This window comes from Chiloscyllium punctatum, chromosome 7 (genome assembly GCF_047496795.1).
Source record: "Chiloscyllium punctatum isolate Juve2018m chromosome 7, sChiPun1.3, whole genome shotgun sequence".
Classification (NCBI taxonomy): domain Eukaryota; kingdom Metazoa; phylum Chordata; class Chondrichthyes; order Orectolobiformes; family Hemiscylliidae; genus Chiloscyllium; species Chiloscyllium punctatum.
Genome location: NC_092745.1, coordinates 72376597 through 72491637, shown reverse-complemented (window position 1 = coordinate 72491637; position 115041 = coordinate 72376597). Strand labels below are relative to the sequence as shown.

General features: G+C 40.6%; 1 protein-coding gene across 1 annotated transcript; it reads right to left on the bottom strand.

The window, feature by feature from the left end:
- Window positions 1-11835: 11835 nt before the first annotated feature.
- On the bottom strand, window positions 11836-70176 carry gorab (golgin, rab6-interacting). Its single transcript, XM_072573973.1, has 5 exons — window positions 69988-70176; window positions 37380-37731; window positions 28890-28991; window positions 27865-28005; window positions 11836-16717 (listed from the first exon to the last, which is right to left on the bottom strand). Exons 1-5 carry the CDS (start codon window positions 70043-70045, stop codon window positions 16297-16299), a joined length of 1074 nt encoding a protein of 357 aa, XP_072430074.1. The 5' UTR covers window positions 70046-70176; the 3' UTR covers window positions 11836-16296.
- Between the last annotated feature and the right edge of the window lie 44865 nt (window positions 70177-115041).

The following is a 115041-nucleotide window of genomic DNA, read 5'->3' as shown; positions in this document are numbered from 1 at the left end:
TTCCCTCTTCCGTGATAGTTAGCAAATACGAATTAAGTATTTAAAACTATTACAATTAAATAACATAAAGTAATCATGTAATTTACAAACGCTGCAATCAATAGAAAACTAGACTAAAAGAGATTGAGAACAGTGAACGAACTTTGTATTTAATAAAGCACACTTGACTAGTTCCAAAAACTTCAATGTTTGGCTTCGACCGGCAAAGGGCGTGTTAACTTTTTATCGTTCAAAACGCGCGGACTATCAGCTTTATCTTGTCGCGTGCCTAACCTGGACATGTGTGAGTGCGGTGTATTTCCCATTAACAAGTTGAATACGGTTATGTAGATCTCCAATTTGCCATCAAAATAATACCCATTAGCTAACAGGCATGGTGCTATACGTTAAAACAGTAAAGTCGAAATGCTACATTTTCTGTTCCTGAATGAGATAGATGTGGTTTGAATAGTTTTTTATTGGAACCCAAAATATTCTAGGTTCATGTTAAAAGTATTAATGTCTTGCTTTAAAATCCAGTTATTTATTTGAATAGCCTGATACCGCTCGTTGAGGTTTTTCCAACTCAATGATCCCATGGTTATTGAGGGGCAATGTGTCCGTGGATTGTGATCTAAACTATTCTCGACGAATACTATTCAATTTTAACTTCGCAAAAATGATTATAAATTTAATTTTATAGATGTACATTTTCCTGCATGACCTTCCTAGCGCGACTGAGCTATGTCAAATTGCTTTTCAACAAGATTCTGTTTCACTTCCATCAACATCTTAGATATAAAGAGACATCAGATGTAAAAGGGTACATCTTTCAGTCATCTGTATTTCTGGACCATTCGCCAATCCCTTTTCTTTCGATTCTGTGCATACAAAGGTCGCTGCCTATACCCATTGTATTCAGCGTTCACACTTGGACTGGGGCCTGCAGATTGCATTAAATATAGAAACTAAATGCATTGCAAATTATTATGCATAGACTCCCATATATTTAATATTCAATTGCAGTAGATTTTTGAGGGGTGAATGTGCGAGATTTTGGTTTTACAAGAAATTACCAAAAAAAACAATAGTTCAGGTGCCTCGCGCGTGACTAATCTTTACTTATTCAAATAACTTGTAATTCCATTCACTGGTGTGAACACAGTGCCCATGAGTTCTCGCATGGTTATGTGTGCATATATGTAAATAACTTAAATGCTTTGGCATATACATAAAATCCTTCAGCTGTGAGGATACCACAAAACAGTTTCAAATGATTTTTGAATCAAAGATATCACATTAAAGTGAATATTGCAACTGAAATGTCGGGTAGGTGATAGGAACAGGCCAGTCACGTGTCCAGTATTACCATCTGATTAATATCTCCACTGTCCCAGCCCAATATAAATGTCTCCCCTTCACACCTCACTGATCAGTTCTTGGGCTTGTCTCACTCATAGTTTCAAACGCCTTTTTGGAATATACCTTCTGTGTAACCACACAGGATTATGACCTAGTAATTCTTTTTAATAGTGATTCACAGAAACATCGTAATGGCAGGACACATATGAAATTGGCATGATACAAACGAATGGCGGTAACGAACATCAGATTGCTTAGACACACATTAAAATAAGCGTAAACAGGTAGTTCAAACTCTTAAGCTGCCATCTTGTAAATACATTATTTGTCAACGTTAAGGTATTAACAAACGTGCTTTTAATTGTTAACGTGCATGCCGAGGTGCTCAGAAATTCCAGGATTGTGGACTAACCGGCACATAACATGTAGATTTATTGATTTATCTTCCCTTCCTACGCATTTATCCAAGCTGATTTTAAATTATTTTATTGACTAGCGGGTTAAACTTAATTGATTTCTAAAACCAGGTTGTGTTCTTTTGTGTTTTTTTTTGGTTGGCGCAGTGCATCATAGCATAGATTTGAATGTCAATAGGTAAAAAAAACACCAATCCCCTGCTGATACATGCCACATGAAATTGAGGATGAGTTTAGTTTGACGTGAGATCACACCTCCCTATTTAAATAGCGGTGTATAACGTCGATCAGCGCATCAGGAAGAACAGATATGCACATATATGAGCATTCGCATAGAATGAATACACAATTACAATATCTTACATTTTTACTTCTCTAGTCTTATGACACAAGCCGTAATTGTTTCCAATTAATACATTTTTTCCTGTCGCCTTAATACTTCGCAATGTGCTTTCCTGATGAATAATTTTGAGAGAAAGACAAGCCACAGATTGTCTAACCTGAAAGTATCTAAATTTTAACGCTGAAGAGGTTTTGCTGAGTTAGGATGAAATAAAACTAAATTCATTCATAAGATGTTAGATGTGTAAGTTGTTGTGCTTTTGTATGTGAGCATGCAATATCTATACCTGCGTCAACATATACATCTATCTCTCTGTGTAAAATATGTGTCAGCATCATTGTCTACATGTTTAAATGTGTGTCAATATAGCGATAGTATCCATGCTTCTATCGCCATATGTGTGTGGGGTGGTATAGGTGTGGATGGGGATTATATTATCTGACTATATTATCAGTCTTAAATGTCTGACAATGATTTGATCCTGATAAAATGATTTATTTAAATTATTTATGCTTTAAAAATACATTTTTCTTTGCAAACCGTGAGACACTGACAGGAAACAAAGTGTTTCCAATTATACCGTATCCTTCATAATTTTCGTGCAGAGCAAAGCAAGCCAAAAAGGTATACTTTTACTTTTATCAGGCTGGACCCAGTTCACCACCGCGATTCTTGGGAATCCAGCTAAAGAGAGTAGTTTATGGCCCTCGGTCGGCCGCCCAGATCAAAAATCGAAAATAAATCAAGATGCCATCCTCACAAGGTCTTAGGGGTAACATTGTAATTTACTCCCAGATTGTACAAAGAAAACACTGAAGACAATTAATGCCAAAAGCAAGGAAATAATACGATGCCATAGGAATGTTGTGCTGCGCTTCTTTGCAATGCACAACTCTTACTAATGTAGCTATGGGATTTAGTACTATTTAATATTAAATTGATGTATACAATAGTTAAGAACCTAAAATATCACAGTACTGCCAGAGGCAATGTTTCCAGAAGAAAGGTTGAACTCACTGTCCAGCCACTTCTCCGATTACATAATTCGTTCCAACTTGTCTGGAAAGACTGGCTCCAGAAAAATCGGAAGGACTTTTAAAGTAAGACTGTCTGAAGCACCAATAAAATGTTGGGGGAAAGGTACCTAACTAATTTACTCTAGCTAAGCCGTCCAACACTACTGTATTGGTCCATTACAGTAAAGTGCTTGAGGGTAATAGTGTCTATAGATAGAAATACAACACCACAATGCTTATGTTCATTGTCTCTCCCACGTGTTTAAAAAAAACTGTTTGGATTAAGTGTGATTGTTTCACTCTCGAAGAGCTCGTCACTTGAAGAATGTATGGATTTGATTTAACCCAATGACGTTGCGCAGATCGTTAACAATGGGACTCTCCGAGAAACGGTGACTGGGAATCATTCACTTGAAGATGCTGCTGTAGACACGGGGTTGGGGGGGGGGGGGGGGGTGAGTTGGTGTTATTTGCATCCATCTCCAGTCATTACCTGTGTTTACACAGCATCTTTAAGGTTTGCGACCATAGTTACAAAGCTGAGTCTAACCTGGTAGAACTAGATTTTATGACTGCGCTGCCAAGCCACTTCTCACGATCGCTAAAGAATTCCGAGTTTCCATTCGCGCACACATCTTTCCTTTTCGCTTTTAGAACTTTGATATTTTGAGAGCGCCACTGATGGGCTAGCAAGCATTTTATATAATTCCGGGTGAGTTCCCAACGTCCCCAGTAGGTTCGGGAACTCCTGAATGCTAGTTAAACCCGGTTTGGCACCGCGATGTAATTTAAAGCCAGCTCGTACTTGCTGATTTCTCTTCACTGGCGATTTGTGCTCTAACCTGGAGTTTGCCTGTAGAAAACGTGGAACTTACTAAACTTTACCCTAGTTTTACTAGCTTTTTTTTAAGCTAGTACTGATATTTTATTGATATTGGCCCTAATATATATTTGGAAGGATGTTGACTCTTCCACTGCGAAGACCAATCATACCTCCTGTTAGTCTGGTTGTCTGATTACCATTACGCGCTCCTGAATCATGCACGGACTAAATAAACCCCCTATAGGCCTTGCATTACCGTGTTCACCCGTGCAAGATATTTTAAAATTAAACAATCCAAATCATAATTACTTCACAGTGGCTTCTTTAAATATGACAATAAATAGTACGGCCCAATTCTAAAGATTCGCATGAAGTTACCTCGAAATTATTGCATTTTAGATATCCACTGAAATGCATCTTAGACGTGAACATCCCTTTTCTTTGGAATTCTGAAAAATTGATTCTTTTATCATTTACAAACACGCCATTTACTATGTCGATTAAAATCCTCAATTTTAATTTGGATTTAAAATGAAATGGTTATAAACGTCCGGTTATGTAGAATTTGATTAGCAATAGACGGCAAAAGGGCGGGATTGAACAAGATGTCATATGACGAAAGTAGATTTTAAACATCCAGTTTAGCCTGTATGTCATGCATTTGGCACAGGTCTTTTCAAAATTAAGTCTGGAAATTTATATTTCCCAATCACAGAAAATGTGATAGAGTTAAGTATTCTAACGACGAAAATGAACGGAATCCCGAGCTGTTCTTTCACAAATTAACACCCGCCATCTGTCGTGGTAAACTGATGTTCTCACTGGTGCTATATTGTTACTTTACTAAAACCACTGAAATACCACCTTGTCTCATTACTCAGGATGTCAACTGCTAAGCTGCGATAAAAAATCTGATTCTATTCAAAATTCTTTAATCTGTTGCTTGATCAACCTGAAAGACATATCAATGCAATCTCATTTACTAGTTCAAAATACTACATTAAAATAAAATCTACAAATCAACGAAAGCAATCAGGACTTCTGACAATTGCTGAATCTCAAGACCCTTAAAATTAAGCAAAATTTCCAATTAGGGCTTAGGATTTATCAGATGTATCCAGGTGATTTAAGGCGGAGACGTTATGGAATACAGCGATTCTTTGCATATTTCTTTTTGAGAAATAATTACATTGATTTTTGCTTGGCTGACATGAACTAAAGTCATTTTCCTCGTACAACTAAATGGAGACCGCTAGCCTCTCTCTGACGACTGACCCCTCTGAAGGGTTAGCTGATGCGCAAAGTCAATTTGCACCTTGCTTAATTAGGGTGTGGAATGCATTTTATGTTGTGCTCGTGATTTTCGCCCTTTTCTCGGTTCTCTCCACCATCAAGTCATTCCTTCTAACATTATTCCCCAGAACCATGAAAAAAATGTTGACAATCTCAGGTCAACTCACAAGCCTTTTAAAAGAAACAAAGAAATTGCCGGAGAAACTCAACAGGTCTGGCACCATCTGTAGAGAGAGTTAATATTTCGATTTGAGTTTTTTTTAAGAACCCTGAATAAGTCATATTGCAGCCGAAACATTAATTCTGTTTCTCTGTAGAATACCGCCAGACCTGCTGAGTTTCTCCAGCATTTTCTCTGCTTGCTTGAGATTTCCAGCATCTTTGAGCTTCTTTCAAAAAAAAGTTCGACCCTTTCAACTCTGATATCTGAGTTTAAGTTCCGCCTAGACTGATATAGGAAGTCTCCTCTCTGTTCAACCTGAGTGAAACGACTTTTGAAGGGCACTTGGGAAGACTCATCACAGTCGCTTTGGAGTTGAGAGAAGTCCAAAAAACCTTCCATAATTCTCTATTAGTTGGCGGATCTCACGTAGAGAGTCTGAAAGGTCGGATGATGTATGGAATGGGGGTATTCTTTTGAAATGTTTTAGTTATAGAATATTGCTGAAACAATTTATAGTTCAGAAGAGCCAGTGACTGCCATGTTAATATAATGGCCAAAAAAAGTGGTCCAAAAAAAGGACAGCAGGACACATCTGTTTTATACAAATGGTGAAAGACTTGTGCAATATACCAGTTTCTTCCCACACAAACAAAAAGGTAATTAGACTATAAGACATAGTAGTGGAGGTATGGCCATTCAGCCCATCAACTCCACTCCACCATGACTGATGGGCATTTAAACGCCACTTACCCGCACTCTCCCCATATCCCTTAATGTCTTGTGGGATTAATAATTTATCAATCTCTGCCTTGGAGACATTAAACGTCCCGGCCTCCACTGCGCTTCATGACAATGAATTCCACAGGCCCACCACTCTCTAGCTGAAGAAATGTCTCGTCATTTCTGTTTTAAATTGACCCCCTCTAATTCTAAGGCTGTGCCCACGGACCCTCCTATCCCCACCTGACGGAAACAAATTCTTAGCACCCACCCTTTCTAAGACATGCTTTACCTTGTAAGTTTCTATTAGATCTCCCCTCAACCTTCTAAACTCTAATGAATACAATCCCAGGATCCTTAGCCGTTCACCGTATGTTAGACCTACCATTCCAAGGATCATCCATATGATACACATTTACAAAAATATTCACACACCCCACCACTGAAACATACACCAACATGTATCACCTGCAAAATGCATTGCAAGAACTCACCAAGGCTCCTTTGACCACATCTTCAAACCTTACAACCACTACCACCCAGAAGGACAAGGGGGCCAAATCATTGAAACACCATGACCTGCAATTTCATCTCCAAGCCACTCACCATTTTCAGTTGGAAATATATTGGTGTTCCTTCACTGTTGCTGGGTAGAAATCCTGGAACTCCCTTCCCAAATGCATTGTAGATGTACCAACTCAAAAATGGATTGCAGCAGTTCAGGATAAAAGCTCAGTACCATCTTCTCAAGGGCAAGTGGGGATGGGCAATATATGCTGTTCTAGCCAGCCAAGCCTACATCCCACGAATATGAAAGAAAGAAAAAGTTCACTCAGTTGGTGATGGAAAAGCAACATTTCCTGAGATTCACCTTCAGGGAGTCCTTGAATCCTAATCTTGGTTTGATCCTGCTCCTATTTTTGATGTTTCTGTCAGCATAGAAAACAGATGAGTAGTTGCGTGAGGAGGTAAGTACAGTGCGCAGGACTCAGTCGAAATTACTCATGTTTTGTTGCTCAGTATAGACACAAGATTCTCTGATTGGATGAGATACATTGTGGGTCAAACAATGTAGCCTTCAATGCAGGTTCCTTTTTTCTCCCAAGAGTAATTTCTTATGCTGCCCAGCCATCCTGCATTTTTGTGCTGTAAAAGTTCCTTTTGATCATCATTTTCATAAAACTAATCTCAGTGGGTTTTTTGTATGATTCCAGGACATAATTAGCAGCTTCCAGAAGTGTTGACGAGGGTTGATCATGCCACTCCAACTTCATCATACAAGTTTTTTTCAGAGGAAAATCTACCTTAGGTTTGAGCCTAATTTATCTGCAGTTCCTGTGGATTCAGTTTCAACACATTCCTAGCCTTCTTTAGATCCAATATAGCAGCTCTCTGAGTGAGCATTATGGCTTAGTACCATTCTCCTGCCTTTTCCCCATAATTCTGCATATTATTTCTACTCAAATAATCATCTCATGCCCTCATGATTGCCTCCATTGAACCTGTGTCCACCATACTTTTATATAATGCATTCTAGACTAACTATTCATATCTATGAAAAAGTTTATTCTTACATGGTAATAGGTTCATTTGAATATTAATTTGAAACTGTACCCCCTGATTTTTGATCCCTCAATGTGGGAAATTTCTTCTCTGTCTAGATGTCTCACAACTTGAAAATTTCTATGAAATCTCCTCTTATCCTTCTTTCCTCCAAGACAAAGAGCTCCAACTTCTCCAATTTATGTTCATAACTGAAGATTCTCAACTCTGGAACCATTCTCATAGTGTCGAAGACATCAATCTCTTATGTATTTACACTTTCCGAAATGAGGCATTCAGCACTATATACAATGCTCCAGTTGAGGTCTAACTAATGTCTTATACACACTCAGCATAACCTCCTTGCTGATATGCTCTATTCCCTTGTTAATAAAAGCCTAGTTTACTGTATGCTTTATTAACTACTCTCTCCATCAGCCCTGCCACTTTCAATAATTTGTGCAGAGATACATCCAGGTATCTTTCCCCCACACACTGATTATCACTCTTTATTTTCTACAGTATCAACATTTTCTTTCGACCCAAATATATCACTTGAGACCTCTCTGCATTTAAGTTCATCTTCAACTTCACCAAAATGTTAATGTTCTTTTGACTTCTACACTGTCCTCCTCACAATTTACAATGTTTCCAAGTTTTGTACTGTCCACAAACTTTGATATTTCTTTTCATCCACCACTGTCTAAATTACTAATATCTATCAGGAAAAGCAATGATTTCAATATATCTCCCTGGGTAACCCCACTCAAAAACTTACCCTAGCTCAAAAAAAATCCATTAACCATTTGTCTCCATTTCCTATGAAATAGAAACTTTTATCTTTGAACATAGCATCTGATGGTCGTTTAAACACTCGGTTGCTCCTATAAGTCTAGTGATCATAACACCTTTTATGTTGTATGCCAGGTGATAATAAAGTAAACCTGAGCCAGTGTCTAGATGGGGTGCATGCTGGAGCTTTTCACTTTGTCAATTACCAGATTCAGACCAAAAGCGTAGTCCAACAGATGCAAAGACTCAGAAGCATGCCAATGTTACTGTATTTTGTTGCACATCGATTCCCTATGATGTCATCTCAAGACAGATAATCAGTTCCTGCCCTTGCACTGAGTCACATCAATACAAGCTAATCTACCAATGAAATAGTTCTAATAGTTTTGTCCAGGTCTTCAGAATTTTGCGTTGACATCCTCAGGACTAACCATTGATGGAGCATATGGACTAATCTTTATCACTTACTTGCTGTTCACAAGTGTAATGAGCACAATTGTGAGGCAATTGTTTATGCTCCTATGGAGAATATCCAGACTTTTTGCAGTCAAACTTGAGAACAAATCTGACACCTGCTTCTCACCTCCCACTTCTCACGTATCCAGAAGAATGTCAAGCCTGCTGTTACCTGGCCTTCCACTGCTCGGTGGATTTCACTTGAAGCAGGAATGTTAATATTGCATTGTGATCTTTTTAAACTGACATCCAGCACTGTCATCTTATCGATTAGAGTTTGTCCCTTAGAAGAAGCTAAGAAAAAAAATTCCAGTTTTTCTTTGATCTGTAGTACATTGCAGTGTGAGGAAGTAGTGCAGGAATGCATATTCTTTTTTAGGATAAACAAAGGATGCATTGAAGGACCCAGCATGCATACTTGGTGAGCTCCAATCTCAGTCTTGCACATCTGCTTCCAGTGGTTTGGCATGTCAAAATGACAGATGTGGTTAACTGCAGTACCTTTTGCATTTAGGCAGAGTAACTTTACAGCTGTCCACACGGTTGTGACACAAAACCATTTCTTCTGCTTCTTCTTTTAAGTTAGTTTTTGAATACGTTTAATATGTGGTGGTTGGAGATCAGCATTCTCACTCATGTGTGCTTTGCATGCTACTCTCGCTTTGTTTGGCCTGCGTAATCAACAATTTCTGGTGTGTGGCCACTGCCTTGCTTAAGTAGCTATATGGAGTGCCAGGTGAGAACTGGGAGACTGTCAAAAATGAAGTAATTATTCATCATTATGAAATAGGATATGGCTAATTCTCTTAGAAGGGACCATCTCTGACAAACCCCATAGATGTCAAAAACTGCAATCTGGTCTCTTTATTTGAGAGACGATGTAAATATCTTGAAGGCAGTTAAGGGGTAGTTTAAACCTTAGGAGATTGAGGCATGATTTTACTGAAATGTACAAGATCCTATAATCCTTTTGACAAGATAAACAGAAAAAGGTTGTTTTCTGTGTAAATCAGAAAACTAGGGATCACCCTTTAAGGACAGAATTGTTTCTCCTACCAAGGAATGTGCAATTTTGGAACAATTTACTGCAGAAGGCAGAGCCTTTGAACATTTTTAAGACAGCAATGGATGGATTCTTGTCAGGCATGGAAATTAAGGGTTCTCAATAGACTAGAAGATAAACTTCAAAACAACAGCTTAGCCATGATTTTATTGAAAGGGGCATAAGTATAAGTCATAAAGTGAACTCTCACAAAAGGTAAACACCGATTACAATTGGAAAGCCCAAACACAAGAAGGTATTTAAAGTCAAGCCATATTTATATTAGTGATCCTGGAGAACTGAATCAAATGTAAAGTATGGTGAGATCAGATGACTTTAAGATGCAGACTGGAAGCCTGTGACTAGTGGAGTGCCACAAGGATCAGTACTGGATCCACTACTTTTCATCATTTATATAAATGATTTGGATGTAAACATAGCCAGTATAGTTTGTAAGTTTGCAAATGACTCCAAAATTGGAAGTGTAGTGAACAGCAAAGAAGGTTACTTCAGATGGGCCAATGGGCTGAGTGACATTTAGATTAGATTACTTAGATTAGATTACTTACAGTGTGGAAACAGGCCCTTCGGCCCAACATGTCCACACTGACCCGCCTAAGCGCAACCCATCCATACCCCTACACCTAACACTACGGGCAATTTAGCATGGCCAATTCACCTAACCTGCACATCTTTGGACTGTGGGAGGAAACCAGAGCACCCGGAGGAAACCCACGCAGACACAGGGAGAATGCGCAAACTCCACACAGTCAGTCGCCTGAGGGGGGAATTGAACCCGGGTCTCTGGCGCTGTGAGGCAGCAGTGCTAACCAATGTGCCACCGTGCCGCCCACAGGCAGTTTAATTTAGATAAATGTGAGGTGCTGCATTTTGGGAAAGCAAATCTTAGCAGGACTTATACACTTAATAGTAAGGTCCTAGGTAGTGTTGCTGAACAAAGAGACCTTGGAGTGCAGGTTCATAGCTCCTTGAAAGTGGAGACGCAGGTAGATGGAACAGTGAAGGCAGTGTTTGGTATGCTTTCCTTTATTGATCAGAGCATTGAGTACAAGAGTTGGGAGGTCATATGTGGCTGTACAAGACATTGGTTATGCCACTGTTGGAATATTGCAGGCAATTTTAGTCACCTTCCTATTGGAAGGATGTTGCGAAACTTGAAAGGGTTCAGAAAAGATTTACAAGGATGTTGCCAGGGTTGGAGGATTTGACCTGTCGGGAGAGGCTGAACAGACTGGGCCTGTTTTGCCTGGAGCGCCAGAAGCTGAGGGGTGACCTTTAGAGGTTTAAAAAAAAATCATAAGAGGCATGGATAGGATAAATAGATAAAGTCTTTTCCCTGGGGTAGGGGAGTCCAGAACTAGATGGCATAGGTTTAGGGTGAGTGGGCAAAGATATAAAAGGGACCTAAGGGGCAATTTTTTCACACAGAGGGTGGTGTGTGTATATGGAATGAGCTGCCAGAGGAAGAGGTGGAGAGGTTGTACAATTTCATTATTTAAAAGGCATCTGGATGGGTTTATGAATAGGAAGGCTTTAGAGGGATATAGGCCAAGTGATGGCAAATGGACTAGATTAGGTTGGGATATCTGGTCGGCATGGACGAGCTGGACCGAAGGGTCCGTTTCCGTGCTGTACATCTCTATGACTCTATGACCTCAGTGAAATGCACCCCAGTGCAATTATAATCTTGAATTGTTGGTTTTAACTATAGAAAACCAATCAAATCAAAAAGGTTGTGTGAAAAATTAAGGGATGAAGAAAGGAAAAAATATGTTTTCTTACCTATTAACAACCACTAATTGAATTGGCACTTGATTCCAGTTCAAACCTGAAACGTATTTGCAACAGATTTTTATTTCAATTTTACAGGACCCAGAATAGGCCCTTAAAGAAGGCAACTTTAACAGTTACAAATGTAACCAGTGTTGATTTTCATTTTAAAACAACATAGTATTGACTTTGTAAAAATTATATAGAACTACTTCACATTTGCAGACCACGCTTTCTAATGCAGACAATTTATAACTGTGTCCTACTTGATTTTAAAAAATATACCTCAGTAGTTTAACCAAACTGAAAGAATAAATGGATTTTATAGAGACAACACAATTGACTTTCAGCTTCTCTCCAGATTTGGCAACTGGGCGTGGGAAAAAAACATGCAATTAGGGTGCTGTTCCTGCTTAAACACTGACTTCACTGGAAAACATACTTTTGTATGGACATTTGATAAAACATTGTTACGGAGGCTGTAAATTAGTAACCAGGTAACATGACATGGACTCCAACAATACCAAGGGATTGATTGCACTGGTGGTACTATATTCTAACCAAAATAATTAGCTTCTGAGGAAGGAACAAAATTATGCAGGTGATGGGAGGGGATACTGTATGGTTGGCAATAAAATGTTGTACGTGAATCCCAGAATAAAATACATTTTAGAATGTAAGAATCCAATAACAACAATAATCTTTTCAGATTTAATTTCACAAAATACACTTAGATGCATCAATCTTGAATCAATTAATCCACAGAGCAATGTATAAATACAAAAATACAGATTTAAAAGTGAAGCCACGAATTAACAAAGTGAATTCAAATCTAGTGTAAATCCATTATGTATACATTCTATAATCAATATTAGTGTTTGCTTCCATTGACACAATGGAAATTAACAAGAAAATAGGGGTAGATGAACAAACAAATCAAAAATTTCTCTATGTTGGTGCAGCAGTCAGTCAAAACAAACATAACATTTTTCTTAGATGTGTTGCCATTAAAGAATATAGGAATGGGCTTAATGATCTGAAAAAACTTAAAGGATGTTGTTGTTATTATACTAAGGACACAATCTTTTTGCACTTGTGAACCTAACTTATAGTATTTGCACGTCTGATTTCTGGATTAACTGATTTTTTAGCCCCCCCATTTAATTTAGCTCCCTTTGGAGTTGGTTACAGTACACGGCTTGTATAATACCCAACTTTTCTAAATTTTACAATAAACATCTACAGCTCAAGTCAAAGCCAAGTTGGTATATTTGTACAAACAGAGGAAGCTTGAGAACCTCAGCAGGCAATGTCTGTAGTGAACATACAGTTAACATTTCAAGTCCAATATTTTCAGAAGAGGTCATATTGGACTCGAAATGTTAACTCCATTTATCTCTGCACAGACCTGCCGAGCTCTCCAGCATTTTCTGTGTTTGTTTCTGATTTCCAGCATCCTCTGTATTTTGTTTTAAATTAGATGTAACTATTGCAGCAGGTTGACTGCAGCCTTGCTAACAAACTCAAAAAAAAGATAGAGGTTAAAAAATTCAGAACTACACAAAAGATAAATTATTTCATCTTTAAATACTTAAGCCATGTGGTTCTATGAAAATGTTTACTTTGAAAACCACAAAGAAAGTCAAGCAGAAGTACAAGTTAAACATAGATTAATTTAAAATTTAAAGAAAATGCCAATGATATCTCTTCATGCAAATATCTATAAAAAATGCCTAAAATTAGGCATTCTCAAAAGGCAACATTTTGACTGGTCAAATGTTAAGACATCATGGGGAAAACAAATTATATGATACACATTATAATTTAAAGAAAGTTAAAGTTACTGTGTTAGAAGAGTCGATTAAGTGTAGGAACACATATAAAGTGCCTCAAGTAAAAACGTTTAATTATCAGATCCAAAATACCTCAATTATATTGTGATCTGGCTTTCACTCAACTTAAATTTTGTCAACGGTTGAGAATGGTGTAGTGGTCTTGTACTGGAACACTAATTCAGAGGCCCATGCTAATGTTTTGGAGATATGATGGTGAAATGTGAATTCAATTAATAAATCAGAACTAATAGCTAGCCTAAAAGATGACCATGAAACCACTATCGATTGTCATACAAATCCATTCCCTCATGTCCTTTTTGGGAAGGATAATCTACCATCACCACCATAACAGCAGTCATTATCAAGACTTCAGAATTATAGCAATGTATTGACTTTTCAACTGCTAGCAACCAATGTATACTAACCCACTAGAAACAGATTAGTTGGGGGATCAACTAAGACACCAGAAATGACAATGGCACACAGTCATATTAACCTTGCAACATCCTTCACAGTAACATTGAGGAAGTTGTGCCAACATTGGGAGAGCTGTCTCACAGACTAGCTAAACAACAGCCTGACAGCTGTTCCCACAGAATCAAACCTTGCAGATAATGTCGTGGATATCACCAGAACTAACTGTGGTTATCTCCTGATCCACCCACCTGAAGGAATGACCACCATACAAGTTTTTGTGGGAATGAAGAGCTGTTTTTACAGTGAAGATACTCCCCTGTTGTGTAACACTTGCATTATAATGAATACTGTCGATTTAGAACAGTTCCTACAATTCTACACTTGGTATCCATAAAACATGGAGGGTCAACAAGTGAACTGTATTCCACTACAATCTGTAATCTCAGCCCAGTATATTGTCCACTCTGTCATTATCACCAAATCATGGGGTCTACCCTTGTTCAAAGAAGAGTGCAGCAGAGCATTTCAGGATCATCCAATGCTCCTAATGAGATGAAGCAACAGCAGAGAATGCCAAGCAGAGCTAAGGGATTCCACAACCTATGGATCAGAGTTCTGCAGTCTTAACACATCCAGTCTTGCATAACAACAGACAATTAAACATCTCACTGAAGTTCCAAAATACCCTCAATGATGGTTCAGCATATCAGAGCAAAAGATTATGCTAATCCATTTGCAACAATTGTCAGTCAGAAATGTCAAGTGGATGATCCATGTTGGCCTTCTCTCAAGGTCCCTATGTATCAGATGTTAGCCGTCAGCCGATCCATTTCACTCCGTGTGATATCAAGAAATGGGTGAAGGCACCAGACAGTGCAAAGGCTCTGGACTCTGACAACATTTAGGCATCAGTAGCGAAGATGTGAACTCTAGAAAAAGCCATTCTCCTCATCGAGCCATTCTCAAACAATTACAAAAACGATAATTAGCCAGCAATTTGGAAAATTGCCCAGGTCATGTCCAATTCAACAAAAAGCAGAATTACAACCTACCCAATTACCACCTTATCAAGTCTATTCACTATTTATGGAATGCATCATCAACGGTGCTATCAAATGGCAGTTACTCAACAGGAACTGAATGTCAGTGGGCAGGCTATGTTCTGCCAAGTTCACTCTGCTCCTAACCTTATTATACCCTTGGTGCAAATATGGTCAAAAAAAAGGGGGTTGAACACAAGGGGAAGTGAGAGTGATTTCCCCAGACATTAAAACATTACTTAATTGAGGGTAGCATCAAGGAGTCTTAGGAAAACTGAAGTCAATGGGAATTGAGGGAAACTCTTCAATGGGTAGAGTCATATCAAGCACAAAGGAGAATAGTTTTAATTGTCCACGGTAAATCACCTCAATCAGACTGGGTCAGTTCAGATTTTGGTTATTGGGGCAGAGATGATTGACAACCAGAAACTGAACTGGACTAGCATCATAAATACTGTAGCCACAGGAGGAGTATGGGGCTAAGTTTGCAACGAGTAACTCAGCTTTTGCTTCCTCAAAGTATGTCCACCATTTAGAAGGCACAAATTGAGAGAGAGAGAGAGAGAGAGAGAGAGAGAGAGAGAAAGAAAGAGAGAGAGAGAGAGAGAGAGAGAGAGAGAGAGAGAGAGAGAGAGAGAGAGAGAGAGAGAGAGAGATGGACTAAAGGCCACTAACCTAGATAAGCACAGGTCCAACTGTTTAAGCAGCTCAACAGCCTGCTTAATTAACACACCACCTAACATTTTTAACATTCATTTCATCTACTGTAATGCAAAATAGCAGTAATGTATACCATCTACAAGATGCACTGCAATAATTCAGCAAGGTTCCTTTGACAGCACCTTTGAAACCTGTGAACTTACCACCCCTAGAAGGCCAAGGGCAACAGATAGATGGGAACACCATCTGCAATTTTCCCTATAAGCCACATATCTTCCTGACAGGGAACTACATCATTATTCCTTCATTGTTGTTGGGTAAAAATCCTGAAACTCCTTTGCTGACACTACTGGTGTACCTACACATGGACCGCAGCTCTTCAAGAGGGCAGCTCTCCACACCTTAAGGTTAGTTAGGGATAGGTAATAATTACTGGCTGAGCCATAAATACTTCACAAGAAAAATACAAAAGCCTCAAATGTTTGTTTTTTTTTCAAAAAATAATTGGTAATGTGGATTAAGCTGAGGAACACTTAAGTGATTTTATATTGTGAAAACAAAAATCAATTTCATCTCAATCCATTTCTGAAGCACAAATATACACACTCAATTTGCAATCTTCTCTGATATTCTATGGTTTACGTTCTCTGACTGAGATTTATTTTGGTCCTTTGAAACTTTTTCACCTGAGATCTGTTTTTCTTCAACCTGTTTAACCACATGATTCAGTTGGTCTGCTTGAACACATTGCTGTGCTGACTCATCACTTGTGTTAACCTGATCAGTTCCCTGGAACACTGCCTGCTGCTTTAATAAACTGTCCACTTCAATCTCCAGTTCCAGCCGCTCCTCATCGGTCTCCATCTCCAATTGCTGCATCAGCTCCTCCAGTTTATTAGCCTTGCGTAATTCATTCTGTTGAATTATGGTGCACAGATGCTCAGTCAGTTGTTCCTTCAATTCATTCTTCTTGTACAGATCTAGTTTTGCTGCAACATATTCCACTTCTGCCTGATCATACCTCTTTCTGAGAGCAAGGACAGGACATATAATGAGCAAGAAGAATTTTGTTTAATGTGCGGGCCATGTATGCAAACATCATTACAAGTCATTAAAATTGTTCCTAATCAATATAATACACAACATAATTCTGAACAACTTCTTTGCATGGATCCCTTTCTGTTTTTGCTCCTCGGGAGATACCAAAATGCACCTTTGTGTCACTATCAACTAACAGCAGATACACAGTGATCTGCTGACTTACAATTTAATTTTTCTCCCAAACAAATTCATTCCTCTAACCCTTCACGTGGTGCACCAATGTTCAACTTTCATTGTGCTATACCTGGAGGGGGAAGTACCTCCAGTAGCTTTCTAGTAAGTTAGTAAGGAGCAATGTTAGTGTGAGACTACAACAGAGGAGTCAAAGGCAGAGTACACTGACTGTACTATTTGAAATGTGGTTTGAAATGAACATTTGATACAAGGGGGACAGAGGTGCACTCTTGCTACAGGGAACTATTCAAGAGAGTGGAGTGAAGTAGGAATATCATAGCAGTAGGGGACAATGTAATTAGTGGAATAATATTCTCTGCAGCCATGAAGGGCTGTTAAGAAGGCGGTGTTGCCTGCCCATTGCCAGACATTGGAACGGGAGAAGAACTTGGGTGAGGGAGGTGAGGGATACAGAAGTCATTGCTCACATTGGTACCAATAATCTCTGGATTGCCATTTAAACCAAGAACAACCTAGCATAGGATAAACAAAGTCAAGGAGTTAAATATGTGGTTCAAAGATTGGAGTGGGTGGAATGAGTTTCAGTTCTTGGGTAGTGGCACCAGTACATGGGCAGGAAGAGGTAGTTCTGATGGGATAGGCTTCTCTTGAGCCATGCTGGGAGCAGTATCCTGGCAAATTGAATAATTAGGGCTGTAGAGAGGGCTTTAAACTAAGTGGAGAAAAGAAAGTGGGGAGAACATATGCTTACGAAACAAGATGATATGCAAGAATTACTGCACAGTTATTTGGTTAATGATACCAAAAGTGTGACAGGAAGGGACAAAGTAGATAAACAGATGAACAGCAGTAAATACTCAAATGTGCATAGTATTCGGAACAGAACAGATGAACTAACAGCACAAATGCAGGCTGATAGGTATGAAACAGGGACGAAGATAGTGGTTAGCAGTGGAAGGCAGTAACATTCTAAGAATCCTCAAATTCTGGAAAAGGCCCAGAGGATTGAAAAACTGCCATTATACCTTCTCTTAAAAAAAATGAAAAGATACAAAAAAAAGTTAAGTATAGGCCAGTTAGCATGATGTCAGTTATAGGTAAAAACAATTAGAGTATATTAGAAATGATGTAACAGAAGAACATTTAGAAATACATAAAAATGATCAAGCAGAGCCAGCATGGCTTCATGAAGAGGCAGTCATGCCTGACAAAATTACTAGAATTCTTTGAGAAAGTAACGAGCAGGAAAGGGTAGCTCTGATTGTAACACATTCAGATTTTCAGAAGACAGTTGACGAGGCACTGCGTATTTTTCATAGAGGGTGGTTTGTATTTGGAATTGACAGCCAAAGGAAGTGGTAGATGCAGATACAATTACAACATTTAAAAGACATTTGGAAAGGTACATGAATAGAGGAATATGGGCCAAACAGAAGCTAATTTAGTTTGGGAAACGCAGTCAACATGGACAGGTTGGGCTGAAGGGTCTGTTTCTGTGCTGTATGACTCTCTGACACTCCTAGACTACTTAATAAAAGTAACACCCATAGTGTTGGAGGTGGTATATTAACTGGGATAGAGGATTGGCTAACTAATACAAGACAGAGTTAAGATAAGGAGGGCACTTTCATGATGACAACCTGCAACTATGGAGGGCCACAGGGATCAAGGATGGAGCAACAATTATGTACTATATATTAGGGATTTGAATGAGGAAAGTGAATGTTCTACAGCCAATTTTTCAGATGACACAAACATAGGTGGGAAGGCAAGTGATGAAGGAGGTAGGCTGCAGAGGGATACAGAGAGGTTAATAAGCAGACGAAAATTTAGCAGATGGAATATAATGCAGGAAAATCTGAGATTATGTACTTTGGCTTGGAGAATACTATTTAAATAGAGAAAGACTCTGGAAAGCTGCAGAATAGAGGGATTTGGGTGCTCTCATCCATGAATCACAAAAAGCAAGCATCCAAGTTCAGCAAGTACTATGGAAAGCAAATTTCAAAAGGGAATACAAAAGTAAAGAGGCTTTAAAAAAAAATCATAAAGGTACTAGTCAGACCACAGCTGGAATACTTGGAACAGTTTAATCCCCTTATCTAAGGAAAGATAAACTGACATTAAAAGGCAATACAGAGAAGGTTCACTAGCCGAATACCAGATATTTGGGTGGGGGTGGGGGCAGGGGGAAGAGAGAGATTATCTAATGAGGAGAGGTTTAGAAAGTTGAGTTTGTACTCACTGGGGTTGAGAAGAATGAGATACAACATTATTGAAACATACAAGACTTTTGGGGAGGGGGCAAAAATTGACACTGATGCTATAGACAGGTGGCTTCCTTTAGTGAGAGAGTCTAGGACCAGAAGGCATAATCTCAGAATAAAGGAGTCGTATATTTAAAACAGATGAGGATATTCTGCTGAGAATAGCGATCTGTGGAATTCTGTACCAGAGAGGGCTGTGAAGACTGGGTTGATAAATATCTGTAAGTTTGAGATAGACAGATTTTTAATCAGTAAGGGAATTGAGGGATCTAGGGAAAAGGCAGAAAAGTGGAGTTACGTATCATCAGATCATCCATGTCTATACATGAGTGGCAGAGCTGTTGGCCTGTACCACCCAAATCTGCTCCTGAAACTTACAGGAAGAGGAGATTGGGGGGGATAAAAAAAGAGGTATAAAGAAGTATGACATGTTATAACCGATGCAAAACTTTGAATTCTAAAACATATTCAAATAAACAACCTTTTAAAACTTAAAATGATTTGGCATGATTCATTAGGGCAATATCCTATTTTACGAATAGAAGGCACAGTTATGAAGTTTATTAAATTTTCTTTTAGGACTGCAGCTTTAGGGTAAAGAAAGAATCATATGATGTGTTCTGGAGTCTGCTTGATAATAAGCTTGGATTGTTTTGTTAGGGCTAAAAACAATGACTGCAGATGCTGGAAACCAGATTCTGGATTAGTGGTGCTGGAAGAGCACAGCAGTTCAGGCAGCATCCAAGGAGCTTCGAAATCGACGTTTTGGGCAAAAGCCCTTCATCAGGAAAGGCATTGTTTTGTTGTTGAGAGGCAGAAGAAAACACTTATGCTTAGAGACAATAAATAGTTCCCTAGAAATCATGAATAGGTCGTGTGTTTCCCAAAGTCCCAGAAATGTGTTACAGATAGCAATTTATATACTTTTTGTGATAAACTATACTTTACTTCTCAAATAAAAATTAAAAGTCACAAATGAGCATGTCTACTTACTGTATTCCCTCTTGTCATGGACACAGACATTTAAAGATCTGTTTTCTGGTTTCCCCATAAACATATGAATATCACAAAGGAATTTTGCGTTTTGTGGCTATCAGCCATCTGGGAAGTGGAGAGCAAGAAACAAAGTGCACATCTTCTAAGCAAAGAGACTGCTAATTCTTGATTTATCACACAAAATATAGGTGGGTAATCATGCTTAGATTGAAGATCAAGTTCATGAGCATTTCAACTGTAAGGTATGCCTAGAATGCAGCTGGGGGAAGAGATCTCGAAGGTATAATTTCCTTGAAAGGCAGCTCTTGCATGAAAGTTCACCTGCCTGGGTTAGTAAAAGAAAAGCAAGTCAATGGTAGCCAAGAATAATTTTAAGAGTGGTTTTTGAAGGATCAAGTTTCCACTTAAGGGGAAAGTTAAATGGGAACTCTCTTTTCTATACCTTAAAATAAGTTAAATATGAAAAGAAAATAATGTTTAGTCAATAGTATTTTTGTTATTTATTACTGCAAAAGTTTAAAATTTTACATTCTCGTAAGTGTTAAAGTTCAAATTTCTTGTTAAAAGTTGAGTTATCAATCTCTACAGAGATCATAACACAGCTCAAAATATTTCTACATGATTTGTTCTCATATCTCACCAACATAAATGTGATAATTAAGGCCAAGAACATTGTATTGTATTTCCTACAAGTTTTAAGTGTGTGTCTTTAATAAAGCTGCCCATTCACATTACTGAAATGCAAAACTCTGTTCCAATTTCCATCAAAAAATGTTCTGAAATAAATGTGGGTCATGAATCTAAGTTTGAAATCCAGATCAATTCAATAGACCTGGATTGGTGTGTTGCTGCCACCATAACTAGTTTGACAGCATATCATTTTGACCATCTGCTTTACTGATGCAAGGTATGTCTTTTTTCATAACTCCCGATTTGTGTGGTACAGATCAGTAAGATCTGTGGATTTTATCTGTGCAGTCTTTCTGAGTCAGAAGCTATTAGCTCAAGTCCCACTCCATGACGTGATAGCCACAAAAGGTGCACTGACAACTTGGCCAAACTGGGAATAACATCAAACTATAAATCCTCCCAATGTGCCTACAGCAAGCAGTAAAAGAGGATGGGTCTCCTGGGCAACCAAGCTTGATGCAAACTGGCACTCATCAAACTATGGTTTCTATTAACAGAACAGCTAAAACCCAAGAATGGAAACAAGATGTAAGTGAATGCCTTGTCTGCCACGTATGCCATGAAGTGTGAGAACTAAATGATGATCACAAACAAACAAAAATGACAATCATCTTCTCACTTAGTTAGACATTGCAGTCCAGCATAAAAAACTTATTTTCATTAAAGTTTTGAAGGTTCAACTTTATTTGTTGAATAACCTACAGCTGATTTTAGGTCACAAAAGATTGCATCAGTAACCAGGTGGACAGTACTGTAAATGCTTTTGACCAATGAGAGGCGATCCCATGCATACCGACAAATATTTAAAAGCTGAAAATGTGTTGCTGGAAAAGCGCAGCAGGTCAGGCAGCATCCAAGGAGCAGGAGAATTGACGTTTCGGGCATGAGCCCTTCTTCAGGAATGAGGAAAGTATGCCAAGCAGGCTAAGATAAAAGGTAGGGAGGAGGGACTTGGGGGACGGGCATTGGAAATGCGATAGGTGGAAGGAGGTTAAGGTGAGGATGATAGGCCAGAGTGGGGGTGGGGGTGGAGAGTTCAGGAAGATTGCAGGTTAGGAAGGCAGTGCTGAGTTGGAGGGTTGGGACTGAGACAAGGTGGGGGGAGGGGAAATGAGGAAACTGGAGAAATCTGAGTTCATCTCTTGTGGTTGGAGGGTTCCTAGGCAGAAGATGAGGCACTCTTCCTCCAGCCGTCGTGTTGCTATGGTCTGGCGATGGAGGAGTCCAAGGACCTGCATGTACTTGGTGGAGTGGGAGGGGGAGTTGAAGTGTTGAGCCACAGGGTGGTTGGGTTTGTTGGTCCGGGTGTCCCAGAGGTGTTCTCTGAAACGTTCCGCAAGTAGGCGGCCTGCCTCCCCAATATAGAGGAGGCCACATCGGGTACAGCGGATGCAGTAAATGATGTGTGTGAAGGTGCAGGTGAATTTGTGGCGGATAAGGAAGGATCCCTTGGGGCCTTGGAGGGAAGTAAGGGGGGAGGTGTGGGCACAAGTTTTGCATTTCTTGTGATTGCAGGGGAAGGTGCCAGGAGTGGAGGTTGGGTTGGTGGGGGGGTGTGGACTTGACGAGGGAGCCACGGAGGGAGTGGTCTTTTCGGAACACTGATAGGGGAGGGGAGGGAAATATATCCCTGGTGGTGAGGTCCGTTTGGAGGTGGCGGAAATGACGACGGATGATGCGATGTATATGGAAGTTGGTGAGGTGGTAGGTGAGGACCAGTGGGATTCTGTCCTGGTGGTGATTGGAGGGGCGGGGCTCAAGGGCGGAGGAGCAGGAAGTGGAGGTGATGCGGTGGAGAGCATTGTCAATCACGTCTGGGGGGAAATTGAGGTCTTTGAAGAAAGAGGCCATCTGGGTTGTTCGGTATTGGAACTGATCCTCCTGGGAGCAGATGCAGTGGAGACAAAAGGAATTGGGAATATGGGATGGTGTTTTTACAGGGGGCAGGGTGGGAGGAGGTGTTGTCTAGGTAGCTGTGGGAGGAGTCGGTCAGTTTATAGTAAATGTCCGTGTTGATTCGGTCGCCCGAGATAGAAATGGAGAGGTCTAGGAAGGGGAGGGAGGCATCTGAGACAGTCCAGGTAAATTTGAGGTCGGGGTGGAAGGTGTTGGTAAAGTGGATGAACTGTTCAACCTCCTCGTGGGAGCACGAGGCAGCACCGATACAGTCATCGGTGTAGTGGTGGAAAAGGTGGGGGGGAGGTGCCAGTATAGCTGCAGAAGATGGACTGTTCCACACATCCTACGAAGAGGCAGGCATAGCTGGGGCCCATGGCTACTCCTTTGGTTTGGAGGAAGTGGGAGGATTGGAAAGAGAAGTTGTTCAGAGTGAGGACCAGTTCAGTCAGTCGAAGGAGGGTGTCAGTGGAAGGGTACTGGTTGAAACGGCGGGAAAACAAGAAGCGGTGGGCTTTGAGTCTTTCGTGATGGGGGATGGAGGTGTACAGGGACTGGATGTCCATGGTCAAGATAAGGCGTTGGGGACCAGGGAAGCGAAAATCATGGAGGAGGTGGAGGGCGTGGGTGGTGTCCTGAATGTAGGTGGGGAGTTCTTGGACTAAGGGGGACAGGACCGTGTCGAGGTATGCAGAGATGAGTCCGGTGGGGCAGGAGCAGGCTGAGAATATGGGTCGGCCGGGGCAGTCATGTTTGTGGATTTTGGGCAGGAGGTAGAAATGGGCGGTGCGGGGTTGTGGGACTATGAGGTTGGAGGTGGTGATTGGGAGATCCCCTGAGGTGATGAGGTTATGGAATGTCTGGGAGATGATGGTTTGGTGGTGGGAGGTGGCGTCATGGTCGAGGGGGCAGTCGAAGGAGGTCTCTGTGAGCTGGCGTTTAGCCTCAGCGGTGTAAAGGTCGGTGCGCCAAATTAGTAACGTGCCTCCCTTGTCTGCCGGTTTGATAGTGAGGTTGGGGTTGGAACGGAGGGAGTGGAGGGCTGCACGTTCCGAGGGTGAGGGGGTGGAGAGGTTGAGGCGGTTAATGTCGCGGCGGCATTGATCTCTTCATAGCCAACTTCATAACCCCAAACATACTATCAAACCGGCAGTCAAGGGAGGCGCGGTAGCAGTTTGGTGCACTGATCCTTACACCTGAGGCAAAATGCCAGCTCACAGACACATCCTCCTACTGCCCCCTTGACCATGACCCCATCTCCTACCACCAAACCATCATCTCCCAGACATTCCATAACCTCATCACCTCAGGGGATCTCCCAATCACCACCTCCAACCTCATAGTCCCACAACCCCGCACCGCCCATTTCTACCTCGGGCCCAAAATCCACAAACCTGACTGCCCTGGCTGACCCATTGTCTCAGCCTGCTCCTGCCCCACCGAACTCATCTCTGCATACCTCGACACGGTCCTGTCCCCCTTAGTCCAAGAACTCCCCACCTATGTTTGGGAAACCACCCACACTCTCCACCTCCTCCATGATATTCGCTTCCCCGGTCCCCAACGCCTTATCTTCACCATGGACATCCTGTCCCTTTACACCTCCATCCCCCATCACGAAAGACTCAAAGCCCACCGCTTCTTGTTTTCCCGCCGTTTCAACCAGTACCCTTCCACTGACACCCTCCTTTGACTGACTGAACTGGTCCTCACTCTGAACAACTTCTCTTTCCAATCCTCCCACTTCCTCCAAACCAAAGGAGTAGCCATGGGCACCCGCATGGGCCCCAGCTATGTCTGCCTCTTCGTAGGATATGTGGAACAGTCCATCTTCCGCAGCTACACTGGCACCAGCCCGCATCTTTTCCTCCGCTACATCGACGACTGTATCGGCGCTGCCTCGTGCTCCCACGAGGAGGTTGAACAGTTCATCCACTTTACCAACACCTTCCACCCCGACCTCAAATTTACCTGGACCGTCTCAGACTCCTCCTCCCCTTCCTAGACCTTTCCATTTCCATTGACCAAATTGACACAGACATTTACTATAAACTGACCGACTCCCACAGCTACCTAGACTACACCTCCTCCCACCCTGCCCCCTGTAAAAACACCATCCCATATTCCCAATTTCTTTGTCTCCGCCACATCTGCTCCCAGGAGGATCAGTTCCAATACCGAACAACCCAGATGGCCTCCTTCTTCAAAGACTGCAATTTCCCCCCAGACGTGGTCAACGATGCTCTCCACCGCATCTCCTCCACTTCCTGCTCCTCCGCCCTTGAGCCCCGCCCCTTCAATCACCACCAGGACAGAACCCCACTGGTCCTCACCTATCACCCCACTAATCTCCACATACAGCGCATCATCTGTCATCATTTCCGCCACCTCCAAACGGACCTCACCACCAGGGATATATTTCCCTCCCCTCCCCTATCAGCGTTCCGAAAAGACCACTCCCTCCGTGACTCCCACGTCAGGTCCACACCCCCTACCAACCCAACCTCCACTCCCGGCACCTTCCCCTGCAATCGCAAGAAATGAAAAACTTGCGCCCACACCTCCCCCCTTACTTCCCTCCAAGGCCCCAAGGGATCCTTCCATATCCACCACAAATTCACCTGTACCTTCACACACATCATCCATTGCATCCGCTGCACCCGATGTGGCCTCCTCTATATTGGGCAGACAGGCCAACTACTTGCGGAACGTTTCAGAGAACACCTCTGGGACACCCGGACCAACAAACCCAACCACCCTGTGGCTCAACACTTCAACTCCCCCTCCCACTCCACCAAGTACATGCAAGTCCTTGGACTCCTCCATCGCCAGACCATAGCAACACGACAGCTGGAGGAAGAGCGCCTCATCTTCCGCCTAGGAACCCTCCAACCACAAGAGATGAACTCAGATTTCTCCAGTTTCCTCATTTCCCCTCCCCCCACCTTGTCTCAGTCCCAACCCTCCAACTCAGCACCACCTTCCTAACCTGCAATCTTCTTCCTGACCTCTCCGCCCCCACCTGCATTCCAGCCAATCACCCTCACCTTAACCTCCTTCCACCTATTACATTTCCAACGCCCCTCCCCCAAGTCCAACCTCCCTACCTTTTATCTTAGCCTGCTTGGCACACTTTCCTCATTCCTGAAGAAGGTCTCTTGCCTGAAACGTCGATTCTCCTGCTCCTTGGATGCTGCCTGACCTGCTGGGCTTTTCCAGCAACACATTTTCAGCTCTAATCTCCAGCATCTGCAGTCCTCACTTTCTCCTACAAATATTTAAAAGGCGTACACAGGGTACAGAATTCATTGGTTAGGGAGTCTAGAAACAAGGACACAATTTAAAAAGAAGGGAATGTCAGTTAGGTTCGAGGTGAAGACATTTTAAAAAAACTCAGAGGGTTGAGAATTCTTGGAATACTCTACCTCAGAGGGCTGTGGAAACAGAGTCTTTGAGTATGTTTAAGTTACAGATGAACAGATTTCTGATTACCAGTAGTGTACAATATTATTGGGATCAGTTGGGAAAAGACACTAAAATGTTTAATCAGTCAAAATTGTACTAAATGGTGGGGCAGACTTGATAGGAACAGGCTTATGCCATTAGGCCCATGTTCTTCTCCCCACTCAAACCCAACGTCTTCTGAAATGGAAGATGTTCAACTCTAACTTGATAACTTAACCTACTAAAAAGGGGTAGCAATCTTTCTTGTGAAGTCTTTTGTCAGAGACTGAGAAACTGACAATTCCTGTCTGAACTATGTACCACCGATGAATGTTAAACCAAGTTGGTTCAAAGACTATCAGTGACTTAATCATCTTGAAACTTCCCTCCAGTCTCCAGTTTTGGATTCTGTTCACCCTGCAAAGTTCTCTTTCACCTCCCTCCAAGAATTCATTAACAGGACTGTCCTGAGAGAATAATTGATTTTGCCTATTCTTATCCCACAGACTTGCTTATCTCATTTTCTCCCATCCATGTCCAGTCTGTTTCTAACCCTTTTGCCATTTTCAGAGTTTCCACTTTCCTGGCTCTAACCAGCTCTTTCACCTGTACATCCAAAACCTCTACAACCTCATCTGACAGGGATTGTGCAAGAGCTTTCCATAACTCATCCTCGAACTGGAAAACTTCAGCTTGCAACTTCTACCCTTCCTGTCATATTGTCGATTTCAGTCCCCATTTTTTAAACAATAAATTGGATATGCCTTTGTTAAAAAGGTACAAATTTTCCATAACTTCTTTCAAAACAATGGATTTAATTATATCATTTAAAACCAAACTTTATTTGGTACAAAACTGATGTGATAACATTAGCTTTAGCTGCCAAATAATCATTTAATTCTTGTCAGAATCTACAGCCCAGCCAATGTACCTGCAAGTGGAAGCCTTGGAATCGATTAAGATTGAAGAAAAAGGATGACCTGACTCAGTTAAGCTTAATAGTTACCCGGGAACAGTTAGACAATTTAAAAAACACACTAATTGCTGCGCAACTATTAAACTGACTACTCAAAATGCACCCCTCCTTGGCCTCAATCACCCGACTCTGTGGCCTGAAATCTCCGACTCCCAAATTTTTCCAAATAAATTTCTCTACCTGATATGTCACACTCACAGTTATGTGACATAAGTTACCCTTCTGCTGTCAATAGTGGCTGGGATGCTGATTATTTAAAAAAAAAATCACATGGCACAATCACTGCTGCAAAATCAAAAGGCTGGGTGGTTTCTACATGCTTAATTTGTGGATTCCTGGATGGACTCTTAACAAGAAGGCCCCTGACCAGGAATCTCCAGTGCAGAATTCCTCTGAAGGAAAATGGATAACTTGTAACAAATGATTCCTGAAAGTCATGACATTTTGATTCCCACAATCTTTTATGCTACCTGCCTGGTCTGTTAATTGTTCCTTCTGCATCTCCATGCCAATTATGGCCCGACCAATCAGCACCATCTTTCCATTCTGGATAAGTCATGTCTCTTGCATCCTTGTTCTGATGAGTGCAAGATGAAAAGCTGAAACATTGCTCAAAAAGGAGACTAAAAGTGAAACTATACACTACCAAGCATGTATTTGTATTCTTACTTAGCCTGATAATATTCCAAGCTGGTCTTTTCAATACGATTCCGTAAGATGTTAACATCATTTGATAACAAGCTATCCAAGGTCTGAAGTTCCTTTTGGATTTGCTTCAGTTTCACAGTTTCTTCCATGGTTCGCTTTGACCTAGGATGATCAGTATAATGGATTAAAATTGAAGAAATATAGCTACTAACAAATTGTCATAACAAGCTTAAGTAAAAAAAATTAACAGTCTAACAAACTTAGCAAAATATAATTACTGATAGTTATTTATATGCATATACTCTTAATGATCTCCCCATCTCTTGGGTAGACAAAGGCTCCTTTGCTTATGCTTGTGCATAGTTGACCACTTGTAAAAATGGACATTATTCATTACAGTTTTGACTGCAAGAACTGGAAGGTTACATGGCTGACCCAGTTTTTGCAAATGACATTGATGAATAGTGCATGAGTTTTTTTTGTTCACCTGGGATCCTTGGCAAAATACTGAGCTTCGATTTTATCTAAATTAATGGCACAATTTAAAAATAAACACTCATTCTTGGATTATGGGGATTGCTGGCTTGGGCCAGCGTTTGTTATCCATCCTGAGTTGTTCTTAAAGAAGAAGTGGTGAACTACATTCTGCAGTATATTTGGCATACGAAGACCCACAATGCCATTCCAGGATTTTGACCGTGCAATACTGAAGGAATGGCAAAATATTCCCAAGTCAGAATGGGGAGTGGATTGGAGAGGAACTTGCAGGTGTTAGTGTTATCATGCATGTGCCCCCTTGTCCTTTTAGATGGATAGTCATGAGTTTGAAAGGCACAGTCTAAGGAGCCTTGGTGAATTTCTACAGTGCACCTTGTAGATTGCTCACAACATTGACAATGTGGGGAAAAGCAATTAACCTTTCAATCCCTCAAAATTTGGTGAGCATATTAGCTCTAAAGACATACAGTAGCAGAAAAACATGTTAGCGTGTGGGTGGGGGGGGATTTAGGTGGTCAGTTTATCTTCCTCTTATGAATACGTCCTACCTTTCTGCAACGGCCTTTGAGAGAAGAGCTTTCTTGCGTTTATTCTTCTCTTCCATTAATCGCTGCTCTAGCTGCAGTTGTTCCAGCCTTGATCTCTCGCGCCTAGAAGTAAAATTGACTTTATAATGTTTCTTTATAATTTTACTTTTTGACTGGAACTAGACAATGAAATTACTTTGTTGAATAGATTATGCATTGATCAAAGAAATGTAAAAATACAGTTGCCAAGTAAATTCAAGGGATGATTCTGACACCTACAGTCATAGAGATGTACAGCATGGAAACAGACCCTTCGGTCTAACCTGTCCATGCTGACCAGATGTCCCAACCTAATCTAGTCCCACCTGCCAGCAGCTGGCCCATATCCCTCCAAACCCTTCCTATTCATATACCCACCCAAATGCCTATTAAATGTTGCAATTGTAACAGCCTCCACCACTTCCTCTTGCAGCTCATTCCAGGCATGTATCACCCTCTGCGTGAAAAAGTTGCCCCATAGGTCTCTTTTATATCTTTCCCCTCTCACCATAAACCTATGCCCTCGAGTTCTGGACTCCCTGACCCCAGGGAAAAGACTTTGTCTATTTACCCTATCAATGCCCCTCATAATTTTGTCAACCTCTGTCAGGTCACCCCTCAGCCTCCGACATTCCACGGAAAACAGCCCTAGCCTGTTCAGCCTTTCCCTTTAGCTCAAATCCTCCAAGCCTGGCAACATCCTTATAAATCTTTTTTGAACCCTTTCAAGTTTCACTACATCTTTCAGATATGAAGGAGACCAGAATTGCACACAATATTCCAACAGTGGCCGAACAAATGTCCTGTACAGTCGCAACATGACCCCCCAACTCCTGTACTCAATACTGACCAATAAAAGAAAGCATACCAAACGCCGCCTTAATTATCCTATCTACCTGCGACTCCACTTTTAAGGAGCTATGAACCTGCACTTCAAGGTCTCTTTGTTAAGCAACACTCCCTAGGACCTTACCATGAAGGTGTATAAGTCCTGCTAAGATTTGCTTTCGCAAAATACAGTACCTTGCATTTATCTGAATTAAACTCCATCTGCCACTTCTCAGCCCATTGGCCCATCTGGTCCAGATCCTGTTGTAATCTGAGGTAACCCTCTTCACTGTCCACTACACCTCCAATTTTGGTGTCATCTGCAAACTTACTAACTGTACCTCTTATGCTCGCATCCAAATCATTTATGTAAATGACAAAAAGTAGAGGACCCAGCACTGATCCTTGTGGCACTCCACTGGTCACAGGCCTCCAGTCTGAAAACAAACCCTCCACCAGCACCCTGTGTCTCTATCTTTGAGCCAGTTCTGTATCCAAATGGCTAGTTCTCCCTGTATTCCATGAGATCTAACCTTGCTAATCAGTTTCCCATTAGAAACCTTTTCGAACGCCTTGTTGAAGTCCATATAGATCACATCTACTGCTCTGCCTTCATCAATCCTCTTGTTACTTCTTCAAAAAAACTCAATCAAGTTTGTGAAACATAATTTCCCAAGCACAAAGCCATGTTGACTATCCTTGCCTTTCCAAATAGATGTATATTCTGTCTCTCAGGATTCCCTTCAACAACTTGCCCACCATCGAGGTCAGGCTCACTGATCTATAATTCCCTGGCTTGTCCTTATCACCCTTCTTAAACAGTGGCACCATGTTTGCCAACCTCCAGTCTTCCGGCACCTCATCTGTGACTATCGTTGATACAAATATCTCAGCAAGAGGCCCAGCAATCACTTCTCTGGCTTCCCACAGGGTTCTAGGGTATACCTGATCAGGTCCTGGGGATTTATCCACCTTTACCCGTTTCAAGGCATCCAGCACTTCCTCCTCTGTAATCTGGACATTTTGCAAGATCAGCATCTATTTCCCTACAGTCCATATCTTCCATATCCTTTTCCACAGTAAATACGGATGCAAAATACTCATTTAGTATCTCCCCCATTTTCTGTGGCTCCACACAAAGACTGCCTTGCTGATCTTTGAGGGGCTCTAGTCTCTCCCTAGTTACCCTTTTGTCCTTATTGTATTTGTAAAAACCCTTTGGATTCTCCTTAATTCTATTTGCCAAAGCTATCTCATGTCCCCTTTTTGCCCTCCTGATTTCCCTCTTAAGTATACTCCTACTTCCTTTTTACTCTTTTAAGGATTCACTCGATCTATTCTGTCTATACCTTACATATGCTTCCTTCTTTTTCTTAACCACACCCTCAATTTCTTTCGTCATCCAGCATTCCCTGTACCTACCAGCTTTTCCTTTCACCCTGACAGGAATATATTTTCTCTGGACTCTCGTTAACTCATTTCTGAAGGCTTCCCATTTTCCAACTGTCCTTTTACCTGTGAACATCTGCCCCCAATCAGCTTTCCAAAGTGCTTGCCTAATACCGTCAAAATTGGCCTTTCTCCAATTTAGAACTTCAACATTTAGATCTGGTCTATTCTTTTCCATCACTACTTTAAGTCTAATACAATTATGGTCGCTGGCCCCAAAGTGCTTCCCCACTGACACCTCAGTCACCTGCCCTGCCTTATTTCCCAAAAGTAGGTCAAGTTCTGCACTTCTCTAGTAGGTTAATCCACATATTGAATCAGAAAATGGTCTTGTACACACTTAACAAATTCATCTCCACCTAAACCCTTAACATTATGGCAGTCCCAGTCTCTGTTTGGAAAATTAAAATCCCCTACCATAACCACCCGATTATTCTTACAGATAGCGGAGATCTCCTTACAAGTTCGTTTCTCAATTTCCCTCTGGATTATTAGGGGGTATATAATACAATCCCAATAAAGGTGATCATCCCTTTCTTGTTTCTCAGTTCCACCTACGTATTTCTGGGAATATCCTCCCTAAGCACAGCTGTAATGCTATCCCTTATCAAAAATGCCACTCCCCCTCCTCTCTTGCCTCCCTTTCTATCGTTCCTGTAGCATTTGTATCCTGGAACATTAAGCTGCCAGTCCTGCCCATCCCTGAGCCATGTTTCTGTAATTGCTATGATATCCCAGTCCCATGTTCCTAACCATGCCCGGAGTTCATCTGCCTTCCCTGTTCGGCCCCTTGCATTGAAATAAATGCAGTTTAATTTATTAGTCCTACCTTGCCCCTGCCTGCCCTGACTGTTTGATTCACTTCTGTTCTCAACTGTACCAGTCACAAATTGATCTCTTTCCTCGCTATCTCCCTGGTTCCCACCCCCTCCCACCTTACAAGTTTAAATCCTCCCGAGCAGCTCTAGCAAATTTCGCTGCCAGTATATTAGTCCCCTTCCAATTTAAGTGTAATCTGTCCTTCTTGTACAAGTCACTTCTACCCCAAAAGAGATTCCAATGATCCAAAAATGTGAATCCTTCTCCCATACACCAGCTCCTCAGCCATGCATTCATCTGCTCGATCCTCCTATTCCTGCCCTCACTAGCTCATAGCACTGGGCGTAATCCAGATATTACTACTCTCGAGGATCTCCTTTTTAAATTTCTGCCTAACTCCCTGTAATCTCCCTTCAGAATCTCATCCTCTTCCCTTCCTATGTCATTGTCCACATTGGAACCAATGACCTCCTGCTGGCCCCTCTCCCCTGTGAGAACATTCAGTACCCTGTCTGAGACACCCTTGATCCTTGGAAGCCGACGTACCCCTCGTTGCATTAGAGCCAGTCTCAATACCAGAAACTGGGCTGTTCGTACTACGTTCCCCTGAGAATCCATTGCCCCCTTTTTTTCCAAAACAGCATACCTGTTTGAAATGGGTATATCCACAAAAGACTCCTGCACTAGGTGCTTATCTCTCTTACCCTTCCTGGAGTTAACCCATCTATGTGACTGTATCTGAGACTTTCCTCCCTTTCTATAACTGCCATCCATCACATGCTGTTACTGTTGCAAATTCCACATTGCTTCTAACCATCTCTCCAACCGATCTACTTGATCTGATAAGATTTGCATCCAACAGCGTTTATGGCAGATATAATCCGCAGTAACCCTTAAACTCTCTTTAAACTCCCACATCTGACAAGAAGTACAGATCACTGTACTAAAGGCCATTTTTGCTCTTTCACAATCTACAGACCCAGAAAATAACACCGTCTTATTCCTCTACAAACACTGCCCCAGGTTAAATTAATAGTTATGGCTTATATTTTAAGTTTAATCAAGAGACATATCTCCAAAAACATATAATCAAGAAAGAATCCACTCTACTCACTATTGGACACACTTAAAACAATGATTAACTTATCTGATTCTGTGCTGTGAATTTCGCCCAAACACACTCCTCCAAGATTAGTTGTAAATTTCACTGTTAATTTTCCCAGATGCACTCTGATGCCCAGCGATACATGAATTCAAAACAGCAAAGGCAGTAACTGTGCAGGTTCTCTCTCTCTCTCTCTCTCTCTCACTCCTGCACCGTCCTCACCATGTGCTTCCTTTGTCTGTTCTTATCCCTTTTAAAACTGTTGCTGTTTTGACTTTTTTTTTTCCAAAGTTAGTCGACTTAGAGTATTCTTAACATTTATTTTTACTGAATACTGATCAATTACTCAAATAGAATTTTGTGCTATTTTATTCCCTAAAGTATTTAAATATTATATTTCTCACTGCATTATCAACTAGTTAGTCACCTGTACTTGAATAATTTTGATTTACTCATCGGCAGTCAAAGTGCAGACTAATTAACAGACTGGTGTGTCTATGTATTATGTTAGAGTGTTATCATCAACTATTTCTGATAATTCAAAATCTATTTTTTATACACCAAAAGGGAATTATGCAGTAATTCAAATTAAGCAAAATTAAACAGGAAAATGGATAGAGTACTAAAAGTTTAATTAAGAATTTGCTGCAATGGCTATATGTGAACTTGGGCAGAGTTCTATCATAGAAGGGACAGGAATGTATTTTTAAATAGCACTGCCATTAGCTTTCTTTTGCAAATTTTTGCTGATTGATCAAGTGGAAAATGTTGACAAGTAAAAAAATTATTTCCATTTTGGCCAACCACAGTCTCCATCAATAAATCCAAATTCAATTATGCATAATCCAGCCCAGACCAAAGCTCCGATTGCTTACCCTAAGAATATGCCTTGATCCTAGAACCTATTAAACCTTTGTTCCAAACCAAAGAAAGAAAACCGCTCTAATTAAGTAATGTTTAATTTTGGAACAAGCTTACAGTTGAATAAAAGCAATGAAAGCATCTGCTTTTTCAGAAACATCTATCCCTGTTTAAAAAGAGAAATGAAACGTACAAAAGAAATATTCATTCCACTTTATTATAATTGCAAATAATTCCCTTGAAAATTTTCACTAACTGGTTTATGTAACTATCAAGCTGAAAATTTAAAATATTTTTACTGAGCTTTCATCACACTGAGGCTTCAGACCAATTGATATCGAACAATCTGCTCTGGAAACTTTTGTTTTGACTGCTGTGGCAATTTACACCATGGGAGCTGAAGATTTCCACAATGTTCTTAACGAAAAAAAAATGCGCCCAATCTCCCCAAATTATGTGGATTATTTTTTAAAATTCCACAATAGGGACCACAAACAAACATTATTTAGGAGCAAATTAGACTGAAAATGTTAGCCTGCTTCATCTCTGTGGATGCTGCCTAACCTGCTGGAATCTCCAGCATTTCTTGATTTTAGAACAAATATTAAGTTATGCAGTGTCTTATTAAATTATAACATCAGTACTTTAGTTTAAGAATGATATATGGTTAGTTCAGTTTTCTGTAAACAGAAAAAAACATTACCTCACCCACTTCCAATGGTGCTAAGTCAAAATATACCTCATACATCTACTGATTGTATCTTAATCTGATTTAGGGTGGAGTGAAAGCTGATGAAGAAGGGATAATGATGGAAAGAGAAATAAGTGAGATGAAGTCATGCACTCTACAGCTTGCTTATCATGCACAAGTTGCTAAAACTGCATATCTCAAGTGAGGGACTAAGACAGCATTGGATGGTTATTTGAATAAAAATAATGTGAAAGGGTATGGGATGAATGCAGAAGATTGGTATTCGGTAATAATGCTCATTTTACAAGCTAGTGCATGCATGATGGACAGAATGGCTGCCTCCCATGCCATAACACTTATGATTCTATGATTATGATTTTATTTTTGGATATGGATGGAATTTGGAAAACTGCCTACTGTAGCAATGGACTCCGGAAGAAGCTGCCATATTTCTTAAACACAAGTGACAGAAATCTATTTTAAGTCAAATTTACCCTGTAGCTTTGCAAATGGTGGTGGTATGATGGTGGTATGGACATTAACAGTGACAGGTCATTGGGGAAAGAGTACAAAGTGAGATTTGGCCACCAAGTAGCTGATTAACTGATTACAAATGCACAAACTAAAGATAAATGTTTTTTGCCTGATAACAACTATAATGATTGGCTCTGGGTAGCAGAACAGCTTGTGGGTGCTGAACCATATAGTGAGAAGCTCCCAGTCCTTTGGACATGGAGGCGCTGGATGTGTATCTCTCTGTTTACCTGATGCCAAGAAATTCAGTTGTTTCATCCCACCAGTACCTGTAGACTGTTGGTCTTAAATCAATAAGTGAGAGTCTTTATAATTTGTCAACAATCATCCTGTGAAGAAGAGAAAGAACCTGATGGAAAAGACCAGGAAAAAAGAAGCATCCAATCCCACTGCTTACTCAGTATCTTCTGTTGCACCATCATCCATTAACTCTATTTTTGTCCGTGTCTGTCAAGTGTGTGGCAACATTTCTGAAAGGGGTTAAGAGTTTTAACTAGTAGACAGTTATACGTTGACTCCATAATTGCTTCTTTGTTTAGATTTGGTCAGAGCATAGTGTATAGGAGTTGGACTGTACAGGACATTGGTTAGGCTTTTGGAATGCGGTGTGCAATTCTGGTCTCCTTGCTTTCGGAAGGATGTTGTGAAATTTGAAAGGGTTCAGAAAGATTTATGAGATGTTGCCAGGGTTGGAGGGCTTTAGCTATAGGGAGAGGCTGAATAGGCTGGGGCTATTTTCCCTAGAGCGTCAGATGCTGAGGGGTGACCTTATTGAGGTTTATGAAATCATGAGGGGCATGAATAGGGTAAAGACACATGGTTTTTTCCCTGGGTTGGGGGAAGTCTGCTATTAGAGGACATAGGTTTAGGGTGAGGGGGAGAGAGTTAAAAGGGACCTAAGGGACGTCTTTTTCACACAGAAGCTGTTAAGTGTATGGAACAAGCTGCCAGAGGAAGTGGTGGAGGCTGACACAATTGCAACATTTAAAAGCCACCTGGATGGTTATATGAATAGGAAGATTATATGAAGAGGGATATGAGCCAAGTGCTGGCAAATGGGACTAGATTAATTTAAGATATATGGTTGACATGGACGAGTTGAACCAAAGGGTCTGTTCTGGTGCTGTACATCTCAATGATGAATATATTTGTAACGGACAGTTCTTGTTAAGTACAGGAACCTGGTCTGTGTTTTCTGTTAACCCAAGTCAATCAAGGTAAGTACATCAGTGACTTTGGGTAGTTCAACAACATTGAACTCGTGGCAACTCTAAGAGTAGCAAGGTTTGATTTGTAGCTTTATGCGAGTGAGGTATAGTGTAATTTATTGTTTCAAGAGAAAGTACTATTAATCAAATCTTAATTGGGGACCAAGTTTGCTGTCTATTGAAAAGACGGACTTAAAGTGCAAGTCCAAAATCTGTGTAATCTTGATTAGTTCAGAATAGTATTTTATTGAATTTCTTGATTTCAGAAGCACTATCTGCTCCTTGGCAGAAACCAAGGGGTGCAGACCAGCCTTCCCCAATTTTCTGTTCTCACATCAGCACACTACATTACATGGAAGAATCTTTTGGCTTGGAGAGGATTGAGCACAATTGTAGAATATCAGTAGGATTAAAATGAACAAGTTCTGAAAAACATTGTGATTCAAGCCTAAATTCTGCAAAGGATGAAAGTTGAAGGGGCAATCAATCATTAAGGATCGGATAGGTTAGTTAAGTCAAGAGTGCGAGAGACAATTTATTTTGGTGGAAGAATCTATAAATATAGGCGTAAGATTAATGTTGGAGCCAGGTTGCTCAATGAATCCAGGAATCGTCTTTATGCAAAGGGCATAGAAATTTAATACATTCTCCTCCAAAAAGACATTCAAAATAGAAAAATTCAAGATTTCAAAACAGGTTTCTGAAATCTTTGGATAGGTACCGAGGCACATGAAACTACAAACATTAAATATAATCAAGACATATAAATCATGAGTTAACTAAATGGCAGAACAGGCTTCAGAATTTGAATGACTTACTCCTGCTATGTTAGGAAGTTAAACTTGTAACTGTTTTACTTCGATGCAGTTAACTCCTCTTCCAATCAAACTGCTACATAGAAGATATTAATGTGACAGTTTAACTGACCTACCAGTAGTTCCAAAGATACTTTTACAATTATTTCTAGACTTACTAACAATTCCACCCCTTTCATCTGTTCTGTTGACAAGTCTTGGACTGAGTAGTCTTGGAACGTTGATGATGATTTGGCTCCGTTTGTGTCCATCTGATGGCTTACTCTAGTTTCACTTTGTTTTTCACTCTCATTCTGAGCCTCTTTTGGTTCTAGTTTGGATGATGAAGGCTCTGCAGTTTCGGGTGGTCTCATTTTCAGCCTGGAAAATTGTTGACCTGGATCAATTTGATTATGCTCCATTGATCTGCGACTATGCAACTGATGTAACACTCGTTCCCTTTGAAGTTGCTGACGACTTTTGTTTGCGGAGGGTGTTTGTTTAAATCTTTCTGGTTTTTCGGAGATCAATGGGCCTGAAAATAACGTTTTAAAAAGTTATTTTTATTGCACCCACCATCTAGCTATCTACAGTAATTTGTCTAACTACAAGATTAACTTTTACTTGCTATTCAGATTCTGCCTCTCCTTAAATCTGGTCTCACAGTGCCTGTATATAGAAACATCGAAACAGATCTTGGAAAATATGCAATGAAACGGAGTGCATGTAAATAAAAGATAAGCAAGGCACACCCTTGATCCCAAACTCAAATATTAAACAAGTTCCATTTGCTCCTGTTGTACTGCAAGTAGTTTACACTCACTCATGGAGCAGTTTACGAAGTATCTATGGGCTGCATGTTCCAATCAATCCCAGCTCCCGGTTGCGAGCCATTTCAATTCCTACTCCCACTTACCTGACATGACCATCTTGGACCTCCTCCAATGTTAAAATAAGGTCACATGCAAATTGGAGGAAGAGCACGTCATCTTCTGCCTCAGATGTTTACAACCTTATGGCCTTAACATAAAATTCACTAGCTTCCAAATCTTACCAATGCCACCACCCACCCCACTTCATCCCAGGTTCAGCCTTCCTTCTTTACCCCACCCCTGTGACCTGACCTAATCTGTCCATCTTCCTTCCCACCTATCTGCTCCACCCTTCCCGACCAATCACAATCACTTACCTGCATCCACCTATCACCATCCCACCTACCTTTCCCCCAGCCCCAACCCCATTTTTCCTCAGTCCCTTTACCCCTCCCAATCCTGATGAAAGATATAAATGCCATCAACGGAGTGCAACGAAAGTTTACCAGAACCGTTTCAGGTTGTCCTATGAAGAGATATAGAGCAACCCCAGCCTGCAGTCTCCAGAGTTTTGTATAATGAGAGGTGATGCAGAAATCTACAATATAATTAGATGATAAATAGAGTAGATGCAGGTAAGATATTTCTCTTGGTTAAGTCCAGACCAGGGCAGCACAATTTAAAAAAAAAGTGAATGCCATTTAGGATTGAGATAAGGAAAAGTCTTTTTACTCGGCGGGTGATGAATCTTTGGAATTAACTAACACAGAGAGCTATGGAAGCTCAGGCTTAGTACATTTAAAGTAGAGTTAATACATTTTTGATTATCAATGGTGGGAAGTATTATGGAGATTGTGTGGGTAATTAGCAAAGCATTCCATCAGCCATTGTCGTACCAAATGGCATAGCAGACTTGATGGGCTACTCCTTTTCCTAAGATGATTTTTTTTTATCTGCTTTGTAATGGGAGTTGGACCATACAATTGTAGTAAATGAGGTTATCAAAAGTTTACATTTCCAAAGCCCAAAACACCATAGGCCTTATAATAAGAAGTTGCAAAGGTCTAATACAATCAATCTTCGAATGATACAACACAGAAAGAATCATTTGCCCCAATGTGGCTCTTTTGTGGAACTATTCATCACGCTTTCTTCATCAGCTTGTAAATCGCTGCACTCCTCAACTGTCTTTCGAAAGTTACTTTGAACTTGTTTCCAACAACATTTCAAGCAAGGTATTCCAGATCACAACTTCTGTTGTGATAAGTTTGCCAAACACATTAAGCCTGGCTCCTATGCTTAATGAGCCTCCAGTAAAGGCAGATACAACATACTTGTTTCAGACCTCAGCCATGATCGTAGTTTCCACAAAAAGATCTCCTTTCAGTCATTTATCAACATATCCTTCCTTTAATTATCCTTTCACGAGTTACATTTGAGACACACTTTTTGGCTCTCTTTTACGTTACCCACTAATCTACTCATTTTTCTTCTTCAGATCTCCCCCGAACTTTCAATAATTGTTTTAGTCCTCCCCATATTCCATATCCATATGGCTGATTAACTTTTTCTGCACCTAGTAGCAGCTCCAATTTGCTGCATTACACACTGTACAAATGTACGTCAAAGCAAAGATATTAATAAAATATTTGGTTTAATCCATATGTTAATAAATGCAATATCTGCTTGCTCGAAATTGATCCTTGTACTAATTTGCAATCTGTGTTTGGATCCATTTACTGGTGTTCTTTGCACATTTATTTTAAAAAGAGAGGGGAACAGTTCTAGAATAATATCTTTGTGAATTAGGAAAAAGGTGAGCAGTAGGAATCTATTTATTGTACATATAGAAAAGCAATAAGATTCTTAGATCATGATATTTAAAATGATATGAATTTTTGCTGAAAGATGATCAGATATCTTGGATGGTAGAATGGAAAACTTCCCAGCTGTCATTATCTAAACACTTGTGAAATGAGTCTGAGAGTGCCTTGCAAGTGTTGAAACATGTCTGAACTATATCTAAATTCACAGTTCAATGATTCCATATTAGGACTGCGGTGGCACGAAAGACCAACAACAATCACAATGCATGGCACTCGTACTGGACTATTGCTTCAATTGTTTATGCAAACTTAAAATTGGCCTTTCACAAAGAAAAACAGATTCTATTAGTACTCACATCATACATCTGGAACAATACAAAACATAATGCATGTTAAGAACTACCTAGCACCTGCAACAGCTTAATATCTAATGAAGTCAAGAGTGTTAAAAATTCAATGAATCACTTAAAAATAATTACTTCTGCAATAAGCTTTTAAAAATAATGCATACTTTGATATCCCAAAAACATTTTGATTCATGGTGCAATCCACAATTCCAATTAAGCTTCCTGTTAAATCCTATGATAGATAAGAGGCACAGGATTTCAAGCTTTTAGAATCATAGAGATATAAAGCAACAGACCCTCCAGCCCAACTCGTCTATGCTGACCAGATATTCTAGATTAACCTAGTCCTATTTGCCAACACTTGGCCCACATTCCTCTAAACCCTTCTTATTAATATACCCATCCAGATGCCTTTTAAATGTTGTCATTCTACAAGCTTCCATCACTTCCTCTAGCAGCTCATTCTGTACATGCACCACTCTCTGTGTGAGAGATTTGCTCCCAAGGTCCCTTTAAAACCTTTCCCCTCTCACCTTAAACATATTGCCTCGAGTTCTCGACTCCCCCAGTCCTATGTATTTATCCTATCCATGACCCTCATGATTTTATAAACCTCTACAAGATCATCCCTCAGCCTCTACCATTCCAGGGAAAATAGATCCAACCCGAGCAACATCTTTGTAAATCTTTTCTGAATTGATTCAAGTTTCACAATATCCTTCCCATAGGAGTGGGACCAGAGTTGCACGCAGTACTCCAATAGTGCCTAACCAGGGTCCTGTACAGCCACATGACCTCCTAACTCCTATCCTCAATGCTCTGACCAATAAAGGAAAGCTTCCAAACGCCTTGTTCATTACCCTATCTACCTGCAACTCCACTTTCAAGAAGCTACGAACCTGCAGTCCAAGGTCTCTCTGTTCAGCAACACGCCCCAGGACCTTACCAAAGATAAATGGGAAAACTGAGGACTGGGAAGCTTTTAAAGAGCAACAGAGGATTACTAAGAAGGAAATACGCAGAGGGAAAATGAGGTATGAAGGTAAACTGGCCAATAATATAAAGTAGGATAGTAAAAGCTTTTTTAGGTACGTGCAAGGCAAAAAAAATGGTTAGGACTAAAATTGGGGCCTTGAAGACAGAACCAGGGGAATATATTACGGGGAACAAAGAAATGGCAGAAGAATTAAATGGGTACTTCAGATCTGTGTTCACTGGGAAGACACAAGCAATCTCCCTGAGGTAACAGTGGCTGAAGGACCTGAACTGAAGGGAATTTATATTTGACAGGATTTGGTGTTGGAGAGACTGTTAGGTCTGAAGGTTGATAAGTCTCCGGGGCCTGATGGTCTACATCCCAGGGTACTGAAGGAGGTGGCTCAGGAAATCATGGATGCGTTGGTGACTATTTTCTAGAGTTCGATAGATTCGGGGTTGGTTCCTGAGGATTGGAGGGTGGCTAATGTTATACCACCTTTTAAGAAAGGTGGGAGAGAGAAAGCAGGAAATTATAGACCAGTTAGTCTGACCTCAGTGGTGGGAAAGATGCTGCAGTCTATTATAAAGGATGAAATTACGGCACATCTGGATAGTAGTAACAGGATAAGACAGAGTCAGCATGGAATTATGAAGGGGAAATCATGCTTGATTAATCTTCTTGAATTTTTTGAGGATGTAACCTTGAAGATGGACGAGGGAGATCCAGTAGATGTAGTATACCTGGACTTTCAGAAAGCTTTTGATAAAGTCCCACACAGGAGGTTAGTGAGTAAAATTAGGGTGCATGGAATTGGGGGCAAAGTACTAGATTGGATTGAAAATTGGTTGGCTGATAGGAAACAAAGGGTAGTGATAAACGGCTCCATTTCGGAATGGCAGGCAGTGACCAGTGGGGTACCGCAGGGATCAGTGCTGGGACCGCAGCTTTTTACGATATATGTTAATGATATAGAAGATGGTATCAGCAATAACATTAGCAAATTTGCTGATGATACAAAGCTGGGTGGCAGAGTGAAATGTGATGAGGATGTTAGGAGATTACAGGGTGACCTGGACAAGTTAGGTGAGTGGTCAGATGCATGGCAGATGCAGTTTTATGTGGATAAATGTATGGTTATTCACTTTGGTGGCAAGAACAGGAAGGCAGATTACCTAAATTGATTCCATTTAGGTAGTAAAGGGGCAGTACAGAGAGATCTGGGTGTTCTTGTACACCAGTCAATGAAGGCAAGCATGCAGGTACAGCAGGTAGTCAAGAAGGCTAATAGCATGCTGGCCTTCATAACAAGAGGGATTGAGTATAGAAGCAAAGACGTGCTTTGCAGCTGTACAAAGCCCTGGTGAGACCACACCTGGAGTACTGTGTGCAGTTCTGGTCTCCAAATTTAAGGAAAGACATTCTGGCTATTGAGGGAGTGCAGCGTAGGTTCACGAAGTCAATTCCTGGAATGGCGGGATTACCTTACACTGAAAGACTGAAGCGACTGGGCTTGTGTATCCTTGAGTTCAGAAGACTGAGAGGGGATCTGATTGAGACATATAAGATTATGAAAGGATTGGACACTCTGGCAGCAGGAATCATGTTTCCGCTGATGGGTGAGTGCCGAACCAGAGGACACAGCTTAAAAATACGGGGTAGACCATTTAGGACAGAGATGAGGAGAAACGTCTTCACCCAGAGAGTGGTGGCTGTGTGGAATGCTCTGCCCCAGAGGGCAGTGGAGGCCCAGTCTCTGGATTCATTTAAGGAAGAGTTGGATAGAGCTCTCAAAGATAGTGGAATCAAAGGTTATGGAGATAAGGCAGGAAGAGGATACTGATTAGGAATGATCAGCCATGATCATATTGAATGGCGGTGCAGGCTCGAAGGGCTGAATGGCCTACTCCTGCAGCTATTGTCTATTAAATGTACAAGTTCTGTCCTGATTTACCTTCCCAAAACACAGCTCTTTCCGTGTCCACTACACCTCTAATTTTGGTGTCATCTGCAAAGCTATTAGCCATACCTCCTACATGCACATCCAAATCATTTATATAAATGACAAAAAGCAGTGCACCCAGCACCAATTCTTGTGGCATGCCACTGGTCACAGGCCTTTCAGTCTGAAGAGCAACCCTTCACCACCACCCTCTGTCTTGTACCTTCCAGCTAGTTCTGTATCCAAATAGCTAGTTCTCCCTCTATTCCATGCTATCTAACCTTGCTAACCAGTCTACCATGAGGAACCTTGTCGAGCGCCTTTCTGAAGTCAGTAATAGATCACATCTGTCCTCATCAAGCCTCTTTGTTACTTCTTCAAAGATTTCAATCAAGCTCGTGAGACATAATTTGGCACGCACAAATTGTACCCCTCATCAGTCCTTACCTTTTCAAATACATGTAAATCCTGTCCCTGAGGATCCACCCCAACAATTTATCCACCACCAATGTCAGGCTCACTGGTCGATAGTTCCCAGGCTTTGCCTTACCACCTTGCTTAAATAGTGGCACCACATTTGCTAACCGCCAGTCTTCTGGCGCTTTACTGTGGCTATTGATGATACAAATATGTCAGTAAGGGGCCCAGCAATCAGTTTCCTAGCTTCTAGGGTACACCTAATCAGGTCCTGGGTATGTATACACCATTATGCATATAAAGATTGTGACTATGCTGCTCCTTTAGCAAGTTTACGTTATCCTTGTTTTTTTTCCCTCACCAGAGAGGTCATAAAAAACACATACTCTGAAAAGTCAAAATTGAAGGGTTTTACAGCCAATTTGATTATCGCTAACAGATACTGCCTCAGGCAGAAGGCCTTTAAAAAAAAACTTGTGCCAGTTCTCCTAGCTCAGCTTTTCTGTGGTTTGATTTGTTTTTTTTAAGTAGTCTGGCTATTCACTAAGAGCAGTCAGGCTGTTTTTAAACTGCTGGATCAAAGAATCAGGTCCATGCTAATCCTCTCTGACTTCTCTCCTGTAAGACCCAGTGTTTGATTTTTCATTTTGTGCCAAGGGGGGGTTGTTGCAAGTATTGGGAACAGCATCATTAAGTAGAGATAATCTGTTGGGTTTTCACATAGGTTAAGTTATTCTGTATTCTGTTCTCTTTTGTGTTCCATTCAGTGATCTTGTAAATAAATTGTTTTGCTTAAAACTAAGTTGTTTGACCAGCAGTATCTCTCCTGGAATATTCACTTTACACCTGCTTAAAACAACTAACAAATTTAGAGTCTGGGCTACTTTCTTGAAATGTCTTGAAGGGGCCTGGCCTGGCCCACAACAAGATGTCCCGTATTCCTCCTCTATCATATGGACATTTTTCAAGATGTTGCTATTTATTTACTTTTCCACATTCTCTATCTTCCATATCTTTCTCAGGAGTAAACACTGGTGCAAAATACTTGTTTAGTATCTCCCCCCATCTCCTGTAGCTCCACACATAGGTGGCCTTGCTGACCTTGGAGGGACCCTATTCTCTCCTTAGTTATCCCTTTGTCCTTAAATGTTTTTACAAAACCCCTTTGGATTCTCCTCAACCATATCCACCAAAGCTATTTTATGTCCCCTTTTTGCCCCTCAGATTTCCTACTTAGGTGTAGTCTTACTGCCATTATACTCTTCTACAAATTCACTTGATCCCTGTTGTTTAATCCCTGACATATGCTTCCTGCGTATTCTTGACCAAAACCTTAATTTCTCTCATCCAGTATTCCCTACACCTACCAGGAACATACTATCTCATTTTTGAAGGCTTCCCATTTTCCAGCCATCCCTTTATCTGCAAACATCCAACACCACCCCCCATCAACTTTTGAAAGTTCTTGCCTAATATCAAAATTTACCTTCCTCCAATTTAGAACTTCAACTTTTAGATTCAGTCTATCCTTTTCCATCACCATTTTAAAACTAATAGAATAATGGTCACTGGTCCCAAAATGCTCCCCCTCAGTCACCTGCCTTGCCTTATTTCCCAAGAGTAGGTCAAGTTTTGCACCTTATCTAGTAGGTACATCCACATTCTGAATCAGAAAATTTTCTTGTACACACTTAACAAATTGCTCTCCATTTAAACCCTTAACACGATGGCAGTTCCAGTCTATGATTAGAGTGGTGCTGGAAAAGCACAGCAGATCAGGCAGCATCCGAGGAGAAGGAAAATCGATGTTTTGGGCAAAAGCCCTTAATCAGGAATTCCTGATAAAGGGCTTTTGCCCAAAATGTCAATTTTCCTGCTCCTCCAATGCTGCCTGACCTGTGGTGCTTTTCCAGCACCATTCTAATCTTTACTATAATCTCCAGCATCTGCAGTACCCTCTTCTGCCCAGACCATGTTTGGAAAGTTAAAATCCCCTACCATTACCACCCTAGTATTCTTATAGATAACAGAGATCTCCTTACAAACTTGATTCTCAATTTCGTCGTGATTATTGGGATTGTATTATAGACCCCCCAACAAGGTGATCATCCCTTTCTTATTTCTTAGTTCCACCCAAATACCTTCGCTGGATGTATTCCCAGGAATATCCTCCCTAAGTACAGTTGTAATGTTGTCCCTAATCAAAAACACCACTCACCCCTCCTCTCTTGCTCCCCTTTCTATCCTTATAAAGCATTCGTATCCTGGAACATTAAACTGCCAGTCCTGTCCATCCCTGAGTATCATGTTCCCAATCATGCACAGAATACATCTGCCTTTCATGTTAGGCCTCTTAAATTTAACTGCATTTATTTCAATGTATCAGTCCTACCTCGCTCTCTGCAGTGTTCCTGCCTTCCCTGACTATTCAACTTATTCCCTTTCCTAACTGCACCAAACTGACCTCTTTCCTCACTATCTCCCTGGGTCCCACACCCTTCACCTCCCCACTTTACTACTACAAATCCTCCCCAGCAGCTCAGGCAAATCTCCCCAAAGCAAAATCTCCCTGCCTGAATGGTCTCCTTTCAGTTCAGTGCAACCCGTCCTTCTTATGCAGGTCAATTCTGCCTCAGAAGAGATTCCAATGATCCAAAAATGTGAATCTTCCATCGCTGCAGCAGCTCCTCAGTCGCACATTCATCTGCTCTATCCTCCTATTGCTACCAATACTAACTCGTGCCATCAGGAATAATCCAGATAATACTACCCTCAAAAACGTACTTGTTAATTTCCTGCCTAACGTCCAATATTCTCTCCCCTCTCGTCATTTTATTTTCTTATGTTGTTAGTTCCAATATGTACAACAACCTCCTGCTGCTCCCTCTCTCCATTGAGAATATTCTGCACCCTCTCAGAGATATCCTTCATTCTGGCTCCAGGGAGGTAACACACCATTCTGAGATCTTGCTGCCAGCTGCAGAAACATCTGACTCTGCCTCTGACTAGAGAATCCCCTACCACAGTTGATCACTTGGAACCTGGCATACCAGTCTCAGTACCAGAAACCTGGCTGTCAATGCTACATCCCCTCGAGTGTCCATCAGCCCCTACATTTTCGATAACAGCGTACTTGCTTGAGATGGGAATAGCCACAGGACCCATTCCCCATCTTAGTCGAAGCAAAACGCTCAGAGACATAGTATGGTTTTACCTCCTTTATCTTTATTCCAGGCCCGGGAGGGAGAGAGAACATTCACAAATGTGCACAGAGACATGAGTTCTCGGTCTTCTCTCTCAAACAGCAGTTTCTTAATGAATTATATAGTCATTTTACAGGGAAGACGATCCAGATAAGGCAACATGCGTATTGATTGGTGACCATTACAATCAGTGAGTGTCAAAGACTTTACGCCATCTGTTGTTACACAATGAATGTTCTTAACATTAACTGCCTTCACATCATGAATACTTTTCACCTTGTTAAACTGACCTTACACACTGAATGCTTCCAATACTGTTAAACGGCTCTACATTATGAATGCTTTTCCACCTTGTTAACCTATTACCCTTGCCTCCAGCACCCCATTGTTAATTGCAGGTTCTTATCTGATCTGAGTCAAACTCAGCTGAATCTCATTTCACAAAACTCAACTTAACTCTTCCCTACCTGCTTATACCCTATACACATTCTCAACATGGGACTCCTGCACTACCTGCATCCCTTGCCTACCTTTCATGGAGCTCACCCATCCACTTGATTGTATCTTGGGTTTATCTCCCTACCTGCAACTACCATCCATCACACCCCCTAATTCCTGTAAATTCCTCAATGCCTCTAACTGCCACTCCTCCTGATCCATGTGATCTAATCAAATTCACAACCAAACACATAGTCAACACACCTGCAGACAATTATAACATGGAAACTCTCCCTAACATCCCACATCCGACAGGAAGAGCACACTCTACTGAGGGCCATCTTTGCACGTTAATCTATAGACCCAGAAGATAGCAATCTTACTGCTCTAGGCTAGCGTAATATTTATGCTTTTATATTTCTGAAATTTAATCAAGAGACAGATTTCAATAAAAACATTGAATTAGAAAATTTACTCACTATTGCACATTTACCAAAACAAAGTGAGGTTACACTTTAAAACTAGCCACATAACTGCTGCCCTGCTGTGAGCTCCACCACAGATTTTTCTCCAAGGTCAACTGCGAATTTTGCTGTTTGCTTATTTTTTATAGAACAACTCTTATGTTCAGACATACTTGAAACTAAACAGCAAAAGTAGCAGCAGTGCAGATTCACTGCTGGGTCAGACAGCAGTGTAAGTCTCTTTTTCAGTTTGAATCACTTCCCATGTGGTCACTACCTTTGTCCTCCTTTTACCTTTTTAAAATGCCATTGTTTTGATTTTCTTCCCCCCCAAAGTTCCAAAACAATGCAACACCTTATAAAAGAGCAATTACTGCTCTTAGAATTCAAGGAAATTAGCTCAAACACAAAGTACCTCAAAAAAAAAGCTCTCACAGCCACAATTTTTTCCGTTCTCCATCTTGGATTACCCAGAATCCTTGTGACTGAGGAATATTTCTGTTGTTGGATGCATAGCTTGATTGAAAAGCAATTCAACTTTAAAAACATGAACTGTTTCATCAGTAGATTGCAGATTGATCACTTCTTATTCTACTGCAGTGCACAAAACTGCAGGTGACCAACATATGATAGATAGATAAGATTCCCTGCAGTGTGTAAACAGGCCCTTTGGCCCAACCAGTCCACACCAACCCTCTAATGAGTAACCCACCCATTTCCCTCTGACTAATGCACCTAACACTATGGGCAATTTAGCATGGCCAAATCACCTGACCTGCACACCTTTGAACTGCGGCTCACCCGGAGGAAACCCATGCCGACACTGGGAGAATGTGCAAACTCCACACAGACAGTGGCCTAAGGCTGGAATTGAACCCCGGTCCCTGACACTAAGGCAGCAGTGCTAACCACTAAGCCACCGTGCTGCCCAAAAATATGTAGATATATTTTTTGTGGACATTCAGAAGATAACTAAGTTAATGACTATTTTAGTTAGATTTTTTCACAGAAACTTAAGATTCTCCAGGTCTGTAGACTTAATAATTAAAGTTTTTTTAAAAAAAGTATTAAATAAGCAAACTGGTGACATCTAGTGGTTGAAACGAGCCTGCCCATCAATATCTGCTCACAGATTAGATTAATAATAATAATAATAATAATGTAGTTTAGAGAATTAAACTATAATCTGAAAAAGAGCAAAAATAAACCACTTAAAAGGTAGGATTATGATGTCTGATGTGCCACTTCATTTGAATCACAGTAACCCTATTAATTTGATGACATTGAATTAAAGGAACAAGAATGCAATTATTCAACATGGACTACGTGAAAGACTCAAATTTATTGTTACAATTCATGAAAAGCTTATCTAAATCCAAAACAATAATCATCTAAATCTAACTCAACTGGAGTATTTGGTCAAGTGAACCAGTCTTTTGTCATAAATATGTCTAAGTGGATTTCTAACAGGTTGTATGTTACCCTGAAGTAAGTGGAAGACGAGAGTGGTTGTTAAATTCTTACATAGTTGGATATCAAATTGAAACACTGCAAATAAAACAGTGACTATCAATCAAATAAAGTCCAAGTACAACTAGTACAGTGGTGTTCTCTTTCAGTAAGAACACAAAAAATTCTAGCAAAATTTATAAAATTCATCACCATTGCTTGGGTAAAATTGGTGTACAAATTATTCCAATATGAAAACTTCATGGAAGCATCTCAATTTATTTTATAATTTACCTACATTGGGGAAATAAGTTGGTTAAAAATCCATTGTAGGATGTCCTGATAATCAAGACAACGACAGCCCATTCTACACTAGTCTTCAGTCAGAGCACAGTAAAAGTTTCAAAATTCATTCGAGATATTCCAACAGTTTTCTGTTCTCTCTACCTGGTTTGGCCATCAAATCAGAATACATGGCTTATTATCATTTAACTACACATCAGGATAAGCCTTACAAGTATAATTTCCTTCAACGGAAATTTATTTTCGTCCAAAAAAAAATTGAGTCAGACTACAGCTCATTACTGTCAAGAGAACATTCAATTTTCATAAACCCAAAAGTCTTAAATTAGTCCTTAAATATATTGAGACATTGATGTTACAAATTGCTTGTAAATGTCATCACTTGTCACCCAAACCTTCAATGTCTTTGGAAATTGAAGTTCTCGTTTATAATTAACTTTTCTCTTGTCCGCAATAAACTTTAGCACAATGATTGTTTTCCGTAGGTTTCACTGGAACAAATGCCTGAATAGAGAAGATTTAACACTTCACCACTCCTCCATCATTCCCTCTTATTTAGGCACAGAACCCATTCAAAAGTGAATGAGTTATTGATAACTGTATTGAACAGTTTAAGTTATTATTTTTGTAGTGTATATAAGGAACATAGGAAGGGAGTATCCACAACATTGAAGGAATGGCAATACATTTCCAAGTCAAAATGATCTGTGGCTTAAAATGGAACTTGCAAGTGGTGCTTCCAAGTATCTTCAGCTCTTTTGTTGAAGTGGTGAATGTTACAGGGTTGAAAGTTCTTTTGGAGGAGTATATTGCTATAGTGCAAATTGTGGATGGTAGAAGTTACTGACCCTCATCATTGATGCTGAACAAAATGAACATTTGAGGTAGTAGCTGGATGCCAGTCAGGCAGCCTGCATTGCCCTGGTTGGTAGCAGCTTGAGTGTTGTTGGAACATCACTCTTCCAGGCATATGGAGAGTATTTCATCACATTCCTGACTGTGCCTTGTGGATTGTGGACAGAATTTGGGAAACAGGTGAGTTACTTGCCACAGAATTCCTAGACCAAAATAGAAACACACAGACACCTGAGCAGTGATAACTCCTAGAATGTTAATAGTAAGGACATTCAATGATGGCAATGCCATTATATATCAAGGTGTGATGGTTAGGTTTTCTCTTGTTGGAGATAGTCATTGCCTGTAATTATGAATATTACAGGTCACTTACCAGCCTAAGTCTGAATATTATGCAGCCCCTGTTGCATTTGGATGTGGATTACTTCAGCCTCTAAGGAGTCGCAAATGGTGTTGGACATTGCGCAATCAGCAAATATTCGCATTTCCGACTTTATGGAGTGGAGGTCTCGGATAGATTATATGAAGATAGCTGGGCTTTGGATGCTACCCTGAAAACCTTCTGCAGTGATATCTTGTGGCTGAGATGAAGAATCAACAACAACAATCTTCCGTTGTCCTAGTCCTAGATATCCCCCCAGATTCCCATTGACTATAATCCAGCCCAATCTAAGATCTTAAAGTTCAACTGTAATGATTAATTACTCAGCATTGTACAGGAGACACATGGGCAACAAAAAAAAGTGATTAGTGCGCAAGCAGGACCAGGGTGTGCTTTGAAGAATAGGTTGAAAACAACTTGCATTTAAATATGTCATCCTCTGCGTGACTACCAGACTTCTCAAACAGAGTCATCATGTCACAGAGTCATAGAGACGGACAGCATGGAAACAGACCCTTTGGTCCAACTCGTCCATGCTGACCAGATATCCCAACCCAATCTAGTCCAAACTGCCAGCACCTGGCCCATTTCCCTCCAAACCCTTCCTATTCATATACCCATCCAAATGTCTTTTAAATGTTGCAATTGTACTAGCCTCCATCACTTCCTCTGGCATCTCATACATGTACCGCCCTCTGTGATAAGTTGCCCCTTAGGTCTCTTTTATATCTTTCCCCTCTCACCCGAAACCTATGCCCTCTAGCTCTGGACTCCCCTATCCCAGAGAAAAGACTTTGTCTATTTATTCTATCCCTGCCCCTCATAATTTTAGAAATCTCTATAAGGTCATCCCTCAGCCTCTGATGCTCCAGGAAAAAAGCCACAGGATGTTCAGCCACTCCCTATAGCTCAAATTCTCCAACCCTGGCAACATCCTTGTAAATCTTTTCTGAACCCTTTCAAGTTTCACAACATCCTTCTGATAGGAAGGAGACCAGAACTGCAATATTCCAACAGTGGCCCAACCAATGTCCAACTGTACAGCTGCACCATGGCCTCCCAACTCCTGTACTCAATACTCTGACCCATAAAAGAAAGCATACCAGACGCCTTCTTCAGTACCCTATCTACCTGCGACTCCACTTTCAAGGAGCTATGAACCTGCACTCCAAGGTCTCTTTGTTCAGCAACACTCCCTAGGACCTTACCATTAAGTGTATAAGTCCTGCTAAGATTTGCTTTCCCAAAATGCAGCACCTCACATTTATCAGAATTAAACTCCATCTGCCACTTCTCAGCCCATTGGCCCATCTGATCAAGATCCTGTTGTAATCTGAGGTCACCTTCTTGGCTGTCCACTACATCTCCAATTTTGGTGTCATCTGCAAACTTACTAACTGTACCTCTTATGCTCGCATCCAAATCATTTATGTAAATGACAAAAAATAGGAGACCTAGCACAGATCTTTGTAGCACTCCACTGGTCACAGGTCTCCAGTCTGAAAAACAACCCTCCACCATCACCGTCTGTCTTCTACCTTTGAACCAGTTCTGTATCCAAACAGCTAGTTCTCCCTGTATTCCATGAGATCTAACCTTGCTAACCAGTCTACCAAGGGGAACCTTGTCGAATGTCTTTCTGAAGTCCATTTAGATCATATCTACTGCTCTGACCTCATCAATCCTCTTTGTTACTTCTTCAAAAAATTCAATCAAGTTTGTGAGACATGATTTCCCACGCACAAAGCCATGCTGACTATCCCTAATAAGTCCTTGCATTTCCAAATACATGTACAACCTGTCCCTCAGAATTCCCTCCAACAATTTGCCCACCACTGACGTCAGGCTCACTGGTCTATAGCTAGAAAAGTGATTGCTGGGCCCCTTGCTGAGATATCCGTATCGATAGCCACAGGTGAGGTGCTGGAACATTGTTAAATAGTGGGACCATGTTAGCCAACCTCCAAAGGTGGTAATGAAAAGCCAGGGAACTATAGACCGGTCAGTCTGACATCGGTGGTGGACAAGTTAGAACATAGCGCAGAACAGGCCCTTCGGCCCTCGATGTTGTGCCAACCTGTGAACTATTCTCAGCTTGTCCCCCTACACTATCCCATCATCATCCATGTGCTTATCCAAGGATTATTTAAATCTCCCTAATGTGGCTGAGTTGACTACATGAGCAGGTAGGGCATTCCATGCCCTTACTATTCTGCGTAAAGAACATGCCTCTGATGTCTGTCTTAAATCTATCACCCACTCAATTTGTAGTTATGCCCCCTCCTTCAAGCTGACGTCATCATCCTCAGAAAAAGACTTTCACTGTCTAATCCTCTGATCATCTTGTATGTCTCTATCAAATCCCCTCTTAGCGTTCTTCTCTCCAATGAGAACAGACCCAAGTCTCTAAGCCTTTCCACATAAGATCTTCCCTCCAGACCAGGCAACATCCTGGTAAATCTCCTCTGCACCTTTTCCAATGCTTCCACATCCTTCTCGAAATATGGCGACCAGAACTGTACACAATATTCCAAATGTGGCCGCACTAGCGTTTCGTATAGTTGCAGCATGATATTGTGACTCCGGAACTTAATCCCTCTATGAATTAAACTTAACACACCGTATGCCTTCTTAACAGTACTATCAACCTGGATGGCAATTTTCAGGGATCAATGTACATGGACTCCAAGATCCCTCTGCACATCCACACTACCAAGAATCTTTCCATTAACCCAGTACTCTGCCTTCCTGCTATTCTTCCCAAAGTGCATCACTTCACATTTAGCTGCATTGAACTCCATTTGCCACACCTCAGCCCAATTCTACAGTTTATCTAAGTCCCCCTGCAACCCTGTAACATTCTTCCAAACTGTCCACTACTCCACTAAATTTGTTGTCTGCAAATTTACTAATCCATCCACTTATGCCTGCGTCTAATTCATTTATGAAAATGACAAACAGTAGCAGTCCCAAAACAGATCCTTGTGGTACACCACTAGGAACCGGACTCCAGGCTGAATATTTTCCATCAACCACCACACGCTGCCCTCTTTCAGAAAGCCAGTTTCTAATCCAAGCTACTAAATCACCCTCAATTCCATGCCTCTGCATTTTCTCCAACAGCCTACCATGTTGTTTGAAGAAATCCTTAGGAACAGGATTTACACGTATCTGGAAAGGCAAGGACTGATTAGGGATAGTCAACATGGCTTTGAGAGTGGGAAATCATGTCTCACTAATTTGATTAAGTTTTTTGAAGTAGTAACAAAGATGAGAGCAGAACGGTGGATGCGATCTATATGGACTTCACTAAGGCGCTCAACAAGGTTTCTCGTGATCTAACCTTGCTACCTAGTCTACCATATGAACTAGCCATGTCGATACAGAATAGACTCAAAAGGTAGAAGACAAAGGGTAGTGGTGGAGGGGTGCTTTTCAGACTGGAGGCCTGTGACCAGTGATATGTCTCATTGGTTGGTGCTGGGTTCACTACTTTATCATTTACATAAATGTTTTGGATTTGAACATCAGAAGTATAGTTAGCAAGTTTGTAGATGACATCAAAATTGGAAGTGTACTGGACAGTGAAGAACATTACCTCAGAGTACAACAGGATCTTGATAAGATAAGGTGAGAAATGCCCGATGGAGGTTAATTTAGGTAAATTTGAGGCGCTGCATTTTGGAAAGTCAAATCAGTGTAGGACTTGTACAGTTTATGACAAGATCCTGGGGAGTGTTGCTAAACAAAAGATCTTGGAGTGCGGTTTCACAGTTTCTTGTAAGTGGAGTCACAGGTAGATGGGAGAGTGAAGGCAGCATTTGGTATGCTTTCCTTTATTGGTCAGTGCATTGAGGATAGGAGTTGGGAGGTCACGTTGCAGCTGTACAGGACACTGTTAGACTACTGTTGGAATACTGAGTGCAGTTCTGGTCTCCCTCCTGTAGGAAGGATGTTGTGAAACCTGAAAGGGTTCAGAAATGACTTACAAGGATGTTGCCAGAGTTGGAGGGTTTAAGTAGGGAGGGGCTGATTAGGCTTGGGCTGTTTTCTCTGAATCAGAGGCTGAGGGATGACCGTATAGAGGTCAATAAGGGGCATAGATAGAGTAAATAGACAAGGTATTTTCCCTGAGGTGGAGGAAGAATCCAGAACTAGAGGACATTGGTTTGAAGTGAGAGAGGCAAGATTTGAAAGGGACCAAAGGGGCAATGTTTTCACACAGAGGCTGATGCCTGCATAAAATGAGCTGCCAAAGGAAGTGAGGGAGGGTGGTACAATTACAACATTTAAAAGGCATCTGGATGGGTATAGGAATAAGAAGGGTTTAGAGGGGTATGGACCATGTGCTGGGAAATGGGACTAGATTAATTTAGGATATCATGGTTGGTATGGACAAGTTGGACTGAAAGGTGTGTTTCTGAGCTGTATATTTCTGACTCTATGATATGCCAAGGAATTAAAAGATGCAAAACTGACTCCTAGTTAAAAGGTTTCTATATAAAAGTGTGTATACTCACAAAGTTAACAAAAATGTAAGAACTGGAGGGAATTCTTTCATGGGATGTGGGCATTGCTTGCAAGGCCAGCATGTGTCCCGAACTGCTATCCAAGAGAGTGGCTTACTTGGTGGTTAACCATACTGTCCCGAGTCTTGTGTCACATATAGGCCAAACCAAGGCAGGATAGCTGATTTTCTTCTCTAAAGTACCTGAGTGAACCAGATTTTTATTTTAAAGAAAACAAACAATGATAGTAGTCACAGCCACGTTACTGAGACTAGTTTTATATCCCAGACATACTAACTGAACTGAACATTTCACTAGTTACCTTGATGGGATTGTCCTCCGGACTGTTAGTCCAGTGACATTACCATGATCTTAATGTGACACTACAGTCTCCCCACATAAAGAATACAGGCAATATTTTGAAGACAGCCAGGTGTTAGAATGTTTAAACATATCACAGGCAGCATTCAAAGGAGCAGAATGGCAGCAAAAGGTGGGGTTGTGAGTGAGAAGAGTAGGGGCAGCAAAGCTTATCACACATCAATTTAAGTGTATTGTGTCTTGAAATTAAATGCTTTTCTTAAATGCTATGATTTTATATTTAAACACACCAGTAATTATTCGAGGGTATTGCTGAATTCTTCTAATTCTGCTTGCGAGTGTCTAAATATCCCACATGTCATTTTGACTTTGACCCTATCTGGATACTCAGCATATCTGCCTTGCATTGTCCTGCCTTGCCTTGCCTCGCCTCCTCAGCCAGATAGGAGGGTCATATTACAAAGAAGGAAGCTCATCATTGTTGCTGTTAGCAGGCCATCGTCAAGTCAAGAGGATGGTCTTTACTCATGGGGTCTTGATATCTGGGTTTGGCAACTGTCAGTGAGGCACCTGGGTTGGTCAGAGTAAAGGTGCTCTCCACTTAAGGGACAAGGAGCAGAATGTTGGGTAGCCCACCAAACATCCTGAATCTTTGTGCCTGATTGAGGGTTGCTTTTCTCCTGGAATGAGGCACCAAACAGATATTAAAATATATGCAAATGAGTAACACAGCTGTATTAGTGGGGCAGTATCTCAAGCAGGTTGAGTAGGCAGAGCAGAGGGCATGTAGGGTTAGTGGTGTCAAGGGTTTGAGTGGGTGACAGTAAGTGATGGAAGATAATGCAGACATTATTGACAGTGGCACAAAAGCCTTGGTGGGAGGTGGGTATAGTAACAGAGATACAAAAAGAGTATGAAGTGTCAGTGAGAAGAGGAGATAATTACATTGGTGGAGTGGAGAAGGTCGTTGACCTTCATCCTACACTGTATGGCATTGCTCCAAACACCAGAGACTACCTTGGACCACCTGGTTGGGATGGTGTTGTGTTGTGATTTGTATTGCAGATTTTGGGGAGGGAGATATTGCCTCAGCACCATCCCATGCAACAGGACCTCCAGGCCTCTCCCTGCACTGTAAGGTGCAGATTTTCTTCAATTTGCCACATCCAGGACAAATCTCAGGAATGATGTCCGATAGCCCCAGCCTGACATTACTTCCCAAAATGTAAAATGGATTTTTAAAGATGGCGCAGAAGCAACAGGTACTAGTCCTTTGATGGATATTCACTAAAATGACAAGGTGCTATGGGAACAGTGCATGCTAATTTGCACAAAAATTTAACACGAAGGATGCCAGAGGGATGGGGTAAGTAGCATAGAACATTGTAGTGCAGTATAGGCCTTTCAGCCCTTGATGCTGCGCCGACCCGTGGAACCAATCTGAAGCCCACCTAACCTACACTCTTCCATTACCATCCATATTTATCCAATGACCTTTTACATGCCCTTAAAGTTGGCGAGTCTACTGCTGTTGCAGGCAGGGCATTCCAACCCTTTCTACTACTGAGTAAAGAAACTATCTCTAACATCTGTCCTATATCTACCATCTTTCAATTTAAAGCTATGTCCCCTTGTGCTAGCCATCACCATCCGAGAAATAAGGCTCTCACCGTCCACCCTATCTAACCCTCTGATCATCTTGTTTGTGTCTATTAAGTCACCTTTCAATCTTCTTCTCTCTAACGAAAACAGCCTCAAGTCCCTCAGCCTTTCTTCATAAAACCTTCCCTCCATATCAGGCAGCATCCTAGTAAATCTCCTCTGAACCCTTTCCAAAGCTTTCATGTCCTTTCTACAATGCGGTGAGCAAAACTGTATGCAATACTCCAAGTGTGGATGTACCAGAGTTTTGTGCAGCTGCAACTTGACCTCATGGTGCCGAAACACAATCCCACTACCAGTAAAACCTAATACACTATGCAGCTTGATGGAAGTGGGTACTGCAGATACTGGAGATTAGAGTCAAGATTAGAGTGGTGCTGGAAAGGCACCGCAGGTCAGTCAGCTTTTGAGGAGCAGGAAAAATCAACGTTTCGGGCAAAAGCCCTTCATCAGGAAAGGTCCTTGGATGCTGCCCGACCTGCTGTACTTTTCCTGCACCACTCTAATCTTGACACTGTATACTTGACAACCCTATCAACCTGGGTGGCAACTTTCAGGGATCTATGCACATGGACACAGATCTCTCTGCTCATTCACACTACCAAGAATCTTACCATTAACCCAGAACTCTGCACTTATGTTACTCCTCAAGTGAATCAACTCACACTTTTCTGCATTAAAGTCCATTTGCCACCTCTCAGCCCAGCTCTGCCACTTATCTATGTCCCTCTGTAACCTGCAACATCCTTCCACACTGTCCACAACTCCATTGACCTTAGTGTCATTCACAAATTTACTAACTCATCATTCTATGCCCTCATCCAGGTCATTTATAAAAATGATAAACAGCAGTGGCCCCAAAACAGATCCTTGCTGTACACCACTATTAACTGAACTCCAGGATTAACATTTCCTATCAACCACCACCCATATCTTCTTACAACTGGCCAATTTCTGATCCAAACTGCTACATCACCCTCAATCCCATGCCTCTATTTTCTGCAACAGCCTACCATGGGGAACCTTATCAAATGCTTTACTGAAATCCATATACATTACATCAACCGCTCTACCCTCATCGGCCTGTTTTTGTCACCTTCTCAAAGGACTCCAAGGTTGTGAGGTACAACCTACCCTTCACAAAACCGTGTTGACTATCCCTAAGCAAATTATTCCTTTCTAGATGCTTATAAACCCTATCTCTAATATTCCTTTCCAAAACTTTACCTACAACCCAAGTAAGGCTCACTGGTCCATAATTACTCTCTACTCCCCTTCTTGAACAAAGGGACAATATTTGCTACCTCCAGTCTTCTGGCATTATTCCTGTACACAATGATGACAAAGCTCAAAGCCAAAGGCTCTGCAATCTCCTCCCTAGCTTCCCAGAGAATCCTAGGATAAATCCCATCCAGCCCAGGGGCTCACCTATTTTCACGCTTTCCAGAATTGCTAACACCTCCTCCTTGTGAACCTCAATTCCGTCTAGACTAATAACCTGTATCTCAATATTCTCCTCACCACCATTGTCTTTTTCTCATGTGAACACTGATGAAAAATATTCAGTTGCTAATGAAGCAAGCTTGGTAATGAAGAAGATGACTGACTGAGCCTCCTGGCGTTCCCTCCAAAAGAAAAACTCAACTTGGACTTGGGCAACCCTGTGAAATTCAGCACTCTACGTTTGTGCTGCTGTGGTCACTACTGCTTCAGAACTACTTCAGTTTTTTTCCCCCCTTTTTTGTCTACATTATAGTAATCCTTACATTTGAAGTACGCCATTTGCTGTGAAACATTTTGGAACAATGATTAAATAAGTTGAAGAATATTCAATTCAGTATTTCTTTTCCTGTACCTTTTAATTTCTTTTTTTTTCAGGGATTTTCAAGTTAAGTGCCAGTCGGGTATGGCAGTGAAAGAAGCCACTAATGAATGGGTACAGATATTGTTCCAATATGGGAAGCAGGAGGGAAAATGCAGGCCCTCAGTGACTCCTTTCCCAATCCAAATTTCAGTTATTCACATTTCCTTCCCTCATCTCTGTTTGCTAAGGTAATTAGACAAGGTCTTTTTCCTGGGGTGGTTGTGGGAAAGAGTCCAGAACTCGAGGGCATAGGTTTAGGCTAAGAGGGAAAAGATTTCTAAAAAAAAGGACCCAAGGGGCAACTTTTTCCACATAAAGGGTGGTGCATGTATGCAATAAGCTGCTAGAGGAAGTGGAGGAGGGTGGTACAATCACAACATTTAAAAGGCATCTGTATGTATTTGTGAATATGAAGGGTTTAGAAGGATATGAGCCAAGTGCTGGCAAATGGGCTTAGGTTAATTTAGGATATCTGGTTGGCCTGGATGAGTTAGACCAAAGGGTCTATTTCTATGCTGTACATCGGTTGACTCAATGATTGTGACTCTGACTCGGCTGTTAGAGGTAGGAGGGTATTCATTTCAAACATAAAGAACAGTTAAGTCTGTGTGCAGTGTAAATGTGCACTTTAGTTACCATGCAATAGAACATCTTGATTCCAATTCTAACTGACTACTTCCCCTTTTAGGCCATTTGCTCAATCCTTATACCATTCACACTATCACTCTTTCTTGCTTGCACTTTGCTTAACTCAACTTTCATTCCCTTCGATTCCCCCAGTCAGTTTACAAGAGCCCAGATTTTCCTTTACGAAGCTTTCCTATCTACTTACCTTGCTTTTCAATTCTCTCAAAGCTGCTTTCCTTTCAAAGTTCAAATTATAGAAAAAAAGTGGCTAGCCCTCCATTCTCACTATCAACAGCAAGATATGCAATGACATTCCATCACATATCACAGAATTTACTGTGTCCGAGATGAAAGATGCCAAAGTTCTTTATCACTCCCAAGAAAAATACATTAATAAAAGGTGGTCTCGAGCCTTAGCTGTAGAAGTAATTTTTTAAAAACTTTAAAATGCACCAATTTGAGTTATTTAAAACTCTTTCATATTTCCAACATGAGTAGGTGGCACTAGCATCTATTTGATACAATTTATTCAAAAGTTTAGTTTCAGTTCAGAGGAAATTATGGAACAGAGTGCAAAAACTGAAAGGCATAAAAGAAACAAACAATCTGCAGTGAATAAGTGACACCACTTGTGAATATTAAAACCCAAAAGTTGTACCAAAGATATAAATAAGGATTTTAATGTTCCAAATTTGAATTAACGAGACATCTGCATAAATGAGCCTTTATTACAAAGGGTGTCAAACAAACTTTGTGCCATGTAGTTGAACTCCAAAGAAGCTAAAGAATACTAAATGTCGACATAAAATAAGGCCACAAAATTGCACAAAGAACAAGTGCTAACTAAATAAAATCATTCTTTTCCCCTGATTCTGCTACAGTAGCTTGAACTGAAATAATTGTTTTTTAATTCTGACAACTTAACATGAGGGCTAATAATTGAGAAATAAATCTGACAAAATTACATTTAACTTTTTTGAAAATGAATGTTTTATTTATTATCACATATATCTTGGGAGATAGTAGAAAGTGTTCTGCCGCCACAATCTGGTGCCAATTTGGAGGTACAAGAAGAATAAAAGAAAGTACTTTAATGGAGTTCATTTTTACGTGCCAGGGGTCTAAAACACAGCTCTTGGACTTTTGCAGGGCCTCTGCTCCAGACCTACTGCAGCCAGGAGTCCCTGCACTGCCACCACTGCAGCCAATGCCCCACGTCACCTGCAGTAAAAGAATCTTCCAACCAATTTATAACGGAAAAAAAAACTGTAATGATTCAATTTGCATGACACAAAGAGGCAAGAAACTGCTAACAGTGGAAATCTGAATTAAAAACAGAAAACGCACATTTCTATCAGCATGTACGAGGAGATTTATGCCCAAAACATTAATCTTTCTCAAGATGCTGGAAAATATCCAAGTTCTTTTATGGGATTAAATAGAACAATCTGCTGCATACCTCTTCTGCTTTTAGTACATTCAATGATGTTATGAAGATTATGACTTTTCTGAAACAGATTGTATTTCTACCCAAATTTGCAAATTTTCAGGAAAAGGCTGTCAGTAGTAGCAACTTTTGTTCTTCTGTCATTTTCAACTGTGTGAATGCAGAACATCAAGTCAAATACATGGGTACAGTCTTTATGACTTGTAATTGAAGCTTTGTAAACATTTGCCAGCCAAATGGCTTCTTTGAGCTATATTATTCATTTGGACAGGTATTTTTAAAGTATAGTATAATACAAAATATATGCAACATAGAGGCAGAGTGGTTGGCACTATTTCTAGATTTTGCTGAACCAAACCCCTTTATAATATTTATTATACGGTGGAGCCATGATGTCGCTAAGACCCCAAGAATTACTTAAATTATGGCACAGGTAGAATATGGGAGACAGACAGCCTGGCACCCTTTTTTACAATGATCTGATGCCAATCTTTCATCATGCACTAACAGACTTAGGACAAGCCTGTATTTGTAGATTTACTGTCTATGAACTATTAACCCATACTGCACCATAAGGTCTTACTGCTTTAATGTGCAACCGCTCCTTGGGCAAAGAACTTCTCTCAAAGTACTTGAATAAACCTCCCCTTACATGTGGATAGACATAGGCGTTTTCTTTTTATAAAACTCAGATTTCCACTGTTAGTAGTTTCTTGCCTCTTTCTGTCATGCAAATTGGATCATTACCATTTTACTCTTTTTATTTTAAGTTTGCAATGTTGTATCTTCAACTGGTTGACAACAGTGCTTTTGTACTATTTTTCACCCATTGTGACACCAGTCTTCGGTTTTGAAACCGGGCCAAAATACAGAACTAACTGTAATGGCATTTCTTAACTGCAATTAAGGCAGGTATCACTTCTACGTTCTAGTTTATGCTCAACACAGCAACTGAGCTTTATACATTAGGTATGAAGCACAAAATCAAGTGGTAGATGATGGTACAGTTACAGCATTTTAAAGACATTTGGACAGTTGCATGAATAGGAAAGCTTTAGAGGGACATGGGCCAAACATAGGCAAAAGGGATTTGTTTAATTTGGGAAACCTGGTCAGTATGGACAAGTTCAAAGGATCTGTTTCCATGCTGTATGACTGACTCCTGTACAAAGTCCACTGGCCATAAATACTAACTTCTTTGCTTTCAGAATTGCTTTCTCCTCTTGCATGTTAGCTTTCAGTGACTTTGAAATGAAGCACTTAGATTGCTTTGGCCGTCATTTTCTGGCCTGTCAAATCTTTAAAAAATATTACACTTCCACTTGTCTGGCCAAAGTAACCTCTTCCTTATCCGCATATTCCTTCTACTACGCTCCAGCCTACTCACTCAGATGCCCATTAATTTCTTTGCATCTTTCTCAATTTGTATTCCAACCAAGTTTTGAATTATGTACAAGCTTGGAAACATTACAGTTGGCACCCACATCCAAATATTGATATAGATTTTGAACAGCCAGGGCCCAAGCACTGACCCTTGGGTATATTTATTTCTACTACTCTACTTTTTGCCAGTAAACCAAGCCTCAAACAATGCTGCTATGATCCCAATTGATAGTTATACTGGATATTTCAGATTCCAGAATGAAATCTGCTTTGATAGACCCATATTTTATTTTTGCAATTTGGTTCATGTTGAGTCACTGAATGTACATCAGCTGTCAATGTACTTTTTTTAAAACAAGGGTAAAAAGCAAAGCTTTACATCTTATTATAAAGTATTCAAAAAAATTATTTACCCCTTTCCTTTTTCAGCAATAACCTTAACAGGCCCTCAGTCCTAGTGAAGTGCTTTCTTTAAAATTTCATTTGAATTGGAGACGTTACTGACATTTTCTTTTTGTGACTTTCTGCGCATTGACCAGATAAATTATTTTCATTAATGTCTCTCCCGGAGACCACTTCCTCTGGTATTTCATTCCACATATGAATCACTGATAAAAAGGGCCTGAGGGACAAGTTCAAGTTCTTCTCCTCTCACCTTAAACATGTGCCCCCTAGTTTTGAACTCCCCCACCCTCCAGAAGACCTTTGCTATTCACCTTACCTATGCCTCTCATGATTCTATTAGTAAAGAAATCTTACTTCATTTGTACAGAACAGAGACTGCATCTGGAGTATTGTGAGTAGTTCTGGTTTCCCATGTCAAAAGGAGAATGTACTTGGTGGGAATGCAGACAGTGTGCAATAGAAGTTTACCAAACTGTTTCCTCCAATAGTGGACTTTCTCTTTAGAAGGTATTGGGGAAACTGGACCTGTCTTCAAGAATTTAAAATGAGAGGCAACCTCCTAGAAAATGCCTAAATTCCTGAAAGGGATAGGCAACAGATGCAGAAAAGATGTTTAATGACAGGGGGATCTTGAACAGAGGGACACAATATCAGAATAAAAGTAAAGCCACTTGCAGGCCAAGATGATCAGCTTCTTCACTCAAAGGATGGTGAAACTTTGTGGGAGCACAGTCATTAACTAAGTTCAAGACATATTTCCAATACTTATGACAGAGTCATGAGATGTACGCACGGTAACAGACCCTTCAGTCAAAATCGTCCGTGCCGACCAGATATTCTAACCCACTGGCCAGCACCCGGCCCATATCCCTCCAAATCCTTCCTATTCATATACCCATCCAGATGCCTTTTAAATGTTGCAATTGTACTAGCCTCCACCACTTCCTCGAGCAGCCCATTCTACACTTGCACCATCTTCTGCATGAAGAAGTTGCCCCTTAGATCCCTTTTATATCTTTCCCCTCTCACCCTAAACCTATGCCTTCTAATTCTGGACTCCCCGACCCCAGGGAAAAGACCATGCCTATTTACCCTACCCTTGACCCTCATGATTTGTAAACCTTTATGGAGGTCATCCCTCAGCCTCTGACACCTGAGGGAAAACAGCCTTAGTTTATTCAACCTCTCCCTATAGCTCAAATGCTCCAACCCTGGCAACATCCTTGTAAATCTTTTCTGAACCCTTTCAAGTTTCACAACATCCTTTCTACAGGAGGGAGACCAGAATCGCACATAATATTCCAAAAGTGGCCAAACGAACATCCTGTACAGATGCAACATAACCTCCCAACTCCTATACTCAATGCACTAACCAATTAAGGAAAGCATATCAAACACCTCCTTCACTATCCTATCTACCTGTGACTCCACTTTCAAGGAGCTAGGAGCCTGCACTTCAAGGTCTCTTTGTTTAGCAACCTTACCATAATTAAACTCCATCTGCCACTTCTTGGCCCATTGGCCCATCTAATCAAGATCCCATCAAGGACTATAGTGTGGGAATATGGTGTTGACGAAGATGATCAACCATGAATATGCCTGGCTGCCTTGTGTTCTAATCCCTGGAAACTTGAATTAATTCAAAACTTTCCTTCTTATGTCTTAATTTACACTTAGTCCAACTCTGGTATATTGGTTGTGCTTAATGACCTAAATGAACACCAGTTAGGCAATCCTTAAATTGTCACTCTTGCTTTCAACTCTCCCACGTTCTGGCCTTAATCCACCCTACGTCTGAGTAAACTTCAGTGGTATCTGTTCTGCCAATTCTAGTCTTAAGGATTCAAGATTTAGTGAGGCCAGAGGCTGCCAAAATCTCCTTTCTTCTCCTTTTCCTCCTGCTTTTACATTACATGCAAGGTGACCAAAAGCTTGGTCACCAAAAGTAGGTTTTGGGAAAAGTAATCACCAGATGTACTGTGGCATGAAACCATTTCTGACGAACCTAAAACAGCTTGAGCTATCTTTTATGAAATTTTGGAGAAAGTTTGTAGCTCAGGTAGTAAGATTGCTTGGTTTGTTGTGGCAGATGATATTATTTCCGGTTCTGTTTGAGGGGTTGGTAAATGGGCTCCAAATCTATATGTTTGTTAATGGAGTTCTGGTTTGAATGCCAGGCCTCGAGAAATTCCCGTGTGTCTTTGTTTAGCCTGTCCCAAGATGGATATATTGCCCCAGTCAAACTAGTGTCCTTCTTCATCTGTGTGAATGGATACCGTGATAGTTGGTCACGTCTTTTGGTAGCTAGTTGGTGCTCATGCATCTTGGCAGGCTAGTTTCCTGCCCATTTGTCCAATGTAATGTTTGTTGCAGTCCTTGCAGGTTATTCTGCTGGTTGTTGGTATGGAGTCCTTTATATTCATCAGGAGCTGTTTCAGTGTGGTGGTAGGTTTGTGCGCTACCACGATACCTAGGGGCCAGAGCAGTCTGGTCATCATCTGAAATGTCTTTGACGTATGGCAGGGTGGCTACAGTCTCTGGGCATGTTGTGTCTTCTTGTTTAGGTCTCTTGTGTTGGAATCAGCAGACTGCACTTATCAGGTACCTTCTCATAGTTCTTGGGTGCTGCAGTGTGTTGTGGCTCATTTAAATCACGTCCTGATGTATCTCAGTTTGTGGGTGTTGGAATGATTGGTCTGCAGCTCTATTGACTGCAGAGTAACCCACCCAGACCCATTTCCCTCTGCCTAATGCACCTAACACTATAGGCAATTTAGCAAGGCCAATTCACCTAACCTGCACATCTTTGGACTGTGGGAGGAAACCGGAGCACCTGGAGGAAACCCACACAGACACAGGGAGAATGTGCAAACTCCACACTGACAGTTACCCGAGGCTGGAATCGAACTTGGGACCTTGGTGCTGTGAGGCTGCTGTGCTGACTGCTGAGCCACTGTGTCACCCCTCATTTAGCTGATCTAAATGCAGTGCCAGACATATCAAAAGCAAGTGAGATAGTACCTATGCTGACACAGCCAGGTTTCTTTGGAAAAGTTATTATGCAAATGAAAGGATAGATAAATAATAGAAATTCTTTACATTGAAAATCTACTCAGCTCAGTGATCACACTTGCTTTGCATTCAGAAGGTTTAGGTTAAATCATCACTACAGCAACACATTGGCAAGACTGATACTTCAATACAACTCTGTAGAATTGCTTGACTCAGATCCCAATAAATTAAATTGGTAACTCAGTCACAAAGATCAGTGTAGAATCTCTGATTTTGACTGACATTCCTTTCTCACACAATGTCAGACAAATTGTTTGTTCTTTCACCCACGCACCTTTTCCTTGCATTATCTTATGCACAAAAAAGGTTTTTGATTCACTCCAAGACAATGTTTTATCCATTGTATGTAAAGCGATTTGGGGTGTGCCAATGACAAAAGGATACTAAAATACAAATTTGTTTGCCCTTGTACTTCAGGTTTTGTAGAAAATATCAGTGGGATGAAAACTGTATCCACAGTCTGTAATTGCATCTCTTCAATTGGAGTTTGCAGCTTTTAAAAGTTAGATGGTGCAAAATCAATGGCAGCTAATTTTGAAATCAGGTTTCAAAGCTTGCATTCTTAAAAGTTTCAGACTCTCAGACAACATAGAAACGTTTGTTATTCTGTTCAACATGATTCAAGAACATCAACTGCTGCTGAATCATGTCTGGTATTTCTCCCTCAACCTACACTAGCAAAAAGTATTTTCAAATCTTTGTATACAAAAGTGATGCTGTGCTTGTTGTAATAAATTATACTTTTGAAATGCAAGTTAAGCCATAAAAAGAGGCTTAAAAGGGTGAAGAATGTAAATCCCATTCCAGGATTTTAATACATCATTTCAATACTAGAACAGCACAGAATATTTCAAACGTTTCATCATTTGGAAACTAGGTTCAAACATGCCTGTCCTTTTACTATTGTTTAAGTAGGGGTTGTTGTTAATAAAGCTCTCTGGTCAATGTCTGCACTTCAGAAGTACTTCATTGCCTCTAATTGGTTTGGTATACACTGCAGTCATGAAGAGTTCCATACAAATGGAAAATATTGCAAGTTTTCCCTTTGTTACACTGTCATATTACTAAGCATCACCTACTTAACCATAAGTAGGTCAACAATAGCAAATACCTCCCTGAAGGATATTAATGATGCAGGTGAACGTCTAAAATTTGAACAATTTTTTTCTGGTGCTATTGCAAATTCAGATTTATTGAGTTTAATTTTACAATTGTACCCATTAGGACACCATAATCATTCATGCACCATGTCTTGTGATGCTATTCAAAGATGAGTGAGAGAATTCTAGCCAACGATTATAGCATGGCAAGCCTACACCAAAGCTTTAACTTGTGATTCATCTCAGGGTGGACTGCGAACCCTTGCTTGCATACACTGCTATGTCCTGTTTACATGACTTAACGACCATACCATAAAACCCGATAAGCACTTTTAGGCCTGTCCTTCATGAAACACGCAATATAAATACATGTTCTTTCTTCCCAATAAATGAAGGCTGTCACCTGTTGAGGACTTCAGTGATGCCAGACCATCAGAGCTATATATACCAATCATATTTACAGATTGTTTTGTTCACTGTGGAACAGTAGAAGAATGGTAAATCACCCTAAAACACAGTAGGCAACCTCTGCCAGAATGGCAGCCAGAAAGATCCAGGAGGAAAACTCTAACAATAGTGGAGGAATATCAGAACAGTTACAGTATAGATGGCTTTTGGCATGTTACATCTGTGCTGGGCCTCTGAAGGAACAACTTACTTCATGACACTCCCCTGCCTTTTTCCTTAGCCAAGTTTTTCCATTTCAAATATGGGATAAATATAGGCCAAGCGCAGACAGGTGGAATTAATTTAGTTCAGTTTGAGATTATGGTTGGCCGGACCCATTGGACCGAAGTGCCTGTTTGTGTGCTGTATGACTATGATTCTGTAACTATCTTCAGAACATCCCAGGTAAGGTATTTCACAGCCACAGGATTAAAGTTTTTCTCATGTCACCAAATGTTGCTTTCACCAGTAACCTTTAATCTCTGCTGTTTCTCTCAATCTTTCCAATGGGAATAGTTTCTCATCTACACTGTAGACAGACCTTATGATTTTGAATATCTAATATGAAATCTCCTCTCCAAGAACATTTTTAATTTCTCCAGTTAATGTAACTGACATTCCTCACCCCCAGATCCATTCTCGTGAATCTTCTACAGCCTATCCTCATGTCCTTAAAGTAAAGTGGACACAATCCCGTAATTGAGGACAAACCGATATTTTATACAATTTAACATCATCTCCTGCTTTTGTACCCTGCCCTTATTGATAAACCTATTATCTCATCAACCTATTCATGTTATTTCAAAAATACACTTTATTCATAAAAATGTCTTATGTACATAGTCACCAGAACACTTCAAATTCTATACAGTCTTTACATGTGTAGATAAACAAACTCAAGGCATTTACTTATTCAAGACTATATTTACAGCATCAGGCGAGTCCAATAACTGAATGGACTCACATTGTCCTTTGGCAGAAAGACCTTACATGATGGTCTTTCCCCACTGTGCCTTGGCGGCAGCTGCCCCAAACTTTAATGCATCCCTCAGCATATAGTCCTAGACCTTGGAATGTGACCGAATGTGCCACTCGGTCAAAGTCAGCTCCTTGCTCTGGAAGACCAAGAGGTTTTGGGCAGACCAAGAAGAGTCTTTCACAGAGTGGATGGCCCTCCAGTTGTAGTTGATGTCTGTCTCAGTGTGTGTCCTGGCAAACACACCATAGAGCATAGAGTCCTGAGTCACAGATCTGCTCAGGATGAACATTGACAAAAACTCTCTCCAGACTTCCTCTGCAAAAGCACATTTCAGTACGTGTAAGACACACAGTCCCTTACACCCACCACCAGCCACTTTGAGGGTAGGGTGCCGTGGCAGTGTCCAGGTGTACATAAAGAATCTGACAGTTAGCATTCTTAGATACCTCTTGAACAGTGGCTTCCTGGCTCAGAGGTAAGGACACTAGTAATGCACCACAAGTGCCCTTTAAGATGTTATGGGCTTAATCAATGAACAACTTTCTCAACCTACTCTGTCACCTTCCATGATTTATGTACATAAACACATCATCCTGCTCCTACACCTCATTGAGAACTGTACCTATATCATCACTCGACAGTTTTCCCAAAATGAATTACATCATAATTCTTGCATTAAATTATAACTGCTACATGCCTGCCATGAAGTTATAAACCATGACAAGATTAATGCAAAATCATGTAACTGATCATAATACTGACTTCAGTAATCAAAAGGACAAAACAGTACAGGTACAGGCTCTTCAGCCCTCAAAGCCCACACTGAGGCATTTTCATTACAGCACCAGTCTAGACTGAACATGAAATAGTTTTAGATTCTACACAAAATAGCTGCTTTTGTTAATCTAAGTTCAGATGGTAAATAAGAAAATTTGCATACAACCATATTCTAAGATACTTTAGACCAGTACCTCAATGACCATTGAGTTTTAAGCACAAGATCAAGTCTATACCATTCATTATCATTCTAAGATTTGTATCATCCGCACAATTTGCATTTGAGTTCTGTAGTCACACAGTCTGCATCATTAACGTATCAGAAAGATTATGAAATCCTAACAACCCATGGTGGAATTGCACTCTAAGTTTTTCTCTAGTTTTAAACAAACCATTCGCCATTAATACACCTTTTATTTGCCATTAAACTAATTTTGCAGCCATAACGATACGCTCTCAAGCTATAAATGTGCTTACTTTTGACGAGTAGCACATCATCAAAACCACTTTGGATATTCAAGTACACGACATCGATATTACCCTCGATCTTCTCTGCACCTCTTCAAAAATAAACTTAGTTAAACAAGACTGAGCCTTGAGAAATCCATGCTGGCTTTTAATTAGCGCACACTTATTCAGGTGATTAGTAATTTTGGCCAGCATTATTGTTTCTAAAACGTCTCCTGTCACCATATTTAAATTGACTCGCCTAGAGTTGTAGCACTTGGGAATCACCCAAAACCAGAATCAGCATTCAATTCTTACACCATGATTCTTTCGTTTACCTTTGTGCTGCTTTATTCGTGTTAATTCCTCATCCGAAAATCCTGCCCAGCCAGCCATATTTCACACAAAATAAATAAACCCCTAACAGGAACACTGGCTATACGATAAAAACCAAGGCCTATTCGCGATGAGCCGATAACACCACTAAAGCACCACGCATGCCCATAGATGACACGTGGCACCCGAGCAAGTGCGCTTGCGCAGTCCGGGCGCCACGTCCTGGAAACCGCCTCGAGTCATAAATATAGGCGGAGTTTCTGAGCGAATGTGGGGAGAGCCGATGCTGGAGGTGAGGGTCGAGGTGCTGGAAAAGCACAGCATGTCGGGCAGCATCCGAGGACCGGGAGAATTGACGTTTCGGGCACAAGTCCTTCTTCAAGGAGTTTCTGGGCGGCCAGTCTTGCACGTGACACCAGCTGGCAACTTGCAGCACGCGCGAGTGCCGTTGGTGGAGGTTTGGGTCACACCTGGTACCTTTGATAAACCGAGCAGGGAGCTGGGAAAGCGATAGGCCACGACTGCACTGCAGTGACTGAGTCTGGCCCACCAAACGATGTGGTTAACAGTTTGAGGATCATGTAAGGCTGAAATAAATTGAATCAGAAAGTGCTGGAGAAGCTCTGATTTGGAGATGTTGGTGTTGGACTGAGGTGTACAAAGTGAAAAATCACACAATACCAGGTTATGGTTCCACAGGTTTAATTGGAAACACAAGCTTTTGGAGCGCTGCTCCTCCATCGGGTGGTTGCCACCTAGAGTCATAGAGATGTACAGCATGGAAACACCCTTCGGTCCAATCCGCCCATGCCAACCAGATATCTTAGATTAGATTACTTACAGTGTGGAAACAGGCCCTTCGGCCCAACAAGTCCACACCGCCCCGCTGAAGCGCAACCCACCCATACCCCTTACCTAACACTATGGGCAATTTAGCATGGCCAATTCACCTGACCTGCACATCTTTGGACTGTGGGAGGAAACCGGACCACCCGGAGGAAACCCACGCAGACACGGGGAGAAGGTGCAAACTCCACACAGTCAGTCGCCTGAGGTGGGAATTGAACCCGGGTCTCTGGCGCTGTGAGGCAGCAGTGCTAACCACTGTGCCACCGTGCAATATCCCAACCCAATCTAGTCCCACCTGCCAGCACCTGGACCATATCCCTCTGAACCCTTCCTATTCATATATCCATCCAAATGCCATTTAAATGTTGCAATTGTACCAGCCTCCACCACATCCTCTGCCAGCTCATTCCATACACGTACCACCCTCGCCGTGAAAAAGTTGCCCCTCAGGTCTCTTTTATATCTTTCCCCTCTCACCCTCAACCTATGCCCTCTAGTTCTGGACTCCCCGACCCCAGGAAAAAGACTTTGTCTATTTATCCTATCCTTGGCCCTCATAATTTTGTAAACCTCTATAAGGTCACCCTCAGCCTCCGACACTCGAGGGAAAACAGCCTCAGCCTCTCCCTGTAGCTTAGATCCTCCAACTCTGGCAACATCCTTGTAAATTTTTTCTGAACTCTTTCAAGTTTCACAACATCTTTTCAACAGGAAGGAGACCAGAATATTCCAACAGCAGCAACATGACCTCCCAACTCCTGTACTCAATATTCTGACCAATAAAGGAAAGCATACCAAACACCATCTTCGCTATCCTATCTACCTGCTACTCCACTTTCAAGGAGCTATAAACCTTCACTCCAACGTCTGTTTGTTCAGCAATACTCCCTAGGACCTTACCATTAAGTTTATAAGTCCTGCTAAGATTTGCTTTCCCAAAATGCAGCACCTCGCATTTATCTGAATTAAACTCCATCTGCCACTTCTCAGCCCATTGGCCCATCTGGTCCAGATCCTGTTGTAATCTGAGGTAACCCTCTTCGCTGTCCACTACACCTCCAGTTTTGGTGTTATCTGCAGACTATACCTCTTATACTCACATCCAAATCATTTATAGAAATGATGAAAAGTAGAAGACTCAGCACCGATCCTTGTGGCAATCCACTGGTCACAGGCCTCCAGCCTGAAAAAACAACCCTCCACTACCATCCTCTATTCTTCTACCTTTCAGTCAGTTCTATATCCAAATGGCTAGTTCTCCCTGTATTCCATGAGATCTAACCTTTCTAATCAGTCTCCCATGGGGAACCTTGTTGAACACCTTACTGAAGTCCATATAGATCACATCTATTGCTCTGCCCTCATCAATCTTCTTTGTTACTTCTTCAAAAAACTCAATCTTTAAGTCTGTGAGACGTGATTTCCCACGCACAAAGCCATGTTGACTATCCCTAATCAGTCCTTGCCTTTCCAAATACATGTACATCCTGTCCCTCAGAATTCCCTCCAACAACTTGCCCACCACCGAGGTCAGGCTCAACGGTCTATAGTTCCCTGGCTTGTCTTTACCACCCTTCTTAAACAGTGGCACCACGTTTGCCAACCTCCAGTCTTCCGGCACCTCACCTGTGACCATTGATGATGCAAATATCTCAGCAAGAGGCCCAGCAATCACTTCTCTAGCTTCCCACAGAGTTCTTGGGTACACCTGATCACGGCCTGGGGATTTATCCACCTTTAACCGTTTCAAGACATCCAGCACTTCCTCCTCTGTAATCTGGATGTTTTCCCTACAATCTATATCTTCCATATCCTTTTCCACAGTAAATACTGATGCAAAATATTCAATTAGTATAAGGAGCAGCATTCCAAAAGCTAGTGCTTCCAATGAAACCTGTTGGACTAAAACCTGGTCTTGTGATTTCTAACTCTGGAGAAGCACAGCATCATCTCTGGGGAGAGAGAAACAGAGTTAGCATGTGAAGTACAATTTCCAGCATCCGCAATATTTGGCGGTTGTTTTAGAAAACTGATTGAATTGGCCCAGAGGGCATCAATTTCAGCTAGTAAAAAGGCAAATCTAAAGTTGTGAACTACTTTGCTGAGTGATCAGTCCAACAATTTAAAAACCTAAAGCATGTATAACTCTGTCAAATATAATGATGGAACAGAATAGAACTGAAGATGCCATTGTGCTGCCCCTGGGCTAATGTGAAGTAGCAAAGGTGTCCACATTGTTGTGAACATTTTTTTAAAAAGTTACTTGTGCATGTAATGTCAGTGTTACTGTTATTATCATAGAATCCCCACAATGGAAGCAGGCCATCAATTCCACATGGACCCTCCGAAGAGCATCCCATCCTGTCCATGTAACCCTGCATTTACCATGGCTCACTCACCTATGCAACACATCTCTGGACACTGGGCAATTTGGCATAGCCAATCCACATTACTGCACATCTTTGGACTGTGGAAAGGTACCAAAGCACACAGAGGAAACCCACGCAGACACTGTTTCTCATAGACAGTCGCCTGAGGCGAGAATCAAACCCAGGTTTCTGCTGCTTTGAAGGAGCAATGCATACCACTGAGTCACTGTGCCAACCATTCTATTGCTCATCCTCTTCTTTCTTGGTCTCCCAGAGAGGCCTGCACGCTCTGATCTTCCCTTGAATAAGACCATTTGGATATCTTTGCTCTGGAATGGCCACCCATTGTGGCAAGATCATAAGGGAATTGCAAGGCAAAGTGGCTGTGAGGTACAAAAAGGCTTTAGCAGTTTGGTGGTGCTGGTCATCATGGCTCAACACATCATAAAAGTCTGACTACTAATCCTTCCATGTCACGTGAGAGTCATATATCACAGAACAGATCCTTCAATCCAACTCCTCCATGCAGACCAGGTAACCAAACCTAATCTAGTCCCATTTACCAGCATTTGGTCCATATCCCTCTAAACCCTTTCTATTCACATACCTATCCAGATGCCTTTTAAATGTTGTAATTGTACTGTCTCCATGCCGTTTGTTTCTATGATTCAAAAACAACAGTTATATTAACCTATACCAAGTTAGTTAAATGTTCCGCTGACCATATCTGGTAAGGCATAGACTGAGCAATATGTTAGGCATATTCCATACCTTGAAAGGTCACTATTGATGAGAGTCAACCCTGGATAGGTTATGCCAGGTCAAACTGATCATCCATAAACTGGAATATCAGCAAACAAACAACAGTACTCATGTAGAGAGCAGTAACTGTCACCACACTCCTATACTGCAGTGAGACCTTTACTATGCATAAGTGACATATAAAACTCCACAAACAGTGCCTGCACAGTTCTCTGGATTCTATGAGAATATCATTGGCCAAAACGTCTTGTCATTCTTGATGCCAGCTCCATAAACTTGCAGGCAATCACATGCAGAATCAACTACAGTGGGCTGGACATGGTGTTTGGATGGTTGAAAGGTTCTGTTTCTTGAACTCTCAAATGGCCAACATTCCATGAGAAGACAAAGAAAATGCTTCAAACACTTTCGCTAGCACTATTTTACATGCAGCAGCATTGACATTAATGACTTGGTGAAGCTTGCTATTAATCATTTAAAATGGCGACAAGTTGTTCATCAGGTTGCTTTGTGCTTTGAAGCAAAACATCCTGAAGTGGCAGAGAAGGAGAGAAAAGGGAGCAAACCCCTGGCTTGTCCTGCTCATGTGTGCTGTTATAATCTCTGTTGATATTATTACTGGACAAGGCAGATCCCAGATCGAAACCTGGCTTGAAGGATCATATTTTGATTTGTTTAGTTTTAAATAAGTGATCTCTTACTTAAACATAAACACACAAACCTGCAGATTTTTGTTTTAACAATAAAACAGATGTTTACTTGTAAAAGAAATGAAGATATAATAGGATATACCACAGCATTTATTTCTTATACTAAATCAAAGATTTGTAAACTTAGTAAAAGTACAATCCCATTAATCCCAAAACACTCCCTCATACATTGAAAGGGAACAAAACAGCTTTTGCATAGTACCTTAAATACCACTTGTATAACACTCATACCAGAGTCCTTGCATCTAAAATCTCAATAGGTTTAAATCATAGAGTCATTAGAGATGTACAGCATGGAAACAGACCCTTCGGTCCAACTTATCCATGCCAATCAGATATTCTAACCCAATCTAGTTCCACCTGCCAGCACCCAGCCCATATCCCTCCAAACCCTTCCTATACATATACCCATCCAGATGCCTTTCAAGTGTTGCAATTGTACTAGCATCCACCACTTTTTCTGGCAGCTCATTCCATATACATACCACCCTCTGTGTGAAAATGTTGCCCCTTAGGTCTCTTCTATATCTTTCCCCTCACCCTACATCTATGCCCTTGAGTTCTGAACTTCCCCCACCCCAGGGAAAAGACTTTATCCATTTATCTTATTCATGCCCCTCATGATTTTATAAACTTCTATAATGTTACTCCTCAGCCTCTGATGCTTCAGGGAAAACAGCCCCAGCCTATTCACCCTCTCCCTATAGGTCAAATCTTCCAACCCTGGCAACATCCTTGTAAATCTTTTCTGAACTCCTTCAAGTTTCACAACATTCTTCTGATAGGAAGGGGACCAGAATTGCACACATTATTCTAACAGTGGCCTAACCAATGTCCTGTACAGCCGCACCATGACCTCCCAACTCCTGTACTCAATACTCTGACCAGTAAAGGAAAGCATACCAAACACCTTCTTTATTATCCTATCTACCTGGGGCTCTACTTTCAAGGAGCTATGAACCTGCACTCCAAGGTCTCTTTGTTCAGCAACACTCCGCAGGACCTTACCATTAAGTGCATAAGTCCTGTTAAGATTTGCTTTCTCAAAATGCAGCACTTCGCATTTATCTGAATTAAACTCCATCTGCCACTTCTCAGCCCATTGACCCATCTGATCAAGATCCTGTTGTAATCTGAGGTAACCTTCTTTGCTGTCCACTACACCTCCAATTTTGGTGTCATCTGCAAACTATACCTCTTATGCTCGCATCCAAATCATTTATATAAATGATGAAAAGTAGATGACCCAGCACCGATCCTTGTGGCACTCCACTGGTCACAGGTCTCCAGTCTGAAAAACAACCCTCCACCATCACTGTCTGTTTTCTACCTTTTTACCAGTTCTGTATCCAAATGGCTAGTTCTCCCTGTATTCCGTGAGATCTAACCTTTCTAACCAGTCTACCATGGGGGAACCTTGTCGAGCACCTTATTGGAGTCCATATAGATCACATCTACCACTCTGCCCTCATTAATGTCAGACTCACTTGTCTATAGTTGCCTGGCTTGTCCTTATCACCCTTCTTAAACAGTGGCATCACATTAGCCAACCTCCAGTCTTCCGGCACCTCACCTGTGACTCAGCAAGAGGCCGAGCAGTCTCTTCCCTAGCTTCCCACAGAGCTCTGGGGTATACCTGATCAGGTCCTGGGGATTTATCCACCTTTATGCGTTTCAAGATATCCAGCATATCCTCCTCTGTAATATGGACATTTTTGAAGATGTCACCATCTATTTCCCTCCATTCTATATCCTCCATGACCTTTTTCACAGTAAATACTGATGCAAAATACCCGTTTAGTATCACCCCCATTTTCTGCCGCTCCACACAAAGGCCACCTTGCTGATCTTTGAGGGACCCTATTTTCTCCCTAGTTCCCCTTTTGTTCTTAATGTATTTGTAAAAACCCTTTGGATTTTCCTTAATTCTATTTGCCAAAGCTATCTTATGTCCCTTTTTTGCCTTCCTAATTTCCCTCTTAAGTATACTCCTGCCTTTATACTCTACTAAGGATTCACTCGATCTCTCCTGTCTATACCTGACATATGCTTCCTTCTTTTTCTTAATGAAACCCTAACATTTTTTACTCATCCAGCATTCCCTATAACTACCAGCCTTTCCTTTCAACCTAGCAGGAATATACTTTCTCTGGATTCTCATTATCTCATTTCTGAAGGCTTCGCATTTTCCAGCGTCACTTTACCTGCGAACATCTGCCCCCAATCAACTTTTGAAATTTCTTGCCCCACACCATCAAAATTAGCCTTTCTCCAATTTAGTACTTCAACCTTTAGGTCTGGTCTATCGTTTTCCATCACTGTTTTAAAACTAATAGAATTATGTTCACTGGCCCCAAAGTGCTCCTGTGACTTCAACCTTTCGATTCGAACTGCAAATGGATCCAGGAGGAAGTCATTATGTGCATGAGCTTCAGTGTACTCCACTTTAAGTAATTTCTGCGGTTTTGTCTTAACATGTCTGATCTGAGACTAACAGTTCACTCTAAGGTAACCTAGTTCGCTATATATCTTTCCCTTCTCAGGAGTCTGTTCAACTGTCTTATTCAAATGATTGCACAGAACTGCTCAATACTGGAACCAAAAGTATCCATCTCTAAGGTATGGGTGCTTCTGTTAAGCTTTAAAAGAAACAAGTTCTCGAAGTTTATAACAAACCTTGAGGCCAATGTTCCTTCCAAACTGTGTAGCTGTACATCGACCTTCGAGTCCCACACAGCTGAGAAGAGAATTAGAGGGAACACTGCTTTGAGGCCACATTATTTACCTTGCTGGGTCACTAAACCAGATAGATTTGAAAAACTCATTCTTGGTGCACACAAACATATTCACTCTAAAAACAGACCTTAAAAAAAATTAAAAGAAAGCACAGCTACAGAAATAGTTGCATGATAATTATTAACTTCAGATGCACAGAAAGCCCACAGATTATTAACTCAAAAGCCAGAACCCCAAACTTGCAACAAATGGGATTGAATATTTATTTATGTCTCGCAGTTTATATTATCAGCCATATATGTGTGGGTTGAGAATCATCTTATTCAGTCACATGAAGACCCAGAGCAGGAACTTATGCCTCTGATTAGGTGTTATCCCTGAATCAAGAAATTACTAATGGCTGTCTCTCATGGTTTTTTTTATGAAGGTAGCAGTAATGTGCTTCTTAAACTTCCTCATTCCACATCATGTAGGTGTATGCCTGGGGCTGCCGATACAGAGGGAGTTTTAGTGTTATGACCAATGTCTGTTCTTTTATTGTGAGGTTTGATGCGACACTGAATTTGGGATTGACGTAGCCCAGGAGAAGGGAAAGACAAAAACTGTCTTAAGCCTCTCACTGTACTTTAATGCTCAATATTGTAGTGTAGGATAATTGTAGATACATCAGACTCTGACTTAGATTACTCATTACCTAGTTGATATATGTTCCTATATATACATATCCATGCGCTTATGGATTCTATAGTTTAGGTTACTGTTATAGTAATGTTCTTCCAGAGTGTTCATCCACACCATCCAGACTGTGCTATTTATATTCAGTGATGTGTAGCTGCGTGACATCCCTGCAAGTTTGTTCCAAAACCTGAAGCTGTTACACAACAGTGAAAAAATTGTGACCGATTTCACAAGTCAAAATGATGTGGGAGTTGGAGGGGAACTTGCATATGTTCCCATGTATCTTTCTTTTTCAAATGGTGGAGGCTTTGGGTTTGGAAGCTGCTGAGGAGGGAGGTTTCATGAGTTGCTGAAGTGCATTTTGTTCATAGTAGACACTGCTGTTATTGTGGTAAAAACAATGACTGCAAATGCTGGAAACCAGATTCTGGATTAGTGGTGCTGGAAGAGTACAGCAGTTCAGGCAGCATCCTAGTAGCTTCGAAATCGACGTTTCAGGCAAAAGCCAGGAATAAAGGAATCAGGAATAAAGGCAGTGAGCCTGAAGCATGGAGAGATAATCTAGAGGAGGGTGGGGGTGGGGAGAAAGTAGCATAGAGCAGAATGGGTGAGTGGGGGAGGGGATGAAGGTGATAGGTCAAGGAGGGTGGAGTGGATAGGTGGAAAAGAAGATAGGCAGGTAGGACAAGTCCGGACAAGTTATGGGGACAGTTACTGAGCTGGAAGTTTAGAACTAGGGTGAGGTGGGGGAAGGGGAAATGAGGAAACTGTTGAAGTCCACATTGATGCCCTGGGGTTGAAGTGTTCCGAGGTGGAAGATGAGGCGTTCTTCCTCCAGGCGTCTGGTGGTGAGGGAGCGGCGGTGAAGGAGGCCCAGGACCTCCATGTCCTCGGCAGAGTGGGAGCGGAAGTTGAAATGTTGGGCCACGGGGCGGTGTGGTTGATTGGTGCGGGTGTCCCGGAGATGTTCCCTAAAGCGCTCTGCTAGGAGGTGCCCAGTCTCCCCAATGGGGTGCTAATCAAGTTGGCTGTTTATGTTGAGCTTCTTGAGTGTTGTTGGAGCTGCAGTCATTTGTAAATGGCGAGCATTCCGTTAAAGTCCTAACTTGTAACTTCTAGCTGTTGGACAGGTTTTAAGTGGTGAATGACTTGTTGCAGAATTCCCAGCCTCTGACTTGCTCTTGTAATCTTTGTATGTTTATTGGATTATTATTGTGCAGGTACACTTCAAGTTTACTCTTAACAATCAAGTAGTGGAGGAACAGGTGGGGGATGGTGCCAGTGTAACTGCGGAAGATAGACTGTTCCACATATCTGATGAAGAGGCAGGCATAGCTGGGGCCTATGTGGGTGCCCATGGCTATCCCTTTAGTCTGAAGGAAGTGGGAGGACTTGAAGGAGAACCTGTTGCAGGTGAGGACTAGTTCTGCCAATCGAATGAGTATGTAGGTGGAGAGGTACTAGTTGGATCAGCGGGAGAGGAAGAAATGGAGAGCTTGGAGGCCTTCACCATGGCGGATGGACGTGATTAGGGACTGGATATCCATAGTGAAGATGAGGCATTGGGGGATGGGGAAACAAAAGTCATGGAGGAGGCGGAGGGTGTGGATGGTGTCCCAAATGTATGTGGAGAGTTCCTGGACCAAGGGGGACAGGACAGTGTCAAGATAAGAGGAGATAAGTTCAATGGGGCAGGAGCAGGCAGAGATGATGGATCGACCGGGGCAGTCAGGTTTGTGAATTCTGGGTAAGAGGTAGAACCAGGCAGTGTGGGGCTCCGGGACTATGAGGTTGGAGGTTGTGGATGGTCTGGGAGATGATGGTTTGGTGATGAGAGGTGAGGTGGCGGTTGAGGGAGTAGTAAGAGGAGGTGTCCGTGAGTTGGCGCCTGGCTGCATCAGTGTAGAGATTGGTGCGCCAACCTACCACAGCGCCCCCTCTGTCTGCTGGTTCAATAGCGAGGCTCAGGTTGGAGTGGAGGGAGTAGAGGGCTGCGCTTTGTGAGGGTTAGAGTTTGAAGTGGGTGAGAGGGGTGGACAGGTTGAAGCAGGCTGTTGGAGATAAAGAGGTTGAGGGTGGGTAACAGACCAGGACAGGGTGTCCATGTGGATGGAATATGTTGGAGGTGGGAGAAGGGGTCCTCGGAGGGTGGGTGGGTGTTCTGGATGGAAAAAGTAAGTGCAGAGGCGGCAGAAGAAAGGTTCGTTGTCACAATGCTTCTTGAATTTGTTGATCTGGGGGCATAGGGGAATGAAGGTGAAATCTTTACCGAGGACTGTATTTATTCCACAATTACTACAATTTTTTTTAAGTTGATATTTATTACCCTTTCATTAGATTGCTCATATTACTTGAATGCAGACAGATTCTGTCAGGAAATTTGAAGGCAAGCAAAGTGAATGGTAGTTTGGGATAATTTTATATGAACTGGTTCTCAAAGTTGCCCCTTGTGACTTTCCATTTTTCATGGACAGCATTTTTATTTTTCAGGCACTTTATGTGCTCCAATTGCTCCCTTTCAGACAACTTTAGGTAGGAGGTGTTACTGCCTAAGACAAGCAATCCCAAGGTCCTATCTTCAGTAGTTTGAAAGAAAATGCAACAGATTTGAAAGCCCTAACTGGAGGAAAGGACTGGATTAGATCGCAGGCCTATTTCATGAATACTGTTGCTTTGCAGAAACAGTACCTTTATATTTTGCATATACAAGAAGTGCATTTGCTTTTTAATTGCTTGAAGGATTGCTTTACGTTTTGCTACATTTCTTTCTGATTCTGCCTTTGTGGCTCACCTACTGCATGTAGTTAGCAAAGTGAAGATGTTTCTATCGGTTTGTTTCAGGATTTAGCTAACCTGCTGACTGCAACTGCAAGATTAGTGGGCAAGCTTACTGCAACTGCTTGCCCATACTAAGGTATATTGGACCCAGTGTCCCTGATCAACCTGCAAAAATTAGGTATGATTATTATGAAGTATGACAGCAGCCAGCAGGGAGTTTCAATTTCTGTTGACATCAATTTTACAGAGATTCCTTGATGCTTTACTCAGTCAAATATTGCTTTGATGTTTGGAGCAGTTGCACTCAAATCAGCTCATCTCACGAATTCAGCTCTTCTGCCCAAATTTGAACCAAAGCTGCAATGAGAGATGGTGTCAAGCGGCCCTGGTCAACATCAAACTGAGCATGGTAAGCTTATTGCTGTGTAAGCAATAAGGATAAAGATTTACTGTTTGCATCACTTTGATGATTTAGAGTAAACAGAAGAAGTGGCAATTGCCTGGATTGTATTTATCTGACTTTTTATACACAGGGCATGATCAGGACAGTTTTCCGTAATGTTGGTTAGATGCAATGTTGTAGCTGTACTGAAACCAGGATCCAGAAGACGGCCTTGCAGATAATGCTAATCACCAGGACCAATGGTAGTTTAGACTCACTGGGTGACTAGGCCTGCCCTTGAGGAGAATTATTTCACAGAGGCTTTGTCTCATTGTCTTCCATTTGAAGAGCTCACAGGCAGTTACCAGAAGAATTAACTCAAGTCTTTCATACCCCAGTTATGATTGATCAGGCCGTTTCCTAAAAGTGTGGAATTTCTGATGATTTATGATGATAAACCTTTGGTAATAACCAGTATGCACTTACAGTAGCTCATTTTGATACCTCATAGTTAGTGGCACTTTCCTATGGTGAGAGGGAGTGAATCTTGTGAGCTTTCCTTGAAATTTAATCTGCAGTAATAGGAACGAAAAATTGTACAGGCTGCTTTGCCTGGTGAGCATTGCCAACATTTTCTGTTTTATTTCAGATGTCCAGCAATGTTTTGCTTTTGTTATTTTGTTAAAATCTGCTCTTGCCCATCCTATAGTGCTAAGCCCCATGAAATAACTGCACAAAGGCCAGGTGCTGTCACCAAGTCACCCTTTATTTACTACTACACAGTACATTGGCTTTGGCCAGTCAACTCAGACTCTGCTCAACTGAGAAGATTGTAATCTTCTGGTTTTTTTTTCCTGTTTATAATATTTTATTAAACAATACATAGTTTACAAAACAATTAACATTAACAGCTGTATACAAAGAAACAGCAATTTTACAAGGGAGAGGAATGACAAAGCCAAGCCCCAAACCCTAACGTTCAACCGGTTTTCAAGGAAATGAGGACAAACCTCAAATCCCAGTTTCAATCATTACAAAACAGTAACAATGACATTTGTACATATAAGACAGACCAATTACTTTTTTAAAAAAAGTACATATCAAACCGACCTCAGGCAACCTAGCAAGCCCCCCTCATCCCTCCCACCTTCCGGCCACTCTAAGGCAGCCCGCCCCTACGCATTTTCCAGCTCTCGGTCCACCCCATGCCCCTTCCAGTTCTCGGTCTGCCCTGTCACACCTTTCGACCACCTCTAGAACAGCCCGGCCAGGGTGACAGCGTTGAGGACGGCCTACTTGCCTTCCAGCTCTTGGTCTGCCCCTACGTACCATTGGCTGTCACACACCCACCCACCCCGATGCGCCATCTGGCCTGTGGACCGCCCTGACACACCTCCCTGCCACCTCTAGGACAGCCCATCCCCGATCTTCTGGTTATATTATTTTATTAACCAAATTACAAAACACAGTTTACAAAAAACAGTTAACATTTACAGCTGTTTACAACAGCAATTTTACAAGGGAGAGGAGCAGCAAAGCTAGGCACCAAACCCTACCATTCAAATAGTTTATAGGGAGAGGAGGACAAACCCCAAATCCCAGTTCCACATATAAAGGTCAGCGACAATGACATTTGTACATAAAAGCCAACCCAGTTACATAAACAGTGTACAATACAGACCCAGCAAGTCCCCGTCCCTCCCACCTTCCGGCCACTCTAAGACAGCCCGCCCTATGTACCTTCCGGCTCTCGGTCCACCCCGTGCCCCTTCCAGTTCTCGGTCTGCCCTGACACACCTTTCGACCACCTCTAGGGCAGCCCGCCCCGGTACCCGCCCGGGGTGACAGCGGTCAGGACGGCCTACCCACCTTCCGGCTTCACTAACCACCCTCAGCACCTTTCGACCACCTCTGGGGCAGCCCGCCCCAGTACCTGCCCGGGGTGACAGCGCTGAGGACGGCTACCCGCCTTCTGGCTCTCGGTCTGCCCCTACGTACCATTGGGCTCTCACCCACCCCGATGCGCCATCCGGCCAGTGGGCTATCCTGGCACACCTTCCGGCCACCTCTAGGACAGCCCATCCCCGATCTTCTGGTTATATTGGTCAGCCAAGGCTTTTATGTTTGGCCCAGGTTAACAACTCCAGTCAAGAACTTTGTAGTCAACGAGGTCCACCTGGTCCCAATCACTACACCACAGTAGGGAAATTATTCCATGTTCTCCTTCCAGTGGCATCACAATTGAGTTTGAACTAATCTTTGAACATACACTTTCAATGCTGCACAATGAATGAGAATCTTGGTGAATTCAGTCTCCAGTCTACGGGCACTAACAAAAACTGTGAAACTGCTACCAATGCCCTGGCTGAGATCAGATTTGTTAGTACAGAACAGAGATTGAACTTGGAACTTTTCTCGTTTATATAGCCCAGCAGCTAAATAGCAGTTCATTAATATTTTCCACACAGAAATACTGTTTTACAGCTTAAAACAGGTCTGTGCTCTACATAATTGGCTGCCACTTGCAAATGTTCCCATTACAAAAGTTTGTTATTCTAACTAACAGAAACATAAGAGCTTAATCAAGGTCAAAATTCACATTGCATTGGAATGCCAAATATTTACCATACAGTAATTACTCTGGAACAAAATATTTTCATGAACAGCTGATCTACATTAATTCATATTCATAATTATCTATGTAACATACTAAATCTATCAACACAGAACTATTGAATAAATATAATAACACAGCAATCATAAGTCAACTGATGTAAACCTTGAGTTTTGAGCACCACTAATTATAAAATGATCTGCCTTGGCAGGCTGACATAAAAATGTTTATATTTCAAGCAAACTACTGGTCTAAGAGATCCAATGAAATGAGATCATCTTAAAAAAATTAACTATTGTTTAAAAGAGCAATATGCCTGGGGCAGGACTTGTTCGGACAGAACAGCTAATGTTATGTTTGACCACTAGCAAATTGCCAGATGATCTTTAACATTCAGCTTTGTTTTAAATTATATTTATATTTTAGAAAAAGTGAAGCATTAGCTGCTTGCTAGATTTTTGGCTGGGAATACAAGAAGCAGATGTATTGCCAATTGAAAAAAAGGACATTCCTATTTTGAGAATAGTGTGGCATTCCCTTTTTAAAATATTTCCATTGGATACTGGTTTCTGATGTGAAACCCATATTGTTACAATGTGTAATTATTGCAAGAACATTTCTCACTTTTAGTTTGCTGCAAGACAAAATCAATCTGACATCAAATCTGTAGACTCCTTTGGGTCCTGCTGTTTACATTAATGCTTAGAAAAGCTTACTGTGAATCTGCAGCTGCTTTCAATCTTCTAATGTAAAAGTACCTTTTGATGTTGCTATCCTTTACATCCACCAACCTGACCATCTTCCTTGCTAACGTAGCATTTGAATAAAATTGGGTTGCATCAAATAAGAAGAGAATGTTAAGGGAAGTTGGATTGAAAGTCTTATGTTATCGTCAAAGACTTATTTAAAATGATATATGCTTAAAGATCAGTATCCTTAGGAAGAAAAATATACAGTATTTAATATATCACTGCTACTTTAATTAGAGTCTTGATGAGATTATAGTTAGCGTATTCTTTGTGTTTTGAATAAACATTCAGAATGTTATTTCGGTTGATATTGCTGAGGGACTGATTTTGTTGGGAATAACAATAGGCTATGCAAATGTTAAGATGCTTTATTTTTCCTACTATCAAATTAAGCTTGATACTTTATTGGATATTCTTTAGCGACTCATTGAAGTATAACTTTATCCTTCCCAGACTCTCCAGATTAATGAAATCCCACAGATTTGCAAATCTGCTTTGCTAAATTGATGTTTTATTGTGTAATATAATGAAATTGATGTTGAAGCAGGAATAGAAAAGCAATTTATTGTGATAATGGCAAAATAAGATGATATGAAGGGAGCAAAAAACGTTTTTGGTGTCAATACATGAAAAGGGATTATTAACGACATTAACAGAAAGAAAGCAAAATTAACTCCCGATGGAGCACCGGCCTCTTACAATGTGGTTCATTAAAGACTAGTTTTAATGTGGAGACAAGGCAAAGGGACAGGGCAAGACTGATTGTAAATTTGTACTGAGAACAATTATACATAATCGCAGATATAAACAGCTGACATTTTAGGTGAGTAACAATGAGCAACATGAGTACTTAATGAGAAGAACAGCAGGAAATCCTTCCAGATTCTTACAGCAAAAAGATTAAAGTCTTAAGTGAAGGCATATTACAAGAGTCATTTTGAATTCGTTTGGTCATGATTGATACAGAATTTACTGGGATAAATAGACAACCAAAACTATGTATTGTTATCCGTTAGCAATAATCTGGTGATAGTTTCCCATAAAATAGTGAGAGATGCCAACTGTTATGTGCTATGATGTGAACCACTACCAATTTTTGACTAAGTGGGCATTTGTTGCCGCCATCCATTTTCCTTGAGTGGATCTAAAGGCCCTCCTGATATATAGTAGTTGAGGAAAATTGCTAGTACATCTTAATGAGAAGAGGGCCCTGTATTAAACAACATGTGCCTGATTGCCTCATGCAACAAAACGGTGTTATGTTTATAAGTTAGACCTTGTTACTAAGACTCTGTTAAGGCCTCAGTTATAGGTCTTCACACTACAAGGTCTTGGGATGTTCTGGTTTTTCCCTACCCAAGTCTGTATAACATAACCAGATTAGGTGTAATTTAACGCAGTGTCCAATATTAACCCTTTCAGAACCATGACTATATAAACATCATTTTCCTCAAAACTTTAATCCCCAAAGATATATACATGGATGTATAAAAATTAACCACATTTGCTACTACCCTATCTTTGCCATTCCACGGTCCCTGACTTCACAATTTCAGACAGTCTAGAGGTTTTATAGTTTTTCCAGAATGGGTTTTCTTTGGACTTGTAAGATTGATAAATCTTTGGATTGAGGACTGTGGATCATGATTCTATGAGCCCATGTGATTATTAAAGTCTCTCCACAGTGGACGATCATTGTCCCAAGACCTTTAATTTCATGAATTCCCTCATGGGAGATGGCTGCTCTGTCGAAACAAGTATTTTTGTTTTACAGTATTTTAGATTTCTGAAAGAAGTAATTTTTTCTTATCAACATCCTAGATCTCTGTCTCAGAGATCTACTTACTTCTTGACAGTGTCCTGAATTTGTAGATGTTGATTGTTCAATCTCAGTGTGGCTTCCCTGGAATCATATGCAACCTGCAGAATCTCTAATTTATCAGCAAATTTAGGATTCCACTTGGTAATTCCAAACTCTCAAAGGGTCTGTTTCCATGCTGTACATCTCTATGACTAATGCATCCAAATCCAAGAATTCTTGAGGTCATGGTGGCAGTGAGTGGTGGTATGTGTTGTAAGTAAATTGTCTGTATTTTCGGAGTAACCATCAAAAATTAAGTCTAACCCCTGAGTAGCTATTAAACCTGCCTCCAGCCAATCCCCAGTCCTGGGACTCAACAACACACCTCAAGGACCTGACAGCACACTCACCATCAGATGATCTAATACCTCCTCCCTGCACTGAGTATTCCATCACTTGTCTTGTCCCTGGAACCCTAACTCTCACACATCTAATGTACTTATTACACATCTTGTACAGGAGCTATCAAACTGGTTGTAATGATAGACATTACAATTGCAAAATAGCAAATGAGTGCTGTGAAGGGGAGCATGGTTTTCCTTATCCAACTCTCCTGCACAATGAGGAATCTGTCACATTTTAATTATAGCTCAGTATTTTTGGTGAAGTCCTGATCTTAGTGTAAAAAAGTAGAGGGGTGGCAACCTGGGTATGATTGCCAATCCTTGGAAAATCCAGCACATGATGGAGACCTAGGGTATAAGTCTTTACAAGATTCTAAGCTGTTCTGTCTTTCTCCACCTAAGTCTGCATGAATCATCATCAGATTGAGTGGAATTTAATTCAGACTTCAAAATTTATCTTTTCTGAACTTTATCCCTCCTATTACTTGGTGTTGTATAGGGATAAACAAAAAAAAGGAATCTTCTCATTTAGATCAGTAATAAAATGGACAGAATTCTATTGGCTTATTACTCCTGAGCATATCCATAAATTTAATTAAACATTACTGACTGTAAGTCAGAAATGATGGTGACATTATCATGCTGAGAATGTGTCATGCATTCAACAAAACAAAATGCAACATTTGATTTTTCTTTACCTCCTTTCCTTCCATCAATTCTGATTTCTCATTACATTATAATTGCTTAGCATAACTTGAAAATAGCATAAAAGCTGCCAGTGTGTATTGGTGCACTTTTAACCAGAGAACATTTTTTCTAAATACACTGAAGACCCTTGAACAAGATTATTTCAGAAGTGATGAAACTTAAGATGTTTAGAAAATGGATACATTTCCTTTGACATGAGTGAGGCTTGGAACATTTGCTGGTTTATAAACAAAACTGAAATGATCAAGAATGAGGAAGAAAATAAGGACTACACAGAGTTTGGTGCCAAACATAAAACAAAAGCAGGTCAAAAACTGTAAAACATTATAAATGGTTACTTAAATGACAATGTAAGTTCACTTTGTAACTGATATTTAAAAAGGTTCACTCGAATTCAAAGCTATCAGTCCAAATTGCTTGTTCATAATCTAAATATGCAAGAAATATAAAACCAACTAGGATATTTTTCAATGTTTTATGGTCGACTATTTTTAAAGAAGGTTATCTGTAACCTTAGATGTATTTAGAGGTCCTACATTTACTTTTCACCTTGTTGCTGGGACCTGTTTCCCCTTTTTGCTGTTTAAAGCAAAAACTTTGTTTTTAAAAAAATGTAAATTAAGTATTTTGGTTTGATCATTTCAGAATTCTACAACAATATTATGTAGAATTTAATTTTCTGCATTAATTTAAATTCTTGTGCTAACATTATTAATTCTGTGGGTTTTCAAAATTCCAAATTATTTCTCAGCTTTGTTATAACTTTTCCAATCTAATAAAACTATATGTACTATGCATAGTCATGTGTTTTTAAAATTAAAAGTAAAATATAAATGTAAAAAAAAGCACAATAATGTTATTTGAAATGTCTCTAATTTGGCTGTTCTGCTGTTCTTATGAGGGGGAAAGGAAAATCAAGATATGGATGGAAGCACCTAGACCACTCAAGTATGCTTTTTCCTATTGGGTAAGACAAGATATGGTGGATTTAAGCTTAAGTTTAAGTTATTTTAACGAGTTTTGAGAAGATTTGTAGCTCAGGTTGAGGTTCTGGATGTAAGTTTGCTCGCTGAGCTTGAAGGTTCATTTTCAAACGTTTTGTCACCACACTAGGTAACATCATCAGTGAGCCTCCGGTGAAACACTGGTGTTAGTGATCCACTTTCTATTTATGTGTTTAGGTTTCCTTGGGTTGGTGATGTCATTTCCTGTGGGGATGTCAGTTCCTGTGGTGATGTCATTTTCCCATTCTTTCCCTCAGAGGGTGATAAATGGGGTCCAAGTTAATGTGATTGTTGATAGAGTTCCAGTTGGAATGCCATGTTTTGAGGAATAGTCATGTGTGTCTCCGTTCGGCTTGCCCTAGGATGGATCTGTTGTCCCAATCGAATTAGTGTCCTTAATCATCTCTATGTAAAGATATTAGTGAGAATGGGTCATGTCTTTCTGTGGCTAGTATTGATGTTCATGTATCCTGGTGGCCAGTTTTCTGTCTGTTTGTCCCATGTAGTGTTTGTTACAATGACACCTATGGGCTCAATCCACAAAACTGGCTCGAAAATGGTAAAACCAATGCCATCTGACAGAGCGTCATCTGCGAACAGCTGTACTTCCTGCATAAATGTTTAAGGAAACAGGTATTACCAAAATGTATGAACTGCAAACTTCCCCTTCACACCCCACTAGCCAAAGAAATTGCAGAGCAAAATGCCCACAGAATGTTTAGAGAAATGATTAATGATGCCCACAACAAACTCTATAAATACAACCGGAAAATTTCGTGGCAAGAAACTTTACTCACTGATGCAACAGACCATGCACAGATACAGCCATAGGCAGTGACAAATGCAGAAAATGAAAAAAAACTAGACAAACTCACACAAAATAACAACACAGACAACACAGAAGCATGGATAAAAAAAACTTATGTGACTGACCCTAAAAACACACTGAAAAACCCATCTTAGTAAGAGGATTAAATTACAACTTCCAGGATGCGGACAAGAAAGATTTCTTAGCAGCATTAGAAACAATACTGAAGGACAACAAATTCACAGAAGAAACCCAGCAAACCATTCGGCAGACAGTCGCACCAGCATTAAGCAGGAAAAAGGAAGGAAACACACTCAATACACAAGAAAGGAAAGTACTAGAAGGACACAAAAAAGATAAAAACATTGTTATCCTACCTGCAAACAAAGGATGCTTGACAGTCATTTTAAACTGAAGAGACTACATTGAGAAAGCAAACGCACTGCTTGCAGATCGTGACACTTACCAACAGGTAACGATGGACCCGATCTCACACCAAAAGAATTGAATCACATCCCTACTCAAAAAACTTCAGAAATCTATTGAACTAAATATGATCTGTAGGGACTTCAGTAAGGCGTTTGTCAAGGTTCCCCATTGGACACTGGTTAGTAAAGGAATACAGGGAGAACTAGCCATTTGGATACAGAACTAGCTTGAAGGTAGAAGATAGAGGGTGGTGGGGGAGGTTGCTTTTCAGACTGGAGGCCTGTGACCAGTGGAGTGCCACAAGGATCGGTGCTGAGTTCCACTACTTTTCATCATTTACATAAATAGTTTGGATATGAGCATAAGAGGTATAGTTAGTAAGTTTGCAGATGACACCAAAATGATGGTGTAGTGGACAGTGAAGAAGGTTACTTCAGATTACAATGGGATCTTGATCAGATTCGCTAATGGGCTGAGGAGAGGCCGATGGAGTTTAATTTAGATAAATGCGAGGTGCTGTATTTTGGGAAAGCAAACCTTAGCAGGATTTATACACCTAATGGTAAGGTATTGGGGAGTGTTGCTGAACAAAGAGACCTTGAGGTGCAGGTTCATAGCTCCTTGAAAGTGGAGTCGCGGGTAGATAGCATAGTGAAGAAAGTGTTTGGTATGCTTTCTTTTATAGGTCAGAGTATTGAGTACAGGAGTTGGGAGGTCATGTTGTGGCTATACAGGACATTGGTTAGACCACTTTTGGTATACCTCTTGCAATTCTGGTCTCCTTGCTTTCGGAAGGATGTTGTGAAACTTGAAAGGGTTCAGAAAGGATTTACATGAATGTTGCCAGTGTTGGAGAGTTTGAGCTATAGGAAGAGGGTGAATAGGCTTCGGCTGTTTACTCCTGGAGCGTTGGAGGCTGAGGAGTGACATTATAGAAGTTTATAAAATCATGAGGGGCATGGTTAGGATAAATAGACAAAGTATTTTCCTGGAGTGCGAGAGTCCAGAACTCAGGTTTAGGTTGAGAGGGGCATAATATAAAAGTGACCTAAGGGGCAACCATTTCACGCAGAGGGTTGTGCGTATATGGAATGAGCTGCCAGAGAAAGTGGTGGAGGCTAGTACAATTGCAGCATTTAAAAGACATTTGGATGGGTATATGATTGGAAGGGTTTGGAGGGATGTGGGTGGGGTGCTGGCAGGTGAGACTAGATTGGTTAGGATATCTGGTTGTCATAGATGAGTTGGACCAAAAGGTTTGTTTCCGTGCTGTACATCTCTATGACTCTAAGACAGACTTCCAAAAAATGAAACCAGACATACCATGCTTCTACAGATTATCCAAAATTCACAAACCACGAGCGCCCCTCAGACCCATAGTCTCACTACCTGGAACACCAATGTACTGATTGGCCAAGGAGCTACATCAAAGACTAAAACACTTAGTGGAAGACTCACACCAATCTATCCGGCTCATGCAAGAATTCCTGAACACCATCAAAGACACCAAGATAGAAGAGGATGAAATAATGATCTCCTTTGATGTAACAGTCCTATTCATATCCATCAACGTCAACCTGGCCAAGGAAACACTGACTACACTATTAGAAGAACCAAAGACACACATACATCAAACACCACCAACGTCATCAACAAGGACAACATCATCAAGCTAGTGGACCTATGCCTGACCACCCACTTCACTTTCAATAACAAAACCGACAGACAAGCTAATGGAACACCCATGGGATCTCCGATATCAGGATTCTTAGCAGACGCAGAAATGCTCTGCCAACCATCCAACCCAAACTTTGTCTCCGCTATGTGGATGGCACCTTTGTCACCACTAAGCAAAATAAATTAATGGAAATCTGCAAGACCATCAACAATATCCTTACTGGCATAAAATTCTCAAAAGAGGAGGAAAACAACAGCAAGCTGCCATTCCAAAATTTCACAGTCACGTGAACAGCCAATGGGGAATCAAACCAGCGTTTACAGGAACAACATTTATGGACCAAATATTGAACTACAGAAAATGGTGAAGATTTAAAGAAGAGGAAAACTTATTCTCTGCTTTACAAAAAATAAATCACTGCTTCCTTGACAGATGCACAAACGGACTAGAACAATATCATACTTAATTACTTAATTAGCTGCTGTCAGCCATATGATCCTCGCATTTTGCCTCAGCACTCCAAGGCTGGATTGTGAAAAGAGTAACTAGGATTTCAACTCCTCATTGTTATTCAACAACCTTTCTGCAAGTTCAAGTGGTCAGACTTACAAAAGATGGAAACAGACTTCAGAATGACACTGTTGAATAGCCTGTCAACAATCACTATCAAGGAATTCAACTGAATGTTATACACTCAGACAAAATAGCCTAATTTCATGTCACCTAAAGAAGTTAATGCCTTTAGGAGCAAAATGAGAAATGAATATATGAAAAAAAACTTTATTTTGCAAAGTATTATAGCCTGAGATTACTCCCCAGCATCTCACTGTGGCAACTGGACTGCCAGAAACTCTCCTCTGTTTCCAATGTTAGGCACAGCTGGGATCGCTTCCTTGAAGGACCTCCAAAAATGTACCATCGGTGTACACATCGAATACATCGGTAATTTTTTTTTTAAAATGGCTGTTAAACATTGTTAATGTAATGCTTCAGATTATGATCTTCCCTCTATTTTAACTTCAGATCTAAACTTAACTGAAAGTTAAAGCTGTCATCCCATTCAATGTTGTATTTTTTCTCCTGCAAAAACTCCTGTTTTCTGAAAAGCTGTTATGTTTCGTGAATTTATCGAAATATACTTGGGTCTTATCTTAGACAGCTACCGAAGTGACCTGCATGCTGTTAACCAGAATTTGATGTATGTTGGGTAATGATTTCAGAGTTGTCACCCCATCAAATTTCTCCTTTGCTTGCTCAAATCTTAATGCAGTGTGCTAATGTGAATGAGGATCTCTGCTTTGTGCCTGCTCATTGGACCAGATTTTACTGTGAATTGTGACACCTGCTGTTTGCTCAATCTGCTCTATACTAAAGACATTTCCATGGAGTTTTCACCGAATTGTTACAACATGGTGGGTAGCTCTTTGGCCAATCATTGCCTTTCCAATGAGCATTATGACATTGTGCCTTTGCCCATACCTTTGCACATTGGATAATTATTCAATTAGAAATAATGTCATCTTGAATGTCTCAATTAACACTGCTTTTTCTAGGCAATGCAAACCACTCATTGTGACCTCTGTCATCATGGCCTGGATAGCGCCTACCTCCTTGATAAAGACAACTGTAATGTGTTCATCTAACACCGCAGACATGCATCTTGTCTCCATGTATAAATTTCCTTTTATGGTCCCTAATTGGCAGTATCTTCCAAACTGTACCCTTTTATTACTAATGTACCTGCAGAAGACTTTGGGATTCCCCATTAGGTTTGCCACCAGTGTTTTGTCAAAATCACTCTTTACTACTTTCAGATGCTTTTTCATAAATTCATAGAGTCATACAGCATGAAAACAGACCCTTCAGTCAAACCAGTCCATGCCAAACATTATCCCAAGTTAAATGAGTCCCACCTTTTAGCACCTGGCCCATATTCCTCCAAATCTTCCCTATTCATGTAGTTATCCAAATGTCTTTTAAACGTTGTACTTGCACCCATATCCACCATTTCCTCAGGAAGTTCATTCCACATGCGAACCACCCCCGTGGAAAAAATTGCCCCTCATGTCTTTTTAAAATCTTTCTCCTCTCACTTTAAAAATATGTCTCCTAGTGTTGAAATCCCCCATCCTATGAAAAGGACAATTACCATTAACTTTATCTATACCCCTCATTATTTTATTAACTTCTATGAATTCGCCTCTCAACCTCCTATGCTCCAGTGAAAAAGGTCCCAGCCAAGCAGCCTTTCTTTATCACTCAAACCTTCCATACCTGGCAATATCGTGGTAAATCTCTTCTGAACCCTCTCCAACTTAATAATATCCTTCCTATAACTAGGCAACCAGAACTGGATACAATATTCCAGAAGAGGCCTCACCAACATCCTGTACAACCTCAACATGACTTCCTAACTCCTATACTCAAAGGACTGAGCAATGAAGGCAATGTGCTGAAGGCCTTTTTAACCACCCTGTCTATATTTACACAGACTTCAAAGAATTATGTTCCTGTACCTCTAGATCCCTCTGTTCTACAACACTACCCAAAGCCCTACCATTAATTGTATAACCCCACCCTTGTTTTTCTATCAAAATGCAATACCTCGCATTTATCAAGTTTGAACTCCATTTGCCATTTTTCATCCCATTGATCAAGATCCCTTTGTAATCTCAGAAAACCTTCTTCACTGTTTCTGAACCTTCAGTACTTCTCTTGGTTCTCGATTGTATTTTATTCCAGAATCCTGTCATAAGCACTTTTTTTTAAATTTTAGTTTTGATTCCCTTTTTCATTCATGGAGCTCTAGTTTTATTTTTCCTCCCTTTCCCTTTTGAGGGAATAGACCTTGACTGTACCCAAATCACATTCTGTTTGAATGTATTCCACAGTGCACCTACTGTTCTTCCAATCAACCTTTTTATTCTAGTCTATCTGCCCCTCAATTCTTGCCCAGTTGAAGTCAGCTCTCCCCTAGTTAATTATTCTTACTTTAGATTGCCTGTTATCCTTTTCTATTGTCATCCTAACCTTTACGATACAATGAATACAGTCCTCAACATGTTCCCCACTGACACTTGATCGAGTTGGCCAATCTCAATTATAAGAACCAGGTCCAACATAAAGACTGGATACATGTTGAAGCAGGAAATTTTCTTGAACATAACCTAGGAACATTTGGCCTTCTCAGCCCTGAATACTACCACAGTCCCAGTCTAAATTACGATAGTTAAAGTCTTCAATTATAACCACGCTACAATGTTAACACCCCTCTCTGATTTCCCTGCAGATTTGTCCCTCTACCTTCTTCCTACTAATTGATGATCAAGAGATTATGCTGAGCAATATAATTGCACTCTTTTTGGTCCTTACGTCTTATGAAATTGATTTTGTCCTTAAAACCTCTGTGACATCCTCTGTTATTCCAGCAATACAATGCCCTCCTCAACTAATTTCACTCCATCTCCTTTCCTATCTTTTTTGAACAACTTTTACTCAAGAATATCTAACACTGTCTATCTTTCCATGAGCCAGGTCACTTGTTTTTACAGGGTATATTACTTTCCATGGGCATGGAAATGGAGTGGTATGCTTTACAAAGACTCTGTGACGAAATTGAACAAGGCAAACAACTGTATGTCTCCTGAATCAATCAGTTTGAAGAACTGTTGATGTGCAGTGTGGAACCTGAACCAGGAAGTATAAGTTCAAATGCTGAATTCAATGCCAAATGAACAAAATACAAAACAAAGTGAATGAAAGAACAAGTTATTTAAGGAACAGCTGAAAGACAAAGGACAAAAAAGATTTTATTGAAATAATTAAAGTCTAAACTAATGGAATATCATATTCATAAAAGTTAATTTCCAGTGTCAGATTGATTGGTAGTAACACTTGCCATACCATTAAAAAAGTACTTAAACTGAATGATTATACCCTAATTTTTGCAACAATTTTATTCCATTTTCATGACATCAATATAGGAATATCATGCCATTCAATGCAAAATGTCATTTACAAGCAATGTATGGAGTTGTGGTACATTTTGGGCAGCAATTTTCAGAGTTTTGAGTTAGACTTTGCATCCTCACGTGCTTGGAGTGTGTAGCTTATGCATAAATAACAATGAAAGACGTCAACCCTTCTATTATTTTCATAGCAATATAAGGGCCAATGCTATGAATTCTCCAGAACCTGAATGTTTCTAGGTGTACCTTTAGCAGGGTGGGCATCAGTTCAAATATTTAATTGTGTACAGACAATCCACAGATTTGAATTAACAAGTGCAGCAAGACACAGCTCAATTTTGAACATCAACTTAAATTACTCTGTACCAAGCAAACAGTTTTAGATCCAATCTAAAAGTTAATTCTTCTTGACATTCTACATTGGAAAGGGGACTTTAATCAACTAAAGTTTCAACCTACTAGAGTGATTATCCAGCCAACGACAGATGATTCTTGATCTGACCCAAGGAGACCTGACATGATTATGGTTCACATAATTTTTTTCAGGCATTGAACTGAATTCTCCTGAGTCACTTTGTGTTTTGGGGCAATAAGCAGAACAGGCCTTAAAACTTCCTGCTTTAAAATGACCAGAAAAAAAAATGCCTGAATTTCCCTTGCAAAAAAAGTCCCTGAATCTCCAGTTTCTTAATGGCCAGACACAAGTCATACTCTCAAATTTTATCGGGGTCAAAAGGAAGGTAGTTAATTTCCCCTATCCTATTCCTCACTATTTTCACCAATAATTACTACTGCTGTTACATGTGCTGCTTCAAACTATCCCTGAGACAAAAGGGGTAGTTTTGAGTGTTGCTACTGAAGCTTTATATTTCTTTGGATGCAAAGCATTGATTTTAAAGTTTTATGAGTTGTCAGTATGCTTACTGTTACTTTTATTGTGCTTAGATTCCAAACTTTACAAATTCTTACCAGAACATTTTCATTTTATTTCATTTTGTTGTTATAAAGAAGAGGAGACCAAACACATGGGAGAGATAAAATTGAAGCATTGTGAAAGCAGGTATCAGATATACCTCTTTCCTCATATGGTAATACACATCAAGCCTGTTTTTGGTATTCTAAATATGAAAAAAGAAAAAGAAATGGAATAGGAGAGCTAGCAGTATAGTTGGAATCGTGGTATTCAATCTGTTTTGGACTGTACTGATTGTAAAAGGGTCAGCCAGGTATACCTCATAGAATATGAGTTCCCTGATTGGGGCTGTTAATCTGATCCAGTCATGGAGCCCTGGCTGACAGAAGATCAGAAGTGTCGGTGGTTCTACTCATTCTGAGAGCTGGCTCTGAGGGAGCTGGAGCAGTGGCAAGGACTTCCCACTTATTAATAAACGATGACTTGGTGATGGGATGCTGGCCTTTGTGGAGTTATTTCAGGAGCCCAATAAAGAATTGTGAAAGAATCAACTTTCTCCCCTTCTTACCTATGAAGTAGAAATGCAAAAGAATACCCAATTGAACAAAAATGGTGAGCTTAATGATTTTTTAAATATTCAAGAGTAGTATATCTCGAAAAATTAGAAAAATAAGTTTCAGTGTGAAATTTGAGATTGATGACTTTACATATTTCTTTGATTCTTGGATAAATTGTGGATAAGCAGTCTTGCATTTCTTCTTTAACAAATAGAAGCTTTTTTCTCTTAATTTTGATGTTGATAAGAGCTGAAAATTTGAGTTTGGATAAATATCTTATTGAAAACTGCAGCAAAATTCTTGGAGCCCTCTTTACAATTTTGTTGTACTTAGCTTCGATACTTATCAAAATGAACACAGAAGTGATTCATATGTACTTTAATTTCAGTGTTTGATCATTTTTGGTTATCTGTCAACTTTTATGATTGACCTGCTCTCTATGGCATTTCCATTAATATATTTCAAATCTAATTTCAATGGACAAAGAAGAAAATTAGTAGCTGATACTTGTAATTATCTAAAATATGCAGGAGACTTTCTTCACATATTATTCTGACCACCAAAGGGAACATCCAGATTTTTATCTGAGATGTTCATTTCCCACTTCCTAATTATATTTTGAACTGTATAAATTTTGCCAGTTGAACTCAGGAAATTTTCTTTTCCTCCCCACATGTTAGTGTTCACTTTGTTCTAATGCTGAAAAGTGTCAGCTAAATTTGCAAACTTTGAATACCCTCCTAAGCAAATTAGAAAGCTCAGCTATATTTTTTTGATATAAAGGGAAAAAACAGTTCTAAAAGTGATTTCCACTTTTTGGAAAATCCAGCCCATTGTCTTTGCTAGTGTTTGAGAAATGGGTGAAATCAAAAACTCAACAATTGTGTGTACAGTACTTTTATTTCTCCTGCAACCAGCTCTGCCACCAGATAACTTGCCTCTTGGGGTTTGTCACTTATTTTGTCTTCCTTTTCAAAACTTAAAGATATTATTTTTGGTGTGTTCAAAAATAACTTAAAATAAGTCATGTTTTTATTTGGTAAACAGCTTTAATTTGTAGAACAAGACTGTTTCAGCTTGTCAGTTGCCATGCCAACTTTTGCCCACAAATAATGCATTCAGGTAAAAGACAATTTATAACTCCAGTCCAAATGAAGGCTATGCCTAAATAGATAACGTTATACCTGCAACTGTTGTTAAGTTCTGCTGCCTGTATTTGATATCACTTCATGTGAATGATTTGCAACACTTGTGATATTATTGTCAATACTTCTCCCATATTTCCAAAGGTTGTTTGATCAAATTTTAAGAAATGTATCCATATGTTAACTACATTTTACAAAAGTCCTGCTGTAATTTTTAAATCAATTTACTCATCTCACAGATTTAAAAAAAATCTTGATCAAACTGAAGGTTGTGGAATTAATAACAATACTAAATAAGCCAATACATTCAGATGTCGAAGGAGCAAGAACAGATTTGAATACATTTGCCATGTATTAGAAATTGCTGAATCTCATCTGTAAAAAGCCAACCAATGCAAAATTAAGTTTTACATATTTTATGTATTCTCTATGGATAATTGACTAGTCATACATATCATGACTATGGTTAAAAAAAGAACCTTTTTTATCTAGCACTCATCAGGACAGTTGCAAGAATGCCAAATTTCAATGCTACCATTTTTACCGCATGAGAAATGGGTGTTGATTTGTTTGCAAATTGACCCTGATTGGTTGAGACACTGTCATAGAAAATGCACCAGGGAATTATTGTCTTTGAGGTTGAAAAGCAAAGCAGTGGTGTATTCATGATTTCGATGGACTAGTAATCTCGAACAACAGGCTAAAGTTCTGAAGACATAGGTCGAATCTCACCACTGCAGATGGTGAAGTCTGAATTCACTTAAAACCTCTAATAAAGAGTTGGTCTAATAATGACCCTAATGTCCCTTAGGGAAAGAAATCTACTATCCTTACCTGATCTGGTCTATATGTGACTCCAAACTTTCAGCAATGATGTTACTCTCAAGATAATCAAGGTTAGGCAAAAAGTGTCGCCAGCAACATCTATATCTCATAAAAATAATTGGTATTCTTGCAACTAGTGCAAAAATTTTTTTCTTTTTTGTGATGGCTCACCTTGACAGCCTCTTCTAGATTTTGGAAACTACTTTTTTATCCTCACTAACCCTTTTATTAAGTGATGCAGTCACACAGTATAATTTTCTTTTATACCTTTATTGATGCAAAGGGGTATTTGGACTTTTGCATAATAAGGATTAGAAATATATATCAATATTCACATTAGTTACCAACCCTATTAAACCAAAAACCCCAACACACAAGAGAAATGTTCGTTTCCTAGATGCCACAGTATTATTTTTAATCAGATAACCATCGCATATTAGCAATTGTTTTTCCAAAATAACCGACACATATTTTGCCACACTAACACTCATTATCCTAAACAAACCTCTGCAGACAGGTGTGGTCACAGCTCGTGCATTTCCATTGCACATTCTCAAAGTTAGAACATTTGAAATATGCAATTATTATTCTTTTCATTTCACTGCATTTCAGGTGTCAATCTCAAATTTAAATTTAACAATTCTCATAACAGGTTAACATCACAGTTTTTAATCTTCGGATATGAACATCGCTAACAATGTCAGCACATGTCTTTCTTCCCAAATGTTCCTTGAGAAGGTGGTGGTGAATACCTTCATAAGCCATTGCAATCCATGTGGTATAGGAGTTTAAATGATCACCCAGTAACAGAAGTAACGGTAATATGATTCCAATTTAATATGGTGTGTGCCTTGGAAAGGAACTAGCTGATAGTAGAATAATGTTGCGTTTCCTGCTGCTGTTGTTCGAAGTGATAAAAGTTGCAAGTTTTGAAGAAGCTTTGGCAAGTTGCTATAATGAATTTTTATGGCACAGAAAAAAAGAAACGCCAAGGAGCTGTGGATGCTGGAAATCAGAAACAAAAGCTGAGCAAATCTGGCAGCATTTGTGAACAAATATTCTGAAGAAGATTCACTGGACCCAAAATGTAAACTCTGCTTTCTCTCCACAGATGCTGTCAGGTCTGCTGAGTTTACCAGCAATTTATGCGTTTCTTTATGGTAGATACTTTGTCACTGTATCCAGATAATCGTGAAAGTAAATTTTTAAGTGTTTTGGAGAGGGTGCCAATCAAGTTTGCTGCTTTCACCTGGATGATGTCAAGCTTCTTGAGTACTGTTGTAGCTGGAGTGCTCCAGGCAAATGGAGAGTATTCCATTACACTCTTGACTTGTCCCTTGTAGATGGTGGACTGAGGAGATGGAATTACTAATTGCAAAATTTTTCACCACTGATCTGCTCTTACAGTCACAGTATTTATGTTTCAGGGTCAGTCGTAATCAATATTACGTGTTATGACAACTGGTCATGGGCTTAGTTCCAAAAGTGTGTTCTCTAAAAAAGTGCTACTGCAGAGACAAAGGACTGAGTCGTATGCCTTTTTGGTTAAGTTTGAAATGAAGGAAAAGCAAAGGGCACTTAGGTATCAGTCTCATTCCTATGAGTTTTGAAAAACGCCTTTCAATGTATCACAGATGCGAATGACAGACTCTATCATTTATCCTTACATGGAATGCAAGCATTCCTGACAAAGCTGATGGTTCTTCCAACTCTAATTGCCCTTTTACTGATTGACTAACTGATTAACCGTCTAGGGTATTTCAGAGAAAGGTTAAAAGCTAACCACATTTTTGTGGATCTGGAGTTACATGTAGACCTTCCTTCAATGTCCATCATCTCAAGCTGAAAACTTTCTCTAATGGCTCCACACAAATATCATACTCTGCAAATTATTGTCCTGTGAAAATTTGGACTCCTGATATTCGTGCTCCTGAGCTCTTCCACAAAGGGAAATTATTTCTTTTTTTTCCCCACAGAGAAACATCTGTTCCCTCCAATCCTGCCACTGTCCAACTGCTACATAATGATTCATCTGGTGAAAATCCTTGAATCTAACAAAATATTTTTTATGTGTGCTAGTCTATGCTGATGTTTATAGATTTAAAATACCAACTTGTAAGACTATAAGAAATGGATGCATGTGTAAGCCATTTAGCCGTTCAAGCATGTTTCCCCATTCAGTAATAGCTTTCACTAAAGATGCAAAGGCCCACACAACCCCTATGTGCCTAGATTCCTTTAATGTCCAAACATCTATTGATGTCTGATTTGAATATACTTCACAACTGAGCATTACAAATGAGCATCCACAGCACTCTGAATTATTAAATTCTGGGCTAGCTGTTAACAGTGACATTTTTCTACATTATAGCAATGACCAACTGAGGTTAATTGGCTGTAAAATTCTTTTGGATGTCCTGAGAGGTGGTATACAAATGCAAGTTAGTCAGTTAATCCTTCCATATATCCTTCCTTCCTTCCTTTTCCTTTTCTTCCTGTGATTGGAGATTCTCTTCTGAGAGAGAAAAATGTGTAAGTAAAGGGTTAAATTAAGCTTCTAAGCTGTCCTGAATGTATAATGATGCCCAGGGCATTTACTTAATTTCATTCAATCTCTTTGAGCATAGTGTAGCAATTCTTGATATAGTGAAATGAGCACTTTTCCAACATTTTCTTATTGTTGCTTCAGCCCTCGATGCTCATCAGGTAACCTTCTGATCCTTATTTATATTATTAGCTCCTCCACTGATTCATTGAAAAATCTATTTACCCTTCTAATTGATTTGAGTCTTCTGCTCCTTTTGTAGCTCTGGTAATCAATAACAATGCCCGTTAATTTGCTTCCAACTCATTGAAAGCTGCCCCAGATTGTAGTCTCTTCTCTACCAGTGGTGATAAACCAATAAAAGAAGACTTCCTGAGATCCAAAGCACTCTGAGTTTTAGTTATCTATTGATTAATGGTAGTTTCACTTTGATAGGTACTCAGACCACCTTACCACAAACACATTAATGGAAAGAGATAAAATGCTCCTGACATATTTGGGAGGGAGTACATCACTGCTGTTGTGGAACCGAAGCCCAAAAATTCCAGGAATGTAGAAGTCTTCCCAAATTTAATGCTTTTTATTTTGCTGGGTAGCGTGTTTGACAGGCTAGCCATCTCTCAACTGGGTATGTCAATGGTTGCAACTGTGGGCCATTGGAATGTTCCCCATCAACTCAGAATGAATGAGGGTGCTTGTACCAGTAGTCAGGAGAGACAGGACTGGGATAGGTTATGGGAATGAGGGGAGGTTGAGATGTGGGAGTTCAGGGAGGAGGAGGAGAAGGTTAGTTGGTGGGAAAGGGTGTGGTCAGACTGTCAGTTAGGAGTGGCAGAGTAAAGATTGAATGGCTGGTATAGAGAATATGGAATCAACAAATTCTGGCTGAAGAATACTTATGGGGAACAATCCAGCCCCTATTTGTCCACAAGCACTGCCAAAACATGTTCTTACCTGCTGTATATGACTGTTTTCCTTTAGCTTCTGGGTTTATTGAGACCTGGAAACCCAACCAGAGCTAAATTTTAAATCTGGCTTTCTGCTGCACTTTGAGATCCTATTTCTAATTTTATTAGAACAGGAGTAAAATAATGCAGATGCTGGACATCTAAAATAAAACCATACTCAACATTTCTGACAAAAACTGTACAAAAAAACAAAGTTCATATTTGACATCATGACATATAAAGAACTGAGTCAGTTGGGTTCTTTGAGCTAAGTAAGAAATAGTTTACATAATAAAATTAACTTGGGTGAAGGTAGAGAAAATTATTTCAAGATAAAATATGTCCCAACTTCCATAACATATATTCAAAAAACAAAAATGCAAGCTGCAGGATAGATTGATAAAAGCTAAAGTGATAAGTAAAAGGAATTCACGATTAAATGTTCCTTTGATGATTTGTTGTACTAGTTTAATCGTATGGCGCTTGTTCTCCTGAGTGGCACCTTCCTTTGAAACTGTCTGCAGCACGTATCCTTCCACTTGGTTACAGCATAATGCAGGTTTTAATAGATATTTCAGGGAGAAGGGGTAAGGCTATGGCCCTTCTGTCCCTAATTGATCTCCTATTATTTCAGGATGGTTCTGAGAAAGTCCTGTGGCCTACTGTCAGTAGCAGCTGGACCTGCTTTCGTACATTGGTAGTCATAATGACTAGTGTTAAGTGACTTTAAACTGAAAAGTCATTGTCTCAAAAGGAGATAATCCCATGATAATCCCATCAAGCAGTTGGTTCTCTCTTGATAACAGTTGAAATTTTCTGTTCCTTAAGTGAATAGATTCACTTTCTATTATGATGAAGGTGTTAGTGGAGTTTTGTTCACTTCATTTCTAAAAAACATTGAGTCAAATCAGAAACATGTTCTCAGGGTTCATTGAATATTCCACGATGTTACAAAATATAAAATTTATCAGGGTTGTCTTGTTATGTCCCTTTATAGTCCATTTTGGAAATTTCAAGTGGCTTGGTAAATTTGAAATTGCAAAATAAATCTCACAGCCATTTTAGAATTCACAATGCTCAATCGAGAAAAATAGTTTAATGTATTAAAGCTGCTGGAAAGTTAAAGACATAGAATTTGATACAACACACCTTCATAATACAGGCAAAGAGGTAATTAGAGACAGCCACTACAGAAGAGGCTATGCATGCCAGTACTCTATAACATTATTCAGACTATAGCAATCATGAAATGAAGTCAAATTGAGGATGACAAGTTAGTGAACGTTCTGAATAATTACTGCAAAAATTGTTCAGATAGGAACGCATGAGTAGCATGCCCAATTTGATCAGGATTACTAAAGTAAAATCAACATTGCTTTTATAAACAGAATAAATGTCCAAGATAGGCAAGAAAACTCAAAATAAAACAAATACCCAATCAATGATACTTAATCAGAGTGCTTGGATAGACTAAGGAGGAGATTTGAGTACGAGCCACCATTGTAAGCGTAGACATTGGAGAGAAACAAGTAGATTGGAAATAGGGTAATAAAATGCTTACATTTTAAACAGGGGTTAAAAAGTAGAGGAACTGCAGAACAATTTTTTTTTCTGTTCCATGCATAGTTGAGTATCAAGAAGCAATTATAAGAGTATCTGTACAATAATAACTTGCAAACATGAATTCAGAAGAGGAAAATCATTTTCTTCAAGAAAAGGATATTCCAGTTAGTCCTATGTTATGGTCTATCAAAGTTTCCAAAAGGTATTTAACAATGCCCTCATGAAAGCTAATTGTAAGATTTGATGATAGAGGGAGAAATGATAAGTTCTGAGAATGGGTTTGAAACTGACTTAAGTGTAGAAAGCAATGGGTATTTATTAGAGTTATGTTGGAGGGGTTGGGGAGTACTGAAGAGTATTCAATGAGATGTCTCTCAAGCTCTCCGTTGGGACAAGTACCATTTACAGAAATAATTGGAAGCTTGACTCTTATGGTTCTGGATGTTGAGTTACAATGGCTTGAGAGGTCACCTTCATCTGTAATTATTTTGTGATGATGCATTCTGGCCCATCAACCTCATTATTATACTGGGCCATCAGTCCATTGCCATTTTACTAATCCAGAAATGGATGGTATTTTTAAAATCCCAGGACATCAAAGAAAATCAGTATATATTCCAATTAGTCTGACTGTAGTTTCCTGTAGGAATTGATAATTGTTGCCAGTGCCCTTGCTATTTCCTCCCTTGCCCCACTCAGCAGCCTGGGATATATTTCATCCAGTCTTGGAGTTTTCTTTACTTCTAAACTTGTCAGTACATAGATGCACACTTCACTTGTTCACATACTGAGGCTCAGCTCCAAATCATTATCATTTCATCCATAAAAGTGTATAAGAGAATATTCTTTACTAGCCTTTTTTTGCTAGATAACACTGTCACCCTTTCAGGCTGCAATGTTTACAACAGAGAAATGCAATGTGTGAAGATGATAAAGAAACTTGACTTTATACTGCCTCCACCCCCAGAAGAAATGAAATGCTATTTCAAAGATATATTTTAAGGTACACAATGGTAATTCACAAACAGAATTTAAATCCATCCATCTTTCCTCCTCATATATACAATCTTTCAGCATTTCTTAAACTCTTACCTTATTCTATCAGTTTGCACTCCAGCCTATGTGTTACATCGATATCTTTTCCAGTGATGTGAATAATCTTTACATAAATGGCAACTCCATCTGAATAATCTCACATATTGAGTTTTTAATTTTTAAGTGAATGCGAGTGGATTATGGAGCACCTAGAGAAATGATATTTTTTCATTGTGTTGGACCTCAAGTGTTAAAGAACCAACAATAGTCACAAAATCATTTTTCCGATGTTAGAGCACTCCGTCCGGTGATGGCTTAGTTTCATAGTAAGGTATCCAAATGGAGGCCTCTTCTGGAATACTTGACCAGTTCTGCCCATCCTGTTAGAGCAAGGATAGTATTAAGCTGGAGAGGATTCAGAAGAGTGTTACCAGGATGTTGCTGGGAATGGAGGGTTTGAGTTATAAGGAGAGGCTGGATAGGTTGGGGTGTTTTCCACTGGGGTGTAGGAGGTTGAGGGAGCAGCATTATAGATTTATAAAATCATAGAGTCGTAGAGATGTACAGCATGGAAACAGACCCTTCGGTCCAACCCCTCCATGCCGACCAGATATCCCAACCCAATGTAGTCCTACTTGCCGGCACCTGGCCCATATCCCTCCAAACCCTTCCTATTCATATACCCATCCAAATGCCTCTTGAATGTTGCAATTGTACCAGCCTCCATCACATCCTCTGGCAGCTCATTTCATACACGTACCACCCTCTGCGTGAAAAAGTTGCCCCTTAGGTCTTTTTTATATCTTTCCCCTCTCACCCTAAACCTATGCCCTCTAGTTCTGGACTCCCCGACCCCAGGGAAAAGACTTTGCCTATTTATCCTATCCATGCCCCTCATAATTTTGTAAACCTCTATAAGGTCACCCCTCAGCCTCCGATGCTCCAGGGAAAACAGCCCCAGCCTGTTCAGCCTCTCCCTGTAGCTCAGATCCTCCAACCCTGGCAACATCCTTGTAAATCTTTTCTGAACCCTTTCAAGTTTCACAGTGTCTTTCCGATAGGAAGGAGACCAGAATTGCACACAATATTCCAACAGTGGCCTAACCAATGTCCTGTACAGCGGCAACATGACCTCCCAACTCCTGTACTCAATACTCTGACCAATAAAGGAAAGCATACCAAACGCCTTCTTCACTATCCTATCTACCTGCGACTCCACTTTCAAGGAGCTATGAACCTGCACTCCAAGGTCTCTTTGTTCAGCAACACTCCCTAGGACCTTACCATTAAGTGTACAAGTCCTGCTAAGATTTGTTTTCCCAAAATGCAGCACTTCACATTTATCGGAATTAAACTCCATCTGCCACTTCTCAGCCCATTGGCCCATCTGGTCCAGATCCTGTTGTAATCTGAGGTAACCCTCTTTGCTGTCCACTACACCTCCAATTTTGGTGTCATCTGCAAACTTACTAACTGTACCTCTTATGCTCGCATCCAAATCATTTATGTAAATGACAAACAGTAGAGGGTCCAGCACCGATCCTTGTGGCACTCCACTGGTCATAGGCCTCCAGTCTGAAAAACAACCCTCCACCACCTTTGTCTTCTACCTTTGAGCCGGTTCTGTATCCAAATGGCTAGTTCTCCCTGTATTCCATGAGATCTAACCTTGCTATTCAGTCTCCCATGGGGAACCTTGTCGAACACCTTATTGAAGTCCATATCGATCACATCTATTACTCTGCCCTCATCAATTTTCTTTGTTACTTCTTCAAAAAAACTCAATCAAGTTTGTGAGACATGATTTCCCACGCACAAAGCCATATTGACTATCCCAAATCAGTCCTTGACTTTCCAAATACATATACATCCTGTCCCTCAGGATTCCCTCCAACAACTTGCCCACCACCAAGGTAAGGTTCACCGGTCTATAGTTCCCTGGCTTGTCTTTACCACCCTTCTTAATCAGTGGCACCATGTTTGCCAACCTCCAATCTTCCGGTACCTCACCTGTGACTATCAATGATACAAATATCTCAGAAGGAGGCCCAGCAATCACTTCCCTAGATTCCCACAGAGTTCTTGGGTACATCTGATCAGGGCCTGGGGATTTATCCACTTTTAACCATTTCAAGACATCCAGCACTTCCTCCTCTGTAATCTCGACATTTTGCAAGATGTCACTATCTATTTCCATTCAGTCTATATCTTCCATATCCTTTTCTACAGTAAATACTGATGCAAAATATTCATTTAGTATCTCCCCATTTTCTGTGGCTCCACACAAAGGCCGCCTTGCTGATGTTTGAGGGGCCCTATTCTCTCTCTAGTTACCCTTTTGTCCTTAATGTATTTGTAAAAACCCTTGGATTCTCCTTAATTCTACTTGCCAAAGCTATCTCATGTCCCCGTTTTGCCCTCCTGATTTCCCTCTTAAGTATATTCCTACTGCCTTTATACTCTAAGGATTCACTCGATCTCTCCTGTCTATACCTGACATATGCTTCCTTCTTTTTTTAACCAAACCCTCAACTTCTTTCGTCATCCAGCATTCCGTATAGCTAGCTACCAGCCTTCCCTTTCACCCTGACAGGAATATACTTTCTCTGGATTCTTGTTATCTCAATTCTGAATGCTTCCCATTTTCCAGCCGTTCCTTTACCTGCAAACATCTGCCCCCAATCAGCTTTCGAAAGTTCTTGCCTTATACCGTCAAAATTGGCCTTCCTCCAATTTAGAACTTCACCTTTTAGATCTGGTCTATCCTTTTCCATCACTATTTTAAATGAGCCCCAAAGTGCTCCCCCACTGACACCTGCCCTGCCTTATTTTCCAAGAGTAGGTCAAGTTTTGCACCTTCTCTAGTAGGTACATCCACATATTGAATCAGAAAATTGTCTTGTACGCACTTACGAAATTCCTTTCCATCTAAACACTATGGCAGTCCTAGTTGATGTTTGGAAAGTTAAAATCCCCTACCATAACTCCCCGATTATTCTTACAAATAGCTGAGATCTCCTTACAAGTTTGTTTCTCAATTTCCCTCTGACTATTGGCTGGGTCTATAATACAATCCCAATAAGGTGATCATCCCTTTCTTATTTCTCAGTTCCACCCAAATAACTTCTCTGTAATGCTATCCCTTATCAAAAATGCCACTCTCCCTCCTCTCTTGCCTCCCTTTCTATCCTTCCTGTAGCATTTGTATCCTGAAACATTAAGCTGCCAGTCCTGCCCATCCCTGAGCCATGTTTCCATAATTGCTATGATATCCCAGTCCCATGTTGCTAACCATGCCCTGAGTTCATCTGCCTTCTGTGTTAGGCCCCTTGCATTGAAATAAATGCAGTTTAATTTATTAGTCCGATCTTGTCCCTGCCTGCCCTGACTTTGACTCACTTCTGTTCTCAGCTGTACCCATCTCAGATCGATCTCTTTCCTCACTATCTCCCTGGGCCCACACACCCCCCACCACCTTACTAGTTTACATCCTCCCAAGCAGTTCTAGCAAATTTCCCTGCCAGTATATTAGTCCCCTTCCAATTTAGGTGCAATCCGTCTTTCTTGTACAGGTCATTTCTACCCCAAAAGAGATTTCAATGATCCAAAACTGTGAAACCTTCTCACATACACCAGCTCCTCAGTCATGCATTCATCTGCTCTATCTTCCTATTCCTGCCCTCACTTGCTCGTAAGACTGGGAGTAATCCAAATATTACTACCCTTAAGGACCTCCTTTTAAATTTCTGCCTCATGCTCTGTAATCTCCCTTCAGAGTTTCAACCTTTTCCCTTCCAATGTCATTGGTTCCATGACCTCCTGCTGGCCCCTCTCCCCCGTGAGAACATTCTGCACCCTCTCTGAGACATCCTTGATCCTGGCACCAGGGAATCAACACACCATTCTGCTTTTTCTCTGCTGGCCACGGAAATGTGTGTGTGTACCTCTGACTACAGAATCCCCTAACACAATTGATCTCTTGGAAGCCGACGTACCCCTCATTGCATTAGAGCCAGTCTCAATACCAGAAACTTGGCTGTTCATGCTACGTTCCCCTGAGAATCAATCACCCCCTACATTTTCCAAAACAGCATACCTGTTTGAAATGGGTATATCCACAAAAGACTCCTGCCCTCGGTGCCAACCTCTCTCACCCTTCCTGGAGTTAACTCATCTATGTGACTGTATCTGGGACTTTCCCCCCTTCCTATAACTGCCATCCATCACATACTGTTGCTGTTGCAAATTCCTCATCGCATCTATCTGTCTTTCCAACCGATCCACTTGATCTGATAAGATTCGCATCCAACAGCGTTTATGGCAGATATAATCCACAGTAACCCTTAAACTCTCTTTAAACTCCCACATCTGACAAGAAGTACAGATCACTGTACTAAAGGCCATTTTTGCTCTTTCACAATCTACAGACCCAGAAAATAACACTGTCTTATTCCTCTACAAACACTGCCCCAGGTTAAATTAATAGTTATGGCTTATATTTTAAGTTTATCAAGAAACATATCTCCAAAAGCATATAATCAAGAAAGAATCCACTATCCTCACTACTGCAGCCTTTCTCTTGGACAGACTTAAAACAACAATTAACTTATCTGATTCTGTGCTGTGAACTTCGCCCAACAGTTCCTCCAAGATTAGTTGTGAATTTCACTCTTTGTTAATTTTCCCAGATGCACTCCGATGTCCAGCAATACATGAATTCAAACAGCAAAGGTGGTAACTGTGCAGGTTCTCTCTCTCTCACTCCTCACCTTTGTCTGCTCTTCTCCCTTTTAAATTGCTGTTGTTTTGACTGTTTTTTCCCAAAGTTCCAAAACAATGCAACAGCATATAAAACAGTAATTGCTCCTCCTGGAATTCGAGGAAATCACCTTCAACAACTAAAATACCTCAAATAAAGGAGCAGCTCTTACAGCCAGAAAGTTTTCCCGTCCTCCATCTTAGATTACCTGATAAAGTGAATGGCAGGTATATTTTTCCTAGGGTGGGGAATTTCAAGACTAGGGGCATTTTAAGGTGAGAGGAGAAAGATTTAAAAAGAAGCATTGGGACAGTATTTTTTACACAGGGAGAGATTTGTGTGTGGAATGAACTTCCAGAAGAAATGGGGAATGCAAGTACAGTTACAATGTTTAAAAGACATTTGGATATGCACATGAATAGGAAAGATTTGGAGGGATATGGGCCAGGAGCAGGCAAGTGGGACTAGTTTACGATTGGGATTATGATCGGCATGGACTGGTTGGACCGAAGGGTCTGTTTCTGTGCTGTACGACTCTATGACTCTATGAATGTTTGATGCGATTTTCCTCTTCCAGGTTCAGACTATCGTAAAATATGTACCATCTGGGATTTGTTGGAATACTAAGAAAAGGAAAAAGACAGGGACCAAAATCATCAAACTCCTAAACGCATCCCGCTAGTACTGTAACAGTCCCATTTACTGCATTCAGCTGTATTTTGCAAGTCTCTAGTGTTATTGATTCTGCCAAAATTTTAACATGGATTCCAGAAGTATTGTCCAGTCTCTGCTTTAAATCTAAAAGAATGCAAGTTTTAACATTTTAATTCCTACATAATATTCTTATGAATCGAGATTGATTGGTTTTTATTACATTTCTCTCTATCTTCTCTACTGCTTTTTTTAAATGGCAGGATTAAACACTACTCCAACAGTGCTTTAACAAATGCACTTTAAAACTCCAGCAGAGTATCTGGATACCTCTGTTACTCTCTGGTTGTAGAACTTGGCATTATTTTTATCTCTTAAATTATGTTGCCTCATCCTCTAATTTTTAAATGTGATGAGTTTAGCATAATTCCTGTTCAACCTCCCACTGTGAGTTCAATGTACTCTTATATGTTGTTTGCAAATTTTAGATCAAGTTATAACACAGTTAATAAAGCAAGTGTGATTTCAGTCCATCTTCCACTTGTTGCATTTAATTAAGAATTCACTTTTTTCTTCTGTTTTCCTATGTTTTTAAATGTCATTAATAGATAAGTTGTTTTTGACTGTCAACCATTGCAAGTGTTGTGGAAATTAAAATAATCATAAAACTTTACTTGTGAAAAAGAATTAGGAATCTTTAGTGCGTTAAAAAAACTTTGTGTAGGTAAATAGTATCAGCAACATAATGGGATTCATGTTTTCAAAGAGTAACTCATGCAGCATTGAAAGTTGAGGTAATTTCCTCCAACATCCCAGCACTATAAACGCGAATGTTGATATCGTGATAAACATGATATGCTCATTTAACTCTAACAATTCAAATCCTTGGGTGTTGATTCACGGTCATCTTGTTAAATCTTGTTGAGGGCACGAACACATAATTTTCAGAGGATGTATACTAAAGGGAGTATATCAATTTTACTAGATTTCAGTGGATTTTCAAACAAAAGGAATTGGCCCAATGCCCATGTAAAGTGAAAAAAATTATATTCCTAGGGAGCAGGCACTACCAACAGCAATTTGGTTGTTCGTAACTGTATTTGAGAGTTTCAGATTTATATGGGCATTTTCCTCTTATTAAGAAGAATCTTAATATCAGAATCTGATATTAGGAGATTACCAAGATCCAAAAATTAGCATCTGTTCTAAAAACACCATCTGGGAATATATTATGGTGTGAATAGACTTCAGTGGGACTAGTTATGCCATTATGCTTTTTGTTTATAAAACATTATACCACACTGAGTCTGGTCTGTTATAATATGCATATTTAAATACATTTTCCATTAGATTTCCAAATGTTGAGATCAGATTCTTGCTAGTGAGTTGTGAGAAGCCTATAATGGGAAATACTGCTGATTATCACCATCATTACTACCTTATCTCACCTCATTAATATGCAGGTGCCTATTTTCCTACCTGTTGGATTGAAACAAAATGCTGAGACATCCAAACATGAAAGTCAGAGTAAGTACCTGATGACTCCAGGCTTGCCCAGTGCTCCTTCAGACCTTCTTTTTGGACCTACCTCTATGTGTCAGCTCAGATCTGTGTTACACAACTGGGGTTGGTCCTTATATTGAAGCCTGTTGGCCTTATAAGTTTGGTTGGGCAACCCCAGGTTTGTTTTTGTCTAGAATGTCCAGACATGCTGAGTGTTTCCTGCCCAGAGGCAGGTGCACCCTCCTTGGCTTGAACTTTCACTGAGCTGAGAGTGGCAGGTAGGAGGAAGTGGGACACCTGGCCACCTCTGGACTGTCCTGAGAGGAGACATCTGGGGGACCTCTGTGAGGTTTCTCCTCTGGCTGGGTGCATACTGTCATGATCCTTTCTCCTCAGAAAAAGGCATCTGGTGGGAGGTCAAGGTCCCTTGTCTCCTGTTGCCTTGGCTATTAGTGCTGAGAATCAATGGCTAGAATGATAGAGTGCAGGTCAATGCACATATCCAGCAGAATCTGATATTCCATGACTATTGCTAACTTGTCTATGAAAGGAGCCAAATATTCGCATGCCTGAGGCAGTAATGTCACAACCACAATGCTGCAGTCCTGAAGCCCTTCTGTTAGGTTGCCCAGTACACCTGCCAAACTTGCCTTCTGCTGTGTATCATTTTCATGAAGTGACTGCCAGCACCATGAGGCCCTCTTCTGCGTGGGGCTGAGCAAAAGCCTGATTTAGAACAGTCCTCAGCATGCTTGCAACTTGGCATGTTTCTTCCTCGACAAACCAGGCTGATGTTGCAGTGAAGTGCCAACCAGCAGCCTCTCCCAAATTTAATCTGATTGATATACCCATCTGGTATCAGAATCTAAACTGGTGGAGGATGCAGGAGGCAGCCTTCCCTTGCTTTCATTTAGGCATCTATATTCTTCTCAGAGGTGGAGGAGGTATCTCTCACCTCGCAGTCCTCTTCATCACAACCACTGTGGAAGACTGTTTGTTCCTGTAAGATACAAGAGAATGACATGAGCAAGAGGCAGAGGTTTTGGCATAGAAACACAGACAATAGAAGGAAGAGTTAGGTTACTTGGCCTTTTGAGCCTGCTCCACCATTCAATTTGATCATAACTAATCAAGAAGCTCAATATCCTGTACCTGCTGTTTTCTGATACCCTTTCAATTCTTTAGCACCAACAAACATATCTAACACCTTCTTAAAAATGTTCAATGTTTTGGCCTGAACTGCTTTCTGTGGTAGACAGTTTCACAGGCTCATCACTCTCTTGGGAAGAAGTTTCTCCTCATCTCAGTCCTAAATATCCTACCCCATATCCTTAAACTATAACCCCTGGTCCTTGTCATTGGGGAACTTCTTTCCTGTATCTACCCCTGTTAGAGTTTTTCAACTGAGATTCCCCCATCCCCACTCCCATTCTTCTAAACTTCCATGAATTTAGTCCTAACTGATCCTGTCTTTCTTTATAATTCAGTTCTGCCATCCCAAAAATCAATCCAGGGAACTTTAATTTCATTCCCTCCAGACCTAGAACATTATTGCTAACATGTTAAAATGCATATTGAGGGGAAATGGGAGAGTCACAAAATATTGAACAATACTTTTTACTTGGTTGCTAAGACATGCTACCCATCTCCATAAGACAACTTCCAGTCTTTGCCTGCTAGGGCTAAGATTCTCTCCTCATAGGAAGTGAATGCACAAATATTGACCACCCCACCTGGAGCTTTTGGTCCTGGAATCAGAGAAGTGGAGGGATTGAGCAAGATGAAAGTGGATAGGTGGAGTTGTGGACAGTGAGGAGGGCTGTTGTCGGCTGCAGAGGGACTTAGATATGATGCAGAGCTGGGCTGAGGAGTGGCAGATGGAGTTCAACCCTGCCAAGTGTGAGATTGTCCATTTTGGAAGAACAAATAAGAATGCGGAATACAGGGTTAATGGTAGGGTTCTTGGTCAGGTGGAGGAACAGAGGGATCTTGGGGTCTATGTACATAGATCTTTGAAGGTTGCCACTCAGGTGGATAGAGTTTGTAAGAAGGCCTATGGAGTATTATCGTTCATTAGCAGAGGGATTGAATTCAAGAGTCGTGAGGTGATGTTGCAGCTGTACAGGACTTTGGTTAGGCCACATTTGGAGTACTGTGTGCAGTTCTGGTTGCCTCACTTTAGGAAAGATGTGGAAGCTTTGGAGAGGGTGCAGAGAAGATTTACCAGGATGTTGCCTGGAATGGAGAGTAGGTCGTACGAGGATAGGTTGAGAGTTCTCGGCCTTTTCTCGTTGGAACAGCGAAGGATGAGGGGTGACTTGATAGAGGTTTATAAGATGATCAGAGGAATAGATAGAGTGGACAGTCAGAAACTTTTTCCCCGGGTACAACAGAGTGTTACAAGGGGACATAAATTTAAGGTGAAGGGTGGAAGGTATAGGGGAGATGTCAGGGGTGGGTTCTTTACCCAGAGAGTGGTGGGGGCATGGAATGCGCTGCCCGTGGGAGTGGTAGAGTCAGATTCATTGGCGACCTTTAAGCGGCATTTGGATAGGTACATGGATGGGTGCTTAATCTAGGGTAGAAGTTCGGCACAACATCGTGGGCCGAAGGGCCTGTTCTGTGCTGTATTGTTCTATGTTCTATGGATGGTACAGCTGTTAGGGCTGGAGTAAGTGGTGGGGGGGGGGGGGGGGGTGTAAGTGGTGAGGTGCCTGCCTGAGTAAGTAGGCACTGCGGAGGACATACAGTGTTAGCACTGAGGGAAGTTGGAATGGGCATAAGGGAGTGAAGGAAGATGTTGAATTAACAAGAGAGCATATTAAAGCACTATTATTCAACATTAAAAGTGATTTTCTGAATTAGATAGGTCTTTTTTGTTGTGTTAGTTGAGCTTGGAGCATTTTCAATTGTGGCCCAAATTAGCCAGTGTCATGAGTAGTCATGGAATCCCTACTGTGTGGAAGCAGGCCATTCGGCCCATCAAGTCCACACTGACCTTCCTAAAAGCATCTCACCCAGATCCCCTGCACCCTGTTCCTGCAACCCTGCATTTCCCATGTCTAATCCACCCAGCCTGTACATCCCTAGAAATGATGTGCAATTTAGCATGGCCAAAACATCTTTGGACAGTGGGAAGAAACTGGAAAACCTGGAGGTAACCCATTGCACACTGGAGAATGTGCA

Bases quoted from the DNA above. Each gene is read 5' to 3' on its own strand.
- gorab (XM_072573973.1), bottom strand. From the start codon at position 70,045: ATGGCTGGCTGGGCAGGATTTTCGGATGAGGAATTAACACGAATAAAG. The intron at 28,992-37,379 runs GTTAGTAAGTCT...TTTTACTTCTAG, and splicing joins CAGATGAAAGGGGTGGAATT to GCGCGAGAGATCAAGGCTGG. The intron at 28,006-28,889 runs GTAGGACGTATT...TGATCATCCTAG, and splicing joins TCAAAGGCCGTTGCAGAAAG to GTCAAAGCGAACCATGGAAG.